Genomic DNA, 144,179 nt, shown 5'->3' with positions numbered 1-144,179 from the left:
GACTATCAAGCTTATCGGTGCCTTGCATAGATTTGTTGGTCCAGGTAATTTATTTTAAAGATAGATTGTCATACTAGTTTGGCTTTCCTCGATGTAATGCTCAGATATTAATGTTATTATATGCTCAGTTTGGCTTTCCAGGTATTAATGTTATTATATACTTTTTTATCAGATATTAAAGCATTTCTAGCTGATGTCAAGCCTGCGCTGCTTAGTGCTCTGGATTCAGAATATGAAAAGAATCCTTTTGAGGTATGCCAAGATGACATTAAGTCATGTTGATATCATGGTTCCCTTCTTCTGGTTTTAATTATGCGATCAAATATTCCTACAGGGTGCTGCAGCTGTTACCAGAAAAACTGTCAAAGAATCAGATTCCACTTCAGCAATGTCTACCGGTGGAGTGGATGGTCTGCCACGTGAAGATATTAGCGGAAAGATCACCCCTACGTTGCTGAAAAATCTTGAAAGTCCAGACTGGAAGGTGGTCATCATGATATCTTTTCTTTTACAAGCCGTCTCGACCGTGGATGAATTGATCTTGCTAGCAAATTAACAGTTTTTCTAGTCCATGGGACTACTTGCAGGCTATAGTAGTACAAAAATGGATACATAATTACAATAATGGGAATCTAAGTTGGAGTCAAGAGGTCCTGGGCAATGGGTTGCTCCAACAAGTTGAAGCCTTTTTTCTGTGAAGTGACCTTTTATGCTTTCATTTTCAGGTCCGTTTGGAATCAATTGAAGCGGTCAATAAGATTATTGAGGAGGCTAACAAGCGTATTCAACCAAATGGAACCGGTAATTATGTCACTCAGCTCTACTTGGCTTGATTCTGATTTCTTGTGGCAATAGCATTTGCTGTTCCTCTTAAAGTTTTAGTACAATTTTTGCGTTTTGGTTTAAAAATGCCCTTCTTTGTTAACTGGTTACTCTTTTGAACTTCTAGCTGAGTTGCTTGGTGCTCTTAGAGGACGGTTGTATGACAGCAACAAGAACTTAATAATGGCCACCTTAACTACTATTGGTGGTGTTGCATCTGCAATGGGACCATCAATTGAGAAGGCGGGCAAGGTCGTCCGTTACTTTCTGTCGGCATTTTCGCACTTTCTTTTTCTCTTGCAGCTGTGTTATTATTAAGAGATGGAAATTAACTTAAAGAAAGTACTTTTACAGGGTATTCTCTCTGATGTTTTGAAATGCCTTGGTGACAATAAAAAGCATATGAGAGAGTGCACTTTGGCTGCACTAGATTCATGGCTTGCAGCTGTTCATCTTGATAAAATGGTCTCTCTCTCTCTCTCTCTCTCCCCCCCCTATCTCCCTCTTCCTCACCTCTCTCCACCTTGTCTCTTCATACCTATGCATTATTGTGCATTGTCACATTGTGGCCTTTGTTATAGGTTCCTTACATTGCTGGTGCTCTAATCGACTCCAAGCTTGGTGCAGAAGGAAGGAAGGATCTTTTTGATTGGTTGGGGAAGCAGCTTTCTGGTTTGAGTGATTTTGCTGATGCTGTGCAGCTTCTCAAACCGGCTGCTACTGCTATGACAGTATGAGATTCTTATCTTAGACTGCTTATCTTTCTATTATCATCTTCTTAAAATTTATGGGATTTACATAATTTCCAACTCAGGATAAATCAGCAGATGTTCGTAAAGCGGCAGAAGCTTGTTTTGCAGAAATTTTGAGAGTTAGTGGACAAGAAACGGTATGTCTGCCACTTGGAGTACGTGTCTCCTTTCATACATATTCTATCCCTGAGAGTTGCACATTTTTCTCTTCAGGTGACCAAAAATCTGAGAGATGTGCAAGGGCCAGCATTGGCCATTGTTCTTGATAGAATGAAGTCCCATGTGCCGGTGCAAGGTATGCTTCTTGTCTACATCTCTCTCTGAATATGTAAAATATGTGTATATACATGCTTCTTTGGATGCTAATATGATGTCCAACTTCTAGAATCTTATGAATCAACAAAAGCTACATCCCTGGGGTCATCTAAAACCAGCACTAAGGCTGGAAGATCAGCTTCGCATGGTTTATCAAAACCTGGAAGTAGAGCTATTTCTTCGGTATGTTTCGAAAGCTTCATTTTATATCCTTTCAGGTAATAAAGCTAATGACTAGAGTAAATTGTACAGCGAGCCATCGCATCAAAGGGCACAAAGTCAGACCTTATGTTGTCTGTCCAAGACATTGCTGTACAGTCTCAGGCTCTGTTAAGTGTTAAAGATTCTGTAAAGGTATAGATTTTCATCTTGCCAAATTAGAGAGCAATTATTCACTAGTTGATTCATCTGTCAAATAAGCAACCTTTAATGTCTTCATGCAGGAGGACCGGGAGAGGATGGTGGTTCGTAGGTTTAAATTTGAAGAGTTGCGGATAGAGCAGATTCAAGATCTTGAGGTTTTTTTTTTTTTTTTTTTTTGGACTCTTGTTTCTGCATTTCTTGAGTTTGACTGACTGACATGTATCTCTACCACAGAATGATATGATGAAGTACTTTAGAGAGGATCTGCACCGCAGACTTTTGAGCCCAGATTTTCGGAAGCAGGTTGATGGTCTTGAGATGTTGCAGAAGGTTGTTTTCTACATTCTGTTACATAAATTAGTTTTTCTTTCAACTTATGTTTTGATATTCACTGTTCATTTGAAATATTCCAGGCTCTCCCATCAATTATGAAGGAAGTAATTGAAGTTTTAGATATACTCTTAAGGTGGTTTGTGCTGCGGTTCTGTGAATCAAATACGACATGCTTGTTGAAGGTGCAATCTTTCATTTCTCAGTTGTCTCTTTTTGATAAAATAGTTATGTAGATGGCATGAGCTTGCATTTTTTGGCCTTTCTCTGAACTTTTGAATTGTATAGGTGCTGGAATTTCTTCCTGAACTCTTCAACAGATTGAGGGATGAGGGATATTCATTGACTGAATCAGAAGCTGCCATATTCCTTCCATGCTTGATAGAGAAGGTCCGTTTTTAATACCATAAAGCATTTTTCCAGTTTAAAGCTGCAACAGTTCTAACTGTATTGTCATTACATTTATATATTGCAGTCCGGTCACAATATTGAGAAAGTTAGGGAAAAGATGCGAGAGTTAATGAAGCAGATCGTTCATACATACTCTGCAGCAAAAACTTTTCCTTATATTTTGGAAGGTTTACGTTCCAAAAACAACCGAACTCGCATAGAATGCGTTGATCTGGTGGGATATTTAATTGATCATCATGGAGCTGAGGTATTAATATATATATATATATGTATATGTATATTTTCTATTTTTATATTTTAACTGCCGTTTCAAAAGGATACTCACAAGTTCTGTTTCACAACAGATTAGCGGACAGTTGAAGTCTCTGCAGACTGTTGCTAGTTTGACAGCAGAGCGTGATGGTGAAATCAGGAAGGCTGCTTTGAATACCCTGGCAACTGGTTATAAGCTACTTGGTATGTAATTACCTACTAACATGACTTTTGACTTGTGGGGATATAAGTTGAGATTTTGTTTTTGGTGGGTTCATTTACTCTTACCACTGGGAATGAGCTCAGGTATGTGCAATGCGAGAATGTCTATATTATTGAAGTAAATGGCGCTTACTGATATTGAAATTGCGCTTACTAATATTGAACTAGTTTCCAAGTAGATCAATGATTTAAATAGTGTTTTTCGGCCCCGTTTGTTTTGTAAGAAATTTGATTTTAACTTTAACTTTAACTCAACACACTACAAAACAAATACACACGTTTCCCAAGTCAAATTTATAATCACATCTCATTTGTCATTTTCCACTATCAAAATCAAAATCAAAGTAACTTTAACTCTGAATCCAAATGGCCCCTTCCCTTCTTGAGTCTCTGTCTGAGATATAATTTAATTGACTCTCATTTTAGGTGAGGACATTTGGAGATATGTTGGGAAGCTAACTGATGCTCAAAGAAGCATGTTGGATGACAGATTTAAGTGGAAGGTTATTTCAAATTCTTGCTTCTTTTTTTTTTTTTTTTAAATGATGGACTTGCATGTTCAATACCCTTTTGTTTTCCTCAGGCCCGAGAAATGGATAAAAGGAAGGAGGGAAAACCGGGTGAAGCTAGAGCGGCACTGAGGCGATCAGTCCGAGAAAATGGGTGAGATTCTTAACTTAAATAATTGTAGGTTTTTGGACAGGATTAGTTATGATTGAGATATACTCTTCTATCTATTTCCAATTTCTCATCATTCAAGTTTTTTTTTTTTTTTAAAATAATTTTATTATTAAGCTACTGTCTCTCTCTGTTTCCAGGTCTGATGTGGCAGAGCAAAGTGGGGAAGTTTCACGATCTATATCTGGTTCTGTCTTTGCAAGGTATGAATTCCTTAACAAATTTTAAGCGTATAAGTTGTCTATTTTATTCTGCGTTGATGCTTACTTTTTTTCCCATGCAGGGACAACTATAGCCACCCTGAAGTTCATATGGATAGGCACATGATGGTCCGCGCAAGTGCCCCCACAGACTGGAATGAAGCTCTGGATATCATTTCTTTTGGTTCCCCAGAGCAGGTTTCAACTAACCTTATGGTTACATTTTCTTTTGTTCCAACTGTGCTTCTTCATCTTATGGTTTTTGTTAATATTTTGGAGATGAAAAAATTTGATGGTTGCCAGTGGAGGCCTCTTAATCTTTCTTTCTTATCCAATTCCCTCTGTTTTTGCATTTATCTCTTAATTTGTACAAGTTATTATTTTATAAAAAATTAATATCTTCTGAAGCATGGTAGTCTTAAGCTTAGCTCTAATTTATATTGCATTTCAGTCTGTCGAGGGAATGAAGGTTGTATGTCACGAATTGAACCAAGCCACCAACGATCTTGATGGTAGCGCGATGGATGATATTGTAAAAGATGCAGACAGGCTTGTTTCTTGTCTTGCAGATAAGGTGAAGCTGCAGTTAGAGTCATATGATCATATATTTGCTTTTCCTTTGGAGTCCTTTTCCTAATTTATAGCTTTTAAGTTTCCTTTTACCCCACACTGTCTAAAATATTTTCTTTTCTGACGGTTCTCTGTGTCTCTAGGTTGCCAAGACTTTCGACTTTAGTTTGACAGGAGCTTCTTCAAGATCATGCAAATATGTCCTAAATACCCTTATGCAGGTTAAGTCCATCTTTTCAGTGTCTGGGATTTAACAATATTGCAGATGTTGTATTAATTTTTGTTAACAATCCTGACTTGAAATTTGCAACAGACTTTCCAAAATAAGCAGCTGGCACATGCTGTCAAGGAGGGGACTCTTGATCGTCTCATCACCGAGCTTTTACTCTGGCTTTTGGATGAACGGGTCCCTCGTATGGATGATGGAAGCCAACTCCTGAAAGCCTTGAACGTGTTGATGCTCAAGATTTTGGTACTCAGGCCTGAAAATCGTGCGAGTATTCTTTTCCTTTAGTTGTCCTCCAAAATAGTGTTTGACTTGTGGTTGTACACACAGGATAATGCAGATAGAACTTCCTCATTTGTCGTCTTAATCAATTTATTACGTCCATTGGACGCAACAAGATGGCCTTCTCCTGCTGCTAATGAGACAGTTGCTATGAGAAATCAGAAATTCTCGGACTTAGTTGTCAAATGTTTGATCAAACTCACCAAGGTAACCCTGGTCTTGGAAATTTCCATTACATATATTGCAATATCTGATTAAAACCTGACCTAGTGGATTGCTTAAATATTTCCTTTTTATGTCATGTTCACTTCTACATTTGTTTCCTCCTCTGCAGGTTCTCCAAAGCACTATATACGATGTGGATCTCGATCACATCCTTCAAAGTATCCACATCTATCTACAAGAATTAGGGATGGAAGAAATCAGGAGAAGGTTTTCATTTATCCAAAATGATTGAACCAGTTTTACAAATACTTTTCTCATCAAGATTCCCTTGATCTTACATGGAACTGACTGTCTCTTCTCCTTTTGGCTTATAATGCTACAACCTCAAAAGAGCTGGAATCGATGATAAACCATTGCGCATGGTCAAAACTGTTCTGCATGAACTCGTCAAGCTTCGTGGGACTGCGATTAAAGGCCACCTTTCTATGGTCCCCATAGACATGGAGCCTCAACCCATCATCCTTGCCTACATTGACCTAAACCTTCAGGTAATTATTAAACTATCTTATAGCATGTTTATGGAGGTTTTATCAGTCATTTAATACGATTCAATTGATCAGACCCTGGCTGCTGCGAAAATGTTAACTCCCTCGGTTCCCATGGGCCAACCTCACTGGGGTGATTCAACTGCAAATAGTCCATCAGCTGCTACTCATTCGGCTGATGCCCAATTGAAGGTATCACAAATGTCTCTTCTCAAACATCAGTATTTGATCTATAAAATATGATCATGACTAACACTTCAGAACACATCAAGCTGAATAAGATAGTAGAACCTCAAGTTTAAGTTGAGATCTGAGCAGCATTCCATGTGTACTGAATTTCACTTTTGGTTTCTACTACGGGCAAAGAAGAGACCAGATAGGGATCTGCAACTCTTCATCTAATTTGAGGCAAAAATAGAATAGAGGGAACCTGTATTCTTATATATGCTCGTGCATTTCTGCATTTTATTACTTAATAATGAATTGATATTCTATGTTCGGTTCCTCACAATGCAGCAAGAACTCGCAGCCATATTCAAGAAAATTGGTGACAAGCAAACCTGCACCATTGGGCTATATGAACTGTATAGAATTACTCAACTTTACCCAAAGGTAAAATGCCAAAGTACCTGCCGATTCACTCAAGGTTCTTGTTTATTCTTTCATCCCAAATTCTAATATCATGCTTTTTCTTGTTCAAGGTTGATATATTTTCCCAGCTCCAAAATGCTAGCGAAGCTTTTAGAAATTACATTAGAGACGGTCTAGCACAGGTTCGTAAAAAGTTCTCACCGTCGTATTCACCTTTTTGTTTTGTTATGGTATTTAAACCGGTCACTTTATAATCATCAGATGGAGAAGAACGCTGCAGCTGGAAGGACGCCGTTGAGCTTATCAATGGCCACTCCACCCCCAGCAGTTCTGAACCTCTCCTCCCCCAAGCTCGCCCCCTTATCCCCTGTGCATACAAATTCCTTAGCCGATGCAAAGTCGATTAATTCCAAACCAGAACCGACTAGTTTCAGCTTGCCTCCTTCATATGCTGACGCTGATCGGGCAGTCAACCCCATGAGAGGCCCTATCTCTGACAACTCATTTGCAGAGCAAATGAACGAGAGATTTCCTGGTGGAGGTAAGCCTCTCGTCTCTTCTTGTTCCCCCCTCTTCTCTTGTGTTTTATTATCACATCCATTGATCTGCTGCTTAAAAATATAAAAATAAAATAAAATAACTTCATTGTGACTAGCGGGTTTGGTTGATGCAGTGACTAGCGGAACCTTGGATGCTATCCGAGAGAGGATGAAGACCATTCAGTTGGCAGCTGCAGCTTCTGGGAATCCCGACTTGGGAAACCGAGCAGCGCTGTACATGAACGGCAGCGGGGCCCATGGACAGATGCAGAACCCATTGGATCAGACCAATGTGGAGAACGCTGGGCAGACTGGAGTCCTCCCTATGGATGAGAAGGCCTTGTCTGGCCTCCAAGCCCGGATGGAGAGACTTAAGTGCGGGACAATGGAACCCTTCTAAGAGAGACAAAAAGCAATTTTCTTCTGCTCCTTGTCAGAATATGTGGTCTGAGTGTTTGTAAATGAAAATCAGGGCATCGAGGGGTTTGCAGATTCACGATAGAGTTCAGGTGCCCCCCAAAATTATGAGATTTATCGGACGGAGAAGGCAGTTTTTTGGGTTTTATCAGGGCATCTCAGGTTTATGTTTATTTTTTGCGGGGTTTCATTGTTGGTGTGTCGAAACGAAACTAACATTAGGTGTTATTGTATATCTTGCACAGATGAGGAGAGCTGTTTGGTTCCCGTAGGCGCGGGTGTAGCTTCTTATTGGTTTTTGCTTATTTAAAGAAAGAAATTGATGTGTAGCAGTGTACACACACCGACATTGCACTTTCTTCAGATAGATTAAAAGTTGTCATCTGTGTCATGCAGCTCAAGTGCTCATTTTCCGAAGACAAATGTTTTTCGTGTTCTTCGTTTTCTTAGATCGAGTTGAGTAAATCGGCAACCCTGAAATGGCCGCTTTCACGAGATGGATGTGCGTTTGACTGTTGTGTTGGAATTGCACATTTTTGTAGTTTAGTTTCTTCTACATGAAGAAATGTGTGAACGTATTAGATGTTTCGTATTCGCGAACCAATTTCTTAGTAAATAATTGAGTTGTCAGAATATGCGAAATTGTCCATATTGAGGGGGCCTGGGAGTGGCATACTCATAATCCCATTGTTTTGTTTAGTGCATCGCACGTGGGGTCTCAACATCCCATTTACCCGCTGGGATGGATTGCATTCGTACTGGCAATTGTTTGTTCATTCCACTTGACACTCCCAACCCCAACACATCATTTGACGTTTGGCCATCTCCACATTCTTCTCTTCTTCAACCAATTTTATGCTTTGATAATCTTCTCACAAATCCAATCCGGATTTTCCGAGAACGACCTATTTCCGCTTCAAATGTTGAACTCATCGGCATCCGAGATTGGTTTGATTCCATCCATCCTTGGTCTGCAGTGGACGAGGTTGCCGGAGAGGTAGACGTCTCCGGCAAGCTCCTGATGAAAGATACGAGTTTATTCCATAAGAATTCCACATGAATTTTTTTCTATGTGAAATTAAATATACATATTCTAATTGGATATTGCAGTTGTATTATTGAGGATTAAATATGAAACCCTTGATTTCCAAGCGCATATTCACCTATTATTTTGACATTTCATGTTTATTTATTTATTTATATATTTATTTATTATTATTCTCAATGAAACCACGAGGTGTGGTTTATAAACTGCGACTAGCCCCTAAAAAATGCATGATCATAATCGCTAAATGCATATGCGTCGTGGTCACGTTAACTAGAAAGCTTGATAGCAAGCCGTACGTCCTCTTTCAATTGGATCATAAACGGGTTTTACAGGATGCGCCGAAAACAGAAGGATAAATACAACTTAATCCAACTTTTGACAAGCAATAATTAATTAACCAGTTAATTAATTAATTAATTAATTAATTAATCTCCCATCTCTTTTAAGACAGCGGCTGTCCGTCTTGTCCCCCCTTCCTTCTTCATGCTCTATCCATTGCAAAACTGAGGCAGAGAGAGAGAGAGATGGCATCGACGCTGGTACTGGTGGCGGTCTTCGTCCTCGATTTGGTAGCTTTCGGGCTCGCTGTTGCCGCCGAGCAGCGCAGGAACACTGTAACCCCCCCCTCTCCTCTCTGCCTCTCTCTCTCTCTCTCTCTCTCTCTCTCTCTCTCTCTCTTTACTTGAACCTCTTTGAGCTGATGATGGTGTTAGTGGAACTCCTCTACAGCTAGTTTTGCAGTGTCATAAGCAAAAGCCCTTTTGATTCTCTCTCCCTCTCCCGGCTCTCTGTGCCGTTTAGCTCCTGCTCTGTTGCAGTCCGATGTTTCTGCAGCCCAAAAATCCTAGCTTTTGTCATATAATAGCTGTGTGGAATACATAATCATTGGTTGTCTGGATAATGTTTGAACTGGCGAAGAGATCTTGATGTAATATCATAAATGAAATAATTACATGTGGGCTGACAAGCGTTTGGACCCTTGTTCATTCCAAACCCTCGAGTCGATAGGTGGCGGTACCCTCTCCTCTTATATTCTCGGGTTTTTCCTACTGTTCTTTCCGATCCTCGTGTGGTAGAGCTCAAGTCTTTCTATGCGTCAATTGGTTTTGGACATGGTATAACATAAATAGCCTCGGTATCAGGATTTTGCCATAATACTATTTTTCCAGGCTCGGCGATGTGTTGACGAAGCGTTACTTGATTAACGATTGCATCTGGGGGAAGATGCAATAGCTTGTCTGATCTTCGATTTTCTCTTTGGCAGGCTACGACAGCCCGCGATAATAGCAACAGGAGATACTGTCTTTATGATTCTGATATTGCAACCGGACTTGGTGTTGGAGCCCTGCTGTTCCTTTTGGTTAGTCATCTTCTTGTAATGGCAGTGAGCCGTTGCTTATGCTGTGGCAAGGCTCTCAGGCCCAGTGCTTCCCGAACTTGGGCAATTGTCTTGTTCATTACTACCTGGTATGTGCTCCCACGATGTCTTTATCTACTTTCTACCACGGTGCTTACTTTAATATCTTTCCTCTGAGGATCATCATTGGCCACGCTTTTACAATCCCGAGCTTGTAGGAAACAAAATTAGAGCTATTAAACCATGATTAAAATACATCGGTGGTGCTTTCCCTTGGAGGCTGAAGCTTATTCTCTTATAGCCATTGAACGTATGAGGTGGTTCTTATTTATTCTTCCCCCACCCCACCTTTTTTTTTTTTTCTGATAAGGTGGGTTTCTTCTGATTGATCCCCATGGCCTGCGTGAGATGATTGAATAACGAATTTGGCCTCTAAAACTCTTGATAACCCTTGTCATCTGTTTCGGTTTTGTGTTATCTCTCGAGTTGTCTGTTTGGGATTACGGGTAGAGGGAAATAAACTTATAGCCTTTAGGCCAATTGATCAGACAATAAACTACTCCAGTAATTAACTGCCATGGCTTTCACTGTGTCAGGTTTTTCTTTCTCATAGCTGAGATCTGCTTGCTTGCTGGTTCCGTGAGGAATGCCTACCACACCAAGTACAGGACGCTGCTGTCCGAAACTCCCCCATCATGTGAAACACTGAGGAAGGGTGTGTTTGGGGCCGGAGCCGCCTTTGTTGTCCTCACGGGCATAGTCTCTGAGCTCTACTATGTTAGTTTTTCGAATGCTAATGAAGCACCCTCGCCTTATAGCAGAGACAGTGGCATTAGGATGGGAAGTTTATAGATAATATAGACTGATTGATTGCTTAGACATTTCTTTTTGGGTCCAGCTTTTGTACGTAACCTCTTCTATAGATCATAAATCGCAGTGACCTCAGGTCCATGCTTTGTCCTTCCGTATGTTTCATGGTTGTTCATTTGGGTTTCAATCTTGATGTTCTTTCTTATTTGGATGATTCGCACCGTACTGATTGTAACATTGCACTCTTAATCAGTTGCGAGCCTTTCCTAAAATTTTGCTCACTGTCCTATCATATATATTACTAGGCTCCCATTATTTTCACGTTTGACTTTACAAATCAATTTTAACCCTACTCCACTTACATTCAATTTAACAACACAATTATTATTTGTTTCTTTTTCTTTAATTTTTTTAACCATTCAATTTAATTTTTAATATTAAATTCTCTCAACTATTTATTATTATGTTTTTTTACAATTCAACAACACAATAATTACTCTCTTAACTATTCATTACATTTTCATACTTTTTCTTATAATTCAACTGCACAATCATTACAAGCTAATTAAAATTAAAATTTAACTTTACTTAATTCTAAAACTAAACACAACGATCTCGTTGTAATCATCCCTGTCCAATATTGGTTGGTGTGATTTAAAGAATGCTTGAGATCGCATGCATGCGTATGCCGATGTGAAGGCAATTTAAGGCACGGTTTGAAGGTTGTGAAGCTTAACTTGGTTTTAATGAATATTAATTAATGCGACGATTTGATAATCCGACAATCCAAACATAGAGGAAATGTAATGGAGATGTTTAAATTCGACTCTGGAATAGCGTCCTAGAGGCGCATTATGAAAATTCCATTATTGAGAGTCAAATCAAAAGGCCCATAATTATCGGGCAAACTAATAAGAAATACTTTTAACTCGCCAGATAGTGACCAATCATTGCATTTGATTGCCCAACAAATTAATAAAAAACTAAGTAATCAAGTCAAGAGAGGGTATAATACAGCGGCGCACATCTCGTCTCGTGACCAAGAGATCTTAGGTGCGATACCCAGTGAGACTACCATTGTCCATTTATTAGATATTTAAAATTTCTATTTCAATGTACTAGGCTCATAGGTATCTCTTCTAACAAAAAAAAAAACTAAGTAATAGCGTATTGCGGGGCTCTTACATTTGTAAATTTTAATTAATATTTTATGTAACATAAATTAAAAATATAATAAATTGATAGCTTGTAGTAAGTTTATTTCATTATTCGCAGAAACTATTGAATATTCAAGAAATGGAGAATTGGGAAAATGTATAACATTTAATAAGTTTATCTATATATTAATAATGGACGTGAATTGAAGATCAACCGCAAGTTGATGGATTATTTTTAGAATCTCCTTATTGCTCAAATTGGAGGCTTTTGAAAGCTCTTCATCACTCGAATGGGAGGTTCCGGCAAATGAGAGGTATCCAATTTGAATAGCTAGTCCATAGACCTGCAAGTTACACATGTATTTGTATTTTTGGGAGAACATAAGCACGTTGCACATTTAGTGGATAAAATTTGAAATTCAAAATTTATTAATAGTATTATTAAAGAGTGCCTTATAGAGAAAGGAAGGGATTGTGATGAAATTATAAAAGTTAATGCATTTATGTATATGCTTTAATACAAAGGAACGTGAAGAGATTCTTCACTAGGGAGGGTTTTTCAAAACAATGATGTGGCACGTCCTTATCGATCCAACGGAAGGCTCTCGTGCGAGTACTTTGAATTAAATAATATATAGATAGATATATTAGAGGACTGTTGATATTGTGATTCTAATTGGAATCATATCAATCGACAATCCATTGATAACCACTTACCCTGTACTAATTGAAAGATGTTGAGAAACCGAAACATAGATAAAAAAGAGAGTTCCGATTAAAATGACTAAACGAGAAAACCATAAGAAATATCAAATATGCAGGTTAAAAGGAAAAAAAAGAGATCCTAGCTCATGTTATCAAGGTCAGAAATGAAAGAATTAGTAAGATAGAGATATAGAGTTGACGATTACATTTTCTTTTTTGATTATAAAAAAGGCTCAATGCCTAATACACTGAAAGATAAATCTTAAATAACCAATAAAAGGGCACGGGTAGCCCCACTCGATATCGAACATGCGACCTCTAGGTCAACAGACGAGGGCGTGCACCACTGCGCTACTCCTTCTTTTGATGTTGACGACTACATTTTCTTTTTATTTACTAGGAAGATGTATGGCCTTATTAGGGAATACCAGAAGCTAAATAAAAGAAATACATAAAATTTCACCGGTGAAAATTGATACCGTAGCCTCTTGTTGCTTGGTTCTTTTGTTTTCTTGGGTAGAAGGTTGCTTGGTTCTTAGTCGGATCTGCATTATTCTCAGAATCAATATCTATGTCTATATATCTATATCTGCATCTATAATAATAAAGCTTTGAGCTGATTGTTGTGCTTGATATACGATAGTAGAAGATAATATGAACGAAAAAGCAAAAGGGACACACAGAATTGATTACTCAGTTCGTCAGAAATTCTGACTACGTCTAGGGGCGCCGCCAAGCCAGGTATATCACTATTTTTGAGTTAGGGTTCACAGTATTTCAGGTTTCATAACTCAACAATCTCCCACTTGGAAACTGAATACAAATGTAATTATCTCTTCATCTTCATAGTCAACAAATAACCCATAAACGACGGCGGCGCCAATCCTCGAACTCCTCAAGTTCCAAGGCCAGTTGAAGCCATGCATAGCTTCAACTTCTCTAAGGTCACAACCTTAGTTAACATGTCAGCAGGATTCTCGTTTCCACGAATCTTCATCAGTTGCAAAGCCTTCTTTTTCAAAAGATGTCGAATGTAATGATACTTCAACTCGATGTGCTTTGTTCTCGAATGAAAAGCTGGATTTTTAGCTAAAAAAATAGCGCTCTGATTGTCGCTGGAAAGAATACTGTTCTTCTGCTCTTTCCTCAGTTCACACAAGAAATTCTGCAGCCATATCATTTCTTTACTAGCCTCTGTCACTGCTATATACTCCGCTTCTGTAGTAGACAAAGCCACTGTTTTTTGCAACCTAGAAGCCCAAGAAATCGATGTACCACCGAAAGTAAACACGTACCCAGTTGTACTCTTCCTTTTATCAAGATCACCTGCTAGGTCAGCATCAACATAACCATTCAAAACCATGTTCTTGCCTTCGAAACATAGAGCCCTCTCTGTAGTACCTCGCAGGTATCTGAAGATCCACTTTACTACTTCCCAATGCTGCTTACCCGGATTACTCATATATCTGCTCACAACTCCCACTGTATCCGCAATATCTGGTCTAGTACACACTATAGCATACATAATACTTCCAACTGCTGAAGCGTAGGGAACTTTCTCCATATGAGCACGCTCTGAATTACTTTTAGGTGAATCCTTTATTGATAGCTTAAAATGGCTACTCATAGGAGTACTCACTGGCTTTGCTGTATCCATACAGAATCTCTTCAAAACTTTTTCAATGTATTTAGTCTGTGAAAAGAACAGCTTTCCTGCCACTTTATCTCGATTAATCCTCATACCTAGGATCTGTTTAGCCTCTCCAAGCTCATTCATTTCAAACTGTTTGGACAATTGCTTCTTCAACTTATACACCTCTTGAGCACCAGAGCTTGCTATTAACATATCATCAACATATAATAGCAAAATAATAAAGCTATTGTTAAACCTCTTGAAGTAGCAACAATGATCAGCATTGCATTTGACAAACTCGATCTCATGCATGAACCCATCAAACTTCATATACCACTGTCTCGGGGCTTGTTTCAAACCATACAAACTTTTCTGTAGCTTTCACCTAAGCTCACTGCTACCTTCGGACAAGTATCCTTCTGGTTGCTTCATATATATGTCTTCATTAAGACCACCATGAAGAAAGGCTGTTTTTACATCCATCTGCTCTAATAATAAATTTTCTGCAGCAACTATGCTCAAAACTAATATGATAGTAGTTAGCTTCACAACATGAGAGAGTATATCTGTATAATCAATACCTTGTTTCCGCTGAAAGCCCTTCACAACCAACCTTGCCTTGTAACGCTTGCTTCCATCTGCCTCTTCTTTAATTCTATAAACCCATTTGTTATGCAATGCTTTCTTACCCTTTGGAAGCTCAACTAGTTCCAAAGTGCTATTGGACATTAAAGAATTCATTTAATCTTCCATTGCAAGCTCCCACTTGCTCGAGTGCTCACTCTGCATAGCCTCAGCATAACATTCTGGCTCACCACTATCAGTCAACAGAAGATAGTGTAAAGAGGGCGAGTACCTTTCCGGTGCGTGATGTTGTCTTTCTGATCTCCTCAACGGAACTACCGATGTACTTGGTTCTGCCTCAACAACCTCCTGGTCATTCTGAATTTTGCTAACACGTGAGTTTGGAATATCCAATTCAACAAACTGAGGGCTTTTAACTTGAGTACCTGCGCTATCAATGTCTGGTGCACCCGACTTGTCTTTGTACAGAACATGCTCATTAAATATGACATCTCACCTTCTAATTATTTTCCGATTTTGATCATCCCAAAATCTATAACCAAATTCATCACCGCCATATCCAATAAAAGTACACTTCACAGATTTTGCATCCAGTTTGCTTCTAGCAGTAGCATCAACATGAACATACGAAACACAACAAAAAACTTTGAGAAATGAGAGGTTTACCTCTTTACCACTCCAAACCTCCTATGGTATGTCGTTATCCAAAGGAACTTGTGGTCCTCTATTACTTAAGAAAGCAGCAGTGTTAACTGCATCTGCCCAAAATGTCTTCGGTAACCCACACTTCAATCGCATGCACCTAGCACGTTCATTCAAGGTTCTGTTCATTCGTTCTGCAACCCCGTTCTACTGAGGGGTTCCTCTTACAGTTTTCTCCATGCGAATGCCATTCACAGCATAATACTCTTTGAACTCATCGAGCTCATATTCTCCACCATTATCAGATCTCAAACATTTCACCTTCATGTCTGTTTCATTTTCTACCAAAACTTTCCACTTTCTGAAAGCATCAAAAGCGTCAGATTTACGTTTAAGAAAATAAACCCATACCTTTCTCGTGGAGTCGTCAATGAAGATCATGTAATATGATGCGCCACCAAGAGATGTGACCGGTGCTGGTCCCCATAAGTCACTATGTACCAGCTACAATTTCTGCTCCTTCAAAGTTCTACCAGCCTTCGAAAAACTGACTCTTTTCTGCTTCCCGAATACACAATCCTCGCATAATCCAAGCGCAACTGTTTTTAGACCTGGTAGTTTGCCCTTTGAACATAACTGTTTCATCCCCTTCTCACTCATGTGGCCAAGCCTGCAATGCCACAAATCTGCATCGCTGTTTGCACTGGCGAGTGCAATGTTATCATGGTTGTTCACGGTCATGTACAGTGTATCCTCCTTCTTACCTCGAACCACCACTATGGCCCCTTTGATTATTTTCCAGGAACTAGAGCCAAAGGACAGGTCATAACCCTCGTCATCCAACTACCCTACAGAAATTAGATTCCTCTTCAAACCAGGAATGTGCCTCACAGCACGCAACTGCCATACGAGTCCATTCGGTGTTTTAATACGAACATCTCCTTTCCCTGCGATCTCCAAAGGCTCATCATCAGCAAGATAAACCTTACCAAAATTACCAGAAGTATAATTCTCCATAATATCGGCATTAGGGCGGGAATGAAACGATGCTCAAGAATCCAAAACCCACGATTCCAACGGACTGCTGACACTCAAGATCAGTGCGTCACTAATCTCCTCTGTTGCCACGTTCGCTGAGTCGTCGTCTTTCCTTTCCTTTCTCAGTGCCTTACACTGATTCTTGTAATGACCACGTTTCTTACAATTCCAACACTCAATTGAACTTTTGTCTTGTCTTGACTTAGATTTATTTCTCGACTTCGATCTGCCTCGATGCGAATTCCCTGATTCTAATCTGCCTCTATTTTCTGTACTCAAAGCTGATCCCGAAGTTTTCCCTGATTCTTTTTTGCGAATTTCTTCACTAATTATTAGATCTCGAACTTCATCAAACTTTAATTTCGCCTTCCCCACAGAAGCACTAACAGCTGTGACTGTTCCGCTCCAACTTTCTAGTAGAGACGACAATAAAATTAGGGCTCTTACTTCGTCATCAAAATCGATAACGACTGAGGTCAATTGAGCCGTTATCAAATTGAACTCATTTAGATGTTCGGCAACAGCAGTACTCTCCGACATCTTTAGGTTAAACAGCTGCCGCATCAGATGAACCTTGTTCGCTGCTGATGGCTTTTCGTACATATCGGCTTAAACCTTCAGTATACCTTTGGTGGTTTTCTCCTTCGCTGTATGAAACGCCATGTTCCGCGACAGCGACAAACGAATCACACTCATCGCCTTCCCATCCAACACCTTCCATTCCGCTTCTGTCATCCCGATCGACTTATCCTCTAGAGGTTGCCACAAATCTTTACCGTAAAGATAATCTTCGATCTACATCCTCCAAAACCCGTAATCCGATCCATCGAACTTTTTGATCATCAATTTCCTTCGTCCATCGTAGATTGCTCCAATTCAAACCCGAGCTCTGATACTAATTGTTGCGCCTGATATACGATAGTAGAAGACAATATGAACGAAAAAGCAAAAGAGACACACGAAATTGATTACCCAGTTCGTCAGAAATTCTGACTACGTCTGGGGGCGCATTGCCAAGTGTCTCACGCGGCCACGTGTTTAAAAATATAAAATGGAGGTTTTTCGCATTGCCAAGTCATCATATAATATTAAGGAAGTTTTTACACATTTATCCTGAACATGTAAAACATTTAATTATTATGTAAACTAGCTAATATACGAAATAATTTAAATAAGTAATATATATTCAAGTAATATAATTTTACCTCAATTAAAAATTATAGGATATTCTGCATAACTCAAAAAGGCATGTCAATGTTTACAACAACTTATAAGCGGTAATTACGTTATATGAAGATATTCTTCATATAACAAGATAATCTAAAGAAGATCGTCAGTATATATCTCTATGCAATATACTATCTAATATATTCTCAACATAGTATCTTAATATATTTTTATATAATATATATCCTAGAGTAACTAATATGTACAATATTTATTTAAACACAATGCATGTATGTATTCTCATTTTAAATTATATATGTTGATGTTCTTATTGCATTTACAATATTATGTTTCCTTTTATTGTATTTTGATGCTCCCGCCGTGGTTGCATATATATGACCTTCATTCTATCTTCACTTATGGAGTATGAAGAGGCGAAGTTTTTATAAAATTTTCTTATTATCCGATAATGCGTCTAAATTTGTATCTATTGAAGTTTTTCTCCATTCCGATTCTCTTTAATTTTACATTTTATTTAAAGATTCATAATTGTGCAATATTTTTTCTTACTTGTGATTAACATGATGATACTTGGCGAGTGCTTTAGATTTTTTCCAATCTTTTTATTTGTCAAATTTTATAGGGTTGCAAAACAAAACTTATTTCATTATGTCTATACGACTCTTTGTCAGCACCCCGTTTTAGTCCATCGGCACTCGAGGACCGTTAAGGAGGACACGACCACATTTTTCATTTATCGAGGAAGTCACCTCTGACTATCACTCGATACATTCACGGCTTTTGAACTCGGGGCATTTCTTTATCTTAACTCCAAATTTTACATTTTTTAGAAAAAAAACTCTACGGGACGTTTTTCAGGTTTTATGTGCATCAATTTCTATCCTTCAAAATTTAGGACAACATATGGGACCAGAATGGATTGCTCTACATAATATTGATCCTCGAATTTTTCTGAAGGCAATGGTGATTCCGGATCGTTTTTCAGGTAACTGATTGAAAAGACGAAAATTTCAGGCTGTACATGCATCAAGTTCGATTTTCAAATTCTGGGACAAAACTTGAGGTCGAAAAATAATTTTTCTTTATAATTTGATTCTTGAATTTTTCTGAATGCAATGGTTGTTCCAAATTATTTTTCGGATATTCGATTGAAAAGACAAGAATTTCAGGGCTTACATGTACTAATTTTGATTTCGAAATTTGGGATTATATTAAGGGATAAAAAAAATACTTTTCACACATAATATTGATCCTTGAATTTTTCTGAACGTAACGGTGGTCCTGAATTGTTTTTCAAATATCCGGTTAAAAAGACTGAATTTCGAAAATAATAAAGCAATTACGATTGGCTTGGGTTCGATGTCGATTTTTATTGAAATTCGATCTCCATCAATGCAAATTGGAATTCTCACAGAGTCGATTATTTTTTGAATTTCTCAATATCGAAGTATTAATTTCAAAAATATCGATATATTTTGAGAAATCGAATTTTGCCCGAGAATGCCCGTACGAATAAATAGATAAAAAAAAAAGAAAGAGAAACAAAATAGATAACAGATGGTAGAGGGGTTGGCCAAGTTGGCCGATATGTTGACCCTTTCTTTCTTTTCTTTTTCTTTTCCTCGGCTGCTTCTTCTTTCCCCAGAGCTTGAGTTTGCAGCCTTCACCTATTCTCAGCAATCTGCAGCCTACCCATCTCCTTGCAAGTTGGCTTGTCGAACCTGCAATCTTCGGCCGCAGATCATCCTTATCTTCTTCTGCTTCTTTTCTTCTTCTTTCTCTTCTGCATGTCACCTGGGTGATTGCTTTACGCCATCCTCTACAGCTCAGCAGTTTGGATGACCTGTTGCTCGGCTGTGCCCATGCCCCTGCAAGCCACTAATGCTACAATAACAGCAACTCCATTTGGTTCTTGGCTAGATCCTTTTTTTTTCCCCCTCTTGGGTCTGAGCAGAGGGGAAGGCCGCAACCAACCCTTATCACTTCTCTATCACATCTTCTTTGCATCAGTCTTTCGCTCTGGAAAATCAGCTCGGCTTCTCCTCTCGGCATTCACCATCTCCTGACACCATTTCCCTCTCCTATTCTTTTTCCTTCTGACCATCAACATTGCGACCTTTGATAATCGACAACACCACAGCCAGCCGACCCTGCCATCATCTTCTTGAGGCAACCAGCAGCCACCAATAGCGACCAATCTTTTTCTCTCTCTTCTCCTTTGAACGAGAACAACACAGCCAGTTTCTTCTTTCTCCTCCCTTCTTTGACACGAGACTACCTTCATCACCATTTTCCATCACCATCACCTTAGTTGACCACTTCTTTCCTTCTTTTTCTTCTTCTTCCTACTTACTCTCTGCCCTAGCAACACACACACACACACACACACACACAAACAAAAGCTCAGCCCCTTCCAACGGCTGCTCTTCATCATGATCGCCATTGCCTTACTCTCCGTCTCTCAAGCTCTCTATCTCTCTCACTCTCCTCTGCATCTGGGGCAACTTAGTTCCTTGGCTGACTCCTTCCTCTGTAGTCCTCATCAGCATCACCCACCAGCCCTTCTGTCCTCTCCTAACATCACAAACTAGCTCTATCTTACTCTCTCTCTCGGCTCTAGAACTTAGAGGACTAGAGAGATCTCAACTTCTTTTCTACTCTCCCAACCAGCAGCAACAGCCGTAACACAGCCCCCCACACATCTTTATTCCATCTTTCTCTCGGCTCTTATCAGTTCTCATCCTCTTGACCAGAGCTTAGCAGCATGATCGCCACCTGAGCTCCCTGCATTCTCCATTTTAGTTTCCCTCGCCATCTCCCTCTCTTCTCTGCACCAAGTCTCCCAAGCCCCAAAGCTGTCTCTTTCCATGTTGCTCTTGTTCCATTTCACTTTCATTCCATTTCTCTTTCTTTTTCAGTCTTTGTCCATTCCTTCTCTTTCCCGTTTGTGTCTTAGCAGCCACGTCGACACCCTTTGAGCTCGCTTGCCATTGCCCTCCGAGTTTCTTGAACTCCTACAGCCATTGTTCCTCCTCCTTTCATCACTGCATTGATGTGCAGTCCCTCCCATAAGCTCCAGACACCACCTTTGTTCCACGTTCTTTCATGACAGGCCCTCATTGAGCTCATTTCTGAGTTGTTGTTGAGTTGACGCTCCTCGACTTCTCGAGGTCAATGTACTGCTACTAAGCTTCTGCCCATGTGACTGCTGTTGCTCCTGCTTCACCGCTCTCCAACCCATTCATCGCTTGTTTGTACTACCTAGCTTTTCCTCAAGTTCCCGAGCTGAAGCCTAAAACCTTCGAGCTCCCCAAGTTTTTTGAGCTGTTTTGCAGGTCGTTGCTGCCGTTAGGTGTTGGTGGAGCTCATCGTTGCTGCTTGCTGCTGAGTTGCTGTTCACTGCTACCTTCTCGAGCTTCCCTTGTGAAGCTACTTTTGCCTTGCTTTCCTCATCTTTTGCAGTCATTGCTACTGAAGCGAGCTCGAACAGCCCGTACGAGGTTTGGTTCGAGGCCTCTTTGAAGCTTGAACAACTCCTCTCGACATTAGCTCAAGAGAGGTATCAAATATCGACTTAGTTGCATGCCTAGGACCCAATTTTCTTCTTTCTTTTACGTGGATGTTATGACCTCATGACATGTTGTTTCGATTGATAATAAGCACGAATCGGATTATTGATCCAAGTCAGCTCTTGAAAAAAATGGGACGTGCACTATAAAAACCGACTCAAACGCGAACATGAATTGGATATTTGAAGGATTAGACTTAAAATCGGCTGTATGAAATGGAAATGAATCCACATGAATCAATCTCATGCTCACTCGACTCTGAGGAATAGAATTAGCTGCACATACCAAAATCGGATTAATGGATCATTTGAACTTAAAACCGGCAAATTAAATCTTGGTGTGGCTGTACATGCCCATGATTCGTGGGTTGGAATGTTTGAATGTATTTTTGATCAAAATCCCATCTTGGTGTGACTGTACATACCCATGATTCGACAAATTTAATTTAATTTTGAGACGGTCGAGAACTAAAGTCCTCCTCGTACGGTCCATCAATGGCCGGCTCGAAATCTGCAAACCAAAGCATTCGACAATTCACTCAATTTAATTAACTCCACACACATAGTAATTAGGACTGTGCGGACTCGAATTTTAATCTCGTCGGGGCCCGCAGGCGCGTACTATGACGCTGCTTGGGAGTGTTCACCTTCCCGTGGAGACGCGTGACAGACACGCGTGAGAAGGAATTGTCACTTGCTAGTTTACAACCCGAAAGTTGAGGGCCGATAAGTTGCCCAAATATAGGGGTATAAGATACACTTAATTTGCTAACGCAATGATCATGCAAAGCCAGAGATCCCGGATTCCAGGGTTCTATTGCGTGCGGGCCTATATTCCGCACATCCTTTCGATACTCTATTTGCACAGGGCTAGCTGTATTATTTATTTACCGCATGAATTAAGTTGCGCTCTCTTTACCCATTTTGACATTGTAAATTCGATGAAACGATCGATTCGGATCAAGAACCCAAGAGAAGAGTAAGCTCGTACGTTGAGGAATCGGTTCGCTACCCTCGCGCTACGGTTCATCGGACCATGGTGGTCGACTCCTTGCACGAACCGAAACCGCGAAGCATTAAATTCACTCGTCTTTGGGTAAGTAAATTGACTTGATCGGTTCGATACTCGGACTGTCCACTCACTGACCGGGAATCCTTACAATGAATGAATAAATGTACAAATAAATATATCCTTACAATGTGCTCACAAATAATTACATAATATAAAGGAAAACAGTAGAAGGATCGAGGTCGGTTCGCATTAGGTCAAATATTTCGCTCCAACTCACTGTGAGATTTTGAACGCCTAACAAATAAATCAAGGCAACGCGGGCTCAAAGAGCTGGGGGTCGGGTCCAACCAGATTGACGGATAGCAAAAGAGTCGATCGACTCTTAAAATGGTCGTGGAACCGATTGAGCTCCCGGATGATTGTTTAATCGCGATTTACACACCCGTTCCAAGTTGTCTTCCACATAGACACTACTTGGAGCAAGGCAGTGACTCGGGGCTAGACTCCGTTCTGCACTCGGGTTGCGCGTGCTTGATGTGTATGGGGGCATTGGACCCTGTGATCGATGGTTTGAGGCGTTGGATCCCGTGCAAAGCGTAACCTATGGGCTCGAGCTTGAATCACGATAAAACAACAAGTAATAGAGGGAAACAGACAAAAATTGATAAAAACAGATAAAAGGCATATGAATACAGAAAAGTGGTGTATTAAGCGCCGAGTTTATGTGATTAGCCAATTATGAATTGGGGTTAACTGGCAAATAATTTTGTAACCCAAACAAGCAAGAGTACGTGAGAATATGGCGCTAAGTCGGCTATGTGTGTGAAGATTGATTTTAAGCTTGCTCTGTATAATGAAGATGTGGGCTTTATAGATTATGTCAAGGATGCGTGTTTTGACCCAAGATCTGGAACCTAGAGTTCCGCATAATCATTTTCTAATGCTTAATTAAGTCGAATGAATGGTTAGTCAGGTTTTGCACGTTTTATGACAGAGATACTGAATGGTTAGTCATTTTCTAATGCTTAATTAAGTCAAATGAATGGTTAGTCAGGTTTTGCACGTTTTATGACAGAGATACTAAACCTAAATACCCAAATCTATGTTAGGATGACAGAAACACTTTGACCGGGTGAGGAGGGCTATGCAGAAGAAACCTGCACCTGAACGGATTGCCCGTCTTCGCCCGTGAATCGGAGTGTTTCAATCACCCTAATGCCTAGGGTATTAGCGAACCATAACTCGACAGTTATGCCTTTGAACCGGTAAAACGTGTAAAGTGCTTGTGAAAGGTGGAGATCACGTGACACGGACTATCGAAAGTCGATAGCCGATATCGACTAATCCCTTGGGCCTATTGAGGTCATGTTGACCCCGAAAGAACCGAGAAAACGATCGCTCCATCCGGAAATGGTCTAAGGAGAACTCGGACATCCTGACTTGAGCTTAAATTGCGCTCGGACTCGAGTCAAGATACATGAGTGCTCCCTAAATGCCCATGCTACCCGTGTTATATGTCGTGGTGCTTTTAAAATTGTAATTTTGAAAAGGGCATTTTCGACAGTTCACGAAACGTCAACACGATTACAAGTTAATGGTCGGTTCATGCGATTTATTTAAAGTCGAGTCGTTTACTTAGCCGATTGACAAGTCCAATTTTCCCATATGTGGAATTGTTAATGGTTATGGCCTTGTACCTTGAATATTACGGGTCAACGTAACGATTTGTAACACGAAGGCCAAGATGGGTCCTCGAAGGCTAAGAATGCCCAGTCAAAGATGGCTGATACACATTTGGATCCTCGCAGGCTTGAGGTAGTTACCGATACCCAAATCCATGCAAATTACTTAAAACTACGTGTTTAACATGCTATTATTGCCTAATTAACGACAAAAAGGAAAATGCGATTATAACCAATCCAAGAACTGGTTTCCCACCGAGGCAAAGAGGCCTTCCTTGACCCATCTTGGGTCAAGGAGCACTCGACTATACCTCTTGAGGATAACCGAGAGCCCTCTTGACCCATTTCGGGTCTTGAATGTTCTCTTTGCCTCGGTTTCACCCGTTTCTTGCATGCATCAAACATCAAACATGACAACAACACGTATTTTGCTAGTCGGTGTTGCCATGACCTTGAGAAACACATACAAGCATACAAACAAGTACAAACATGATATTTAACGAAATCGATAAATTGGTATCGACTCATGCAAACGACAAAAACGTAAAACATGAGAACCTACTTATTTCGAAGTGAAGAGACCTCCATGGACCCAAATGGTCCATGGGGGCTCTCAGTTACCTCCCATGAGAAGTGACTGTGAGCCCCATGGATCAAGTGGGTTAAGACGGTCTCTTCTACATCGATCTTAGTCATTTCCCCTCATGCTAGCATATGTTACAACGTTATACAAGCATAATAACGATGTAGACACGCATTATACAATTACATGCATATAATCAGTCAAGGGTCGCCTTATCACCCCACAAATCTAGGAAATTACGAGCCCTACATTCTCTAAGTGTTTAGAGGGTTATACCTAGTCTCGAGATGTTGAGGAAAGCTCAGAGAAGTGGTTGAAGAGTCAGGTGACTCGACTGGAATGGAGGACAATGAATCGGGTTTGTCGGGTTGGAGAATAGACCCGATTGGCTTCCTGAACCCGGGAAGGAAAACTGATCGGATTGGGCTACTCGGGGTGACTTCCTTGAGTCGGTATGGTGGCTTTGGACTCTCAAGGGACCCTAGGATGTAACTTTTACTAGTTGTGGGCACGCAGTAACTTGGGTTTTCCCGGATTCACAAGAGAAGCCGGGTTAACAGGAAAAAACAGACCCGAAGTTGAAAATGGAGAAAAAGGATGGCTTGGCTCGGTTGAATGGCTCTCGGGTCATGACGACCATGTCATGGTAAGAGTGAGGGTCGCGTGTGACCCTCCAATAGGTGATGGCACGACTCGCTGTCAAGAAATCGAGGAAAGCTCATAAGGACCCGGTTCTGGAGTTCTCTAGAACTGAAAGCTGGAAGCTCTGAATGGTGAAAAGGACCTTGGAAATGGACTCGAGAGGGTGGAAATGAGGGAGGTATGTGTTTTGTTTGAGGCTCGGGTGAGTCGGGTGGGCGGTCGTCGAAAAATGGTTGATTTTCTAGCGAAAATGGCCTTATTTCTGGGCTGCTGAAGGGCTGAGCGAAATGGAGAGTTCAAGAGGGAGTTGAGAGAATTTTAAAGTGAGAAATGCTTGAGAGAGAATGCAAGAAGGGAAGTGATTAGCTTGGCTTATGCTTAAGGCTATATAGTTGCACTAATGAGCTTGTTTAAGGGAAATTAAGCACATTTAAGGGGGAAATGGGGGAGCACTGGAGGGCTGGTTAGGGAGGGGAAGTTGTTGAGTTGAGTATGGGGAAATGAAGAGGAAGTTGATGGAAGTGAAAGGGTTGGTGATGGGGTGTGGAAGAGATGGATGGATGGGAGTTGGTATGATATTTTGCAATTTGAATTTGAGGAAGTTTCGGTCAAGAGGAAGAGGAGGTGTGACGTAGTGTACACGTGAATAACCTGTCACAGACCCGTTGATTCGCGCACGAATATCGGAACTACGACCTTCAATTCTCTATTGATTCTTCGAATACCTAGGTAATTGGCATCCAACTTGAACAAATCCGAGAATTGGGCAAAGACCACGAAAGCTCCAACTTTTATTGATAATCCAAAAATAACTGTTTCAGCCTTAGGGCTTACAAAACTTAAATAGGGATTAAGAAAACCTAAATTGCACAAAGAGAAATAAACTTTTCTAAAATTGCCAAAACACCCAAATAACGATAAAATGCCCGTTTGAGGCCCTAAACGATGGAATTTGCCTTAAATATTGAAAAATCACAGCAAAGCAGTATGTTTTGGTTCGGAGGCCGTTTCAATCGAAATAGGGTCGTCATAACCTATTTTTCTCCAGGTACCTACTTGTCAGGTCTTTTGCCGCATCAACGTGGGTCCCACGTGGTTTGGAGGAAGTTCAGGGAAGCTCGGGTCTTGATCGGTTGCGCATTTGAGTTTCCGGTCGAGTCGGTTTATGGGTCCTTAAGACGAGCGGGATCACATGAGTCACAGGCTCGGTCCACACGGTGAACCAGCTATCATGGTCTGGTTAGTCGAAATGTGTGGACGGTGGACCGATCCCCGGACCTGAGGATCCGCTCCTCTTTCGGTCTCTTAAACCGAATCGATCATTCACACCAATTTACGGTATCAAACTCGGCGAGTCGAGTGAAACCCAATCAACCCGGTAAATAAATTAAAAATGACAAGCTTTAGACAAATTAGAGTACCGATAGGGCATGCGGGATATAGGCCCGCACGTAACAGAACCCCCGAACTTGAAACCTTCGGTTTCCCAGACCATATGCCTTAGTGACTAGGTGTATCTATTACCCTTAGACTCAAGCAACTCACTGACCCTCGACCTCCGGGTCATAAACAGGTAGTGATGATTCCTCATGTGTGTGCGTCACGCATTCCCCGAGAAGGTGGATACTCTCAAGCCGTGTGATCAGCGCGCGTGTATTCGGGCTCCGGCGAGACGAAATTCGGGTCCGTACACTCTTTATTAGTCTATTTTTAATTTTCACTAAGAGATTTACTACAGGGTTTGTAATTCTTCAATTTTCTTTTATAGAATGATACTTTTTTTCTTTAGAACTCAAGAAAATTTTTTCTTGAAGTTAGAATTTTCCGTTGGACAAGTTACATTTTTAATTATATTTATCTTTTTTGCACAATAGCTTTTGCATCGGTGTTCCATTAACATTTATTTTCATCCTTAGAATTCAAAAAGTTATTTAATTTAATTTAAGACTTTATCCTAAAAGTTCCCCTATATTCAAATGGTATAACAGATACTTGATTTTCTTAATATAAATTATTTCATTATATACTATATACGTACTATACACTGTGTGGAATAAACATGTTAATAGATATTGACAATTTTCACAATAAGATTTAATCATGGGGATTGAAGGAAGAATCCGTTGTGTTTTAATATGATTATATTGGATAGTTGTTTTCTCTATTGATTGTTGATTTCCTAATATAGTTAGGCTAGATTACATCTTCAACTCTTACCATATCATCGAATTGAAATTATCAATTTCAGGTCATAATTTTGGTTATAATCAAGGGGCAAATAATTATATTTCCTAGAATACATATAAGTATCTTGATAATTACTTTTTCAATTATTTTACTTTCCTAAAATATTTATCTTGGATTGTTCTTTTTTCTGTACTTGAAAAACAAAACCCAATCTTTCTCTTTTTCGTCTAATTATTTTCTAGTTTGAAATGTGTATTTTTATATACTTTACAATTGCTTTTCTTTCTTAAGTTAATTATCTAGAAGATAAGAATCTTATTTGAGAACAGTTGTTCGGCATAATGTATTTATAAATATTAAAAATCACTTAGTATTAAAAATATTAGAAAAAATCTTTCTAGCGCAGCGTGCGGGTTCTCACCTAGTTTTGTTTATCATTTATGAATTGTCTCTCAACAATGAGACAATTTATGTAGATATGAATTGGCAATTTTTTAACGGTAATTTATTATAGATATTTGAATAGGCTTCCAATTATGCGATTTGAGGCCCCAGTTCACTTTACGAAATTCTGTAGCTTGGGCAATTTGGGAGCCTCTGGTTAGTTGACTTTTCAATAAAAATGCTAAATAAATTCTCTATCAATAATAAATTTTTAATATATCTTACACGATATATATTTTTAAAATATGATCAACTATGATTATAAAGTATTTCTAAAATTTATTTTGGAAAAAAAACTATAAAAGCAAAAACTAAGAGCCCGCGCAATGCACATGCATTATATTTATTTCAGTATTAATTACTTTTACAAGTTATTCGCATCGCCATGTTGGTGTGTTAACCAAAAAATATTGAAATGACATTTTACTGGGACATATGAGTGACAACAATTATTCCTTTTAAAAGCATGATATTAGAAAATATAGATATTAAAATTTTTAAAAATAAAACCTGTTAAAACAGTTGGACCACAGAATGTAGCGGCGGAGGCCTCATAGTTGCCAACCATCAAGATTCAAAGGCCTCAATCAACGCCTTTATGCTTAGACAAAGCATACAAAGGCTTTGATCAAGGCCTTGTCGTTGGGGGGCGATGGAGGCGATGTTGCACGGAGCTGCAGGTCAGCTTTGTCGAATTCATTGTTATGTTGATATAAAAAGACACTTAGAGCAACTCTTGCAGAAGTGCATTCCGCCCACGTGGAACTTGGGAGCACCTACACTGGCACTCCAGCCCATTGGACTTGTGCCATGTGGAGGCACCCTCCTGGACGATTGCCCGGCCAATGAGGGCAGGCTAGACTTTTCCTTATTGGGTTAGCCATGTGGGCATTATAGGCATCTAATTGGGTGCCTTTTCATTGGAGTGATTTTTTTGAGTGAATGTCTTACATTTTGACATGTCACCGATGTGGTATCAGGTGGGGCCCTTTTAGCAACCAATTGAGACACTCCTATTGGACTTATCCTCAGTAGAAAGAGAGGGTTCACTTTGAAGTTTTATTAGTAAAAATGGAATTATGAAATCTCTTAATTTTGAGTCGAGGGATATTTATGTTGCGTTTGGTTTCATAGTAGGATTTTAAAATCAAATTTTGATTTTGATTTTGAGTGGTATAAATGGGGCCCACCCTTTGACTTTGTATGTGTTATGTTGTTTTGTTGTGGAAAAAAGTGGTATAAATGGGGCCCACTCTTTGACTTTGTATGAATTATTTTGTTTTGTAGTGAGTAGAGTTAAGTTAGAATTGTGATTCTAAAATATCATCTTGAAACCAAACAAGCCCTTATCATTGCATTAGATCCTATTTCTCAAGATTTGCTAGTTTAATATATATAGCGAAGCATTTACATTATCCATAGAAGGGAAGCTATTGTATTTTATTTTTCTTTCTCCTTTGATATCATAGGTGTTTTCAATCTATTGATTGAGATTGATTTTAGTTACAACATAAGTTTTTCTTTTTGGTAAACAAAGAGATTTCATTAAATTAAATTAAGGGGGACTGCTAACATAATCAAATAACATAAGTTAATAGGGAAAATGACACTAGTGGTCCTAAAATTTTGCTATTTTTTGACATTGAGTCCTAAAAGTTTAACTTCAGGAAATCAAATCCTAAAACATTTGTAAATGGGGCAGCAATGGTCCTTTCCGTCACTGCCTTTCACAGAGCTGCCTACATGGAGAAAACAACGTTAATTTCATCCAAGTGGCCGTTAAATCGATGACGTGGCACGTGCCTCCTTGACTGGACCCGAGTGGAAGACCAAATCAATTTCAACCCGACTTAAAACTCGACCCGATAGGAAGCTAGATTCCCTAAAATCGAAACCCTAATCCCTTCCCTCCTAAAATCGAGCTCTTCCCTCTCCCCTTTCAAACCACGAACCCCAAATTCTAAAATTCCCAAAAATCGAAACCCTAATCCCCTCCTGAAATCGAGCTTTTTGATTGAAACTCTCCCATTTCAGACCAGGAATCCTAAATCGATTGATACTCTCCCCTTCGATCGAGCTTCGAAATCCCTTGGAAATCCCCTGCCACAAGCTCTTCGATTGAAACTCTAATCCTCTCCTGAAATCCCCAACATAGATCTTCGATTTTCCTTCGAAATCCCCTTCCGCAAGCTCTTCGCCCTCCTAAAATCCCAAAATCGAAACCCTAATCCTTTTGAAATCCCCTACCGCAAGCTATTCGCCCTCCTGAAATCCTCGAAATCGATCTTCAAAATCCCTTCTAAATCCCCTGCCACAAGCTCTTCGATTGAAACCCTAATCCCGTCCTGCTTCGAAATCTCATTCAGGATCTTCGATTACTGGCATGGAAGCTATCATTAGACATGGAAAAGGATAGCAAGCTTCTAGAGGAAAGCACCGAAGAGTGGAGACATCCAGTTCAAGGGAATGTACAACCTTTTTTGGGAGCAATGCGGGCCTTTGTAACTACGGATTGTGAGTTCAACAGAAGATTTCACAGACATCAAACAACTTAGGTAGAAGATTTGTTGGATGCCCAAGGTACCGGGAAAATGGAGGGTGTGGGTATTTTAGGCGAATTGACCATCCATTTGAAGCTTCGATTTGCGAAATTGTTGCCGAAGAAGAAGTTTCCTTGTCTGAATGGGAAATGAAGTATATGAAATTAAAGATTAAGGAATCGGAGGAGGAGTTAAAGTACTGACAAAGTTATTGCTGTGATATTAGAGTAGTTGTTTCTGCAATTTTCCTCTCTATTATGAATGGAATTTTGTTTGGGATGTGGTAGGGATGTAAATTATGTATTGGCAAGTAGGAGGAGGCTCTGCAGATGAGTAAATTCAATAAATTCACCTGTAGGCTTGTACATTGTACTGATATGAAATACTTTGTACTTATTGCTAATGAAATACAAGGTCTGCTTGCCCTGATATGGTCATATCGCAATTGCCAAATGCGTGGCCTTCTGATAAGTGATATGCAATGACTGTTTGTGATATGCTCATGTTGCCATGGCTAAATGCGTGGGCTGTTTGCCCTTATATGCGTGGACTGTTTTCCCTACTGTGGTGAGATTGCAATGGCCAAATGCGTATCCAATGATATGCATGGTCTGTTTGCATATTGTTGCCCAATCTTGCCAATGATAACCAATAACTGTTAACTGTTCTGCAGTTGACTGATAATTGCAGATACCATTATGTAGATAACTGTTCTGCAAACAATCCATTCTGCAGATAACTGTTCTGCATATTGTTGCCCAACCTTGCCATTGATAATTGCTAACTGTTTTGCAGATTGGCCAATGTTGTTAACTGTTCTGTATAGTTCTCTGTAATGCTGGCCAAATAACTTAAGAAAGTAATGTGGGCCAAAGTTAACTGTTCTGCATTGCCAAAGATACTATTATGTATAGTTATGCAGATTGTTCTATGTTCTGTGCACTGTTGGCCAAATAACTTAACAAAATAATGTTGGCCAAATAACTTAATTGTTCTACATTGCCAAGTTAGTGTTTTGTTTAGGAACACACCAAAAAAACACTGTAATGTTACATATTTTAGCAACATCCCAAACATGCAAGCAAATTGTGCATAACATTTGTTTATAACCATAACCTATATTCATACATAACCATACTAATATTGCACTAATTCTTTACATATTTACAACTCAAAATACAAAAAAAAAAAAAAACTATGCAGATCTTCATTGTAGCTCATATTGTTGCAGAAACCAAACACATACAGATTTTTTCCCATCTGACATTAGCACAACCAAAAACACAAACCAAACACAAATTCCATTAGACATTTTTCCATCATACAATTTTTTCAGTTGAACTCCCTTGAGATGATTGCAGTCCTATTTTTGTGCTTGCCTTTGACTTTTTCTGGTTTGATCTCCCTTGTGCTTGGGCTTGAAGTTAGTTGACTGTCACTGTCTGCCTTGAATGATCAGCTTCACTAGCCACGAGCAATTCTCTTACACTTCCAAGCTGCATTTACATAGAGATGTATTACACATATATATGTCCATTACTTCTAGGATGGCTTTTTCTATGAAACCACAAATAATATGGTAAAATTAATTAGAAGATAGCTTGCATTACAGTAATTCACTCACATTCATTACAATGTATTCTATATTAATAGTTAAGGTTGTTGCTGCAATGCTTCTGTTTAGTTCTGATGACTAAGTTAAGGATGCGTGGCCTTCATATGTAGTTGCAGTGATCTCTGTAGTTCTTGATTGAATGTCTGATCTCCTCTTACATGAGTTGGATTTTTTTCTACTTCCTCCATCTCAAAAATCCCTAGGCCTTTTTTGCCCCTAATTATCATGAATGTTTAAAGTGACAAATAAAATGATATTATGAATCTTATAGGGAAAAGTACAAAAATCCCATTGTGGTTTGGGATCAGGACAAATTGCACCATGTTTTTGTTAGGCACAATTAGCCCCCCTGTGTTGTACTCCGTTAGACATAGGGTGTTACGACATTAGGTTTTTTTTTTTATTTTCAGTCCTCAATCTTTAGTCTTTTAATCATTTTGGTTTTAAAATCGAAAAGGAAGGAGGTGTGGAGCCGCCAATTGGTGACCCCAACCCCTCCACCGAGGTCGCCGGTACCCACGGAGAACACCCCCTAACCCCAAATTGACTAGGGACCTCCAACTATTCTCTGTTGATTCGGGGTTGGAGCCACCAATCGGCGACCTCGACCCCTCCTTCCCTTTTGATTTTCTTTGTATGACTAAAATGAAACAAAATGGAAAGTAGAGGGTAGGAATGATATAAGAAAAAATATTTAGAACCAAAATGATTAAAAGACTAAAGATTGAGGACTGAAAATGGAAAAACACGATCTTATATCCCTAACAAAAACACATGGTGCAATTTGTTCTACTCCAAACCACAAAGGGGTTTTGTACTTTTCCCAATCTTATATTGGATATCAAGTCTGCAGTACCATTCATATCATTGTCAAACATACCATTGTACTTTGTTGGGTTGGCATTTGTTGCACTGTAGAAATAGGGCTTGCAGATCCACTGACAATTTGCTAACAAAAATCCAAATTTAGTTCACACAAGCAAATAATGAATTCCATAAATCCATTATAGTTGAAATGAACTTAGACAAATAATGAAATCAGTCAATCCATTAAAGCTCAAATGAACCTATTGATTCAATGCTGTCTTTATCTCTTAGATTACACCTCTTCCTATTATGACCAGGCTGCCTACATAGACTGCACGTATTAATTATACCTTTACGAGACATTTGCTAAGCCATATCTTTTCCAATGGTAGTCTCCAACATTGTCTTTCTTCTCAGTTTCTTTAGTCTGCCTTTCTTCTTTATTAACTTTGGAAGGATAGGTGGTTCATGCATGTTAGTTTTCTCCCAAAACTTGGGGTCCCTCACAGGCTCCATCACTCTTCTATAAGCTTCTAAAAACATCTCATTCTTATAGAAACTATGAACACAATCACTTGGGTCTAAACCCTTATTTAACAAGATAAAGACAACATGACAACAAGGAATTACAGAAAGCTGACATGCCCTACAATCACATTATTTTATTCTTGATGTCAACCACATACTTGGTGCCCCAAACCTCGATCTCTTAATCATTTTCACCGCTCCAAGTGACATGACAATACTTACTAAGGCTACGTTTGGTTCGCAGGATTAAAATAGTCAGGGAATAGAATAGATAGGGAATAAAATGACAGGGAATAGAATAGAAATTCTGATGAAATTTTTTTGTTTGGTTGGAGGGAATAGCAAAACTGAGAATTATAATTATGATGTTTGGTTGAGTTGAATAAGGAATAGAAAGAACAAGAATAGGATAAAAAGACAGAAATGCCTTTCATGCTAAATATAATGGGTTTTATAAGATAAATAGATAACTTTGATGACAATTTTTATAATTAATAAAAAATAAACATTTTAAAAAATGTAAAAGTAAATAATTTTTAAAAATTAAATATTTTTAATTAAATTACTAAAAATTGTGTTTATTAATAAAATTAATTATTTTAATAATTTAATAAGCATAATTATCTATTTTTATAATTAATAAAAAATAAACATTTTAAATAATTGAAAAGTAAATAATGAAACACTGATTGACTATACTGTAAAATTCATACTAGGATCGTGATCGAAAGAATGGATAGCAACTTAGCTATGGCAAAACTGTTCGTGAAATAAATATGATTCTTGCACAAATTGTTTCCAATAATATAATCTATGAGCGTCGAATTCCAAAATTGAAATAATTAGAGTACATCTTTTTCTCTCCTAAATGAGGAATCAACCGAGCAGTAAGTACCAGGCAATGTTTTGCTTAAATCCTCTCTCAATGAAGAATTTACTCCGTTTTACTGATAAAAACCAATTGAAGGTTTGGTTGCCCTCGATGAATCCGCTCATGTGCACGAATACACAACCAGGAATCCCTGTCTCTTTAAAGAGATCATCATCCCTCAACCCCCTCCACTGAGCCGGGAGAGCCTTCCTGCTTTCAAACCTATCCAGAGACACTCCGACTACCTGGATCCGCCAACTTTTGCTCCTGTCGTCCTACAATGTTTGAGATCATACCATATATGAGGATCTTCCCCGAAGGCCAAAAGTGTGTGAGATATTATTTAGACGAATAAAATCACAATCACCATATCATCAAATAACAATATGATCACTCCGTTGAGTCATACCTAAACTATTTCGTTTGATTGAAACTCAAAGTACATATCAAGAACTTGACGAGAATTTTAACATAGAGGGGTGAAGCTCAATTTTCAAGCACATGGCATGCCATGCCTGTAATTTGTATATAACATTGTTCAGAAGCCAATTCAGATTAATGCAACAGCGGCACAATTGACATCAGAAGAATCAAAACCGAAGCTATGCCTTCAAGACAACCTAAAACGGCAAAACCAAATCAAAACCTACCGGAAATTCGAAAACCCTAACCTGAACATTGATTCGAGGACCTTAACCTGAAAATTGCTTCGAAAACCCTAACCTGAAAACTTGATAATCAACTACCCTAGAATCAAAATTGAAAGCTTGGACTTGATAAGCAACGGGAGAAGCCCAATTATAACGGAATCGAGGGGTAGAAATCGAGCACATTACCTTGGCAGAGCGCGAGAGATCAGCTACTTCAAGCGGGGAAGTGGGTGACGAGCGACCGGGCACTCTCGGAGTGGAGTCGCCGAGAGGAATGGCGTCGTCGAGGGGTTGAGGCGCCGAGCTTCGATGGAGGAGTCGCTGTCGAAGTGGAGTTCTTCGACAGAGGAGTCGCTGGAGTTCTTCGCTGAGGAGCCGTATGGGTCGGATTTCAAGGGATAGAACAATGGCACGTTTTGAAATTAATGAACAATGCTAAGGGCATTTTAGTATTTTCAGCATCAATTCCGGATGCCCTTAGCTAATCTGGATCTTCACTTGAGGCTTCCTCAATCCGGGTGAAAGCTAGATTATGGGTCCATCTGCAATAAATATTCCGCATGACCTGCGAACCAAACGTCGGATTGTGTATTCCGTGGGGAATACATAATCCGTTCCTAATCAAATCCTGCGAACCAAATATGCCATAAATTTCAGATTTTCTTGCAATTTTTTTCAATCCCAGGGCCAAAATCATTCGTCAACTTCTCACAGTTTGATCTCTGGGTGGGGATCCTTTCTATCACCAACTTCCTAATGTCCTTAAACATCGAATAAATGGATTTACACCTTACTTCAAGTATTCTCCCATTAAAGGCTTCACACAGATTATTATTAATAATGTCACATTTAACCATAGGATTAAAGAAAGCCTTACACCAATGCTTGGGATTTAGTTTTTCTAGCAAGTTCTCGGTGACATTTTACGGAGTAATTCCGTATTTTCCTTGAAATCGGCTTCAGTGGTTGATTTGGCAATGTTCCAGAATTGCCTCCGTATCTTTAGCCCCATGTGACTTTTACCCCAATTAGCATAGATGTGCCCTGCACACATTCTATGCTCTACATGAGGAAACAACTGAGCTACTGCTTGTACCAACCCCTATGTAAAAAAACACAAAAATTAGAACTTTTTAAAAATAATATGAGGGGAATAATTAATATGTATGTATATTAGTTATATTAACTTTTGTTGATCAGATATTATTGACCAACCCAAGCCATAAGTTTATGTTTAAGTCCTCCTTAAGCAGACTCAAAAATCATAACCATGTATCTCTATTCTCAACTTGAACTGCGGCCCAAGCAATGGGAAACAATTGATTGTTCCCATCCCCACAAATGGCAATTAGTAGTTGACCCTTAACCACTGTCTTCAAGAAACAGCCATCAACACCAATTATTTTCCTGCAGCGCTTTACAAATTCCGTCTTCAAAGCCTCAAAACACACATAAAATCTATCAAAAATAGGTGGCTCAGCTGGTATTGGCCTTTGAACCATCATACAGACAGAAGAATCCCTATTTGCTTTCTTCAATTCATCAGCAAAACCACATCAATGCATACTTTGCTTTACTATCACCAACTAACAAATCATAGACATTTTCCTTTGCCCTCTTACACTGGGATCTAGATACCTCCACACCTAACTGCTCATTTACTATCTTTTTGAATTCATTTAACTTGATGGATGGAAGTGACCTGATTGTGCCCATGTAATGTTTAGTGAACCATTAGCTATTCATTCTACTATTATTGTAAGTGATATTGCAGGTGTGATCGTCAAATATTTTCCTCACTTGGTAAGCACCAAGGTTCTTCATGAATTTAGCAACTATCTTCCAAGGAATATTCCTCTTTTTACACCTCACTCTTCTATATTCTTTGCAATTTTTTTTGAAGTATAGGTTCCTTTGGATCTTCACAGAAACCAAACAAATTGCATCATTAAACTGTTTTCCATCTTCAAATAGTTGACCTACAATAAAAGTAGGCCACTCACTAGTCGATTCATATTGAGGGAATGTACCTGACTTTCTGAAGTAACTTCTAGATTGCTTTTCTCTTAATGTGTCTTCATCATCCCCAAACTGTGAACTTGATTTACCAGAGCTAATATTGCATGCCTCATTAGAATATGGATAATCGATTATGTATCCTTCATCTGTTGCATCACCAGTACCGATAGCACCCTCTTTTTCTTTGCCCTTGTTTCTTGCTTATCTTGTTTTGCATCCCTTATAATATTCTCTAGGTCCTTTTGCAGCCTCAAACTCTTCAACTTTCGAGCTCTCTTCTTCTTCGCAATTTGAACTTGGGATATGATGTCTTAGAGCTCAGGATCATCTTCTTCGCTAAGATTTGCAAGCACATCCCCATAAGCAAAATCACTCTCAATCCCACTACTGTTCTCTTCACTTTCTTCTACAGATGGATCTACAATAACATCAACTCCCTTCCTTCCTAAACTACCAGATGTAGTCTCCTTAGCACCTCCCTCAGTAGCTGCCTTAGGCTGCTGAAACGCTTTAGGCTCGGTTATGTGCTTGACATACAGTTGGCAATATTTATGCTTCAACAGTTGCCCTATGAGTTGAATGAAAGAACTGTCCTTTTATACCTCAAATAATCCCTCTTTTAACCCATTCTCATAGGCCCTACAGAAGACCACTTCTACATTACCTTTATACCTCATATTTTCCAATTCTTTCACCATATGAGTAACAGACACTTTGTCTGTGTCAATATCCCAACACAATATCTCACCCCCACTGTACAACAGTTCCCCTCCTTCTTCCTTAAAGGACCCGCCCTAGTGTATTTCAAGAGTGTATCCATGATAGTTTAAGTTGTGAAAGTCCAAATGATCCATTCTACAAGACCAATGTAACATAAGAAACATCACAATATTGACAATCTTTTATTATAACACGGTTTGCCCAAAAAATTCAACAGTTAATGAACAATACCTACTAAACCCTTCAACATGCACCTCGGTAAATCAGTATTGAGGAAAGCTCAGAGCTTTCCTCCTCTTCTTCTTCGAGTCGGGAATGCTAATCCTGCTGCCTGAGCTTCCCTCTTCTTCTTCTCGGGTCGACTTTGTTGCTCCACACCCGCAACCTCCTCTCCTCTACTAAGTAAATGAACAGTACTTGGGCTTTCCTCTTCCTCTTCTTCATGCACTGTTATCCTCCTACCTCATTTCCTCTCCTCCTCTGCTTGTTTCTCCTGTTTTAGCGCCTTTCTCCTGCACAAGAACAATGCTTTCTCTTTCTTTTTCAGTTTTTTAGCTTCCTGTCGAGTCGAGTTTCAAGCTGAGATGAAATTGGTTGGGTCTTCCACTCGGGTCCAGTCGGGGAGGCAAGTGCCACGTCATCGATTTAACAGCCACCTTGACGAAATTAATGTACTTTTCTCCATGTAAGCAGCTCAGTGAAAGGTAGTGATGAAAAGGACCATTGCTGCCCCATTTACAAACGTTTTAGGAGTTCATTTCCCGAAGTTAAAATTTTAGAACTCAATATCAAAAAATGACAAATTTTTAGAACCACTAGTCCTAAGTTAATCTATACTAACAATGTCCTTTTGAATTTCAAATCCATGCAATGCAAATAATGTAAGCCCCACTATGAGCTTTACTCGTCTTAGATCTATCTTTGTGGATAGGAGCTTTGCATACTATATATAGATAGGCTCGATCGATAGTGATTTTTCAATCTAGTGCGTGCGATGAAGTTCTTTACCACATTACAACTTAGAGAAGAATCTTCCTAATAAATTTATTCTCGTAGTTTAGACTTATGGCCACCATGTCCGATAAGAAAGAATCTTCCCGTATCAGTTGGACCTGCAATTATTATATGTTGTCCCCAAGTCAGCCGCCCAAAGAAACCTTAGCTTAGCTGTATTCTGACCCCCTCTCACATCCCATCGTCCCTGTCATATCATTCAGTTATCAGAATCCTACCAAAGCCATCACATCCTCTCTCCTGGACAAAACCATTTTTCGCCCCATCACATCCAAACAACGAAAGCAAGAAAAATGGCCATAACTGATAGCATTGCACTCAGCTTCTTACGCACGGTCATTTTATATAATCAAAACAGCTAGAGCATTTCTTACGGTCATTTCAAATGATCTATATTCAACTTAATGACTGTTAAATGAAGTTCAAGTTCATTATTTGTCTCTTGCCCGAATGAAAGTTTGTCGTCAACCCAAAAAACTCGAACTAATAGGTGATGGAATCCAAATATGTACTTATACGAGCCTCGTGCCCATGAACACCTGCTCATAACAATTGATCACAAACTAGACTTTCACTTTCGTGCTTGGGGCTAGTGGGGACTAACATGAGGTGCATTTTGACTATTTTCAATCCTGACGTGATGTCAACTCACATCAACGCGTAAAATCTGCTTTAGTACAAAATTTAAAAAGTCTCCTTGAACTTATATAAGTTTGGACTTATCTCAAATCTAAAAGTTCGAGCTGACTGGAGCATAGTAATTCTTCCATACTTGGTGATGGGTGCGGGACATTACACTTTGACACTTTAACAATCTGCATATAGGATTTTCGGAAATTAATTCAAAGACCACCACAGGGCAAGTAACTAATGATATTGCAAGCTAGCTAGCTTCAAGTACATAATTGCCATAGAATTTCTCCAAACTAATACTTACTCCACGACGGTCGCATTTGCAGTATAGAAAAAGCTATAAGAGATCAGGGCTCAGGTGGCAGATCGATCTCCGATATGGTAAATAAGTAAGTCTGGAACCGACTAATTAAAATGTGAGCGTTTTTCTTCATATCATATCATTGTCCGACTTGTTAATCAGAAAATAGTTCTTTGAACCAATGCAATGCATGCAATATTATTGCCGGCACAGGCTCTCTCTGTAAGGCTAATTAAAATCAATTCGCTAAAGGGATGAATCAATTTATATTTGGTAAAGAGCGGGAAGCCAAGGAAAGGATAGCTCCAAGGCAAGCAGTCTACATCTCAATTACATGTTTCCTACATGCCGAGACATCGACCATAGTAATTTCTTACATATATACAACTAGGAAGAAAAAGACACGACTGATGACATTAAGAGCAGAAGATCAATTAACCGGCAAAGATATTAACTACAGAACACAAACCGAAATCCTTGATTTCGACCCGGTGGACCTTCTGGTAAATTTCAACCATTTAACAACCATTGTATACATGGGTTTGATGGTTGATCCGAGTTGGGATATTAGGAAAACGGACTCGACCGTAAGATCTCTAGCTAGCTTGCTCTTTAATTAGATATTGTATTATATCCCGATCACAAAAGGTTAAAAAATATAACAGATTTATGAGCACAAGCGCTATTAATATTAGGTCTGGATATAAAAATATTCGTCATGGTAATTTGATCTTAGAATCATCCCGGGCCAAACCTTGGTTGGTCAAGGCCAATATCCTCCCAACTCCAGAAACTCGCTGCAGCCTCCTGACCAACACTGGCCTGCCACACCATCGGGAGATTCGGAACAGCGTACACTGAGGCAGGCATGATGCTGGTGATTACCGAATCTGACATACCTGAGCTCGAAAACTGTACTGAACTTAGAATATCTTGATCTGGCACTGGCAGAATATCGTCGCTGATCACATTTAGACCGACAAATGTCTGGTCATCAATAGCAGGTTTATTATGCTTGGCCACAGCTGAGGAAGTGATTGCGGCTGCAACAGGCATGGCAGCAGTGGAGGAGGATGAAGTGGTGGTGGCAGCCGTCTTGAGACGCTTGTTCTTGCGGCTGCCTCCAACGGGAACGTTCCGGAGGGTCCCGCCCTTAGTCCAGTGCCTCTTGCAGCTCTTGCAAAAGTGCCTGGGCTGGGACTTGTTGTAGTTGTTGAAGTAACAAAACTTGGTGTTAGTAGATTCGCATCTCGGACACTTCAATTGCTCGGATTGATTTGGGCATCGATCACCGGGAGGCTCACTCTTTCCTGGAGCAGATCTTGGTGTCAGATCATTGATTACCGCCTGACCCCGTAGAAGGGTTTGGCTGCTGCTCCAATCAAACTCGGGCACATCACTTGAAACCAACTTAGAACGCAAACCCATAAATCAACTTCACTTTTGTAATTAAGCTATAGGAAGGTGCTACTTCAATCTCGGGGAATCGAAGCAAGAAGAGGAAATAATAAAGGGAAAGTCGGTAGATCGTCAACGAGCTAGTTAGGTCTTTAGCTCTTGGATCTTGGATCAAGAGGAGAGATGAGTCTCAAGAAGATGAGCAGGAGATGGATTTTGCTCCCTGTAAGAGATTTTAGGGGTGAAGGATTTCAATAAATTATACTTTGGAATGTTAGGGGAGGCTGGCGTGTCTCTTTCTTTATTATACTATTGGCATTCTCAGGTCTTCTTCGGTATCTATTATTGTTCTATCTGTATGCAGAAATTATATATCAAAAAAAAATTGTAATGCAATGGTGCACAGTCATCTGATAATCAAGAAGTTCTAAGTTTGATATTAGTGAGAATATATATGCCCATTTATTTAGCTATTGGAATTTTTATTTCATTGTAATATGCCCACGAGTTTCCCTTGTAACCAAAAAAAAGAAAGAAGAAGAAATTGTACATCAAACAAACCTTAATTATTGGAAAGAGTGGCCGGAGGTTGGGTAAGTTTTGTTTTTGTTTTTTTTTGGTGCAACACATGATATTTTAAAGTTCAGTAGACCCCAGTTAATCCATGCATGTTCAAGCTGAATCAGCCTATTAATGGATAAAGCTTTCCGAATCGTGAACTTTTTCCATTTACATTACTCCAACCAAGAAAACGAAAACAAACACCGAATCAATGGTTAGTGTTAAATAAGCATTTTGGCGTATTGAGAAATATTCAAAACCAATTTCAATTAGTTTTAGCGATCGCCAATGTGATCTTTTCTGACATATTATAATTGATCATGAAACTTTCTTTTACTTATTCTCAATTTTAAGTATCAATTTTGATTCCTGCAGTTTAACATTAGTATCTCTCAAAACTCTTTAACTTATTTTAAAATTATTATTGCTGAATTTATAACAATTTTATTTTAGTGCTTTTGTACCAGTAACTATGTGCCAATGAAAAAATATAATGTCGAAGGATGATTGTCCTTGTATGGTCCTTGAGTTGGTCATGATTGATATATGTAGGACTAATTTCGTGCATGCTATTGAAGTCTTTCTCTATCTTCCTCCCTATCTCCCTACAAGCTAACCTCGAGAGAATTTGGTAATTAACAAACTATTATTGTTCTTTCCTCCCTTCCCACCAATTTCTTACACTAAGATGATTGAAAGAGAGAAGAGGTTTGCTTAAGCCCTAAGGTGAAGGTGGGTTGATGACACGTGGATGATCAAGCACCGTTGATAGTGCCCTCTTCAAAGTCCTATTGATAGGATGTGGGACCTTGTGGAAAGAACATGCATGGGATATTCATGGCTGGCTTGCTGTATTTTCTATTCTATAATTTTAGACTAGGCAATCAGTCCATTTGGGAAGTTGGGACAGAGGGAACGAAGATGAGGGTCACAGATGAAGATTGGGGCCTATCAACACATGATTACACGTTCCAACTTGGAAGTTGGATTGGAAGAGTCTCATCAAAAAATGCAAAGGAAAAAAAAGAAAAAGAAATATAGAAGTTGAATTCTTATCAAGATCAGATCATATCAAGAGAGTGGATATGGAAATTTAGAGAACATACGAGTTAAATAGACAATTTATCAATGACGAGTATTGTGGATTAACAGTGAATTGAATTTCTAGTGGACGGATTAAATTTGGAGCGCGGATTTTGATATTCAACAGAAGCATCTTGTGCCCATATGACCGAACCGATGCACAAACAGATCTAGTTTCAAGTAATAGATTTAAAATATCCATAATTCTATTAAAATATACAGAAGATGTATGTTAAGATAAGATAACTTTAATCGGCATTCCCTGCCGTTTTATTACTCGACATCCATGCCTTAGGATCTAAATTTAATGTGTATGTTGTTTTGAACCTCAATACGAAGAAGATGCTTGGATATGGGACACTCTGATTATTTGTCGAGTTTGTACGTTTTATCATATTGTGAATTTACGTACATAGGTCGGGACGAGGAATTCAGTTCATTATTGAGCTATGTAGTAGGGATGTGATATGTTTCTAGCTAGAAGATGGCGTAGAAAGGGAACAAAATGTAGCTAGGAGCTGAATCAGACTGTACTTTTTCCAAAGGAGAATAATTGCAAATGTTTAACAATCGTGTGTATGTGTGTGATTCGATTCTTTAGGTCAGCCTCTCAATCAAATTCCTTGTCACACCGTCCAATTGCTAATGGATATATTCTATTGGTTGCATGCGCAGGATTGCTACACTTTTCATTCAATGTCTATTAATGACTTTGATAAGATCCGGTGTACATGATAATTGATTAAGGAATTTTCTAATTATTATAATAGCAATTATTATAACAAAAGTAGTTATTGTAATAATAAAAAGAGGGAAGAATAAAATCTGCACGTTGGCCGTCGTACAATATGGACCATAATTGAGAGTGCCACGTGCAGAGTGCGTTACTGAGACATGGAATTAACATGTATCTAATTTTATAATATTTCATAAGGTAAATAATAATGTAGCTTAATTAATATATTTATTCTCAAGGAATGTGAGCGTTGACAGACATCAAATTGTCGGTCGGCTGGTTAGGTAATGAAAGTATATACTTTATCTCGTGTGGACAGAACACAGAGGAGAATGTCTGTCGTACAGTGCACAATGAAATAATCTATTCATTATTGGAATATCAGTTAGAAATTGCTCATCTCCTATTTTAGATATATTGGAGTTTGGCAATTGATTATCTCCAACACATTGTCAATATTAGAGCTTGGCAATCAATTATCTACCATTGCACTTCATTTTTTTTTTTATTGCGGGTTATTGGGGGCATGAGCCTAATTCATTGTACGGATATAATAGGAGCTCTCACTGTTCTATACTGATGATAAGTTACTTATGAAAAATATTGATGATATGTTACACTATACTAAACTTTTTTTTTTTGTTAATTTTCGATCTAGTTAATATTAGCATAGCAAGACAAAATTGTAGTATTAGTTCCCCGCTGACCAATATTGTAGGGCTTCTGAGACCTAGATTTGCCCAGTCTAGGCTCGCGGCCCTAAGGCTGGGTTCACGAGGTTAGGGCGAACTCAGTCCTTTGATCCACGAGCTCTAATGGCTCGAAACCCCAAGCTTGAAGATTCACTATGTTTCGATTGGGCATGATTTTTAAGTTGAGAATAGAATCGGCTATTTTAATATATCTCATATGTGGGTTCGCGGCTTCAAGGTTGGCTGTAAATGGTGTTCGGCATCACTGCATGTGGACATCCAAGTGACGTCGATGAGGTGGTAGAGGTAGCACTATTGCAGTATTAAGTGGTGAGATTTTGAATATATAATAAATTTTTAAGGGTTTATTTGTAATTTGAACTTCTATTATGGGCGGACATTTAGGATTCACTACAACAAAAAGGACCTATGGTACCAACAAAAGTGTTGATTGAGTAGTAAGCAACTCACCATCGTAAGGAGGAGAACACAAGTTCGAATCCTGGAAAACGCACTTGTTGGGAGGGAGAATAACCTTTAATGTTCTATTTCCCGATTGAATTAGTCGGAACCCGTTGGGCTTCTGGATACCGAGGTACACACCGAAAACAATGATCTATGGTGATGCTACGGGGGACTAGGGTGACAAGTTATTGGTGTTGCCGACTTTTAGTGACGCAACTGGTGACACAAAGGCCTACATCGTCATTAATGGCGTCGTCTATCAGTTAGCAATGCCTAAACTCTAGCGTCACCAAAGAACAACCTCATCGCTGAAAGTCATGAAAAGGGTGACTGCAGTTGATCATCACCATATCACTTTTTGGTGACGAGGTCCCTGTCTCCAAATATTAAGCATTGGCGACACCTTACATGTGTCACCATAAATCGACATAGGCAACACTTGCTCTTTGTCTCTGTAGTCGCCGTTACTGGTGACACATTTTAAAGATTTTGATTTTATTTTTAAAAATTTTCAAAAAATTAATAAAATATTTTAAAAAAAAATATTATTTGTGGGCAAACTGCCCTTAGGATTGGCTCATACCTAGACGTGGCCTAATCTTGGCTTGGGAGCACAGTGCATCTGCTGCTCCTACTCCCCCGACGTGGGCATATGTGCTTCCCACCCATGTCATGATACTCCCCAACTCGCCTTGCATGCACGGGGTTTCGAACCTAGTTCTCCAGGAGGAAACTCTCCCTTCCTACCTACAAGCTACATGCTTTCTTCTTGTCATCTCTTAATGATCATCTTTCTCTCAGAAATGTTTACTTATACAAATATAATAATAGGTCCTTTTGATTGATTTTTTTTGCTAAATTTTCCGACTCATTTTAGTTACCTAAAGTATTAGGAGACATAAAAAACATTGCGACACCATAAACTTGCTATTTGGCGATGAGAACATTATGCATTGCCTAAAGTCTAAATTTAAGGAGTCGCAAACTTAGATAGGGTCATTTTTATTATGTTAAAGGCGACAATCCCTTCCTTATTGTCACCATAACCTTGGCTCTATAGTAACTCAATGTCATCCCGTAGTCAAAATATGAATTTTATGGAGTCGTCATTGATTACGCGTCTCCATAGACTTGGTTCTATAGTGACGCCTCTTCGTGGCGTCACTTTATTATGTCATAGGTGACAACTCATTCTTTATTGTCAATGTAATCTTGGTTCTATGGTGACAACACCTCAATGCATCGCCAAAACTAAGGGCCTGTTTGGATTGCAAGTTAAAATTTTTTAATTTTAACTTTAATTTTAACTCAACACACTACACAACAAAAACACACATTTCCCAAGTCAAAAATTTTAACTTTAACTTTAACTCAACACACTACACAACAAAAATACACATTTCCCAAGTCAAATTTATAATCACATCTCATTTGTCTTTTTCCACAATCAAAATCAAAGTTAAAGTTTTGTAACTTTAACCGTGAATTCAAACGGCCTATAAGATTCTATGGAGACGTGATTGAATAGGTGTCTCTATAGACTTGGTTATGTGGTGATGCCTCTTGGTTGCGTCGCCATAATACAATCTTTGGTGATATCATCAAATAAGCATCTCCATGTCATGTCATCATTAAAAAGGTGTCTCCATAGCCTTTTTCGCTGGATCAACGGTGATGCATGGCTGCCACGTCTCCAAGATTGCGTCACCATAGGTCTTTTTTGTTGTAGGGATTACATAGAGGTGTGAAAGATGAGAATTCATCAATTGTCCATAATGGATCTCAAATGGACAAATCCCACGCGTGATCGCGGTATGATTACAGATGAAAACAAATAAAGTAATTCAAATTATGTATGTAATACATCCGTAATTAATTACCTGCAATTATACCAGCCATACGTGACCTAAGTAGCAAGAATTTTTATGCAACTATATGCAAGACAAGCATGCATCAGCAAGATTGAAAATATTATAGAACGTTAATAAAGTTGGACGTCTAAACTAATTACTACCATTTTGACAAAAAAAAAGGTGATAATTAAAATATATGGAAATCCCAAGAGAATACAACTACACCGAATGAGATGTGCTTATCCTTAAAAATACATACCATGAATCGAAAATTTAATAATTATATAAAAACAGTCTGTAATCAGTCCCTACGACAAGGACCAAATCAGAGTGGATCTGATTTGGTCGCAGGACAAGCTAAAAACCATCAATTTCTATGATAATTTAATCCGCCAGACCAAACTAATCGTGTGCGACACATGATTTATTTGACTAGAGGTAGACTTAGCATGCTAATTATTTATGTTCTATAACATCATCATTAGGAATTTAATAATGTGATTAAGTTAATTAATTAGTCGGAAAGCTTAATGATCCAGCTTGCGTGTTAGTGCACGTGTCACCCCATGATCATGAAGGGTTGCAGCCGACGGAATTAGAAAAGGTAGATGATAGATTATTGATGATTCCATGCTGCAGCATAGAGGTTTTTCTTCTTCTTTTTTTTTTTGGTGTGAACCCTGGTATCGGAAAGCTCAATTGAGCCCCAACTAATTTAGTAGAGTTTGGTCGGTCTACTAAAAGGTAAAACTCTCGCAATATGAATTTTATGCATTTACAAATACTTGAACTCGAGACCTTGTTTAAGCGAAACAAACGTCGAACCGCTTGAATCAATTCACGTTGGTAACTGTGGTAGGTTTTCCATCTCTTTTATCTTTTGGTTTATTCTATAGACACCCTCTTGTATCTCTTTCTCAATCTAAAGTACTGATCTGTTTCATGGATAACAACCACAGTCTCTCTCTCTCTCTCTCACACACACAGCGGTTTCATTTTGTGTTATGACCCCTTAAACTTGTTCATGATGTCTATGCTGCAGTCCAATTCCATATTACGTCAACGAGCACACTTCAATGGGCTGGTTTCCTTGTGGATATCAAGGCGATTAAATTTGAAGCCTAATATGCTCAGTTTAACTTTTCGATTCCTAGTTTCATGTATCTAAGATAAAAAGACTAACTTATAAGCAGATTTGATTTTTTGTATAGTCAATGCCTTGGTTTTTCAGTTCAGTCCATCTCTAATGCTTTGTAATGCCTTTTGCACTTCTCTATAAGCCTAATATAACCTTCAAAGGATTTATTTCTATTTTATTTTATTTATAGGTGCCTGTTAGCATGGGGACGATCAGTGTGATGCTACAAGGTTATGCAGGAATGCCAATTTCGAATGGCTCCATTGGCTATAAATGCTTCTAAGGTGTCAATTTGTGGCCTTTAGCTTCAATGAAATTTGCATATTCTTAGTTTCTTTTATCTATGTATTTTTGAAAATTCTCTCTATCGGTTTGTTATGTTGGAAATCCTTTTAACTCCCCGTTTTTCCTTTCAGTTTGCTTGTATCTACTAGAAGGTGCTTATGGTGACTGGTGATCACTCACTTTTCATTCAAAAAAAAAAATTCCCGTTTGTTATAGAGGTTTTATAGAAAGGAAAGGAGACAATTTATCACAATTTAGCTGAAGGGTAGATAACAGTGATCTGTCGGGGCAAATTATTTTTATACTGTGAAGCGACTGGCTGCACTGAAACCGGAAACTGAAGGAGAAAAAAGAGCTTCTTCGGCTTCTGCAACGAAATAGCGTCCCTTTCTGATGCTTTCCTTCTCTTTGCTGTTGATGGGTTGGTAAAGAGTTGTACAATCTTAATGACAGTAAATTTTAGAGATTAAAAATACTTGTATAAGATGGGTCTGCTTTTGCTCAGTGATACGCGGTTGGACTACAATTTTGTTATACGTGGGTTGTAACATGTTCGTACGTATTTCGTGTTGGTTTCAATTTTTCAGCAAATCAATCCCATATTTGTACTCTATATATATATATCTTTTATCATTCATGGAAATTGAGGATTTTGTAAATGCATGGATGGTGGGATGGACTCGAACGAGACATACCTCGATAGGGTCCTAACGGATATGAATCAAGGTCATGCAGCCTCGAAATAGCAGGGAACAATTGTTGTAGAGGTTGCTAGACTTTGCGTGGCCCAATGTCCATCAGGGTCACCTGACCTTGGTGCATGGTGCTCTCAAACCTATCTTACTCGATGTCATTGGACCCCAATGGTGCCTTGTTTCCACTTATTTTCTGCGCATTGTGAAAATTGGGGGATCATGACCTGTGTTCGATTAATTTCGGATATTTGGACCTGGTTTAATGAGTTGTAGGCCCGTGTTTCATTAGTTGGATGTGGGTTATATTTATTTGGAGTCAAGCACATGAAGAGAATACGTGAAGCTAATGGAGCTCATAAGGTGGAAATTCCAATTCAAAGCCTTCGAGGTGTCTTCTTTGACTAGAGGCAGTGGAAGAAAATATTTATGGCAGTCGGTATTCTTGTGGCACAAGCACACGACATTCTCGTGTGATCTTTGATTTTAGGAAGTCAACTAAGCCGGATATTTCTCCGATTTTATTTGATATCTTATTTTTAGGCAATTTAGATAGTCTTAGAACTCAATTTCCTATTTTGATGTTATCACGATATCGTAATTATAAGTGTATCTGATTATGATATAATTTTTAAGATTTCATGTAACGCCTATAAATACATGTGTCGAAATTCTTCATAAGGGTCTCTGACCAATACATTAATCACACTTATCTTTTTTACCCTTATTTTCTATCGCGATTTACTTTTTCCGCACTTTACTTTCATCGCACCTGTACATTCCCGAACCTTTATCTTTCATTTCCTTTTCTTGCATCTATCCCGCTTTCTAGAGAGAAACCCGATTAACCTTACGAGGTTGTTCGGTGCTGATTCTTCGGTTTCTACCTATCTTGACTTTCGAGTCGAGATAATTTTCTCGAGTCTAGGTTCCGGCCTAAATTTATTCTTTTCGGCCATTTAAGGTCCAGACCCATTTTTTGCACGGCTTGCTGGCCCTGTGCCTCATCATTATTCTTGAATTTTCAAGGCAGGACATTTTGCTCCTTCGACACAAGCGGCCGAAGTTATCAAATTCAAGGGCAGAGGTTTGACTTCATTCAACTCAATTGCTTTATGAAATAGATAGCAGGATCATGGGCCGCTTTTTATTTCGATGTCGTACTGGAAGCACGAAGAAATAGTGGAGAATTCATACAATTTTTCCCACAGATAGAGCCGAATCCAAAATAACTATTGTGTAGTAAGCAGCATCATTCCCGTAAAGAGGAGAACGTGATTTTGAATCCCGAAAAATATATCAATTGGGACATGAAGGCTTGTTTGGTTTCATAGTTAGAATTTAAAATCTTATTTTAACTTAATTTTACCCACAACAAAACAAAATAACTTATACAAAGTCAAAGGTTGGCCCCATTTATACCACTATTTTTCAAAATTAAAATCTGATTTTAAAATCCTACTTTGAAACCAAACGCAAGAGAAGTAACCTTGATTGATGCATTCTTGGAACTAGGACAGTAATGTCTTACGCAAATTTAGAGATTACTGAAAGAAAATGTACTTACTGATGAACCTTTTATATTATCATTGGAAGAAAATTTGAAATGATCTTATTTTACAATAATGCGATGTTCTTATATATGTAATGCGGTAAGATAGGATCACAAAAAAATTTATGTCTTCAAAGAGAAGGAGATGATTTCTTGCAAAACTTAGTTTGGTTGTGTTATTGTGAATGAAAATACGTTTCAAGAGACCATGCATGAGAATACTCCTTATTGGGCCACCTACACTACCTGTGTGGTCGAACTAACATATCTCGTGAGCTTGCAAGATGTTCACGTGGATAGTGAGGATTAAGAGGATTAAGAGCGAAGCCCAAAACCCCTCGTTATTAAAAAAAGCGTTTCAAGTAAAAATACGCACGATATTGATTACGTTTTAATCATCATCATATAGCAATTAATGGAAAAGAAAAATCAACCTATGGAAACTACAAATCCTGAGCACGTTAGATCGTAATAGAGTGTTGTCATATTCTTATAATAATCAACCGAAAACTCCTCCTAATTCAAAATTCCGCTCACGATGACCTGAGTTGTAATTTATATGATCTCTAAGGCTATTCAATAAATTGGAGTGTGATATTGAATAAGGATGATTTTTAGGAACACTAATTAAAAGGATTTTAGCATTTTTGTTTGTAACTATATGCCAGTAACGTAGTCAAAATTCATTGTAAAAGTTTTTCATCAACATGAAGTCCGAGTCTATATAATAAATGTATGTTTCTTGCCTATCCTTCCTTTTGTTTGATATTTTTTTGTTCTATCATTTCCTTTTTAATAAAATAGCACGAGAAATTTCACAAGTATTAAATTTGAAACTCATTTATTTTCAGGCGGAATATCGGAGTCATCAGATATAAAACATGTATAGACATTTGGAACATATATGCGTGTATATGCATCATCAACGTCGTGCGTCATGCTTGGCAGGCAAACAGAGGAATAATGACTACGTTGCATGACCCCACGGAAGACATAATCAAAATTCGAGAAAATTCTTCTCTTTGAGTGATGGTTGTGTTGCCTACGTGAGAGGAAACACATGGAAAATTATATCCCATGGGAAAGTTGGACGAATCCATTTGGTGTTGCAAATATATTAAACTAAAATTGAGATGAACTTCGGGAGAAAAATGGTGAATCTGCTGTAGAATTTATCATATTTGCTGTAACTTTTTCCATGGCTCTGATTCAAGGATAAAATATAAAATGAATAAAAAGACCAAGCAATTTCACACACAAAAATCAAACTTAAAATCTTTTAATTTCGAGTCGATATTTTGTGCTAGGTCGCTAAAACTTTTTCTTCAATTAGAAGATAAATTTACATCTTCTTTCTAACATCTGAATTTCCTTCTCCATCTTCTTTCTAACAATTTCACTCATTTTGAATGGAAAGTTTTTACTGATCACGGCTATAAAGTTCTAAATCCAGCAAATAGTTATAATGACTAATTTTTACAACTTTTACAAACAAATGACATAAAATACTATGTAAAGTTCGAGCTTTACATAGAAACAAATGCCCCTCAACATCTCATCTTTGCACTCAACTTTCTCATATTCTTATTTGTTTGCGCTTTTGAAAGTTGGGATGGGCGTTTTAATTGGAAAGATATTCTCTCTTTTAATTTGATGCAATGAATAATCATTCGGAAAAATTGAGGAATTCTTATCAAGATCGAGCCAAGAATTACAAAATTCCTCCCAATATCATTATAAGCTACAGTAAAACTCATTTCACTCTATATGTTCCTTTTTATTTGTCTACGTCGGACCTTACTTAAATGTTATATCATGCGGGTAATATACCTTCTTAAGTAGGGTTAATCAGTTGGATCCTCCAAGATGATGAAATAAAATGAAGGATCCAAGTGCCCATAGAAGAGGGGATTCGGGTACCATAAAAATATGTGTAGGCACAGTTGTTGGACTGACTATCACATCTGTCTGTCGACAGAGTGTATAGAAGAAGCAAGGAATATAATTAAAGGGAGTCAACCAGTAAATCAGTGCATAGTGGGCTTTTGGACGGTTCCCTTTGCTTGTTCCCCTAGTGGGTTTCCCACATAAAATATATGATAGTGGCCCTTCTTTTTTCCTAATTTAATTTCAAAATCAAGACCCTTTGTAGAAACATGTAATGGAATTAGAAGAGATTTTTTTTAAAAAAAATACGAAATTTCTTATGTTTGTTGATTGAAACTAATTCATGTTTAGACATTAACTTGCTAGCTAGCTAGCTATTTAGCTGTCTAGCTGTGGTTCTCTTATTCTCCAATTTCAAGTATTCATAATTGACAGTACATATATATACTTGGCTTGATCTAAATTCAATAAAAGCAGTGTCTTAACTAGCCCATGTACATTATATACAGGGCATGAAAGTTTAAGATTTCACAACCGTTTAATCCAAAAAGTTAACCTTATTAGATATGATATAGTTTAATTATTAATTGCTCAACATCACCTCTCATGCATGGGCTGTATTATTTTTAAAGGACTATCGCGTGGAATTAATTAAATGAGAAGCAAATGTATGCGCGGCATGTCAGATTTAGATTCTAATACCACGTGAAATTTTAAGATGCCACAACCCATCAATCTCAAAGATTAACTTAATTTTTCAATCGTAAGATAGGCCTGTAACCGAGTACAATGATAGAAAATAAAGAGAAATAGAGGGACTCATAAGTCCCACTAGTAAAGATTAAATCTAAGACTCCTGATTCTGATTCGACGTCTAGTGCCACTACATTACGATTCCTTTCTCATTAACCTTATTAGATACTGCGTGGTTTAACTATTTATTACTCAATACGGGTAAATGTCAGTAAGATATCTTAAGTTTGTTGATTGATATTTAATTTATAAGCGTTCCGTTGATTCAGCAAAGGACCAACGCAACCCGGATAGAAGTATGCTTCTCGAATCGAGCATGGTTTAAATATGGATAACCATATAGGCTGATAAGTCATGTTCAGTTAGGGACTTTACACCCATTATCATATTTTGATTCGTAACCTTTTGTTGGTGCTGTCTTTATCTCTCTACGTTCTCGAACTAACTTGATCGTGTTAGGGCCACAAATTAGAGCATATTACTCCATCATTCATCAAGGACGTCAATGTACACATTGGCAACACATTAATCCACCACAACGATGGAATATGCCCCAAGATTTCATGGAAATTAATTAAAAGAAACGTGAGAACGCACACCTAAAGGTAATACAATAATGCACTAAATGTGTGCAGACATAATTAAAAAAGGACGGAGTTGGACAGACCGTAAAGTTGGAATTTTCATTCGCCTTTTTTAGTTTCTTAATGGTGAAGAGAAGCGGCCGGACTACATTGGCATCAATTAGTTAGGTCACAAATAATGACTAAGATTTAACTTTTGAGGGTGCTTCCCTCTCATGTACCCTTCTCTAAAAGTGAATACTAAATCTATGAGATGCATCCGAAGTTTTGTATATCAATTTTAAGCATGGCGACTCGATAATATGAAAAGTATCTACTATCATTGTATAAACTAAATTCTGCATAATGCGTGATTGATATAATTGTAATCGGATAAAGTTAAATGATGAAACTCGAAAATAATCGTTAGTACAATAAATTCTTCGATAGGTTGTGACTCGAAAAATCACTTAATTAAAGTCTAGACTCGTCTTACGTGACACATTCTTATGCAGTGCTCCTACTTCTATATATTGTATGTATCTAGAATAGATATTAATATTTTCTATGAATTAAAACGTTTTTAATTTTTATAGGACACACTATTAACTATAAATTATATATATATATATATATATATATTTTCAGATACGTCATAATGGCGTAACATCTTATATGTATTTAAAAAAATTAATAAAAAAAATATGATGTTATAACTTGGATAGCGCGAGCATATATATATATATGTCTAATCTAATTTAGAGACCATATAAATGATCCTACCGAAAAAAAAAACCATAAAAATGAGTAAATGACTTCAAATAGTGGAACGGACTGAAATGAAGAGAATTAAAATACATTAATAATATTGCGATGCAGTTTTTAGCAGCGTTCTTTTTATCAAATTAAAATAAACGATATCTTCACCTAATTGCGGTGGTTTTTAAGATCGATAACAATATCCACAGGAGTAACCACTGATGCGATTAAACAATTAAAAAATGTTGCGGTTCATCGTGTGAGACTCTGTCGTTTCTTTCTTGGATAGTAACTTTAGATTCAGGCCAAATCAAACATACTGATTCGAAGCATGGAATACTGAAAGTTCGTGTTGTTAATACCTAATCGACACCAAGTACCTCTCAATGTCAGGACCGATTTGACTACCTCAGAAACCCGAGAGGCTTAAAGAGTCACCATTAACCTATTTAAGGAAACCAGTCTCAAGGCTGAATAGGAACCTAAATTATTCAACTAGAAGACATAACGATGACGCATACATTGTAGAATGTATATACATAATACATAGCAAAAATGGGGGAAAGCGAGCAAAACATCAAGCTTAAGTACTGGGGACAAAAATTCAAGATAAGAAAATAATGGAAACAGAAAATTTAAATAAACTTATTCAATTATTTGGGTTGACAATTAATTCCAAAATAAATATTTATGTTTTTTGAACGAAGAAAAATCATCCAAAAATATGTGACAGCTGATATGGACCATGCTAGTTGACAATATGAATTGGGCTTTTATAATAGGCCTGGACCCGATATGTTGAGCCCATAGATTCGGCCCATCCGGACAGTAGCCTTAAACCAATTTGGCGGTCTCGGCCCGCAGCTATATAAGGCTGCTTCCCAAAGAAGAAACCAACTTTCAACGCCCATTCCCGCCGAAGCACTCTCCCTATAGAAATTCATTCTCTCTCTAGAAACTCTCTCCCTCTCTCTCGACAGCGGGACCACGCCAAAATTCTATATCCACCGTGTCTCGGCCCTTACTCTCCTACATTTCAACGACCTTGCAGTGGCTGCGCCATCACTATCCACTTAAGTTATTATCAGCTCAATCAAAGAGAGTGTAGTACAGAGGGGTACGCTTTCGCCTAGTAACTAAGGTTTCAGATTCGATACTCGTTGGGAATCGTCATCGTATTAGAAATAGAAAAAAAAAATTATTATTGGCTCAGTCTACTATATAAGGATCAAGACTTTGAGCCTTTGGGGTACCATTATACCCAGAGAAGTATCGTACTTCCTCAGAACTGTAAATTAGCACTTCATGACCACTTTCACAAATTTTGCCCATTTATGCAAGTGGAAGATGCAACATAAAAATGAACTTGCAACCTACATTTATAATGCCCTAACATACGAGAAAATCTTACATGTAACGGATGTATCACGTCACATATAATCACTAGTCAATAACGGCTCACCAAGTAAATATTAATTTTTAAAAATATCACAAAAGAATTTATTTTTGACAAAAAATAGAATTTTTTAGTGTCTTGTAACACAATACCACATGATATACACATTACACACAATGTGAGTTACCTATAATATGACTCATGACCACAGTGGAGCGAATTACAATCTAATATAGTGTACATGAAATTGGACCGAAAAATGACTAGAACTAAGTTGGGCTGAGATGGAAAACCAGCCCAAAACAGTTGCAACAGATTGAACAGGTGCAGAAACAAAAGGCAGGACCAAACTGGAACGGCTAAGAAAGTTCAAGGGATCAAACTGAAAGTTGCAGAAAACAATGCAGGGGTTCATTCCAACAAAAAGGTGTAAAAAGTTCAGGGACTAAAATAGAATATGCTGGGACTTCCTATGGCTGCACATAGGGGTGATCGGTTCCGGGTACCCTATTTTTTTTACGATACCCGGACCCTACCCTGTTGAATCATGGAACCAGAACTTACTCGGAACATGTATTATACCATAGGTTCCGGGTACCCTATTGGAACCTGAAATTTTATTTTATTTTATTTTTTGCCTAACTCAATCAAACAGCAAAGATCGTTGAACATAATGTCTATTCCAAAATTAAAAGAACTTCAAAAACAACTAGATGAACTTATGACTTCCTCTAGATCAGTGCAAAGCAGACTGCTTGATTCAATTCGTCATGCCAAAACTTGCATAAATGAAACAAATGCACATGCTCATGTCTATGAATTGACCAAGACAAACAGCAGCCATGGGATCAGGACAGGACCTAATATATGGAGCTGATTCATTCAAGTAACGAATTACTGCTCTTCAGCTGCATATTCATTAATGGTGTTGCACATGAGAGGATGATTAAACACCGAAAACCAGATACACTTAACTCATTGTCTTCTTGGTCGCGCCCAGACTTGCAGCAGCGCGATAGAGGAAACAACACAAGAAACGGCTGATACTGGATCTGGTGAATGAAAAAATGCAGCCTGGTTTTGAAATCATTATCTTTAATCGATGGAGGAATTTAGCAACTAAAGCAAAATGGAACATAGAAAAGGAAGATGCAGTACATATGGTTATCAATAACCTGCATGGGCCCATCAAGGAAGCGCTGGTGCTGGGAGATTGTCGAACATTCCCTCAACTGTTTGAACGAGCTGCCTGCATGTAGAGGAGTATAAAAGAGGGGTCTATCACTTTCCTCAGGAAGAGTTCTAATGGGGGAGAAAGCAAGCCGAAGAATACCCTAAGGACCCAACAGTAGCAGGGGAAAAGGATGATCAGGAAGGACCAAATAAACAGCATCATCCTCGTACTGTTCAACTGCGCCCTTCATGTATACTACCTCCCTGGCGAGAGGCGCAAATGGTTCAATGCGTGGCTCTTCACAACAGGCTTCCCGATGCTTCTCATCCCAATCGCCTTCTCCCACATGCTATCGCGTGTCAGGGGTCCTAACCAGTCCCAGGTCCATGCCCCGCGTGTGCTTATCAACCATTGACTAGTCCTGGCTAGCGTGGGCCTCGGGCTCTTCCTCGGCCTCGATGGCTACATATACACATTCGGGCTATCGTACCTCCCCATCTCTATCTCATCCCTCCTCAGTTCCACCCAGCTGGCCTTCACAGCGGTCTTCGCCTTTCTGGTCGTCAGGCACAGAAGATGTAAGGTTGAAGGAGAATTGGAGACAGAAGGGACTGGGTAGAGCAGATTAGGGATTTAGAAGCTCAGCTCAGACACAACTGAGCATATTAGGGATTTCGGAGATGGAGGGGACTGGTCGAACTTTACTCTTTTTTTTCTTTTTTCTTTTTTTAATATCATGCGGTTTTGGATATCGATTCCGGTTCTAGATACCCAGTAGGTAAGAACCGGAACCGAAAATCACCGGTTCTCAATTTTTCTACCCAGACCTTACCCTGTTTCTAATTGGAATTACCCAGAACTTACCCGTTAGAGTAGGGTCCAACCGGTTCCAGTTCTACCTTGTACCCATGCACACCCCAGCTGCACAAAAAAACCAGAAAATATAGGGGACCGCAAGAGAACACAACAGAAAGCTCAGGGGTTGATTCTGAACAAACCAAAGGGGCCTCAAAACAGATCAGGACAGGCTGGTTGTAGGGAGAAGAATGAAATAAAATTAATATTATTAAAAACATCGTAAATTAAAAAAAATAACAATATAAATGTAGGTTCTCCAAACGAACTACATTAATATAATCATATACCATTGAGAATTTAGAATTTCACGTGAAATTTTTTTTAAAAAATCCAATGGATTCATAGGAGATTTGATGTCACTATATATCAGTCTGAATTTTTAGGAGATTTGGTGTCACTATATCAACCTATTGTTGAAAGTAGCCAAAACACGGCTTGTGTTTAATCCGAGTGCGGAAGAGAAAACTAGCCTCATAGTCAATTTTACCCACTCTCTCACCCGAGTTTGGTAAGAAGTCCAACTCGTGATCATTATTTCGACCACGGAAGTGAAAACCCGGCTCATCGTTAGTTATTGAGAGCAGGTTTATTTATTTAAATTTTTACCATAAACTATTTCCAATATTTTAAATAAATTATTAGACTTTTTTAGAAATGTATTATCACAAAAGTTTATAAATATTGCGTGTAATGCGGGTAAAGTCGAGTATATATATGTATATGTAAGGTAATATTTTTAATAATATAATTAATGAAAAATATTGCTTTGTATTACATTAACAATGAGATTTTCATGTTTCTAAGTGTATTAGTATTAATATGGGAATAATTGTAAATATTTTAGAAATTTTTGAATTTCTTATATGTTTTCAAGGTTAAATTAGTTATTTGGAGAATAGAATTGTCAAAGAATGATGAGCTGGGAGGTTCAACTTTTGAGCAAGCGTGGTGCTTTTTCGTCGTACTCTTTATTTTTTAATATCTTTATATTGACTATCCATGCATTGCACGGGAATTGTATCATAAACGTGAAGTTGACTTTATATTCTGGAGAAATTTTAGGAGAAAGAGAAATGGTTGACAAACATAACCTTTTTCTTTCGGTAGAGTGACAAACTTAACTTTATCCGCTTAATTTGTCAGGAATAGTTCTACTTATAGGAATTTTAGTATGAAAACAATTAAAGTATATGAAGAATATTTTATTCTAGAGATACCTTTTCAAATTATCGAATAATATTTTGTTTTATTTTTCAAGAAACTGTCTTAATGAGTACAAATAACTTGGACTAATTAGAGATAATACTTCGATTTTAATCTAATTAAAAAAATTGATAAAATTAATTTAACCGATTAGAAAGAGGGTTAAAAAAAGGGAAATATATGAATCTCATTTAAATAATTAAATTTTCCAAGGAATATAAAAGACAATTGATCTGATGTTCTTAAAATACGGCGTCTCATAAGCGCTTATCGACTTTTATATATTGTAATAGATTTGAAAATTGCAAGAAAAAAAGGGATATACCATATCTTGTTAAACTTGACTTTGGAAAATTATTTATAATGATATTAATTTCTTTTGTATATATATATATATAATAAATTTGCAAAAAAATAATGCTCACATAAATGAGTTAATACATAATTATGAAAATAGATACTAGAATAATTTACTAAAAAATAATTAAGTATATATATGAATTATTACAACTCATTAACTATACTAATTTAAGAGCACGTAAAAAAATTTAGTTGTGAAAATAAGAATTTTAAGTAGAACTATTTCAAAAAATGTGCAAAATAAAATTTGGATATGAACGAGACGTTTTTAATGTATAATTGTATTATATTGATAGTTGAATAAATACAATGTCTATCAATTAATACAATTACTTACATGTACTCAAGATTTTATTTTTTATGAATACTAGAGGGCACCTGCGTTACACGCGAAAGGTGTAAAAGAAAAATTAATATGATATATTATAGGATTGGAAAATAAGAAAAAGAGAGCGCAATATAAGGAGAGATTGAAATGAAAGAAATGGGGAGAATAACAAAAATGGACAATATTATCCTTCAGTTATTTTATTTTATTTTAAATTATATGATATTTAAATTAAGAAAAATTCTAGCATAGGACAATAAATAATGTCTCATGGTGGGACATATACTTTTTATCACCCTTTAAGTATTAAAACTTACATTTTAACCTGTAGTCTTTTCAATCTTGTTACAATATCATCGGATCAAATTAAAAAATGTTACATTAATGATGTGTTGCATGTCGACGTCGACACGTGTCACAATTACTACCCTACCCTTTAACTGTTCATACCCAAACCATGACAAACTCAACTCGACTTTTTTTTAACCGAATGGTTTTTCTAGAAAATCGGTTTATCATAAAACTATTCATAATTGAATCGGCTCGGATTTATCAGTCTAATGCGTAGACTTGGTTTAAATATTCCAAAACAGCGTCGTCTGCCATGGCATCCATCATCGCCGAAGAATAGAAAGACGGACTTAGATTTTCATTTGGAGAATTAAAACTGAATGAAACAATACATAATCAAGTGAATTAAATGAATGAAATTAGTCAACTTATGATTAAGTTTCATGAACAATTTATGTTCGGCCATGCTCCTACATGCTAAAGACGACCATTAGTGGTTGTCTTGTTGTGCAGTTGGATGAACACAACATGGCAGAACGCAAATTTATGAAAAGGCAATGAGATTTTATTGAAAGGAAACGAGATTGTTGCATTAAAGCTCAACATATTTTAAAGATGATGAATGCTATCAAAGATGATGGTTTCCGGTGAACAAACGATTGCCTTTTCTTTTTAGTTGTCCCATAAAAATCTAGAAAAAAATAATTTCCCTAATTTAACTTCCTCAAAATTTGAAATGTTAGTTTTTATGGGGATCATTATCCTTAAGATTATGGAATTAAAAAAGTAAATTAAATTTAAGAAAATAGGTAAAAAAAACTAAAAAATACGATTCCTCTAACCGTACAATAAATCGTTGTATCATTTTAGATTAATTTGCTTAAGCGAATTACAGAATTAACCAATGTCGATATATAAATTATAAGAACTTATTAGTTTTTCATCAAAGTCTTCTTCACTGATACTTTTGGTTTCCCTCCTAAAGAAATTTATATTCCTAAAACTATTTATAGCACAAATGAGCTGTGACAGACATGACAATTAGCTTAAACCAATATAAAGAAACAAAATAAAAGTTAGTTTTATTCCAAATATTTGTTTTTATCGGATGGTCATCATCATTGCAACATTCCTCAACAATTGAGACCATAAAATGAGTAGAATATGAAGGCCGCCTTAGCAAGTCATTCAATCAAACTTTAGTTAGATTTGCTTAAGTGAATTATCAAACTGGTCTAGGCCAATATATAAATATACGAACTTATTAGTTTTTCATGAGAGTCCTCTTCACTTATGTTTTTGTTTTTCCTCCTGAAGAATTTTATATCCCTAAGACTATTTATAACACAAATTAGCTATGGCTAACATTACAATTAGCTTGTGCCAATATAAATAAACAAGATAAAAGTTAGCTATATTCCAAATATTTGTTTCAATCAATCGTCGTCATCATTACTGTATTCATCAACAACCGAGACTATAAATAAGAATAGAATATGATGATCGGCTTTGGCAAGTCATTCAATCGACCAAAATCATTATTGCTCGAAGTCTTTAATAATTACTCGTTGTTATCACTTTAGTTAGATATTCTTAAGCGAATTATAGAGCTTAGGCCAATATATAAATATATGAATTTATTAATTTTTTATCAGGATACTCTTCACTGATGTTTTTGTTTTGTTTTCCCTCCTATAGAAATTTATGGTGCGTTTGGTTTCAGAGTTAAAGTAACTTTGATTTTGATTGTGGAAAAGGACAAATGATTGTGTAGTGTGTTGAGTTGAAGTTAAAGTTAAAATTTTTTACTAGGGAAATGTGTATTTTTGTTGTGTAGTGTGTTGAATTAATGTTAAAGTTAAAATTTTTGTGATTTTAACTGCGAAACCAAACGAAACATTATATTCCTAGGACTATTTAGAACACAAATTATCTCTAAGAGACGGGACAATTAGCTTGAACCAATAATACAAAACAATTTTAGAAAGAAAATTCAATTCAATGTACGAACAAAATATCCTTGAAATTAGAAAAAAAAATTGCAAAATATCCCTCAATATCAGAGAATAACATAGGGAAAATTATCGTCGCCAAAAAGAAAAATTGATCGGAGGTCGGGGAAAAAAATGAGAAATATCAACATGGCCGGCGTCCGACGAACTCTTCGAGAATACTGCGAGAAACCTTGAGCCGTGGTGCGGTTTGACGAAGTGAAGCAAAACATATTGATAGGAATTGGCCATCGTAATTGAAACTAGTTTCCTGTCGTAATTGCGGGACGTTAGACAAGAGACTTTTTTCATATTGAAAGCATAGCGAAATTAATGAGGGAGTTGAAGTTTCAATTTCGGTGAACCAAATATTCAATTAGGAACAAAGAGATGCAAAAACTGGTTGTTTGTGGAAACAATTTGATGATCGAAAAGGTCGAAACCTATGTATATCAATTGCTAGATGATGATCGAACGTGGTGATCGAAGTTGAAAAAAATAGAATGAGCCAATGAAAAACCAAAGAAGCTGGTAAAAGGCGATATAATGAACTACTGAAAAATCGAACAAATCGGTTGAATAAATAAGACCAAATCGTATTTGCAAAAAACTAGACAATCGGTTCGGTATTAGTTCAATTAATTAGGATCGGGTTTCGCCCATTACCTGATTACATTTTGTCTCACATGCAGACATGCTTGACGGTGTGATTAAGCCATGTGTCAAAATGAGTGAGGGACAAGTACAAATTATCATAGGCTATAACCGCTAAATGAATAGTTGAAGGACTACGATTTGAGGGGCAAAATATGTAAATTATGAATGATCAAGATTTCATGTCGGAATATCTAATGGATAGGATTAGTGTCCCACAATAGGACATTATTTAGTGTCCCATGCTAGAACCACTCTTAAATTAAAAAGAAAAAATATTATTTTTTACTTTTTAATCCAAGGTTGTCAGAATCGCGATTCTAATTAGAATTGATCGAGGGTCATGGAATGAGAAATCGTATAATCGAATCGTGAATTGTAATATTCTACATATAATTTTTAAAAAAGCATATATAGAGAAACCAAATCATAGTTCATAACTCAAAGTCTCGAAATAGAAATACAAGAACATAAGATGAACAAACAGATCAAATGTCATCCAAATTTTCATCGTCAATACCAATGTCATCAACGCACAACAGAAAGCAGCACAAAGCAGTGCTTGTCAACACGGTTGCAATCGGCAATTTCAACCGAATGAGGAATGACGATGATCACAATTGGCAATTTGAAAGGGGGAAGTAGGCAATTTCAACAGGAGAAGGTAAGATTTGAACAATAGGAAAAGTTAGGGCTGGAGTCTTTTCTTTCTTCGAGACTTCGACAAAGTTCAAAAGTCAATACTTGATTCTCCATTCATTCATCGATCAGTAGAAGAGAAAAAAAAAATCCAGTTGGGCTGCTTTATAGGCCGAACAACTAGACTAGGCTTGGCCTAATTTTTAGTTTTGAGCCTAATGTAGAATCGGTAGAATCGCATCGATTCTACAATTCTACGACTCTGGACACGATTCTATCACGATTCTAAGATTTTGGTCCGAGGTGAAATCAAAGTCGCTAATCCCCTGTGAATCGTATAATCGTGTGATTTTGCGATTCGACTCACGAGTATAATAACCATGTTTTAACCGTCCTATAAACGAGGGGATTGTTATAAAATCCAGCTCTGTATAAGTAAGTATAAGAAGATAACATGAGATGTAAGATTTCACAAAAGAAAAAAAATTAACACAAGGCACTCATTACGCAAATTCTACAAATTCAGGTCAAATAAAAATTAATAATATAAAATAAAATAGTACCTACCCGTACGACTTCGATGATTTCGATTAATTCGGGTGAAAAGTATACATTTAAACCAGTAGCTTTTGCTCCTTTTCTATTTTCATCCACTTTTTTATTTTTTTTGTTCTCACCCAGTACCTTTGACCTCTTTTCTATTTTCACCTTTAGTTAAATTTTCTATTAAATATGCTGATGTGTAATAATTGATGTGCCATATCATCAAAAATTAACCCGGTTGATTACTGAAAAAATTAAACTGACTGGTTGAATCAAAACAATTAAATGAACCGATAATGGTAGTGATTGAAGCCAAGCCAATATTTCCTTTCAACTGTTCTTCTACACACACAGCTCATCCATCTCCATATGCTTTTCTCTTGGTTCTTCTTTCTTCATTGCTTTTCTAATTCTCTTCTCTACATGTCTTATTTCTCTCCATCTCTTACCTCCCTCCTGTGTTGTCTTTGAGAGAACATAAGGCGAATTAGGGTTTTAGGAGACAAATTTTGCGGCCATTTCAAACCCAAAATCTGCCCCTGTATTTTATAATCGTGTCATTACATTGGCATTATGATTGAGCTGCGTGGTCGGTGCAACATCTTGTAAGACGAGTCTGCTGGTGAACCAACCCACTAACAACTAATAACCCATGGATATCAGTATTCCCAAGATCAAAATAAAGTGTTTTTCCATTACGTTCAATACAAAGCTTTTGCCACTACATGTATTAAGTCAGATTTTGGCTTTTTTTTTCCCGATTACAACCTCAAACACTCCCATCATTGATACTCACAATTTCTATTGCATATCCATCCTAACCACAGCTTCAAGTTGTCCCCCCCAAAAAAACTGTAATTTCCTCAAGGAACCTCCTAATTTTGAATGGAGCAGAGACAAAAATTAAATTGCAAAACCTACCTTCCTGGCCTCCAAATATTCCCCATTCACTAAGACGAAGATTGAAGCTGAAGCATATGGAGCTGCAACTCCCAAAGCAACAAGTTTCGTCTTAGTTGCTCAGTGTGGAAGATAGAAGGAACAATGACGTATTTTTCTCTAGAGCAAAGTCGTTAGAAAACCTAATTAGCGCTATAACCCTATCCGGTTTGGTTAATTTAGTTCAGATTAATTCAAATAGAGAATTAAATTGCCACGTGGCAATTTGTTTAAGCATGGGTCCCACAATTTTTTACAGCTCAGCTCAAGTTAACGAAAAAGGTTACGGAAGGATAAAAACGAAAAAATTATCAAAGGTATTGGGTTAAAATAGAAATAGGGTCAAATGTATTGGGTGATAATAGAACAAAATAAAGAAAGTGGGTAAAAAAAAACAGTGAATGCCAGCGGGATAAAACGATACTTTTCCCATCAATTCGCCTTCTTTATCATAAGCTCTCTCTCAGTCTGGTCTCTCTCTCTCTCTCTCTCTCTCCTCCATGGACGAAATCCAGCACAGGTTCATCGAAGTCCAGGGGCTGAAGCTCCACGTGGCAGAGATCGGCGCAGGTAACGCCGACAATCGATCGCCGGCAGCCCGATATGAAAACTCTACCTTCTGACCGTTGACCTTCCCTGTCAGGCCTCAATGCGGTGGTCTTCCTGCACGGGTTCCCGGAGATATGGTACACGTGGCGGCACCAGATGGTGGCTGCAGCGAAGGCCGGGTTCCGCGCGCTCGCACCTGATTACAGGGGCTATGGGCTCTCCGACCCGCCGCCGGAACCCGAGAAGGCCTCTTTCAAAGACATCGTCGCCGATTTCATCTCCATACTCGATGCCCTCAGCATCAACAAGGTGACAGTAACCCACGATTTTCCAGCTTTTCGCCATCTGGTCCTCGGATTTTACGAGTTTTGTATTCGGTCCCTGTACTTTTTGATTTGTTGGTTATAAGTTTCCAACAACGAGGAAGATCAATGCATAATATTTTGGCCAGTAACATTATTGATTATGGAATGGTCATAAAATTAATAGTTTGCAATAATGATCTGAAAACAGTGCTATATAGTTGGCAAATCAGGCTTCATGCGGGCGGATTTTTACCAGTGGTGCATGGTTGGAGTCTTGTGAAAGCATGATCATTTGAGGGTGGATTAAAAAACCATAATGACTCATTATCTCGATTGACTCAACCTAGAGAGAGATTTCTTTTTAGTAGAAGTGTAGCTGCACTCAGCAAATTATTAACGATGTCTGTGCACGATCACAATGGTCACTGACGTACGTACGTGTACCCGTTTCTCTGCAACGCTTTCTGGTCGATATGATCAATTCATATAGATCGTCCTAAACTATTGCAACGTTTTCTAAGATACCCTTTTTCTTGAAAATTAAATGTTGAATGCACAGGTGTTTGTGGTGGGGAAAGACTTTGGTGCTCGGCCTGCGTACTTGTTGGCAGCTCTCCACAAAGAAAGAGTCCGAGGAGTTGTGACCATCGGAGTGCCCCTTTTGCCTCCGAGCCCCCCTAAGTACCATGAGTACCTCCCTGAAGGCTTCTACATATCTAGGTGGCAGGTGAGCTCTCCCCTTCGAAAACCGTGAAAGAATTTGGATTTCATCGGCTCGTGATTCCCGGTATCAAACAGTAAGAATGACCCGACTAGTGAAAGTCTGTCACATTGGCACGATGACTTGTAAAACCTGTAGCAGGATGTGCACCTAGGCTGTCTATGTAACCTGTTACGGAGAAAACTTTTTGAGTTCTCCTTATGAAGTATGTTCATAAGAGATTGAGGAGTCGACGACAGAAGACCGTCCTTGAAAAATTAGATACCAGAGGAACGGAAAAAAAGGACAGATTTCCCTAATGCTAAGTGATATTCGGTTTCAACTTTCATAACAGCAACCAGGACGTGCAGAGGCTGATTTTGGGCGCCTCAGTGCTAAATCTGTTGTGCGGAACGTGTACACCCTCTTTTCGAGAAGTGATATACCCATTGCCGCAGAAGGCCAGGAGATAATGGACTTGGTAGACGAGTCGACCCCTCTTCCTCCTTGGTTCACTGAAGAGGATCTCTCGACTTATGGAGCTCTGTATGAAAAATCAGGATTTTGCACGGCGCTGCAAGTTCCATACAGGTGATTGATTAAATTTCTTTATCTATGTTTATTATAGTGGAGTTATTCTATGGAACCGAACGATTGTTAATGAATATGGCCAAGTGGTATATTATAGGTCATTTTGGGAAGAGTTTGCAATAACTGATCCAATAGTTAAAGTTCCGGCCATGCTGATAATGGGCGAAAAGGACTATGTACTCAAATTTCCTGGGATTGAGGACTACATACGGAGCGGCAAGGTGAATGAGTTTGTTCCCGATCTGGAGGTTGTGTTCTTGCCAGAAGGAACACATTTTGTGCCGGAGCAATCGCCCGAGGTGGTGAATCAGCTGCTGCTCGCCTTCTTGAATAAGCATCTTGGATAAATGTCTGTATGATTAGAAATGCTCGGACAGCCTATCTCTTTATCTCTATATTCTACTAATCTGTGCGTTCATGTGAAGCTGAGCCTATCTTTCGAAGAGCTTGAGAAAATATTCTGTCAGTCGGATTGATAGTGTGAACATCAAGGAGTAAATATTATGTCAGTCATTTGGTTTCGCAAAATTTTTTAACCCTACTTCACTTGATTCTACTTATCTTCAATTCAACGACATAATTATTTATTTTATTTTATTTTCAAATTTTTAATCATTCAATTCAAATTTTTAATCATTCATTACATTTTTTACAATTTAACAACACGATTATTACTTTCTCTCAACTATGTATTACTTTTTAATATTTTTTCTCATAATTTAACAACACGATCATTACTAACCAATTAAAAACAAAATTTAACTCTACTCAACTCTAAAACCAAACTAATATTCTCAATTTCTTATGTATATATTGTGTTCAGAGTATAGAATCACAATTCACGAGTATGTAATTCAACAAAAAATTAGAACTTTTCAATTGACAGAGTTTCGCCATGCAGAAGTTCGAAACACGCAAGAAGTGGCTTGTGGTTCGGGCTAACAGTAGATATAAATTATAGGGTATTAAGCCAAAACCATTTAAAATTATGATAATTAAGGTTCTCACTTATATAGATTCTTATTTTTAAAATTACTAGTAATGTTACATTATCATGTTTAGCATGGACTTGTAATATTATATTATTGCTAATCTTCTTGCTAGTAATAGCAAATCTACCCTGGACAGAAATCCTTTGCCCCCATTTCCTGTCACCGTCTCATGTGCTTTTTGACCAACCTTTGAGCAAAGAGCTAACCTATTAAAAGATCAATAGCTTGTAACTTCCTTGAATGCGTATGGACACAGGTGGAATTTCTCTCCTTTTTCTCTTTTCTATGAAATAACAAATTAAAGACTTATTTAGGAAATTTTTATAAAACTATGAAAAATTACCACTACTCATGAAATGTTATAAAATTAGAAATAAATTAAAAGCAAAAATTAAAAAAAGCGAAAAGTTATGAAAATTTAGACAAATGAAATAAATTTTAAAAATAAATAAAAGTTTGGATAAATCAAGGTTGATATCTTTCTTGATTATATGTGCAGACAGACGTGATATCCTTCCTCTACCTCATTCTCTCGTCTATTGCAAACCCACGAAATAACAAATCAATTCTTAGAATGAAGTTATTATATTTATCTTCCTTTTTAGACGAGCTTGTGGTCATATTCATTAGGGTTAATGCTTGAAAAAATCACCAATTTTGTACTTTTTCTCAAACTAGCATGAACTTTTTGAAATGACACGTAAAATTATCAATTCATCTTCAATTCTCACATCTAGCATCCAGTCAATCCTCCCATTAATTTTAACGGTTTTTGTTTAACGGCGGCACATGACGCATTCAAATTGAACGAGTGGACCCCAGTGAATTTATTTAATAATTAATTATTCTGAAAATGAAAAAAAAAATAAAATAAAAAAAGAAAAATCAGAGGGAAAGGAAGGAGGGGAACGGCGGCTACGGTGGCCTCGATCGCGGCCGCCACCTCCCCAGTCAGGGTTTGCAGGGACGTCTATCATCGCGGGTGACCAAAATTGGAGATTCTCTCAATTGGGGCTGTTGGGGCCTTGACCAAGGCCGCCACCCCCCAATCGGGTTCACGGTGACGATAAGTTCGCCACCGACCTCGATTGGGGTGTGGTGGCCGCGATCCCCCTCTCCCTTTCCTACTGTTTTTTTTTTAATTTTAAATATTTTTCATTTTCAAAATAATTAATTATTAAATAAATTTAGTGAGGCCCATTCATCCAATTCAAATGCGCCACGTGGCGTAGTTAGGTAAAATCCGTTAAAATTAACAGGAGGATTGATGGAATGCTAGATGTGAGAATGAAAGGTGTGTTGATAATTTTACGTGTCATTTCAAAAGTTCGTGATAGATTTGAAAAAAAGTGTAAAGTTTGTGATTTTTGTCAGCCATTAATCCTATTCTTTATACAAAACAAAACTTTTTTCACTTAAAAAATTTAATCGTTCATCAGTGAGATGAAAACATACAAGTTTTAATTCATTTTCCCAAATAAAATTTCAAAATCTTCTGATTCTTTTATTTTTTATTTTTTAGTATCTGCCATTTACTTGATTTTTCAAATTGCACTTTAATTTTTTTGAATTCTTTATATTTTTAACATTTTATGAACTTTATGTTATCATTTAATTATTTAGACTCTAACTTTTACTACTCTCTGAAATTTTTTATTATTATTATTTTTTTTATTTTAATATGTTACTTTCTATTTTTTTAAAAAAAATTTATGAATAATCTTTAAGCTTTGATTTACTGTCTGAAATTTTTTACAGGTGTTGTTTTATTTTTATAAATTCTTTGGATTTAAGTTGGCACTTTTATGAATTTTTTAAAAGTTTATGAGAGTATTCACTTTCGATGTGGCAATCAGGAATAACTCCTCTTGGCTCTCGGTAGTCTGTTCGGATAACAAGGGCTCCCTCCATTTTGTTTGGATGTCCTCTACGAGCTCCAATGACCCTACAAAAGGGGAAGCAGAGGCTACTCACTTTGCTATTCGATGCGTTGATCGCTCCAGTTTCGCACCTGCTTATTTCAAGAGACTCCAAGGACATAAAAACCTATTTTTAAAGAAAATCAGTCTAATATAAGCTGGACACGTTAGCAATACGTCATCAACATGTAAGTGAGTTTTAATTTATGGACACGTCAACTATACACCATCGACACATAAGCAACCCTCCAATTCTATTGTACTTTACATGTGGCTCGGTAGATTTGTGATGCCATTAAAAGATCTATTAGCCAAAATGTTATTTCTGATATTAAAAGGACTAAAAAACTAGCGTTCTACCACGTAACATAATTTGGCGTTTCATTGTAGAATTTACTTAACAAACCCTCTCTTAGTTTGAAACAATTGGCTAAGGCGGTCTCACGCAAAGAAGGGAAAAAGTCACTTTTGGTCATCAACGTTACATTGGTTTTTCATTTTCATCCTAAAACATTTTTTTTTGGTTCAATTTTGTCCTTAATGTTACACATTTCATTCACTTCAGTACTACTGCCAACTTTTTCGTTAAAAAATCACCTTTTTGTCCCAAAAATATTTTAAAGATTATAATTTTATTTGCTATATTTGCAAAGCTAACAAATAAAATTAAAAAAAAAGTGAGTGGAAGATTGAGGAAGGGAAGGGAGAGGGGGAGGGGGGCAGTTGGAGCTTCATTGGCAGCCACCCTCCCTTGTCGAGGTTGCTCGTGACCTCTGGAGACGCCAGCTACATCGCTGGGGAGGGGTGGTGATTGGCGGGACCCCTCCCTCGAGAATCGAGGGATCCTAGCTGAAACATGGATCCTTCAATTCTTGGGGGAGGGGGTCCTGCCGACACCCTCGATGAGGTTGACGACAATCCTAAAGTTGACTGGCGACCTTGTCAAAGAAGGGGTTGCCGCCAACGAGGACCCTTCCCCCAAGAATCGAGAGTTCTTAGCTTATGTTGGGATCTTTCCATTCTTGGGGGAAGGGGTCTCATTGACAACAACCCCTTCCACTGCGAGGTTGATGATGGAAGGACGACATTCGGACCCTTCTCCGATCTAATTCTTTATCTATTTTTTTCCTTTTGTTTTTTTGAATTTTCTAAATTATTATTAAATTATTTTAAAGAGAAAATGGACCTTAATCTATATATAATTTCGTAATTTCTTATATGTTTTCAAGGATAAATTTGTTATTTGGAGAATAGAATTTTCAAAAAGTGATGAGTTGGGAGGTTTAGCTTTTGAGCATATGTGGCGCTTTTTCCTCGTACTCTTTATTTTTTTATATCTTTATATTGACTACCCGTGCGTTGCACGGAAATTGCAGCATGAATATGAAATTGACTTTATATTCTCAAAAGTTATTAGAATATCAATAATTTAGGAAAAATGCTCAAATCTTACAATATATATCTATATTATAAATTGGAAAAAAGAGTTAGTGTAACATTCATTTTTCCCATATTACCCTTAGTAAAAATAAAGTTGAAAGTTAGAAACCACTAGACTAAAAAAAAGTTGAGGATATATTAGTCCATTCATATATATATATATATATATATATATATACTACCAACTACTACTCTATTCTCATTTTTTAATTTACACAATGTAATACTCATATTTGAAAAAGAACACAAAATAAGTTTCATATTGTAGAGAATCAAAATGCTACGATACGTATCACAATTATATATAGATGAAGGACATAATTGAAAAGGAAAATTTATGAAATATCGCAATTAGTATGGACACGATTCTTTTATATATATATATATGAGCACACAAATATGCATTCATTTGTACTTTGGAGAGGGAGGGGCAGGTGAATCGGGGTCGGAAAGGATGGTGAAATTTTAGGAGAAAGAGAAATGAATGACAAACATAATTTTTTTCTTTTGGTAGAGTGACAAATTTTATACGCTTAATTTGTCAAGAATAGTTCTATTTATAGGAATTTTAGAATGAAAACAATTAAAGTATATGAAGAATATTTTATTTCTAGAGATACCTTTTCAAGTTATCGAACCATATCTTGTTAAACTTGACTTTGGAAAATTATTTATAATGATATTAATTTCTTTTGTGTGTGTGTATATATATATAAATTAACATGGCAAGCAATTAATGCTCACATATATGAGTTAATACATAATTATGAAAATAGATACTAGAATAATTTACTAAAAAATAATTAAGTACAGATATGAATTATTACAACTCATTAACTATACTAATTTAAGAGCACGTAAAAAAATTTAATTGTGAAAATAAGAATTTGAAGTACAACTATTTCAAAAAATGTGCAAAATAAAATTTGGATATGAACGAGATGTGTAATATGATGTAATATAGGATTGAAAAATAAGAGAAGAGAGCGCAATATAAGGGGAGATTGATATGAAAGAAAGAGGGAGAATAACAAAAATGGACAATATTATCTTTCAATTTTTTATTTTATTTTAAATTATATGATATTTAAATTAAGGAAAATTTTGGCGTATGACACTAAATAATGTCCCATATGTAATTTTATCACCCTTTAAGTATTAAAACTTACATTTTAACCCACAGTTTTTTCAATCTTGTTACAATAACATCATATCATATTCCAAAACAATCAAATATGTCAAATTAATGATGTGTCCCATGTAGATGCTGACACATGTCACAATTAATACCCGAACCTTTAATTGTTCCTACCCCGGCCTAACTTTTTTTAACAGAATTGTTTTTCAAGAAAACCGGTTTAACACAAAGCTGTAATAATTGAATCAGCTCAGATTTATCGGTCTGATGCGTAGACTCGGTTTAAACATTTAGTTATTCTTTTGAAACAACATCATCGGCCATGGCATCCATCATCGCCGTAAAATAGAATGATAGACTTAGGTTTTCATTTGCAGAATTATAACTGAATGAAACAATATATAATCAAGTGAATCAAACAAATGAATTTAGTCAACTTATGATTAAGTTTCATGAACGATTTATGTCTGGCCATGCTCCTACGTGCTAAAGACGGTCATTGATGGTGGTCTTGTTGTGAAATTGGACAAAGATTGGAGTTGGAAAAAAATAGCATGGCAAAAGGCAAATTTATGAAACGACAACGAGATTGTCCAAAGGAAACAGGATTGTTGCAATAAAGCTCAACTAACCGGCAGTGGCCATCCCTTGAAATGAGGTAGCCAGAAACATTAACGGAGCGTTTGATTTCAGAGTTAAACTAAGTTTGATTTTGATTTTGATTTTGATTGTGGAAAAAGACAAATGAGATGGTATTATAAATTTGACTTGGGAAACGTATGTTTTTGTTGTGTAGTGGGTAGAGTTAAAATCAAAATCATAATTCTAAAACCACATCATGAAACCAAACAGGCCATAAGAAGCCCCAGTGATGCGGTCAGGATATGGAGGGGATCGTTTTGACCACCAATCGGCAGTAACAATATCTCATCTAAGGGATGTTGACCTCTTGAGGTGTCATGGACCCATCCTAACAGGTGGTGGCCATCGTCAAGGCCCAACCTCCTAGATTGGCCAATTAAACTCCAATTATGAGATCTATCTCGAGCATGGGAACCTTCTCGATGGTCAACATCCGCCAGCATGAGGTCGCTTGCAACCTCAAGAGACGTCAACATCAACATGGCAAAAATTATATTTGAACGAATCGATGAATTAGTATTAATCACACGAGTAATTGTCATAATATTATATATATATATATATATATATATAATAACAAAGTCTCAAACTGGCCTCACGTCGTCACATATTTAGAAACCTATATCGTGCTCTCTCATGTTGCTGCTGTCACATCATCATTTATATTAAGGAGATACTTATATAGTTAATTAAGGAAATATCTCATATAGATTATTCTAAATGAATATTTTCTTATTTTTTCTATTACAAAAATTGTGAGAAATATTGATCTCGAAATTCTTCGAGATAGAATATGAAAAGTTATTTTCCCTCCCAATAAATGCGCTCCGCAAGGGTCAGACTTGCATTCTCCTCCTTGCGGGTTTGAAAGTACTTCCCACTCAACCAATACTTTGTTAGTTAATATTTTCTTATTTAACATTAAGGAAAGTGTCACCCCGCTCATAAAAAAGAACATTAAGGAAAGTACATGTACAGTAGAATATATAATATATAGATGCCGTTTGTTATATATATATATATATATATATATATATAATATAGTGGAATATTTTAATGGATATGAAAGGAAATTTCGTATTCAATTATTAAGGAAATAATTTGCATATATATCTTATTTCGAAAAAACTAAATTATAAGAAATATTTGCTATATGTACGATATAATAATATTTATTAATTTGAGGCTAAGAATGAAATAATTCATATATGATGTTTCAGGTTAGGTTTTCTTAACGTATAGTTTAAAATCCTACTAATTGTGTGATATACAGCTATAAATTATGTATCATTTCCTCCGCCTCCGAGCTCTATATAGATTCTTCTCTCTTTAAACTCTATCGTTGTCTTATATGCAAACTTATGTTTAGATGCAACTTATCGTTTTATTTTGATGAGCGAGGCATGTTTATATTAAAAAAATAGTTGAATATTTTAAAATTTTAAAATCTAAATTCATGTAATTAGGTTTATATTGTTTTAGGAACAATTCAATGTTGGAAGAGTCAATATCGGAGATAAGTTAATCCCCGTTTAGTTTTGCAATTAAGTTTTTAAATTTTAACTGTAACTTTAACTCTACTCATTATATAACAAAAATCAACAACACAATTATTATTTTTCTCATTTTTCTTCAATTTTTTAACCATCCAATTCAATTTTTAATATTAAATTATCTCAACTATCCATTACTTTTTTCATAATTCAACAATGCAATCATTAAAAACTGTTCTAATAGTATAAATTCTTTTTTTCATTATAACTCTTCCGTTGATCGTATTTTTGTTAGGGAATTAATTTATATCATGTTTTTTAATGTCAAATATAAGGAGATAATCTATTCGATTATTATTATTCTTATCTTTGTTTAGGATTTATTTTCTCCACCTAATTCAAAAAGACATTTTCTTTTAGATATATAATAAAATATTATTAAAACTTTTCGGTTTTTTTTTTTTTGATTCTGCTCGTCAAGCAGGTCATCATTTAGTTACCGTTATAATGCTGAAAGTGCCGCAAATACATTCTTAAAAGTTCCCCAAATTGAGGACAACATTACATGAGATGGCAGGTGAAAAGTTTGCTCCCGATCTGGATCATCATTCGGATTTGTCCTTTGATCATCTGTAGACTGCTAGGAAACAAGAACTTATAAAATTGGCCTGTCGATGTTTTCAGGAACCTGTGGAACTTCGATAAAACTCCCAGGATCAGACTCGATATGATACTAGTAGTAAGTTCTCTTATCTGTGATTATTCAGTACCTCTTCAGTGATCTTTATCAACAAATAATTAATGCCTATAACTAATAACACAAACCCCTCAGCATACCGAAAACCAAGAATGATTAAGAGATGAAACCCCCAAGTGTTGACACATTCAACAACCTCACGACACATCCAACAACCTCACGACATATCCAACATCTTCTTCGAAGAGGGATTTCTCTTCATCGAGGGGTCACCTGAGTGATGGTTACAGGGACCGAACTCATCCTGTTACTCGAATCATCTGTGGACAACTTTTTACTGGAAGAGGGAGCCCCACAGGATGGTGTTGAGTCTTGGAAGAAACCCGGGGGGGTGAGTTCCTTCTCATTCAATTTTATGTTCTTCGATAACATTTCGACAACCTGGCTCATTCGGGGCCGCCGATTTGCAGCTGATTGGGTGCAGAAGAGGGCTACTTTCATGTATCGAAGAACTTCTTCCTCGGGGTACTGATCCTCCAGCTCAGGATCCACTAGTCTGAGTAGTTCGCCTTTCTCGTAAAGTTCCCATGCCTGTTGAAAGGAAAGATATACGTTTGCCACTAAGAGACATGGATGAGCAGAAAATCCTTAATTATACTCCTCATTTGGTAGTGTTGGCTTCCAGTGATTGTAGCTAACTAATTCTTTTGTTCAAAACGATACACTGGCAATTTCATGATGAGGAAGGAGTGCCAAGAGAAATTCTCAATATGAAGAAAACATCCTATAGTCAAGAAGAAAGCAAGTATTCAAACCCCTGGTTCACCAAGTTGTCAGAGAGTATGTTTGGTATACTAAAATATATAGAAGGAAAGGCCGACGCACCCATTCTAGGAGATACTTCGGCGTCCCTCCCCAATTTAACTTTGCACTGCTTCCGCCACTTATGGTTTCGAGTATAAGAACACCGAAACTGTACACATCAGCCTTCTTAGTTAGCTGACCCCCCAGTGCGTATTCTGGTGCCAAATAACCGCTGCACAGGAAACAAAGCATTTTATTTATTTTCCATCAGTTCCTTCCATGATAAAAATTTGAGACAATGCGGTAGATTAGGTATTTTGAAAATCACTGTCCGGCACTTTCCGAGTACTTTTTTTCAGAAAGCTAGACCACGGTAAGTTTCCATCCTTCGGAGCCTCTTTTGCAAATTACACAAACTAGATAGAACCTGGAAGAAACAATTTTGAGCACTTACGTTGTTCCTGCTATCCTCGTGCTGATGTGAGTGATATCATCTGGGAAAAGCTTAGCCAATCCAAAGTCCCCAATTTTTGGGTCAAAATTTTTGTCGAGGAGAATGTTACTGGCTTTGATGTCTCTATGGACAATATGTGGCACAGCCTCTTCATGAAGGAATGCGAGTCCTTGGGCAGTTCCCATGCAAATTGCAGATCTTTTTCTCCAATCGAGTTTGATCTTTGTGCTACCTGAACCTAAGAGAACAATAACAGAGTAAAATCTCAGTACTTCGTTGTGGATGATCAACGAGGTCTTATTTACTGTAGCACTGAGTACCTAATAATGCATGATCAAGGCTGTTATTCTCTAAGTATTCGTAAACCAAAATCCTGTTAGTTCCTTCAACGCAGCACCCAATCAACTGAACGAGGTTTGGGTGCTTGACATTTGTTATGGTATTGATCTCTGTCAGAAATTCCCGTAGACCTTGCTTCGACTCTGCAGAGAGCCTCTTCACAGCAACTTGGGTGCCATTTTTTAAGGTGCCCTAACAAACGAACAGTAAAGTTAGTAAAATACGTCATATGAGAAATGAAAATAATTGTTGTATCAAACTTATTACATAATCACGACATCTATTTGTGCTCTTTAGTCTTTTTGTTCAAACCTGACTAGATGGATAACTAAAAAACGATCCCAGAAACAAATGCCCTGCTGTTGCATATTAATGCTCTTACTGGTATACGCTTATCAACAGGCAATATCCATTCAGAATTCTTCATCGAATTATGAAATCTTCTCAGATTGATAAGACTCAATAATGGAGCTATGAGCAGAGCTCTTCCATTTATATATCCCTCCAACTGACCTAATCATTCTAGGTAATAGAGAAGTCAAAAAGACAGGCAATTATCTTAGCAGCTGGACAATCTTCATGCTATATAAACTAAGGTCGTTTTGGTAGCACTTATATTAAGTGCTTGAAAGTTAGTTACTGGTTTGTCACGTGAACATATTAATGAGAGAAAGAGCCTAGAGGGAGGATAAGAAAGTGATCTACTTTCTCCAAGTGAAAAACCACTTCAGAAGTAAATAAACCAAGTATCTTTTACTTAGAAGTTCTACCAAGCTGCCATAAAATATCTTCTCGGCCTCATTCATCCTCTCCTCCTCATATTTATATATTTCTTAACCAACTTGTAACATTCCTGACTAACCTTTAAGCACTTGGTCAATGTTTATCAAGCACAAACAAAGTATAGCATAATATAAATTTCCAAGTACCTGGTAGACCGTTCCGAAACCTCCTCGCCCTATCTTACAGCTTGCATTGAAATTATCTGTAGCCGACTTCAACTCATTGAAGGAAAAATGAGTAATATCCTCGAGCAAATGTCCTGCCAGGGCAAAGAAAAACCAGGGAAAAACAAAAGGAAAGAAAAACTTGAGAAACACATAAACAAGCCCTGATAGTCCCTCAATAAGAACATGATCAGCAGCACATCCAGACAAATCCAGGCACGATGATAACCTCCAATAAATGTTGACAAAATAATACCGTAAAAGAAAATACTTAAAAAATGGGTTTACCTTCAATGCCAGGAAGATAGCTGGAAGCGCTTTTTCCCTTCTCAGATCTAAAGCTAAAGCAGCAATAACTCATGCCTATCTTCACGAAAGAAGCGACAGACTGCAATTCTTCTCAACTTCTATGGTGACCCCTGAGTGAAAAAGTCGTGGAAGCCATTTGTTATGTGACATTTAACAAGGTAGATTAGAGGAGTGATAATTTCCAGAACATAGTGGATTTTCCCTCCGAATCAATTAACCAGACCACCATCGCAGATTTCGAATGATTCTTCAAACTAATAAACATCCCAACTACTGTGAATGGACTATCTATGCACGTTATGCACTAATCAGTCATAGGACACGAAGGAGGCATCTGTTAGCTAAAGCCATTACAAGCAACATTAGATAGGAGATGCAGTCACCTGCTTCAATGTCAAACCTCCCATATGATTATTTTCTGTCCCAGAAACAAACAACAGAAGGCACCCTGCGAGCACGCAATAAGCAGAAAACTCAGATTACCTCTGCATCAATAAGCCCTCTATCTCGCCATATTCACTAATTCTAAAGCAACACATCCATTAATTCGAATCAACCCAAGATCAACACAAGAACCAATGAAAAACCCATTATCCCCCAAATTTCAACGATAAATCCCCATCCATGATTCGCCTCAAGATTTGAACTTCGGCAGCTACCGGCTCCACCTCGACACTACACTTGCTAATATTGGCAACTGCGGCAGCTCGAAACAGATGTACTGAGGATCACTTAACAGCAAAGAGCTCCCAGTGACTACGCAAGCACAGCGGTACCATTTCCCACAACAAAACATCCAGCATGGATGAAAATCCACACACAGGAACGAAATTACCTCGTTCGATGGATGATGCCTGTCCCGTCGCAGCACGAGCAAGAAGACCTTCAAATCGGAAGCACATTCAACCCTCTCTCTCTCTCTCTCTCTCTCTCACTGAGCAGAAAAGAGGTCTCCAATGGAAGGAGGGAGGCAGGAGGAGGAGGTTCGGTCTTTCCTTTGCCGATGGAAAACTTTGTTCAATCGAAAATTTGATCTCCTCTGATTGCGACAAATCATTCGCCATCTTTTAGAACTTTCCATTTTGTTCCCTGAAGTTTTCTTCCACTATCCGTTTTACCCCTATGGTCTTAGTCTCTCAATTTCTTCTCTTGTCAATAGGACTATGCATCTCCAAGTTCGATAGAGCTCGACCAATCTTATTCACTTCAAAGCTTCTCGATTAGGTCAATCTGTCGTAATCAGGAACACTGACTTATTGTCCACTAACGAGATGAATGGGAAATATTTTATTATTCGATACAGCGAAAGTTACTTTTTCACCATGCGATTTCATCAATATTTAGGGGCACAACATAAATATAGACCATCAAAGGTGATGGCCTAGTAATTCTAAATTTACTCCCATATGATTTGGTAATCTCAAAGGCCCTAGTTTGGATCCACTCTATGAATTGGTGTATCAAACCATTTGCTAAAATATTTGTTTCACTTGGGCTTGGAGGGCACCGGCTTCTGCGAACTACACAAGGCATTTGGTGGCGCATGCTAATGGGACTAATATTTGCACTGGTTGTTCGGTTCGTCTGATATATTTACAGTTGAACACGATAGTTTGAACACTATGTAGCGGGAGCAGAAAGGTCGTCATCACTGCTACTCACTATTTTATCCATAAAAAAAATTATTTTGAGAATATCATCTATAATAGAATTGACTCAATTCATTAGTTACGGTTTCATACATAGTAAGGCATAAGTCTGATGGGCATGTCAGTCATAAATTCAATTGTGGCTCGTCCTTGATCCACTCCCTCCTCTATCCAAAAGAAAAGGGTAAAAAGAAGATTCAATTTTGCAATCTTCATGGGGTTGGTTGAATGGAATCACCGTAAACCGCTTAAGGAGGCGCAATTTTCAGGCTCAAGAAAACTATAGGGAGCATCTTGAAATATATCATTCTCTTGAGGATCGAATAATGATACTCTTGGGTGGAGGTTGAAATGTTTTTTGAGGGGCTTCGTGAGAAACGGTCAGTCCAGCTTGTTTTCTCACTAGAGAAAGCGACCGTTATTTCGCCCGCCAATAGACTATGATTTTTCTTCTTTCTTTTTCTTTTTTGCATTTTTCTTCCCTTTTCCCCCCTTTCTTGATTATAAGAATATGAAACTTTTCTTTTTTTTCTTTTTGAAATTTTATTTAAAAACCTGTAACCCAAAAAAAAAATTATTCAAAAAGGTGAGATATATTTTAATTCTATCTTCTACAAGCTATGTAAAGTGAGCTATATTCCTTTAAAAAAGAAAAATTATCATTTCGCACATCCGTTCTGTGCACCAAATTAAACGTGTGAAATCCTAATATTCATGCATCAATTTTTACTCGTGAGACAAGAAGTATCATTAGTTTATTCACTAAATTCTCGCTCAAGCATTGTGAGATACGAAATACCTCCTGAAGATTTCAAACCCTCACACACATATATCTTTTAACTATAGAGATTAACTTCTGTAGACACAATGTGTACCACCAGTCGAGTATTCTTTGTTTAATTTCTTGTTTTTTTTTACAGTAAGAATGTTCAAATTTCGTTCGATTATTCTCACGATCTATGTGAACACCCTGTAAGTTTATAAGATAGGTTGCTCTAGCCACAAGTCATGCATGTGACCCAATAAGAAGTATTTCCTTGTATGATTTTTGGTGATCTAAACTTTGAACTTCCACAAGTAATTCACATTCTTTAATCACAAATATTGGGTTGATTTTCCACAAATAATTCACATTCTTTAATCACAAATTTTGGGTTGATTTCCATGTATTTGATTTGACTGATAGAATAATATTGGAAAAATAGTTTTGTCTTTTTAGTTTAATTTGAGAGAAAACATATGTGCAATATATTTTATAAAAAAAAGAACAAATAATTAGAGAGCAGGAGAGAAGGAAGAGTGCTTAAAGAAGAGAGGAGATAGTGTTGTTTTACGTGTCCCTAAATATTGTGTTTTTCTCTTTTATTGTTATCTAGCTAAGGTTAGTGGGCAGTTTGATCAATTTAAGCGAAAATTAGATTGCAATCAGATAACAAATTATTGCTCTATATAGTTGTATAAACTATAAAAGATAGATGACTCAGTATTTATGATTTGGAATTTTTCTAGAAATAAAATAGCTAATTATTTGAGAAATTACACCATATACATCAATTTTCAAAGATGATTCCACGATATTTTCTATCACGATTCATGGCAAACTTTTCCACGCAAAAAAAAAGTTGACCATTAATTAATCTTCTTTTGTTGTCTAAAATAATTCATGTTCGTTACAAATCAAGAACCATTGAAGATCTAAATGGCATAATTTCAACCTGATGAAAGGGAAAGAAAAACAAAAAGAAAACGACAGCGAAAGAATCTTTGTTATATTTAGTTTTAGAGTTGAATTTTGATTTTTATTGGGTGGTAACGATTGTGTTGTTGAATTATGAGAAAATGTGTAAAAATGTAATAAATAGTTGAGAGATAGTAATGATTGTGTTGTTGAATTTTGAAAAAAGTAATAAATAGTTAAGAAAAAGTAACAATTGTGTTGTTGAATTCAATATAAGTGGAGTTAAGTAGAGTAGAGTTAAAACAAAAGTTAAAATCGGTTTGTGAAACCAAATAAACCGAATTAAAATTCTTATTTTTTTGTTGAATTCTCTTAAAGTTCTAATGGGTTTACAAGGAGTTGGAGTAATGTCCAATCCACAAGTTTAAAATGACTAGATGCATAATCAACCGGTGGATGCGAAGTCAGATTGGGCACGTTAGTATAGGGTCAGAAACGTAGCTCTGATATCACCTTAAAGTTTTCCTGAACTTACAAGCGATTGAGTCAATACCTAACCCAAAAGTTTAAGCTAATAAGTCGTAATACCTAAACATCTTATAAACGCAAAATTTTCTACTTATTATTCCAATATGGAATCCAGGATACGTCGCAAAGACAAGACCACTCTTTTTTTCTTGATTTATCAACCATTTTGATGGATGGAGGAAAAAAAGTCTTATTTTAGGTTTTCTTTGTCTAGAAGGTGCACATTTTTTGGATTATTGTTAGAAGAAGCCCATTAAAAAAATGTTATTATCAATTAAATTAATAATAGAAAAAGGAAAATTATATCAAATATGATCATTTAAATTTTCTCAAAACAGAAGTTCTCATATCAAATACGATCATTAATCTTATTTTAGGTTTTATTTGTAAGAATATAAAATTTTGAGATGTGCAAAAACAAGATTAGGTAGGTAAACACCATTCCAATAATTGTAGCGGGAAACAAATTAGTGGGGTAGGGAATAGCGGTTCGTGCAACTCAGTGTAATTTGGTTTGGAATTTGAATTTCGGATGTAAAATATCAACTACTTTTTTTTCTTTAAAGTCAAAGAAACCAAATATGTTCCTACCGGGGACCCCAGGGGGGAGGGGGGCGAAGAAAAACAAGCATATATAGGTTGAATATGCCGAAATAATCTTACACAAGACCAAATATGTGATTAAGAATAGATACCTTTCTCGGACCTCTCTCCCTCTCTTAATTGCCATTGAATACATATCCCTCTTGTATTTTGATAGGTCAAGTCAAGGATGATCATTGTTTTCCAAATCTCTAAATAGAAAAATAAATAGAGCTCTTTTCTTTTGTATTTTTGTTTTCTGTCTTTTTGCTTCTTTTTTTTTTCCAATAGAAGATTTGTCTTTTTGCACTTAACCATTAATTCAATATGTCTTTCAGTATCCATCCATTAAAATTGTTCCATCATATACACACCCATCTTCTTCTTTTTGCCGGATACAACCCCTCTTCTTGATACAGGGGTTTGATTACCTCAATCAGCTAATCAATGGCTAATTTCCCCTAATTAATTCCATATATATATAAGTAAAATTGACTCATCCTATATAATAAATGCTCTCTCACTAATGAAACAAAATTGTTAAACTAATTTATGAAAAGATCAAAAAAGATGATGTAAAATAATTTACATATTTCATAAACTTATTATAGTACAAAAAATAAAATTATATATTTGAAATAAAGATGTCATATAACTTCATATTTAGAAAATGTATAATTAAATCTGTGTGAATATCTATTAAAAATATTATATACAATGAGTCCATAAACATACAATTCACGGTAATTGAGACCGTTAGTTGCAAATATTTATTGAACCATTCCAAATTGTTCTAATTTTGTTGATTGATTATCTTATGAAACTTCAAACTAATATTGAAAAAAAAAGTTATTGCTTAAAGATGTAAATATATTTTTTAAAAATCAGAATAATTATTATAAAAATTGATTGTGCATTAAAATGAACATATATATACAATGCAAATGATGTAAAAAGTATAAAAAAAAATTAATTGATCATATATAGATTCCAAAAAATTTATGATCCTATAAAAGGAAAATTTATGATATAGCAATATAAAACTTAAGCTCATAAATAAAATAAAGAAATTAAAGCTTAAATATAAGGATTTCCTATGTATAATGATTTAGGAAAAGGATGAAACAAATTTTTATTCTAATTGAAAAACTGAATATATTTGGCAAATCCATATTAATAATTAACATTAAAATATGATGCATATTAATTGAAATAAGTAGTTTAAAATTATTTTCTATAACAATTAACTTACTCTATTTTTTAACAAAAAATTATTGAAAATTATTTTTTGAAATCTAAATTAATAACTGAAAAATATTTATTTTATTTTATTATTATTATAAGAAAATTTGTGTTTCAAAATATATATAATTGTAGAGATGTATGTAATCGAATCCATTAATGCAATGCACATGACAAAAAAAAACTAATGTAAATTATTATTGTCTACATTTGACTTTATAATTAGTACACGAAATAAATAATATAATATAATATAATATAATAGTTCCAAGTAATTAGAAGCAAATTTCAGTCCAGGGAAGTCAAACATCATAGGTCCAGCATAGAGTCTTCCACAACCCTGATCAAATAGGATCAATCGAGTCATTTCCATTGGAAAATAGGCCCAAAGCACAAATATATAAGTTATATGAGATCTCAGTAATAAAATTGGACGTTTCAAAATTAATTCTTTTGTTGCTAATGGCTTGAGTTGTTTTGGCCCAGAAAATCTATGGCTTGATTAGTTGAGACAGATGAGACATTGTGCAAGAGGACAGACACAATAACGTGTTGATTCACTTGATAGAACAGGTCATGTCGTGGGATATATACATATAGATATATATATATTATGAGGAGTACTTGGAGTTATAATAACAACGTCAAAATTGTTCTCCATCTAGAAGACGATCAATTAGACATTTCATCAGACCTCGGACATAAATACGTCAAATAACGTTCTCAATTTGTTGAACCCAGACAATAAGGCCCCCGTTTGTTTTCCCGAAATTTGATTTTAACTTTAACTTTAACTTTAACTCAACACACTACACAACAAAAACACACGTTTCCCAAGTCAAATTTATAACTACATCTCATTTGTCTTTTTCCACAATCAAAATCAAAATCAAAATCAAAATCAAAGTAACTTTAACTCTGAATCCAAACGGCCCGTAAGTTTTGAAAAGCCAGAGAGAAAAGTAACTTTGAATCACAAACAACGTTTTCAGAATCGCGATTCTACCTAAAATCGCGATTCTACCTAAAATCGATCGATGGTCGTAGAATCGTGAATCATAAGATTCTATCTATAATTAAAAAAAGGAAAATTTACCTAAAATGACCCATGATTTACCCGTTTTGTCAAATCTATCATATGCTTTTTTTTGTCAAATCTATCACATGGTTTACTTTTTGCATCAAATCTATCTCGGCGTTATCTTTTTTGTCGACATCTAACGGCCATGCTGACGTGGCGCCCACGTGGCAAGTGTGACCTACTATCACTCCACGTGCCACGTCAGCACGGCCATTAGATGTCAACGGAAAAGATAACGCCGGGATAGATTTGATGCAAAAAATAAACCATGTGATAGATTTGACAAAAAAAACATATAATAGATTTGACAAAACAGATAAATCATAGACCATTTTAGGTAAAAACCCTTTAAAAAATAGCATATATAATATGTAGCATACTTTCCTGAGAAAAAAATCAATCATTGTTCATTCAAATAAAAACCACAAACTAACAAATCAACAATAAGTCATAAAATGATAAAAACACAAAATATAGTTACAAATTATCGAAATTCAAGTCCAAAATTCCAAATCATAACTCAAACTCCCGAAATAAAAAGTTAACAATATAACATAACTCATAACATAAAATGAACAAACATATCAAATCTCATCCAAATCTTCATCATCATCATACAAAATATCAAACTCATCTTCTTCAAGAAGCTTCAAGTCATCAATCATGCCATGCTCTTGTGTGTGCATATTCTCTGCATGTTCATCGCCAATTTGAATACCTCCACTTTCTTCATCACCATCATTCCCACGACCAAGAGAACGCAAGTTAAAATTATGGCTTAAAGTTGCGGTATTCTCTGTCTCATTTTCGACAATCCATTCATCAACAGAAGAAATGTCCTCCACTTGAAGATCAACTTGCTTCCTGATCTTCTTATCTTTCAACTTCAAATCGTACATCACAAATACTAAATCATTCATCTTCTTTTGATGCAACCGATTTTTTCTCTTTGTGTGTACCTAAGCAAAACAAAACAGTTGGTAGATATATTAAAATGAATTATGATAAGGTGACGGAATCCATATTCATAAAATATCATTTCAAAAGCACTCCAATTACGCTCATATCCCGAAGAGCTACAGGTCAAACTCGATATCCTTATACTAAATCTCTGCAACTATGGGTTATCGGCACCATATGATTCCCACCAATCTGCCGGTGTTTTCTTGAATCTCAGATTTTGCATATGAGAATCCAAAAAGCCCTCTTTCATGTTTGAATTCCTCTAGCTGCAAATCAACATTATCCCTCTCTTCATCATCTAGCATTCGATCCATAACCTTATATAATCCACGCATAACTTCTCTATCAACTCTAAATTCAGAAGAGAAATGCACATGGAGATTCAGGTAATAAGCAGCAGCATGTAGAGATCTAAGAAGTTGAACATCCTATCTCTCATCAATAACCTTCCAAATAGGATCATAGCTAAAAGCATGAAACAAGCCATTATTAGATACTTATAAATTTCAAAAATAATGATGAATAAGTAAGTAAAGACTAAGCATAAAGCAGCTTATAAATAATTTTACCTCTTCAGATCATCCTTGAAGTTTGTTTTGATCTTCTGCTTAACTTTCTCCATCTCACTATAAATAAAGCCCATCACCGGCTTTTCATCTGAATCCATCATGCGGAGGACCTTAATGAGAGGATATGCAGCCTTCAAACATGTATTAACATTACTCCAAAATCTATTATCCATAATAACACGTTCCGCATACTTTCCTCCTTCTAACTTCGCAAATCGACTCACTTTCCATTGCTTGGATGCAAACATAGTTCTTAGAGCATTTCTATTGTCGAAAAGGCATCCCAAAGTCATATAAGCAGTGGCAAAGCAAGTCACAGCTGGTCTAATCAAATCTTTGTCCTTGGTGAAATGCTTCATTATCGTGATAATGAGTGTTCTCGAGTAAATGAAGGTTGTAATCTTCCTACCATTCATTATCGTCAGCTCATGTACCTCAATCTTCTTCTCCAAATCTTCTAACATAAGATCTATGCAATGAGCTGCACAATGCGTCCAAAATAACTTCTTCCGCTTCTCCATTAACATCTCACCTGCCGCTTTGTAAGCGGCAGTATTATCCGTAACAATTTGAACTGCGTTCTCTTCCCCAACTTGCTCCACTATATCATCTATCATCTCAAATACTTTCACTACAGTCTTGGAGATGTCTGATGTGTCACTAGAGTCAAAAAAATTGTTCCCTTAGGGCTACTCACTAGTGTACGGACCCGAATGTGGACTCTCGTCGGGGCCCGCATCGGGCGTGACCTGAAATCGTGCGGCTTAGAAGTGTCCACCTTCCTGTGGGGACGCGTGACGGACACGCGTGAGAGAATGAGTCGCCACTTATCATTTTACGACCCGAAGGTCGAGGGCCGATAAGTTACCCGAGTTTAGGGGTATGGAACACATAGTTATTGTTAAGGCATTAATCTGTGCGAAACCGAAAAGTCCGAGTTCAGGGGTTCATGTTACGTGCGGGCTTATATCCCGCACGCCCTTTCGGTACTCTGATTTGCTAGGCTTGCATGTTTTATTATTTACCGTATGAATTAAGTTGTGCTCAGCTCGCACGTTTTGACACCGAAAATTCGGTGAATTAAACGATGTCGGTGGAGAAGCTAAGAAAGAAGTAAAAACCCGCGTGTCAGGGAATTTGTTTACAATCTTGCGTTACAGTTCATCGAACCATGGAGGTTAAATCCCTATGTGAACCGAAACCGCGAGATCTTGGATTTACTTGTGTTTGGGCAAGCATTAGACCCGAATCCAAATGAGTCATCGATACCCGAATCCATGCATGTTTTGTTTGGAAAAGACCTTTTCATGCGATACTGCAACAATAATGTAGATTGCAAATTACACAAAATCCGAGAACGAACTTAAAACAGGGAGAGGAAGCCTCGTGCAACCCGTACGAGTCTAAGAGACTCTTGACCATTTTTCCTTGGAGGAAACCGAGATGTCTCATGGCCCACATCAAGTTCCACGAGTTTTTCCCGTCTCGTTTCAAATCATTTCTCGCATGCTCAAACAACAAACACGATAAATGACACGATTAACAAAGCCGATATTGCCAAGAGTTTGGAAAACGCATTCAAGCATACAAACATGTACAAACACGTTATTTACGAAATCGATAAAACAATACCGGCTCCATGGATGCGGGAAAACATAAAAATTCGGGAAACAACTTAAATCGGGGCAAGGAAACCGGTCTTGACCCAAAAAGGTCAAGAATACCCTCGATTACCTATCCAAGAGGTTAATTTGAGAGGTATCTCGACTTCGATTTAAACATTTCCCGACATGCTAGCACGTATTACGATAATAAACATGCATGATATAATATTGAAATTGCATAAAAATTAAAAATTGCAAGTAAAACATGCATAAAATCAACTTATAACTCCGTAAACACCGAAAACGTAAAAGTCCTAGCTCCTGTAAGTCGGGAATGCTCATACCTAGTCCCGGGATGCGGGATGGGACTGTTAGAAGTCGGGTTGGACCGTTGGTAGCTCGGGTTTGGGCTGTTTTTCGTTGAATAGACCCGGACGGCAGCAACAGGCCCATCTGGAGCAATTTGACCCGACTGGGCACCCGGGACAAAACAGGCCGGTTTGGGCGGCTCGGGTGGCTTTTCGGAGAGTTCTCAACTGTTCCGGAAAGCTAAGAGGATGCTTAACGTCCCTGCGGTAGATTCGGGAGGAGGGCACGCGTGGATTCTCCGGAAATCGAAAGCAAAGTCAGGTCAGTAAAAAGAAAACAGACCCAACTGGGCCAGAACAGACCCGACTAGCACAAGTCGGGTCGGACGTCGCCACGAAGGCTCCCGATGGAATTTTGAGGCAAGGTCAGCGTTCCTGGGTAGCCAAGGGACCCCTCTAGGTGATCGTGGTGGTCGTTTTCTCCCAGAGTTATCGAGTCGACCCGTATAGTCCTGCAAAGATCACGGAAAACAGAGTGCGTCCTGGAAACTGGCCCGATTGGGCAGTTTTCGGGTCGGAATTCACCACGGTGGATCCCGATGGAATATTGATGCAAGGTCAGCGGCTCCCGACTCCTAACTCACCTCCGGAGGTGATGGTGGTGGTAGTTTGGTGAAAAGGGTCTCGGATGGACCCGATCTGCAAGAAAACTGCACAAACAGTCAGAAATTTCGACCCGACTGGGCAATCGGGCTGTTTCTTCGTGCTGGGCTAAAACCAACGGGTTTTTCTTGGATATCTTGACTCCTTGACACCCTAGGGTTGTGTAGGGAGGTGTTTGATGAGTTTTGACAACTCAAACCGACCCGGAAGGGCTTGGAACCTGGGTTGGAAGTTTTGACCCGAGAAGGACCAAAACGGGATCCGATTCTGTGGTTGCTTGTTCCGATGGGTTGGAGGCTCCAAAACTAAAATCTAAGTCCGGAAATGGATATAGTAGGTCGAAAACATGTGGGATATGAAGTTTGGTGAAGTTTGGATTTAAGCTGGGATGATTCCGACTTAAGTCTTGAGGGTTTTTGCTTGGTTTTTGCTGAGTTATGCTAGCTGCGGTTTTTGCTGAGCTTCATGGGAGTTTGAGAGCTTCTTGATGAGTGAGAAAGCTAGTGAGATGATGTGTGATGACTTGTGATTAAGTTAATGACATAAAAAGTATATATAGGCTATGCTTAATGACAATTAAGTGTGAAAAAGTACAATTAAAGAATGCTTAAGGGGAGGGGTGGTTGGCTTAAGGAAAAATCAACCCAATCCTCTTCCATTGCATTGATGAGGAAGGGATAAGAGCATTGATGGACATTTATGAAGATGAAGTATAAGAATGGAATGGTAGGCTTGATATTTCCATGGAAGGATAAGGCAAGTGGCAATGGAGAAGAAGACAATGGACATGGACGGCAATGGGCATAGGTGAGGCGGCAATGAGTTGGCCGTGGGTCCCACGGGTCGTGAGGTAGGTTCGGGCCAAAGTTCGGGTCTCGATTGATCGTGTGTTCGAGGTTCGTGGATCAAACGAACGTCGAATTATCATTGTGCGCGTGAAAGCGATTTAATCGAGCCCGAAATCCTCCATTTTTCCCAAAAGAAGATTTCTGTGATTTTTGGCTCGAAAGCCAGTTTTGCTCATTTAAGGCATTTAGAGCAAAGTTAGCCATTTTGAATGCGCATCTCGTGCCTGCATTCTGAATCAGTTGTTTTGACATGCATTGTCAATCAGACTGAATTATTGACCAATAAGTCGGTATTGTCAATGTGAAGCCGGAGACGTCCTAAGAGTCCGAAGCCGAATTTCTCAGAATGCTTTCTGAGTTGCTTGGTCGAGCCGGAGATCACTGTAATCTATGTTTGTTGAGAACTGGGCTCGAAGGACTGAAAAATTGCATCTGAAACCCTAAAACGGTGTTATGAGGGTCTAGATGGGTTGTCAAATTCGGTCTGAGGATTTCACGTTGAGCGATGAGATGAGTAGCACTGGGTTTGCCAACCATCCGGCGTCAAGTTTCCACGAAAAGGACCTTCGTTGATGAATTTCCGTTGAAAACGGACTTTTCTGCTCTTCGGAGGTCACTCGAGAAACTGAAAGAGATATTGCTATCTGATTTGCACAATTGCATATGTCCGTTGCAATTTTCTGGACAATGCATGGCTAGCTTGGTTTGCCGATGTTCTGTCATTTGGGAGTCATTAGAGAAGTCTATATGACTTCTGAAAGATAGTTTGAAGCAATGATCATGCTCTGCATAATTGTTACACATGACTGTATCTAACATCGAGTATTAACTTTTCTCAGGTGAACCGACATTTTTGGACTCCCACTAAAAAGTTGTCTGTATTCTGAAAGTTGCTCTGTATAGAACAGATGAACTCCGAAATACGTTCGAAGACACTTTTCATATGTTTGGGATCACAAGGGATTTTTGGAGTCCAATATTGGCTATTTTCTGATGGTCGAGCGAACCAGTAGAAAATAGCACTGTACGTGTTGTATTTTGAAAATGCCGGTTTAGATGTTGTTAAGGCTCTCTATTTGCTCCGTATGCCATTGGATGATTCTGTATGTTATTCTGTGATGTGCTTGAATCATCTGCCTATCTCTATTGAATTGAGAATTAATAGCAATTTGCTGCTCTGTTGAGCATTCTTCTGTATCGATGCTCAAGTCATAGCCTAGATCGCTGTTGAGTGGCATTGCCTGGACTGATGAACCAAAATGGGGTGTTGACAACTAGGAAATTGCATATGTATCTCTTCTTCTTATCAGTCCAACCATTTGACATTATAGAACACCACGACTTTCTCCACATAGCTTTATGCTCCTCAAGCAATGACATAGTATTATCAACCTCTTTTCTCAAATATTTATCACTAATCTCATGATAAGATGGCGGTTTCAATCCAATACCATGCTTCCCAATCAAATGACACATCTTCTCAAACTCAAGTTTCTTGACACAATTAAATGAAATTGCACTTGTATAGAAAAAACAAGCAATCTGCATGCAAACATCCTCTCTCAAATCTTTCATCATCATCTGATTAATTGTTGGTTGTTTTTGCTTGCTTTGAATGTTCAAATTTCTCTTCTTAAAGAAACTAGAAATTTCAGCTGTTTCATTTCCCTTTCTCTTTGTACCAACCCCTGCATCTTCATCATCATTATCAACATCTACAACATCATCACCTTCTAAGCCACAACTACTAGCTTGTTTTTGTTTCACTTAAAGATCCTCTAAACGCATATAAATAGTGCGCATATTATTCTTAACATCATCAGGAACAGCTGGACAAGGTATCACATTAATCTTGGTACATCCCAAGTGATGCTTCAACCTATAGGGACCTCCAGAAACTACCTTATCATAATATTTACATTTAATCTTCAGCCTTTCTCCTAGAACTTCATAACCGTGTGCCCATGCCAGATTATCTCTAACTCCAGTTGTATTTTTCCTAGATTTGACTATTGCCCCGGTATTACTAGCCGACGCACTCCTAGATCCACTTGCAGAAACCATCTATGTTCAACCCAAACTCAATAATCACTCACTCAACAAATTTAACAAAAACTCAATAAGAAATTACAGCACAATGCGGGAAAAAAAATTACCACAATTTCAGTACAATTACATCAACATTATTAGATACGACGCAATTTCATCAGCACAATTACATAGAACACAACAGTAATTTTCATCAACAGTTTAGCACAATTTTGGTCTTCCGAATTTGATACAAGTTCACTTGTTAAGTGTTACCAAATTGATTCATAAATCAATTTGGTCTTCCGACCAAGAAAGTGCAAGAATTCACACACTGTTTATTTAATTTTGCAAGAATAATGAGAGTTGGGCCACCTTGTCGAGGAGAATCTCATTGGTGTGAGGAGGCCGTAGATTGTCGGGTAGGTCGAGCCGTCGAGGAAGGTGATGTTGTTGGGCGGTGAATCGGTGACGGGGGTCGAAGCTCGGGCACTGGGCAGAGGCAGAGGCGCAGCCGCGCAGAGCAAGCAACTGCTGAAGCGGAAATCGAACTCGGAAGAGCCGGAACCACGGACTCACGGTCACGGAGCTTCAAGCTCGTCGGAGACTCGAAACTATGGACTCACTTGCAAAACAAGAAGAAAACAAAAAGAAATGGTGAATCGCGATAGGACAGATCATCGGAGACAGGAGAAATCGGAGACGGGGTTAGGTTTGCTTAGGGCACAGACATGTCGGGGAGAAAGGTAGTGTTGGAGAGTGGAGAAGAAAGGGAAAAGGAAGGGAAAAAAAAGTTGTCGGGTTCAGGCTTAGGCTTCGCCCGAATAAGGCTTTGGTTTCACCCGAATCAGGCCTGGGCATCGCCCGAGTTTGACCTGAATCCGGAATCGCAGAATCGGCCCGATTCCGCGATTCCACAATTCAACTCCCAATTCACATGCGATTCCAGAATTTCCGACTCAACCACTCGACTCGGAATCGTATGCCCCTCTTGGAATCGTAGAATCGTACGATTCTACAATTCGAATCACTATTTTGAAAACCATGGTCACATGTGAGGCGTCTTATGTCCGCGTCGAACTTATTTAAGATGAAACAAGCAAATTCGAGGTGTCTATGTCAATATCACACAAAAAGGATTACTTAATAATCATTTATCCAAAAGAAACTGGCCGCTTCTAACCTTGACAATATATATATTCTTACTGTATTTATACTCAAGAATATTGTTTAAGTTTGAAAAGGAAATTGTTAAATACTCATAACTATTAATAACCACATATCTTGATGATAATTCATAAATTATTTGCTTTTTTTTTAACATTACAGGTGATACAGGACAAGAGAGACTCTCCATTACAGGTGATACAAGAAATCTTTTCATTTGTCGAATTTGTGAGATGTGGTTCATTAGAATTGCACGAGCTATAGATGGACCCAGAGTATGCTACAAGGCTTGAAATTCCGCCTATTGGGACCAAATCAGTCAAACAAAAAGAGCGTAAGTTTACTTTTTTGCTTTTTTTTATATATGGAATGAAAGAGCGTAAGATTCAAGCTATATTTAGATAAGAGACTTGTGTCTATCAAAACCACACTATTAGTTATTGCGTAAATCCTAGTATCCAGAAGCTCAACTAGACCCCAACTAATTAAGTTAAGCCATATAAGCCCATTAAGGGGGAAAAACTTTCCCAACGTGAATTTTCTGCATTCACAAAGACTCAAACCTAAGATCTTGTTTAAGCAAAATAAGTGTCAAACCGCTTGAATCAATCGATATAATTGTGTTGATAATTTGACATATCGAGAAGATACATCCATCTTATGATATTCTTAGACATCGTCTTATTGGCGATGGTCTCGAGAGAATTGGCAATCATAGCGGATGGCCATCATTTCTTTTAGATAGCGGTTTACGAAACCGTAGCCTAAATACACTTGCCCTACAGTTTTTGAAAGCTGCAGCAACTTTCCGTCTAGCTAAAACCACTCTGTTGTAGTTTTAGTATCTCTCCGCATGTGTAATTTGTGATTTGTGAGGGTGCTCTGCTCAGATTTTGGGGTTTTACTTATCTTTGCTTTTTTTGTGATGTGTATGGCAATTTGGACAATTTTTTTTTTTTACATTGGATGTGATTATGCATCATGGTGGGAGGTTGTTAGGGACCCCATATTGAGATATGATGGTGGTGTTATTGAAGTGAAGAAAAATTGGAACGTTGATAAATTCACTGCATAAGGAGTTGAAAGGATGCTTGGGCAGAAATATCAAAGCAAACACACCGGTTGCTTTTTTAAAAATCCTATCTTTACTGATTTTAAGGTCGCTATTGAACCTCTAGATAATGATGATGATGCAACAATGTTGGTTTATATATTTACTGATATGGAAGAGCCCGTAAGAAAAAGGGCACTTTTACTTTGAGCTCCTGAAAGTAAATGTGCCAGAACAAGCTACTTCGGAGGAGGTTAAACAGCTTCAGAAAATGCAAGAAGCAGCTCATCATGAAGAGCAAGTTGCTACAGGGTTACAATTGAACCCTAGAGGTGGAATTCCATTCTGACTCCCTCTTGTGAGACCTACAATGAGGCCCTATCCATGTGGAATTGCATTTACACTCCCTCATATCATACCCGCAATGAGGACTTCTCGCACAGCCCCTGTCACAAGGGAAACCATTCAAGGTGTTGTGTTGGAACTACTCAATGGTTTGCAGCCTACATGAATCCCAGAGCACCAAGACCTCCTGCTGTGTAAGGAACTGAATGGAAGTTGCATGGTGGAACTTTTTATCAACGTGGGTTAGGTTTACGGGAGTCGGTGCTTGTTATCTTTAGAGAATGCATTGAGCGCAAGTCTTGTGAATGGAAAAAATTCACGATCGAGAGATGTTTTATCCCTTAATGTATCGACCTCACTCGATTCTAGATTAATAATATTTAATGGACTTCTGATATCAAGTGATACATGCTGAAAACAATATTTACATACTTAAATTCAATAAGTATCCAAAATATATTAAATAAAAAAAGTGGGATGGGTGGAGAGGGTGGGAAAACCCACCCTACTCGCCACCCATATACAACAATTTTAATTGTATTAAATGATATTATATATAAAAAATTTAGTGTATTTATATATACTCAAGAATATCGATTAGATTTGAATAGAAAATCGTTAAATACTCGTAACTATTAATAACCACATATCATAATGATAATAATTCATAAATTACTTGCTATTTTATTAACATATATTTGGGTGTTGTGGCAGCTCTATACAAGACAAGAGAGACTCTCCATTTCAGGTGATACAAGAAAACTTTTCATTTGTCGAATTTGTGATGACATGGTTCATTAGAACTGCACGAATTACGGATGGTCCAATGGAGCGTGCTAGAACGCTTGAAATTCCACCTATCGGACCAAATCATTCAAACGAAGAAAGTGTAAGTTTGTTTCTTTTTTTTTTAATGGAACGGAAAAGCGTTGGATCCAAGTTATATCTAGATAAGAGACTTGTGCCTATCAATATGTGTCGGTCGATTATTGTTTTTTGAAACATAAAATATCATGCATTTAGCATGACATTTACGGAAGATTAAAGAAAAAAATTACCTCTACATGAAATGAAAGGTTAATTGACATATTCTCCATTTTATGAAATGCAGTGTGAATAAATCAAGGTACGAGGAAATCAAAACATCATGATACCCACACTGTACCGTGTGATGTTTCTAATTGAAAACCATACCCGTTGCCATTCCTAATTGGACTATCTACTAGGCAATTGTAAAAAAAGAAAAAAAAATCCAAATTCAAAAATAATGGTGCAAACAACAACATAGGTCCAAAGACGGGGAAATAGGGCTGGTCTGAGCCATCATTAGGTCGAACAAGCTGATCCATACTTGATGAAAACAATGATCTGTGCCATGTAGCCCAAATGAAGAAGCGCAGCCTGTTGAGAATTCTGATGGTAATTAAGCAAAAATCAAGAATTGCAATAAATAAGAGGTCGTTGCATAAGAAATATACAGTTCTAATTATCTTTGAAAGTTGTTAGATTTTAATTAATTAAGATTGAAATATTAGTTTCAATGTGATCTAGGGACTTAGGCCATTAAATTCAGTCCACAATTATTGGTAGTGACCTTCCAAGTAATGAAAAGAGTTAAATACACTTTGTCGCCTAAGGTGAACTTGGATTTGCCTCTCAGCTTAAAATTTTCACAAAGTATCCTCCGACCTTACCTTGAAATAAACAAGGTGTCCTCTTAAAAGTGGCATACGCCACTCGCATGCCAATCAATGAAGGGTAAAAATATCACACTTTTATTATCCTAATAATATCTGGAAGGGCACCCAAAGTTCCTTGGGTACAACCAATCGGCTCCTTGACAGGTCTTTTAAGTTCAACATTGTAACTATTGCTTGGGAGATCGTCATCTGTAGCACTGTCTGGAGCTCAAATATAGTGAGGGGGAAGCCTTCCATTTACTGAGTCCACAGTGCCCTCAAGGTTTATTAACCATGCTCTACTGAGTCTACAGTGTTGTCCGGGGGGGAAGAAAAAATTGGAGAGTAGTTTCATGCCCTAATTATTATTTTTTCTTATTTCAGATATTTTGATAATTAAAGTGTGACTTTTTTACCGTTTATCAATTGATATGTGAGTGGCATGTGCCCCTTTTGACAGGAATTTGGTTGAGGGTTATATTAAGGTAAGGTCAGGGGTCTTTCGCAAAAATTCGAAGGTGAGATGGTAAACCCAAACTCACTTCATAGGTGAGAGGGTAAACTGCACTTAACTCTAATGAAAAATATATTATCTGATTTTGGATGAATTTTCCTCTTTTTTCTTTACCTTTTGGTGCTCCAAAAGTGATTAAACCCTTGATCTTTATTTCTTGAGTCATATTCCCAGTGGTGATTAGTTTTATCTTTGATCGAATTCTAGTATAGTGATAAGTTCCAATCGGAGATTCGATTGCACCTCTGAGAATCCATCTTAGCAGTGCTTCAAGATCTTCTTCCAACATCAAATTTACCCTAAAAAATTTCGAGTTTTCTTGTAATGTAACTTGCATTCAAAATTATTTGTGCTTTTGTTAGTTGTGCACCCTTGATACGCACGAGACATTAAATAATTTTATGAATTATAATAGGGAAAATAACACCACACAATATGGAATTCTACCGATTTTCATACTGTAGCTCAAATTCAAACAATTTCACGATATAGCACGAAAAAAAAATTCACTGCACAGCACGCCCTTGGCATTCCATCAAAAGATGTACGAAATGCTGGCATGACGACTTTTCAGGGGTAATTTTGTAAAGATGAAAACTTGAGGAACTTAAAATCAATTAATAAAATTAAAAGAAAATAAAAAAAGGAGGAAGAGGGGAGGTAGGGGTGCTGTCGGGACAACCCCGCTGGTACCTGGATCAAAGTCACAGCTCTGTGCATTCACCCCTTCCTCTGATCTCGACCTGAACGCTTCCCCACTTTTTTTTCCTTTTAATTTTTTGTAATTTTACTTAATTGGTTCTAAGTCCCTCAAGCTTTCATATCTACAAAATTATCTTAAAAATTTGCAACGTCAGCATTCTGTCCATTTTTTAACAAAATACTGACGGCGTGTTGCGCGGTGAAAAAACATTTCTTGTAGTATGGTGAAATTATTTGAATTTGTGCTGAAGTGAGAAAATAGGTAAAATTTTGTATTGTGTAGTGTTATATTTCCATTATAATATACATAGTAAATTAAAATTGCTAATTGTTTTAACTTTAGTGACTTTAATTAATTAGACGTAACTAGATGTAGGGCCCCGTGAGCAAGCTAGTATTAAAAATATGGTTGACCGCTTGTGGCATACGCTTATAGATGATATTAAAACATTTACGACTAATAAAGATTCGTCCATGATTGCATTAACAGAGTTCATCTCTTAGCTATGATTTATTTCTTATTAATCCTATTTCAATTAAAGTTCTTAATTTTGGTTCTCAAATGGGTTGATGATGTGTTATAAAATAGTTAACTGAATATTTTTATGCTTTCAAAAAAATTAGATTTTCATAGTTCATAGGATATGAAAGTCTATACTTTGTTCATGTGAATTTGCTAAGAACATGTATAAACATATTATTAGTTTTAAAATTTTTTATTGTTAAGACTATATCTGATGACTTTTCATCTTTCTTAATGAAGAATTTTTAGAGTTTCATGATGATGATGATGTGACTTAATAATACTATGCCATTTTTCACATTTTGATTGGAGAGAAATTGAGAGCCACTCAACCATGAGTTAGTTATGTCCTACATGGCATTGTCCAGCACTTTGTTCCGGCTTTTATAATTATATATAGATGAGTCATGGATAATATTGAAAAGTAAAAGTGAAACGAAATTTTGATTTTATATATTGGTACATAGAAGTATATTATATACATATATATCTTACCAAGCTCCAACGACAAACCTTGGATATATTTATTACTGCATTTGGTTTTAAAGTATAATTTTAAAATTAGATTTTGATTTTGAAAAAAAAGTGGTATAAATGGAGCTCACCCTTTGACTTTATATGAGTTATTTTATTTTGTTGTGAAAAAAAATGGTATAAATGGAGCACACTCTTTTACTTTGTATGTGTTATTTTATTTTGTTGTTGGTAGAATTAGGTTAAAATTGTGATTTTAAAATCACATTTGCAAACCAAACAAGCCAGTATCCATCTTATCTAAATCTCATCTTAGATCATGTCCCGACAATAACCAAACACTGCATTAACCTCACTCTCGTAGCAATCCCTTTGAAAAAAAATCAGAACATGTGAGGGAATCTTCTTTTCATTAAAATGTCCAGTTTATATCACATCATCATGTATATAAGAAGAATTAGATTGGGAAACCCAGTGGCAAAAAGAATGAGATTCATTAGCTCGTTATTTAGTCCGAATCGGTGAAAAGACAGAATCTATAAATTTTATTCAACAGGCTCTTCCCTAGGAAGACCTTATGAGAATTTAGAAATCTGATCCTTTGATAGAGAAAAAGATCCATAATGGAATGATTTTAAATATCGATTCATTAGTAAAAAAACTTTCTCTCACTTTTGAATTGTTGAAGCAAGAAGTAATTCCTAATGATAGATAAAGGGGATGTAGTGTGATGGCATATACATTCATTGATAATCAAAAAGTTTCAAGTTTTATTCCTTATGGAATTACGCGTTTTCCTTTATTAGTTAGGTTTTCTTTTAATTTGTTGTACTAAATCTGAATATCTCTTTTGTAATTGAAAAGTAGTTCATGAGGATAAATCGAATATAGAATAACAAATATCGAAAGCGTTTACGACTTGGGGTATCCTGGATTAGATGTAAATCAATTTATCAAATGTGTCCAAGAATCACGATGGGGCCACTTACAATTGTTTGATTCCAACTTTCTAATCATGGGCAGTACAAAAAAATCTCAATTGCTGGGGTCATTATTCCACCAAGTTAGTAAAGCCCTTTCAACTACTTTTTTCAAGCAACAATTAAAGATAAATTCGAGGATTCCTTATGCTAGAAGGAAATAAACATAAAGAAATGTTTACGGCCTCCAAGTCCTGCTTATGCCAATAAAAGAGTTCCATCAATCTTTTTTATTTCAATTATAAAAAAGTTTTATGAACCTAATTAATATATTAAAATAAAATTTTTAATAACTAATAAATGAGGCTTTACATCCCCTTTCTCAATCCCATGAACGTCTTATATTTAACCCAAAAATTTACTTGAACGCAAAGGATGGCGATTGCTGAGTCCTCTGTAGGGCATGGTGAAGGTATAACAATGAAAGGACAGGAGTAGGACTGGAATTATGAGTGTGTTAAACTGACTACACACTTTGTTATATAGAATGAAGAGTGATTATTTAGTCTGAATAGGGAACTGGAAAGCATTAAAGCCAGTCATGTGCATATATATGTTCTATGCCTGACTCGAATATTTAATTTACCTGACTTAGTAGTCCAAAACAGAAATTTGTGAATTACTATTCCTGAGTCCCGAGCGTTTGCGCGGGTACTGTAGCTCAAATTTTTAATTGAAAGAGAGACATAATTGAGACTCATGGGTTTGGATATCAAGAAATTTAACATCTCTGCCTCTTTATTTTCATCGAAAAGTCAATTTTCTTAAATCGTTTGTGAAGAAAGGGAGACAACTTTTAAGATAACTAGATGAAAGGACCCGCGTATGTGCGGGCTATACATAATTAAAAATATTTTTAAATTGGTAATTAGTTAGACATATTATAAAATATGAATTTACATACGAATATATTTTTCTTTAAATTATTGTATTGTCATCGTGGATAAGCCATCTCTTTCCAAGACAATTGAAATGTATCTATTTTATATATTATAAGATGTTAAGACGTTAAAAAAATATCTAGGTCACCCAAATATATTCTCTTACATACCCAAAGCCACCCAAGTTATCGTTTCCTTCTTCTTTTTTCTCAGTAATCTGTTTCCTCCTCTTAAGATAGTTTTTATTTTTATTTCGTTTTGGTATCGTTCTTGTATGAATCTTAGGATAATTTGTATGTTCCATACAAATGTACACACATATATATATATATATGTTCATGAGAGAGTTATGACCTTTCATTAGTTTAGATCCTTTCGACTTTCATAAGTAATGTGGCAAGATAACATTACCACATTTGGCACATTTTTATTCGTGATGACTCTCACAAAATCACTCAATTATATACTCATTATTTCCTATGTGGCACATTCATATGCTTTGCTCCTCCTTTTATAATTTTATATAGATGTATGCACATACTAATTAAGAACAAAATTAGAAAATTATTTGTGCAGAAATATCTTAGAAAATATTTGATGCATCAGATGAAAAACGCTTCCTCATTGATCGAACATGAGGTTTTTGTGGGAGTACACTGAATTGCGTAATATTTAGATAGATAGATAGATAGATAGACAGACATAGATTAGATGCAAGTCTTATTAATTCTCTGTATATGCTGCCTTACTTGGGAAATTTACCTGAAATTCTTGCTCCGAGTCAGATGAATTTTTATTTCATTGTATTAGGTCCACGTGCCTCTCTATACAACCAAAAGCTTCGAAGTCAGATGAATAATATTTGTTAATCAAGTACGTCAGTAGCTTAACCAATGTTTTTGTTTTCTTATATAAGTAAACTATATTCTTTAAAAAAAATCGTACGGTGCCTTTGTTGGTTGTCATCGTGTTCGATGTACCTGAGGTGTTCAGTATAGGTTTTCTTTTTCAAAAAAAAAAACCAAAATTTGCTTGAATTCTTAAGCTTTGCCTAAATTTCCTTTTGAAAAAAAACATAGTTTTGTTTTGTGTCAAAAATGCCCGCCGTCCAACGTGAATAATATTGTCCGTCCACTTATTGACGCGAACTTAACGGATGTAAATTTGGACTCACACCGGCACAGGCGGCACCACTCTTCACGCCCCACTTCATAAATATTTCAAAAAAATTACAAAAATTTAAAAATACTAAAAGTTACAGAAAAATTAAAAAAATATAGAAAATTCAAGAAAAAGTTCAAAAATTTTGGAAACAAATTGAAAATTTTTAAAATTAATGAAAATGCAGAAAAACATAAAGAAAATTCAGAAAATATTATGTGAAATTCAAAATACAAAAAAATTTAGAAAAATTTAGACAAAACGGAAAACATATAGAAAATATTTTAAAAATTAATTAGAATTCATAAAAATTTTAAAACAAAATTATAACTAAAGTTCAGAAAAGTACAAAATTTTCAAAAAAAACAGAAAATTAACAACTTAAAGAGAGTTCAGAGAAATTTGGAAACAAATAGTAAAAATTAAAATAAAGTTCAGTAAAATTTAAAAAATAATTAACTAAAATTCAGAAAGAAAATCGAAAAAAATTAAATTAAATAAATTTACAAGAAATTATCAGTATTTTTTTTAATGTTTTAAAATTTTCTAAATTCTGTTTTTGTTTCAATTTTTCTCAAATTTTTAATGAGATGAAGTGTGACAAGTGGTGGCACGTGTGCAGCTCTGAGTCCGCATTGTTGTCCATTAACTCCAGTTAAGCAAATGGATGAAAAATGTCAATGGAGTTGGATAGCAAATCATTTCTTAGACGAAATGAAAACTAGTGATAGTTTACGAAAAAATTTAAGTTAAAATTGAGAATTTGAACAAAATTTAGATTTTTTTAATGTAATTTGACCTTTAATAAAGGTTAAGATTAATTATTTTAAGTTTGGATATAATGGAATAAAGTCATCCAATATCATTATCGATCATAAAAGAAGATTTTATAGGAAAGTCTCACGTGATGCGCTAATTGAAAATTTAATATGCATAAACCAAGAATGGTTGAAATATTGATATCTCTTTATATGTTTGAACTATGTATTAAATCTTAAATACTTCTTGTCCAGTTAAAAGCATTAAATATTGTTGATCTGATATGTAGAACGAATTAAGTTTTTCAAAACACATCTTTCCACAAAGCCTTAATCTATATGACAACTGTAAATAGGTGAAAACAAGTATTAGATTACAACACTAAAGATTATTATGATGCTTAATTGGGCAATCACAAATAAATTCGAATTAAAAATTCAACCATGAGCATCATATATAGCAGTTAGATAAAAGAGGGGGTATTTACCTAAAATGACCCATGGTTTGCCCGTTTTGTCAAATCTATCATATGCCCTTTTTTTGTCAAATCTATCACATGGTTTACTTTTTGTATCAAATCTATCTCGGCGTTATCTTTTCTGTCGACATCTAACGGCCGTGCTGACGTGGCGCCTACGTGGCAAGTGTGGCCCACTATCTCTCCACGTGCGACGTCAGCACGGCCGTTAGATGTCGACGGAAAAGATAACGCCGGGATAGATTTGATACAAAAAGTAAACCATGAGATAGATTTGACAAAAAAAAGCATAGGATAGATTTGACAAAACGGACAAACCATGGGTCATTTTAAGTAAAAACCCCATAAAAGAGAGATAACATATTAAATATATTTTTCGAGGGAAAAAAGGGAACATATTAAACATATTTAGCCCCTTATCCTGAAAATTTTTTGGGCAATCCTACGTCTGCATGTGATGTGCAAAGCACCAATTAGAATGCAGAAAACTCATAAATGAGATTTTTTTTTGGTAAACAAATGGGATTTGTTTTTTAGAATCATAAATGGAATGTTAATCACATGAACAATTACCATAATTAATACCAATGGTAAGAATCATATTGATTATTTTTTGTCACATCATTTTAAGATAGTATTTCCTTTTTAATATATTTATCTTCACAACACATAAAAAACAACAATTTTTATTTGGATGCGCTAAGAGTATCTAACAAATTACCATTACCAATGTTAAGTAAAACAACTCCTCTCTCCATTCAAACAAACGAAACCAGAACAACAAAGATAACAACAAGAAGTTGCTAACAACACCATTAAAATATGTAAAACAACAAGAATCAAGTTTAGATCCAACTAGAGGCGACCTCGCGGTGTGCCACAGGCTGTGAATTTTTTTTTTTCAATTTTTGATTCATCATAATGATTTACGTAATAATTAATATAGTATATAACTGAAACTAAAAATAAATCTACTTATTTGTAAAAATTATGAATTCTTTATTAATAGTAAATAATATATTTTTTTTAGAAAGATGGCATCATATTATCAGAAATGATATCATTTTTTCATTTTATATCATGGAGTGTGTTTTGAATGTGTTAAACGGGTCGACTCTTGAATGTAAAGTTTATAGTTTTACTCTTAAAAAGATATGTACAAATAAGATTTGAAAATAATATTAAGTAAATGAAGACATGATGGACTTTAAGAAAATGAAAATGTTTGCATTTTGTGAAAATAAATTAACAACGAAATTAATTTTCATCGTTGGATCTTCTCATATGGATAAAGGGAGAAAAAGTATCACTTGTAATTGAAAAGGAAGAAAAAATATCACCTGTAATTCAAAAAGTATGTGTCTAATTAATATAATTTTTCAAGAAAGATGCAATATAGATTAATAAAGTCTTTGTTTGTGAATGAATATTCATAGAAAAAAAGTATAGGATACATGTCTAAGTCTTCATAAAAAGTTAAAATAGATAGAGAAAATAAAATAAAATGCATGGTGTCAAATCTTATAGTAATCGAAACAAACGAGAAAAACTTGTACACCATATGAGCATAAAATATGACATTATACTTTTTAAGTAATAACTTGTCAACTATAATGATGGGTCATTTGATCCAGTGAATCATTTAGGTTACACCACTAAAAATATTAGACAAAAAAGGGAGAGGGAAAGATTTTGCACTTACAAATTAAAATTTGAAAAAGAATATTATGTACATCTTAATTTTAATATCTCGTACCTCTAATACAAAATTTCTTCTAATTTTTCTAAATAAAAGTTAGAGTAAAAGTATTTTTTGGAAATAGTTCGATTTGGCATAACCCGTCGACCTCATTACGTGGTATCTTATTCAGGTTTGATTTGAAAATACTAAAAAAGGCTTAATTTTTTGACCTAACGATCAAATCATTTGGCGCAATGCGTACACCGAATTCCGTAGAATTTTATTAGTGTCGGATATGAAATCATTAAAAATGTGTAATGCGTCGACCTTACAATTAGATCTTTCGGCGTAATACATCAATCACATTACGAGGCATATTTTTCATATCAAATTTGAAAACACAAAAGAAAAGGGGCAAATTTTTTAAAAAAAACTACAAAAATTAAATAAAAAACGGAAACGATGGGCGAGAGCATAAGCCACTTCCCCCAACCAACCTACGGACTTGCTATAATTGTTTACCATAATATAATAAAAATAATGTTTACTATAATAATATATATAATATAATGTTTACTATAATATAATGTTCGGAATATAGGAATATAAAAAGTTGCTCCATCCCTAGATTCTTTTCTCCCTTTATAGCCAACATCGCCATTAAATTTTCCTTGCCTTGCAAATCGACTTTATAGTGTTGTGGCGTACGCTCTCGCTTATTGACCTAGAGATCGCAGGTTCGATATCTAATAAAACTACTCGTATCTCTTTATTTATTATTTAGAATTTTTCATTCATTATTGTAATAGAGTTTAGGCCCTATTTGTAATAAAAAAATTTGACTTTCCAGACTAACTTTCTCTTTTTGTCAGTATATTCCATGAAGTAATAATAAAAATATTAGGAAAGCAAAAGCATATTCAACCTTAAGAAGACTAACAAATGTTTGTCTTTGACATTATGATTTATATAAAAATTTCATATTCGAGACTACAAGGAGGATAGCTAACCACTAGCGTCTTTAGCTAGATTTGTCCTTTACTTACATGCTCCGGATCAGCTCACACATTGAACTTGAAACTATTATCTTAGCGATGGTTTCAATGCCATTAGTAGGATGTCTTCCAAGGAATAATAAGTGCATCATGAAGTGCTTCATTTTTATGGATTCTGTGTCATTTGTCAACCTTTACTCCTTTCCAACTAAGCTCTGAATCGAAAATGAGAGATTCAATCGAGTGATAATATGAACCATAAAATAAAAGTTCATTTTCTAATGCTGAGAATAAAAATGAATATATCTTAAGAGTGCTGACATCAACTTTCATAATATAAATGGATAACCATTTATAATCCTATCTTTTAATTGCTAAACATGAGTTGTTCTAATTCCTCCATATAGCTTTCATCTATAATCCTCCATAACCCACTGTCTAAACAAGACGTTAAGGAGTATCATGATCTCACCTTGTTTTTCAAAAAGAAGTCTACTTTAGAATTTGATGACTGCTGTCCTAGATCCTCCTAGGATACAAGAGGCGGTGTTTGGAGCAACGTTGGGATCATAATAACTGGTGCTCAGCGACTATTAACTATTGGGTTCGAAGACTTGCTAGCCTAACGTTCAATGACCTCAAGGAAATCGCCCTCGAGGCAAGTTTCCTCAGAGGTCGAGGGGCATTAGGCCTTGTGTTATGCTAAGGGTATTCCAAGACCGCCTTCTATTTGGGCTGCATCCATGATTGACTTCTCGAGGAGCAAGGGAAACCCCATTCGCCACACTTGACCCTAAAGGCTCCTATTATCAAGGAGAGGTCGCACGCGTCTACGACTAACTTCTCGGTTGGCACTATGAATGAGCCAATTGACAAGCATGACTGCCAGGGCAAAGTTTCGGACGAAAGGTTGCAGAGATCAAAATCATGTTCAATCAATACATAATTAATTACCATGATAAATTAAGAAGAAAATACCGAGACTCACACTCAATTCAACGCATACAATCACAAATTCGAAAGCAAGCACCTTGATTTTCTAGTTACCATTGGAAGTTGTATTCATTTTCTCGAAACCCCTCTCCTACAACAAGGTCGACGGCCATCACCCCCATCGTATCATCACCATCATTAACAAGGAGACACACAGAAACTGCGACCAACACCCCCAACACCACAACACACCATTGACGATCATCCCATCTTTGTGGGCAATACAAACCCTAATCTTCCCCAAATTTTTTAAAACGGAAACCCCCAAAAGAAAGATTTCATCCGCCAGACCAAACCAGACCAGACCAGACGCAGACAGCCTCACACTAACCCCACTAATCCTCTCTCCTCTCCCCACCCACAGTGAGACCTGTCGCCTTCACTCTCTCCCAACCCCCCCGACTTTCCGCCTCTCTCTCTCTCTGTTGCATTCAGCTTCTCCCTCATCATCATCATCATCCATCATCGCCATCGTCATCGTTCATCTACTTGCCCCCCACCCCATCTATTATATATATTAATCCAGCCCTAGGATTCTCCTCCGGAAATGAGTCAGGTCCCCACCAAGGACAAGGATTCGGACTCCCCCTCGGACGACGCCCTCGCCGGCCCCGACGACCCTCGGTCGCTTCCTAACGTTAACCCCACCAAGCCCACCACCGAGAAGCAGCAGCCGCCCGACAACCCCTCCCCGCCGGCTGACGACGAGGAAGAGGGGTGCCCGGATCACGCCGGCGCTAGGGCAGGGGAACCCATGGAGGAGGATCTCGTCGGCCCCGCCACTGTCTTCTCCATCCGCCTCAAGCAGCCCCGCTCCAATCTCCAGCACAAGATGAGCGTCCCCGAGCTCTGCCGCAATTTCAGGTGAGGATTTTTCCTGGTGCTCACTGACAGCTCCCGGAGCTAACTGAACTGTTGGACACATCCGGGCTGGGTTCGATTTCACTTAATTGATTCGATAACGAGCTGCTTAATTAGCAATTTTGTATTTCTTTTCCTGCGAATTCGGGGCCTTCCCGAGTCGGCGAATTGAGAGTCATGGTAGAGTTCGAGCTGAATTGGGATCAGTTGCTTACCAAGTAGTTTTGATGATCAATTCAGTTGCTTGCCTCAGGGATTGTGCTTTCCTCAAGTCGTGAACTTTTTCGAGCCGGCGAATTGTCAAATGGAGTTGAGCTCGAGCTGAATTCGACTCTTTATTTATGAATTTCCTACTAATTTTGATGACCAATGGGTTGGCCCGTTATCGTAATCTGAGCGGATTGTGAGGGTCCTCGAGTTATTGAACTTGGGTGGTCAATTGTTTGCTTAATTATTCTTCTTCCCATTGTTGCATAGGCAGCTCTCCTATTCGCCTCGCTGAATTGGTGCTGCTCGAGTTGCATTGCAGTTCTTTAATAATGGTAGATAGATGAAATCGAGCCTGAGTGCCTGAATTTCAGTTGAGTTCAAGTCAGCTGTTATGGTGGCTACTGCACCTGAAGTCTTTTGTGTCAGATGTTGCGAATTGTGTCATTTGCCATTTGCATTTCTAGCAAAATCACGAGTATTCTCGAAGTATCAGTGCGATTCTTTTCGTTTTTGTCTAATTATGATGTTGCTTTTGTTTTCCTAGTGCTGTTGCATGGTGCGGTAAGCTGAATGCTATAGCTTGTGCATCCGAAACTTGTGCCAGAATTCCAAGGTCAGTTCCTCGCCTATTAATGTTTCTCAGTGAACTACCTGCAATGACTTTTGCCTGGATTTTTCTGGAGCAAAAGGAAAATGCATGTGATTGGCATGCTAGATGAATATGTTGTTCGAGCTCATTACTTGCATAGGTCTTCATATTCCATTTTTGTTTGTGTTGTTTTTATCTATTTGCAAATGGCTTTTGAAGATATAACTGAACCCTCTGGATCTCATTGTCTTCCATTCATGTTAAAGTGCTCAATTTTGTTTATCTTGTCTTTGCAGTTCTAATGCAAATCCACCATTCTGGATTCCCATTCATATTGTGATTCCTGAGAGGCCTACTGAGTGTGCAGTATTTAATGTTAGAGCAGGTATTTCACAAACCCTAGCCCTCTTGCCTTTTTGCTCACCAGTCTGCTGCTGGACTAAAAAAATAAATATATTTTAGAGAAGATATTGCAATTGTTTAGAAGATAACCATTCCTGCATTCCCCCCCCCCCCCCCCCCACCCTTCCCTGGGGCCCCTTATAACTTTTATGAAAAATGGTGCTAGGTAAATATATTTTCCTGGAGTTGTTTATTTGGCCCTTCTGAGTCTCTTCCATTCTATGTTCAGTTGTATTTATTAAAAGGCAAGGGCTCATTAATTAACAGCTTCTGGCTCAGTTGTTCTAGGATTTGCCATACATATAGTGGTACGTGCTCACAAGAAGCATGATTGACAGCTTTTTGGCTATTATTACGAGCAAATATGCATTGTAAAATCTTTTGTTTACTTTTGTGATGCTGCTTATATTTGTGTTAGGGTGTACTTATATAAGGAAAATGGTCCTGGATGGTTCATTCATATCATTTTCATTTGGTTACTTTATGGCTGCTAACTTTCATGAGTTTCCTGATTATTTGCAGATTCTCCGAGGGACTCGGTTCAGTTTATTGAATGGTCCCCTGCTTCTTGTCCTCGTGCTCTGCTGATTGCTAATTTCCATGGGAGCGTAACTATCTGGACTCAGCCATCTCAAGTAATATATCCTTCTCTATTTCTCTCTTAAAAGACTTAAGTAGATGCCATTCAGACTGCTCAAGATATGATACTACCTTTTCAGCATGTTTTAATGTATCTTTGACCTTTGGTGGTTCACCCTTAATATTTTCCTTTTACATTGCTACTCTATGTTGTATAAAGATTTAACAGCAAGGCGATCTCTTTTTCCTCTTCCTTAAGGGACCTGCCAATGTGGTACGGGATGCTAGTTGCTGGCAATGCGAACATCAGTGGCGACAAGACATTGCAGTTGTGACTAAGTGGCTATCTGGAGTGTCTCCGGTGTGTGATTTCATTTTTGTTTTGTTTCTACATTTGCAGCATTTGTTTAAATGAAACTATGCACTACCCATTTCATTTGGCTTAAGAACAACAGAAGTGTGTGAGTTAGAGTCATAAAGTTCTTAAATGATGCGTGGGGCTTTATTGATGCTTATCTAAGTTTAGAAGTTAAATTTTCTGCTGGCTGTATCTATTCAAATTTAGATATATATATATATATATATATATATATATATATATATTCAGATATTATTTTTCCTATTGATTTTTGGAATGAGTTACGTTTTCTAATGTTAAAAAGATAGTAACAACTTTTTCTAAGCTGAAATCATGCTCAATTTCTTCTGCCTTTCCATCAATTCTTCTAATTCTTACTTCCAGTATTTTGTTTGTTAGTCATCCTTTATATTATTAATTTTTACCGTCAGCTTTGCATTCATCTGCTTGTAACTTGTGATATCAACAATTATTCTGAGTGATTTCTTATTTAAAAATCAGTATAGGTGGCTTTCATCAAAATCTAGTTCTACGGGCGCAAAGTCAACATTTGAGGAAAAGTTTCTTGCACAACAGTCCCAAACTTCAGGTTTGTTTATCTCTAATTAGCCTTCCATATATATGTTGGTTAAGGAGTGGCGCTTGTCTCGTTGATATCAGTAACTTGAAGTTAGTATTACTAAGTGTGTTTTAGGGCTGAATTTAACCTTTTTCACGTGATGTCAGTTAGCTGGTCCTTTTTTTTTTTAACATTAATTCTTTGGGACGAAGTTGTTATTCGATCAAGCTGGTCCTGAATGGTAATTATAGAACAAACTAAGATCCTTTGTTTTCGTAATAGCTCCTCGGCTATATTTATTTCTGAATTCAGCTCATGAAGTTCAATGGAACTGTTGTTACTAATTAGGAACAGTTGAACCTTTTGCAGATAGATGGCCCAATTTTCTATGTGTATGCTCAGTCTTCTCTTCAGGATCCGTTCAGCTAAATTGGTCTCAGTGGCCCCCTAGTCAAAATGGTGCTGCACCAAGGTGGTTTCACACAAGCAAGGGACTCTTGGGAGCTGGACCTAGTGGTATCATGGCTGCTGATGCTATAATTACAGACAGCGGGGCCATGCATGTTGCAGGCGTTCCAATTGTGAACCCTTCTACTGTTGTCGTGTGGGAGGTCACTCCTGGTCCTGGAAGTGGATTACAAGCAATCCCAATGGCGTCTGCTAACCAAGGGGTGGTCCCACCTTCAGTCAATCCGCCCAATTGGGCAGGTTTTGCCCCTCTTGCTGCATATTTGTTCAGTTGGCAAGAGTACTTGATATCTGAGGCAAAGCAAGGCAAAAAGCAAACTGATCAAGAACTAACTGACTCAGTATCTCTTCACTGTTCACCTGTTTCAAACTTTTCTGCCTATGTGAGTCCTGAAGCTGCAGCACAATCTGCAGCAACCACAACATGGGGTTCTGGAGTTACCGCTGTTGCTTTTGATCCTACTTGTGGTGGTTCAGTGATAGCGATTGTTATAGTTGAGGGTAATATTTAGCTTCCTCAAACTCGTCTTACCTGTTGTACTTCCATAATATATCCCATATCTTAGCCGTTTTATGTCATTTCATCTGAAAGTACAGGTCTAATTATTTCATAATTGCTACCTTGGCAGGGCAGTATATGTCCCCTTATGATCCCGACGAAGGTCCTTCAATTACTGGATGGAGAGTACAACGTTGGGAATCATCTCTTCAACCTGTTGTTCTCCATCATATATTTGGAAATCCAAGTTCCAGTTTTGGTGGACAGGCACCAATGCAAACAGTATGGCAATCAAAGGTGGATACAAGTATACCACCAACAAGTGATTTTAAAGGTCACCAAGCGTCCGCTCCTGGACCAACAACTGATGTTCAAAAGACGTCTGATTCCAGCGTGGAAAATGGAAAAAGATTGTCTTTTGATCCCTTTGACTTGCCAAGTGATGTTCGAACTCTAGCACGAATTGTGTATTCTGCACATGGTGGTGAGATAGCTATTGCTTTTCTTCGGGGTGGGGTCCACATCTTTTCTGGTCCAAATTTTTTTCGTGTGGATAACTATCAGATCAATGTTGGGTCTGCAATTGCTGCTCCTGCCTTCTCTTCAACAAGTTGCTGTTCAGCTTCTGTTTGGCATGACACTAAGCGGGACCAAACTATATTGAAAATTATCCGTGTTCTTCCTCCTGCCGTCCCTAGCAGTCAAGTGAAGGCCAATTCGACAACCTGGGAACGTGCAATTGCTGAGAGGTATTGTATTGGGCCTCAGATTTCACTCGTAATTATGATAATTCTTTTCTAGTACATAATGACATGCTGATACAAATTATAGATCGCATTCAGTGATTTTCTGATTAGTACGATGATGTTTTGCTGGGAGCAGGTTTTGGTGGAGCCTTCTGGTTGGTGTTGATTGGTGGGATGCTGTTGGTTGTACACAGAGTGCTGCTGAGTGTGGGGTTGGTAAGAATACTGAAATTTTTTTGATTCGTCATGGAAGAGTTGAATGATGACACCAAAAATAAAATTATTTTAACTCTCGAGTATTTGTTTTAAATGGTACTACAAATAAAGCATAAGTCAATAATCATTATGGCCCAACCTGAAGACTTCTTTGGATCTCTTCAGATTTGCCAACAAAAAGCTCCATGTTCTATCCCGTCAATGTGCAGAAACTGCATGTTCCTTTTGTGGCTCTTCAATTTAAAGAACAAAGACTTGTATTAGGTTCTCTGGTTGACTGTCATATATAGGGGCTTTGTTGTTTATGTTATTCTGTGACAGAAATGCCTTGCCCAACTAAGTATTTCTGAAGGTTCCAATGTGCCTGTCAGGGGGAAAATGGTGAAAATATATACAATAATTGAGCCTTAGGTAATCTTGACTTTCCATCTGAACCAATGAGGGGCGAGTGTGTATAGTGGATCTCTCTTATCTAACCCTTTCAGGAAGATTCTTGTAGCATTCTCTGATACTAATCCTTTTTTCTCCCCCAGCTTCGCTTAATAGTGTTATTGCCGTCTTGGATGCGGATTTCCACTCTCTTCCTTCTACTCAGCACAGGCAACAGTATGGACCTGTAAGTTTTTCCTTAGACATCTTGCCTTCTGCGAGTGGTTTCATTTTGTCATCATTTTAATTAGCTGAACGCTTTTAAATAAATCATTTGCCTTTTCTTTTGAGATTGCTGGATATTTTGCATATTGCTGATTTGTTATATGTTGATCTTTTGGGCGGTAGTGTTGTTGAGTTTTTGAAGGAGGAAGTAGAAGATTGCTATGATATTAAGATTGCACTTAAAGGACTGGTTTTCCTTTTCCTTGGTGGTGCAGAGCCTTGACAGGATAAAATGTAGGCTCCTGGAAGGCACCAATGCCCAGGAGGTCAGGGCAATGGTTTTAGATATGCAAGCCAGGTTGCTGCTGGATATGTTGGGAAAAGGAATTGAATCAGCATTAATAAATCCTTCAGCCTTGGTATCAGAGCCATGGCAAGCATCTTCCGATATGTTGACTAGAATTGATCCCGAAGCAATGGCTGTTGAAGCTGCACTTGTTCCCACTGTTCAGGTCTGTTGCCTTGTTATGAGTTTGTCTTTGCCACAAAATTGAGTTAAGAGCTATTCTTCGTGCATTCTGCTTGATAATAATGTTGACTTTGGTGAAATGATGAAAATACTTGATACGAAGGAGGGAAAGAGCACATAACTATTAGTAGTAGAATCGTAAATGCTAGTGAAACCCTGTTGATTATAAAGAAATAAAGTAATCCAAGGCATGAACAATACTAATTTTATTCTTGTTGAATTCATCTTGGCGAGATCAGGAATTGGTATTGATTTTTTTGAACTGTCTTGGATTATACTTATGTTACTCAACCTCTGGTGGAAGATCTAATGGTTGAAGATATTTACAGGCATACGTCGATGCAGTTCTTGATCTGGCTTCGCATTTCATCACGCGTTTGCGTCGTTATGCAAGTTTTTGTCGAACATTGGCTAGTCATGCTGTTAATGCCGGAACAGGAAGCAATCGGAATATGGTGGCTAGTCCAAACCAAAGTTCAGCTTCTCCAGCGACGAGTCAGGGTTAGTATGCACCATACATTAGGGGGTGTAAGTTATGTATTATTTAGCCAAACTACATGGTATCTCTGAAATCTACTCAATGGTTTCTCTGAGAAATCACCTCATGAAGCTTCTGCTTTTGGCATTTGCTTGATCATTTTATTGATAATTTTATGTCTTCTTTTCTCATGATGTTGTGTAGGAGGTCAAAGTGGTAGTGCAAGTTCTACTGGAAGCACCCAGATGCAAGCTTGGGTACAGGGTGCTATTGCTAAGATTAGTAGCACCAATGATGGAACTCCCAATTCAGCTATAAACCCAATCAGTGGTCCTCCATCCTTTATGCCGATTAGTATCAACACAGGAACTTTCCCGGGGACACCAGCTGTTAGGCTGATTGGGGACTGCCATTTCCTCCACAGATTATGCCAACTTCTTCTCTTTTGTTTCTTCTTTCGGAGAACTCAGCTTCATCGATTTACCACTGGTGGCCAAAGGAGTAGTGAGTCTACTGCACAAAAGCCCCAAGCAGGTGCTCCTGGGAAGACCGAAGAGATCAATTCAGTGTCCTCAAAGCCAAATCCAGTTATAGCTAGGGCAGATGAGAGTCAGGCAGCTCGAGGTGGTCAGTTAGTAAGTGGGGCAAAAGGTGGAGAAGATGGTGGTGGTTCTGGTCGGTCAAGATTGGGATCCGGGAATGCTGGTCAAGGATACACATTCGAAGAGGTATGAAACTGAGGTTTAATGTCGGTGATTTTCATGCTACTTAAAGGAACTACTTTCTCACTTCATTAGCTGGAGGGATTTGGTGGGTAAAATTTAATTTTCTCGAGGAATTCTTCTTGAAGAAGTGGAAGTGATTTCTCTCCTACATAGGCATGTGAGCAGCCATCCAATATTCCAAATTGGGAGGACTTGGTTGCAAAAAGCACTTGATTAATGTAAACAAATAATTTGTGTACGTTTTTTCTTTTTTCACCCTCCTGCTTTCCTTTAGTAATATCATTGTAACTGGGGAAACCATTTTCATTTTATTCCCCTTCATTCCATTTCTGTTCCCTGTCCTCTCTGTCCTATGAAGATAATGTCATGTAAGATTTATTTGATCTTTTCAGATACCATTTACTTTCCATAAACTTTCTATGTTTGATTTGCGCATGGCTTTCTTGTAGGTGAGAGTCCTCTTCCTGATACTTATGGATCTCTGCCGGCGGACAGCTAGTCATCCACATCCCTTGCCAGGGTCTCAGGTTGGAAGTAGCAACATACAGGTTCGGTTGCATTATATTGATGGCAATTACACTGTGTTGCCAGAGGTCGTAGAAGCGTCCCTTGGTCCACATATGCAGGTACCACATGGCTCTCTCTCTCGTTCTCGTGTGTGCATGCATGCTTTTTTGATGGACTCCTTATAGAGCCATATTTAGAGTTTTAGCAGTGACATCATGCCTCAGATTGGCCATTTATCCATGGGTTTATCTCTGTGCTGCTTCTCTCTTGGGCCATGTAAGATAATCATGCATTTTTTGTTAATCCGTCAATCTTAAGACAGTTTACTGCCTATGAATTTGTGTAAGATATTCTACTTAGTTTCTCCAGTTTTTTTGGTGGTTAATTTGAAATTGGAACTCTAATGCAATTGATTTTCCCTTATTATTCCTAGTATCAAATAGCTATAAATTTATTATTAGCATATCTTTTACCATTCAAATATGATCAAGTTTGATCTGTTTTATGATTCAACATCCAGATACTGGGTAGGTGCCCAGATTGCATAAAGAACAGTTATTTTTTTATTGATCACTTGAAGAGGAAAAATAAAAATAAAAACTGTAGCGAGATAGGGCATCTGAACAATTAGTGGCAATTATATTAGAGACTTGTATGCTTCTTTTGGAATGTGACCTGTCTTTCCTTTTTTTTAGTAGTTAAATTTCTGCCGGTAAGCACATAAGCAGAACGCAAAAAAGATAGGACGTGCATGGCCTTCCTAGGCTTCATGATGGTGTATTTATTCGTGTGTTCTATCAGATTTTCTTAAATTCTGCATGCTCTCTGTGGCAGAATATGCCTCGACCTAGAGGTGCAGATGCTGCGGGTTTGTTACTCCGTGAATTGGAACTTCACCCGCCGGCAGAAGAGTGGCACAGGCGGAATATGTATGGTGGGCCGTGGTCTGATCCTGATGATGTCGGTTCCATGGACGATAATGTGAAGCTTGGAAGTTCCGCAGTTGGTTTGATCAATGCCAATCCAATGGAAAATTGCAATACTTATCCTGGGGTCTACAGTCTCTGGCCAAAGAAGCGGAGGATGTCTGAGAGAGATGCAGCTTTTGGGCTGAACACTTCTGTGGGCTTGGGCGCATATCTTGGTATAATGGGCTCTCGGAGAGATGTAATCACTGCTGTATGGAAGACAGGTCTTGAAGGGACTTGGTACAAGGTTTGATACTTGCTCCTTTTCCACGAATCATGTACTTCTTGTAGTGGACAATGTGAATGGTTCCTCCGGGAAATTGTGCAGTGAGCATTGATATTAGCCTCTCTATCTCGGTTTCTGTCTGTCCGTGGTTTGGAATTTTATGGCTGGTGACCATCATGGCATTACTATTTTGTGGTTGCAGTGCATGAGGTGTTTGAGGCAGACTTCGGCTTTTACTCCACCAGGTGCTACAAACTCACCTAATCTAAACGAGCGGGAAATTTGGTGGATAAGCCGATGGGTTCACGGGTGCCCCATGTGCGGTGGAACTTGGGTTCGAGTTGTATAGAAGATGACTTAATCTGACTCCTGCTTTTAGTAGGTGAGTTCTCCTTCATTTCTAATCATCCAATAGTTGCAATCGGAAACTAACCATGAGATTTATACATGTCACATAGCGTGAAAATGTTAATAATCGTATATGATGTGCATTTGATGCTGGAAATTCTGCCCTTGAACGGATAATGGATAAAAAATGCTTTTTATGAGTTCAATCAAAAAGTGTAGTGTCCGATTGCTTTCACCGGAGCTCTTAATTTTCTCTAGTTTGCAGGTTGTGAAGCAACTTAAACGAACTTCCTCCATGTCGAAGTGGAAACTCCCTGCCGAGTAGCCTGTGGCGAATAATTCGAGATTTTGAATGGACTTTTAAGGGATGGCTGGACTTTTTCGTTTTCTTGATTTGTTAGATGATTTGGGAGGGTGATGTAAGGAAACACTAGCACAAAATACCTTGGACTTGTCTGTATATCGTCTGATTTGAGTCTAAGCGAGGCCACTGTATTATTTCTTTGGCCTCTTTTAGGAAGTGTACAGAAAAGTTTAGCAGAAAAAAACAGATCGGTAGAAATCGATGAGAATCAATAGATATTCCAGGCATTTGTCGTGTGAGTTAGGCGATGTACATGTTATTGGTTAACTTTGCACTGCTGCAACTGAGTTAGCATAATGAAGTATTTTTTCTAAATTCAAGTGCAGCCCATGTATCAACAGTGTCTGAAGATTCGGGATACCGAGATTGTTCTTTGAAAGAGGTTTAAGTTTTATGCTAGGTCTATAGGTTATCTTAACAATGGCATCAGTTGACTGTTGTGAGCCAATTGGACAAACAACAATCATCTGCAGATATCCCTTGTTTATCTCTCTAAACAAAAAGAGGCGGAGCGGTAGCGAGGTTTTGAATGCTATTCTCGTGTAATAACCCCTTTCCTTCCGATAAAACTTCGAAAATACAAATATCTTTCCTTCCGATAAGACCTTTAGAAAATAACAATCTAATTGGTGCTTTCTTGACGATACTTTGCGAGGAAGGGGAGCCTGTCATCGAGCTGCTGGACCGCAGTTAACAATGGTGGCGTAATGGATGCAATGCTACATTATTTAGTTAGGGGTCATAATTTAAGAAATGAAAAATTTAGGGGCAAAACTGGAAATTTATGAAGTTAAGGGTTAAACCTGTCAAAAGATTCCCTCACTCGGAAGCCATTTCAGTCGATTCCGGTTCCCCTCTTCTTCCTCTTGCTGTGTCTCACCGGAGACTCGTCGGAGACGGGAAGATGAGCACGACGCAGGCCTCCCACTCGCTGGCCTTCAGGGTCATGCGGCTCTGCCGTCCCACTCTCCACGTCGACACTCCACTTCTCGTCGATCCCTCTGATCTCCTCGTCGGCGAGGACATCTTTGACGATCCCCTTGCCGCCTCCCAGCTCCCCCGCCTCCTCAGCGGCCCGGGAATCAAGCCTCCTGAGGACGCCGCCGATCTCGGCTACCGCACCAGATTCCTCCTCCACGACGCCACCGACTCTATGGGCCTTTCCGGCCTCCTCCTCCTCCCTCAAGCCTTCGGGTCCGGCATCTCTTTCCCCGGGAAATCATTTCATTAGCCCTGCATTGCCATATTCCATCACTCATACTAAATTTGGACTGCTCGATGACGATCCGTTATCAATGCTTGCGCAGGGCGATTTATCTGGGAGAGACTTTCTGCAGCTACATCAGTATAAACAACAGCTCGAACTTTGAGGTCCGGGACATCATAATTAAGGTCAGTGAGTCGATTGTTCTCTGCTTTCTCCCTTGTTGTAGATCAGTAGCAGCATTTCCAATTCCTCGGTGCCATTGCAATGCGAGTTCTAGAAGAAATCATGGCAGATGCTGAGGAATTTTCTGCGGAGGAGCACAAATGAGTGTTTTGGGCAGAAAAATCACCTGACATTGTTGCCTGGAGATTGTTGGGGTTCTGCGCAGAGTCAGTATTTGAAATATGATTCTTTTTGCCGATTATCGGATGATAATTGTCAGTGTGATGTTTCGGTTTTTCCAGGCAGAAATTCAAACTGAGAGACAGAGGATCCTGCTTCTGGACACATCGAAATCTTCAGTCGAATCAATACGCGCTGGAGGTCGTTACGACTTTATCGTTGAACATGATGTGAAGGAACTTGGAGCTCACACGTAAGCGCGTGCCTGATTATTGTATATATGAGTTGACTTGAACTGTTTCTGTATCCACAGACTAACTTGTTTGCTACTGTTTGCTGATAATTTGTAGCTTGGTCTGCACTGCGCTGTATAATGATGGTGATGGTGAGCGTAAATATCTTCCTCAGTTTTTTAAGTTCATTGTTGCCAATCCGCTCTCTGTGAAGACAAAGGTATTATTTTTATGCCTCTGTATTTGAGATAGATTTTGGTCTGGCTTTTCAAGAATGTTTGTATGTATATAGTAAAATTGACCAATCATATTCATAAGTAAATCTCGATTTTGACTTTTGATTTCTCCTTTTGCAGGTCCGCGTTGTGAAGGTAGGTTGATGTTTCGCTAAATATCTGAATGTAAGTTATAGTTTCTGTCTAGCTGCATGTTGCTTTTAGTTACTAGTTTTCTGGATACTTTTGAACGTAAGAGGGTGGATTTCTAAACTAAGGTGATAATTGATCATTTCTTTCTTATGAGGCCTCAGTGCTGATATATGGAATTCGAGCTGACAATTTCCGTTAAGCTTTTTCTTCTATCAACTTTTTTATCTGGGAAATGCTAACTATAATATCAACAATAGCACTTCAAGTCGTCTTGGAATATGTAACTATGACCTATCCTTGCTGGCCCTTGTTCAAATTCCTAAGAGAAATAGCGATAATATTCTATTTCATTCCTGTAATAGTGGACTAGGGATCATCTGACTGAACTTGTCACCCTTCATGAGGCTATACAAATGAAATTCTATCTCAGGATACCACATTTTTGGAAGCATGCATTGAGAATCATACCAAAACGAATCTATATATGGACCAAGTTGAGTTCGAGCCAGCTCAGAATTGGAGTGCGACAAAACTAAAAGCCGATGAGCACCATTCTGAGATGAATTCTGCAGCTAGGTGTGTGTTTCCAAAGACAAATATATGCCCTTTTTAATCTTTGAATTAATGACCTTAGTTCTTGGTGAAGGATATGATTATCTCTATCTTAACTGTAACTTTTAATTGTAATGTTTTCTGACTGACAGAGAGACCTTCAAGCCACCGGTCCTGATCAGATCTGGTGGAGGAATCCAGAACTATCTTTATCAGTTAAAATCATCCTCCCAAGGTCCAGAGCATGTCAAAGTTGAGGGAAGCAATGTGCTAGGTAAACTTCAGATAACATGGCGAACGAATTTGGGAGAACCTGGTCGTCTACAGACGCAGCAGATTCTTGGTGCTGTGAGTATGCTGTGTCCTCTCAGTTCTCCCTGCATTTATTTATTTTATTGAACTCGCTCTATGTACCTTTAGGAGCGTGCTCTTGGAGCTTTCTGAGCATCGTATTCGTGAAAGAAATGCTTGACAAGTATAACCTCTACTTTATAGAGATTTAGATGGTAGTCTAGCTGCCAGCGCATGACTTCTTTACACTGAATGCTGTTAATGTATCATAAGCTAATTTTTGTGAACAGGCATAAAACCGGTCTACTGTATGCTCGAATTTCTTCTTGTTCCATGCTGTGGTATATTTCAAAGAATAGCCTTAACTTGAAAATGTATTTGCAATTTGCTTGCTAAAAACTCATCCGACAGTTCGTTCAGTCATTTATACTCTCATATTGATGGATAATTCTGTCTTCTGTTCTATGAACTCCTTCTGCAGGCCATCACCCGCAAGGAAATTGACTTGCAAGTGGCGGAGATTCCAGCCACCATCATTTTTGGAAGATCTTTCTCGGTAATCTAAGTTCTCTTATCGATATTCAGTGCTTACTTATATTATAAATCAAAGTAAAAGCACAATTGTTCTAGACATACTATAAAGGTACATCAACAATTTGCCGATAATTGAAGCCATTATCTCTGAAATGCTTGATTTGGGAAACGTCCCTATTTCTCTCATTCTCACTTTAGCAAACGTTTCCAATAGATACACATAAATCTGACCAACCTGACGGAGAGAGAGCTGGGCCCGTTTGAAGTCTCATTATCACCAGATGATTCGCCTGAAGAGAGGGCTGTTGTGATTAATGGTCTCCAAAAGATGGTAATCTGGTTTGGATTTCGTCATCATTCTCGATTTCTATTTCATGGTTAAATCATCTTTTGAATGGTCCTGAAATGTGCTCTTCTGATTAATATCGCAAGGAAACATGCTATGCATTTGATATATCATCGGCTATCTCAAACTTACAAGCATCTTGTTGACAGAGATATAAAGATAGATATGTATATATAATGCTCCACTGTACTACTTATTTAGCAGACTGCTTTATCATACTAACTCTCTGTTCTTCTACTGTAAAGGCCTTACCAAAGGTGGAGGCATTTGGTTCCTCAGATTTCCACTTGGTATGACCATTTTTATCATAACTTGTTTCCTATCGAAGTTGCTCTCATGTCCTTAATAAAAATTTTGGCAAAGCCGATACCTCTGCATAAACTGATCCCATGTTTTTGCCTGTCGATGTTTTATATGCAGAAACTAGTTGCTACCAAACTTGGAGTTCAGAGAATTACCGGAATTAGTGTGTTTGACTACAGAGAACGGAAGACATACGACCCTCTCCCAGATATGGAGGTGAGCATAGCTACTAGATTGACACTTATCCCCGTTCCTAGCTCTGAATGTTAATAATTCGTAGTTTTTGGGCTGCTTCCTTGAAATGTTTCTTGACTGTCATGCAGATTTTTGTGGATCTGGAGTGATTGCTCATCCTTCTTTTAGCTGTTCTACCTGAAGCCGATATAGGATGAAAATCCTGATTCAGACAAGACTGTGAAACAATACCATAGATTTCGAGCAAAAGCTGAGGTTTGATAACCATCAATTTATTCCTTCTTCAGATTGTATAGGCCGTCTTGCTGCCGTCCAGTAACTTGTAGCCCGACAATGCCGATCTCTGCTGGACTTAGAAGATTAGAATGTAAGAGATCAAAGCACAGAGTCTCAGGTTATGTTAAGCTCTTAATGTATCAGCGAAAAGGAAGATTAATGATTTGAACCCATCGACTGGCATCCTTGTCATGGACTCGGATGACATTGATTAAGTCCGTTATCTTTTTTCTTCATGAATAGAAACTCTGTGCTATCGGAAACATTCGATTTTATCTCACACGAAAGTAGTACTGTGATTTGCTGTTGTGATAATCAATCAATCAATTCAATTAATCTTTAATTGATTACAACTGTTGATCACTGGGAGTGTGCCATGGAACTTGATCATGTATGGCCACGCTTTAAACTATTCCAAGCACAAGTTACAAAAGAAACTGATTCACTGATGAGAGCAGGGATTATTCTGCAGTTTGCAGCCTGGAGAGTTCCTTGTTTAGTCACGTGATCGTGGACCCGAACAACACCAGATTGGATGGGAATACTGAACTGGAATTCGAATAGGATCAAGATCAACAAATGTAGAAATGTCAATTTTTATTTTATTGATAAGACTATATACAAAGGTGCACAGCCGCATTGACAAAGGACCAAGTCCAAGTGTCAGTGGGGGAAAAAGAACAGAATTAATGACAAAAAAAAAAAACAAGGGGAAATTACAGAAACACCCAAGTTTAATTGAAATTAAAAACTTTTCAAAGATCAAGTTCTTCTTCTTCAAGCATTCTGGGTCCACATGGCCCAGTTGGCCTCACTCCCGACACGTGGCATGCTGTTGACCTTGGATTGGACATCAACCTTGAAGTTGGCCCCACACATCACCCCCTCACTGTCGATCCTCGGCATTGCCTTCATCATGCTCGTCGGATGCTCAAAGCTCATCAGTCCATGCTCACTATGGAACATACAACCTGCGCCATTCGAAAAAATAAAAAATGTCTTTCATCATATTCGATTACTGAACTCCAACGAGTTCGTGAGACACGGGAAGGGGTATATGGCCACGTACTAGCAGGAAACGGGGCGTACGACTTGGCACAGCCACCCTTTATGACCTCCAAGCTGTCTGAAATCGCCAATGAGCCATCACCAGCAACCCCCCAGAAGAGCTTCACCCTTTCACTTGGCCCCTGCCAATTATATATAATACAACTTCCCAAATTTAGTTTCCCAAATCGCACGGATCAACTAGGACTGGGGCAAAACAAAGGCTTATCGGGTTTTCGGGACAGAGATCGGAACTTACCGCTGCTACAAAGACAGTGCCAGCCTTGTTGTCAAAGATTACGAAACCATAATCCCCATCGAGGTCCTTGAGGACCTGATCAGCGGGGTATGGGCCTCGGTCACGGAGGGTGCGATACGCTTCAATCACGAGCATGGCCTCATTCGTCCCCTTCGATAGGCCGTACTGTCTGATGAGGCTGCACAGGTTGTTTAGGCTCCCAGTGAAGACGCAGTACACGTCCTCCAATCCACAGAACAACCTGCAAAACTTAAAATCAATAATAATTATTAATTAATAATTCAAAAATAAATAAAAATCGATGTTCATTTTCCTTGTTTTTTTTTTTTTGGGGGGGGGGGGTTGGTTCTTGGAAAATGGTTTCATCCAGTTTCTGTTTTTGTCTTCATGGTAAGATTATTTCCTTAATCATTGTCTGTTCTGTTTGCTTTCCAGCAGAAAAGAGTACAGAAATCTAATAAATTTTCAAAAGGATGGACAAAATTCTTCTTTAGGCCCATCCCATCCACCAAAATATCACGTCTTTGTCCCACCGATCGATAGATACTCTGTATTAGTTCGGTCCATGTGACACGAATCTAATCACGAAAACTGCACCATAAAGATGTCCGGACAACAAAAACATATAGGCTTATACGAATTCTAAGATCATCTTCCATAGAAAATGAGAAACTAAAAACCATTTTACTACTCCAATCCGTTCTCAGATGCCCGATAACAACAAGAAAAGGAAAAGCAAGAACCAAACATTGTATTACCTTTGGGGAGTGGAGAAGGATCTCCTTTCTTGGGGAGCGAATGCGAGAAAGGCCCCATTCCCAAAGCAGATGTCGAACGAGTTCGACGCGTGGAGGGACTGGAAATCCCGGACAATCTCCCTCGATGGCTTAGCCTTCGAGGCCGGGTTCTTGTTCGGGCCCGGGGGGCTGTTCAGCTCCTGAGGCGGGTGTGCCAATTCCTTGTTGAATATCCCCAACATCTTGACTTGATCAAGGAAAACCAAAACCTCTTTTTCCTTTGTCTCTCTTCTTATAATTTGTTATTTCGTAAAAAGGAATTGATGATGGGATTTGGAGGGCAAGAAGTGATAATGACTTTGTTATTTTACTAATAATAAATGAAGGGATAGAAATGGAGGATTAATGTGGGATGACAATGGAATGGAGGAAGATGTGGCATTGGGGAGTATATATAGGGAGAGGGGGCAAGAGATTTGATTACGTGGCAGTTCTATCTAGAGTTGTTAGAAATTGGGGAGAGAGCTTGGGATCAGATTCTTGACTCATTAATCAATCCATGTATTACAAATCATTATGGGATTTTGTTATTTTTGGATTGGATAATGTTGTTTAGTCTCTCTTTTTTTTTTGTGTCAATATGGAAGGAGCCTAAATAAGAATATCCAAAACAAGAAAAATAAAAAAGACAAAGAAATTATCATTAAAGTGGATATCATTAATTATTAGGAGAAATAGGATAAGGAAAAGAAGTACTACATATGTACCAATCTTTGAGCTCCATTTGACTAATCGATGTGTTCCTGGAGCTTCTGTGTATGGTGCGGTCACGGCATCGTATCGTGCCCATTTCACTCATTGGATCATTCTATTCTCTCTCGCTCTCTTTTTTTTTGGAATGATCCGACGACTATTAAGTAGGCGCCGTTTGGATTGAGAGTTATTTGATTTTAACTTTAATTTTAATTCAATACACTATATAACAAAAATATACATTTTTCAATTTAAAAATTTTAAGTTTAATTTTAACTCAACACACTACACAATAAAAACACACGTTTCCCAAGTCAAATTTATAATCACATCTCATTTGTTCTTTTCCACAATCAAAATCAAAATCAAAATAACTTTAATTCTGAATTCAAACGGGCCCCTATGTATTATAAAATTTCCAAATTCATAGAGGATCGAGACTGTTATGTTCAACTAGGCACTTTCTACCATCCCAGGGGAGGGGGATGATGGGCCCAAATCGAACTGTTGGATGATCATCACACTTTTTCTTTTTCTGTCTATGGCACCCCATATTGGGACAATAGAACTCGACGTATCACTTACATGATATAGCCGTATGACACTTAAACTGATTATGTTTAAGTGAGACTAATATGAGCAGTGCAATGGCGCTCTGATTACTAACAATTTATAATTATTTTTGTGAGATCTTAAAATATCACAATCGTTTAATTTAATAAGTTAAAATTTATTAGGTGCAACATGTATTAGTTATTCATTTTTCAATAATCTTAATTCTCTGCAATTACTGAAAGTTAAGCAAAGAAGATGTTTTTTTGTTCATTTCGTAAGTTAGACTCAAGAATGATAAGAGTACTTACCTTATCCTAAGGCTATGTTTGGTTCATGGGTTTAGGTAAAGAACAGAATATTCATTCCATACGTAATATCTATTCCGACGTTTGGTTCAAGGGTACGAGGAATAAGTATTCCGGATCGGAATAGTTATCCGGTTTAGATGGGGAATATGGGTGCCTCCCCCGAACGTGAGGATTAGCTATGCTGCATCCGGAATAGTCGTGAAAACCCGAAAATGCCCTCTACTTTCTTGACTTATCATAATAAAGATGCCATGGCCTTTGAGAATGCTCTCGGTGTGGAGCTGGAGATCGAATTCCATGGATTTCTTGAGGCCCTTGCAGCTGGCGCGGTGGCATCTTCGGGAGCAGGCGCCGCAAGAGGCACTCGAAGGAGAGTACGGCTGCGGCAAAGAAGGCAGGAAAGCCGAGGGCGTAGGGGATGAGGGGGAGATCGACGTGGAGGTGGATGGTGGGGTGGGAGAGGAGGAGGGAGATGGAACTGAAGATGTAGGAGAAGTAGGAGGAGACGAGGAAGGTGCCGAAGAAGACGACGACGATGAGGATCAGCACACCGGGAGTTCTTGCAGAGGGAAGAGGAGTGAAACGATGAGGAAGAGGAGGAGGAAGAGGGGTGATTAGGGTTTGGTGATTTGGGGGAATTGGAGGTGGAGTAGGGGTCGGGATCGCTAGCTGCGAACTCTGGTTCGAGTTCAAGCTGATCCGAGAAGAAGTTACTGTCCATCGTCTCTGAGAAGAAGATGAACAGTAACTTTCTTTTATTTATTTATTTTTTAAAATTAATATACTATTTTAATCATTTTATTTTATGATATTTAATATAATGAGAATGTTTTCATTATAGATAATTATGCATATTAATTTATTAAAATAGTTATTTCTAATAATTACAATTAAAAATAATATTATTAATTCATTATTAATAAACATTTAAATATTAATAAATTTATTATTTCTAATTAAAATAATTACTTTTATTAATAATCATAATTTTCAGTAATTTAATTAAAATAATTAATTTTTGAAAATTAATTATAAAAAATACTATTAAAATTATCTATTTATCTTATCAAATTCATTAGATTTAATAAAAAGGACATTTCCATCTTTTTATCCTATTTCTGTTCTTTCCATTCCTTATTCAAGCCAACCAAATATCAGAATTATAATTCTCGATTTTGCTATTCTCTCCAACCAAATAAAAAAATTTCATCAGAATTTATATTTTATTCTCTGCCTATTTTATTATCTGTTTATTCTATTCCCTGTCTATTTCATTCTAGCGAACCAAACATAACCTTAATTTTATTGAAAAGTCTCATTTATGTTCAATTAAAGCTAGTCTTACCAATGGTGAGCGACGTATGTTATTAGATAAATGTCAAGATACTTGTACCCAATTTAGAACCTATTTCTTTTAGGAGGGGATAAAGAATTTGGATAATAAACCATAAATATAATAAAATATAATGATTTTTTATTATTTTTTTGGTGTGTATTCTGATATTCGAAAGTCCAATAAACTCTGACTAATCCAGTTCGAGCTAGATCAGTCCGCGAAGGGAGGAAACTCTCGCAGCATTGATTTTTTTCATTCACTATACTTGCACCCGATACCTTGTTTAAGAGAAATAAGCATCAAACCACTTGAAACAATACATGTTAGTATAAATGTTCATAATTTACCGGGGATCAGCTTTAATTTTTCATAAAAGAGAGGATAGTACATTTAAAATTTGAGAAATAACTAAGGTGCATCACCCTTGGTAATTGGGTTAATTATTACCCCTTAAAAAAGATTTCGAATTCGAGTTTTTTAAACGAAAATAAAATTCATGATTGACAGAATTTTACCCCTTAAATGGGCACAAAATGAAATGAAAAACATTTTTCCTTCCAACAAAAATAGTTTGTGAAATTCCAAGGGATTGGACTAGTAGTTAAGAAGATGGCATGTATCCACTTGATTTCAGGTTTGAATCTCATCGGGGCCACCCTGTACAACCGAAAATATGTTGATTTACCCTGTCATGTGCATTCTTAGGTATACAAATGGACTGTAGGGATTAGTCGGATAAAACTTGAATACCACGGGATAGCAAAAAAAAAAAAAAGATAGTTTGTGAAAAGGGGAATATAGTATTAATCTAACACTAAAACATCAAAGGAGAGTTTCTTTATTTCCTTCTCCCTTTTCTCTGCAAAGCTCCTCCTCAACCCCCAAAATCTGCCCCTTTCACTGGCACGTCCGACTCCGGTTGGGCCCGCCAGGCATCACCGCCACCACCACTTGGTATCTAAAGCCTCCTTCTCTCTTTCCGGTGGTAATGATTTCTTTTAGCACTTTCCTTTCTCCCCTACTCTCTTTCCTCTCCCTTTCTGATCGGTTAAGATGCAGCATGAAGAAAAGGCGGCACCAACATTGCGTCCAGGCATGCTCGAAACTAAGATCAATTTCATGGTCGAAGCTCCCCCCATCATTGGCTCGATACCTTTGTGACGTCCTTAACGTTTTTGCCCTCGGTTATGCAGTGGAAATGATGTTCAATGGTGTCTTGAGGTCGCAGCAGCCCCCTTTTCCTTCCCGTCTTCGGTAAGGTGCAAGTGGTGGCGATATCCCTCCATCGATGATTTTGCAGCGACCTTTTCCCTCAGCGGTGGCCCACATGGTGGTGTGAGATGGTGTATGTAGTAGAGCCCTCACTGATTGACTGCGGCTGGCCTCGACCAGCAGCCTTGATTTGCTCTGTCCCTCCTCATTCTAGTGGTGGCAGCATCGGTGCAAGGGCCGTGCACTCTTCCGACACCAATCAGCTTCTCCACCTTTCCCGCCGGTGATGGATTCTTTTCTCAGCCTCCCCATCTCCTCCCCGCGATAGTATCCTCACCTACCTCGACACACGATCTCGCTATTAGGCTGTTAGTCCTACCTCTCGCCTGCAATGACCGGCCTATTGTGGCTCGCGCTTTTTTTTTGTTGGTTTTTTTGCAAGTCTTGCCTCCTATTGTCATCGCTGGTATGAACCGATCAAGGAGGCTTTGGCTCCATTGGTTTGATTACTTAGGGCACTGTTATGATCGTTGGTATGAACTGATCAAGGAGGCATTGAGCTCCTTGGTTTGATTACTTAGGGCTTGAGTTGTTAATGATTATGTTGATTGATTATGTCTGTTGGTAGTGATTGTTGATATGATCTTGTGCTCGGATACCGACTAGAGATACCCTAATTATCCCACTTCATTATGGAGTAGAATTTCATAATGGATTTAGGATGTTCTCCTTCCTTATTACTGTTAGGTTTCACGATGAAATATTATTAGCAGGTAGTGATCGGAGTTAACGGTTTCAAGATAGCAAACTACAAATTATCTATTCTTCTTTGATGTTTTCTTCTTTATCCTTTATATTTTGCCAGATAGATAAACCGTTTATTTCCTTTCTTGTAATTTTTGATCGGACATTTTAGCTGTATCCGTTTTTGCTGTGGATTAATGAATGGATCCACTTGACTGCTTGAGCAAAAACACACATCAGAGGAGAAGCCTGTTCACGTTCAGCTTTGGCTCCTCAATTGAAGGAATCCGAATCTTAGCCATATCTTCTTGGTTCCTCGTTATCCAACCATCTCCGAGTTGTACATCTAACTTTCCTAGCTGTTGCCCGTCTATCCTTTATCAGCCTATTATCCTGCTTCAAATTAGTTTGAGAAGGAAAGTGATATCTTTTTTTTCCTTTAATATAAGTCATGGAAAATGGCTTTTTTTTTTCCTTGGGGCATGGAGGATGTCCAAATTTGGATATACGAGGAAATGGTCGGATTTTCTTTTCAATAAATAAAAGAAAAAGTAGAAGAATGATGAACTTTTGCCCTTGGTAGACTTTTTTTAAATTAATTGCCAAAACAACCCTCTCGATAAATTATTTCCTAGTCTAGATATTTGAGTGGCAAAAAACATATGTAGACTTCTGGGCAAATTATTTGTTTCGGATTGACCCTAAACTTTTAAGAATATTCAGATATATCTAAAATAATAATAATAAAGCAAGGAGTGCGACCTTGATTAGATCAATAGTGGCTGGCGTTGAACGTGTGTAGCAACGATGACGGCTTATTGGCAGTCGCCATTGCTTGAGATGATGTTGTTGGATACTGAAGCCTTGATCGACCTCAATTGGAGGGCTCATGGTCGGCATTGGATGGGGAAGACCCATGCAATGAAGGCCTAACAGCAGTAATCGTTGCTCCAGTCAAGGTCGTCGGCACCACTAAGGCCGTCATCGTTGCTAATGGTTGGGGTTGAAGTTTCACCAGAATTTTTTTTTTTTTCCCAAATGATGAGTGGTATTCTATTTGGTATTCGTATGTTTTGGACTTTTTGGTGTTATCCAGTTATCCACAATCCATCAGAGGCATGAGGGTGAGGATGTGACAATGACACTGATCTGAGTCACCTCCATCCATGTTTGTCGGCTAGGGTTTTTTTTTGATAAGTTATGTTTGTCGGCTAGGGTTAGGTCTTTCTTGCGGATCAGAATAATGTTGACTCATCATGTGGGCCCCAGTCAACGACCCTCAAACGTCCTGCTTTGATTCCAAAAGTCGCCATAACTTGCGGTGGAAAATTCATGTGTCGGTTTGCACAAGCCCCTTAAAAATCCCAAAATTCCCTTTTCTATTTTTCCTTTTCTAAAGGATAGTTCCCAAAATTTCCATCTACCCGATACAACCACCTACAGATTTTTTTTTATTTTATAAGTAACAGAATTTGTTTGTTAGAACCCACATTTTATTTCCAAGTATATTTGTTATCTTGTCCGAAAACTTTCAAGCTTCAACAAAGAGAATATAGTCCATTAATTATACGCTTTTATATAAAATTAAGAGATTTTAAATTTGATTAATTTTTCATGTGTATTTATTTTTGTACTCTTGTCCATTCATTACTACACCAAGCAACATATAATTTTGATTTTGTTTCTCAGAAGGAGCTTCTATGTTTTGCCCTTCTTTAGGCAAACCATAATTAATATTCTTCTTTTATCCGCAAGAGGCTTTTTGGTAGAAATAGGAAACTTAGCATGACAAGAAAAAAAAGTAGACAAAGACTATTTTACCTTTTAAAAATCATCCAATATTATTTGTTACAACACGTTAAAATCATCATTATAAAGCATTAAAATCGTTAAAATATAAAAAAAAATTATTTTTTTTGTTATTAACCCATATTTTACTTGATCAACATACCTTTTCAGTGGTAAGATTGCTTGGCCCTTAGGCATTGGGCCTCCTTCATAATTTGTTAGTCGTGTTTATGGCAAGGACCACAAGCATATCAAGCCATCAGTTGGGCCATCTAATGGTCCTAAATAAAGGGGAGATAGCACCTCGAAATTCCCACATAACATAAGTTTCATTAGATTTTTCTTCACTCCAACTAAAGTTACTTTTAGCGACTTTTTTGGAACTTCCTTCGACGTTTTTAGCTATCTCTTAAAGTCTGTCTAAGCTTTCGACGACGCTTTAGAAAGGATCGCGAAACATACAACCGCTAGAGGGTCGACAACACTTTTGGGTAAACATCGCCACAGACAAGCTTACGGTGACCACAATCCATGCGTCGCCAAAAGTATCGTCTATGGGGATGTTTAATTTTGGTCGCCAGAGCCAGTCTTTGTTGACGTTTAAAGAGGTTGCCCAAGCATGTCTGGGCTGACTTCTTTAAACATCTTTGTTCGTACTTGTTCTGGGGTGACGTTACAAAATGTCACCTAAGCCCAGCCTTTGCTGACCTCCACAAAACATTGCCCTAGCTTGCCCTTTGCCGATCTCAATTATGTCTCCAAGCCTACCCCGAATCAACCTTTTTGCACATCGCTTTTGGGTGGAATAAAGTGTCGTTTTTAATATGCTGCTCTATGGCTGGCCTAGGCTGACATGATGTGACGTCGCCGTTGCTCTCTCAAGGCCTACGCTTGTTTTGGGTTGCCCAAGCCCATTTTAGTTCTAGGGGATGATACTGATGACATGTTGCCACGTGATATGCAACATGTTTTCTGCTTATTTCCAACTTATCGAAATCCATAATTACTACTAATTAGTGTACCATCACCGTAATTCAAACACAATAAGAAACAAGCATACTTAAAAGAAGTTAATTATCAAACCATGAATAGAACTTTTTGTCGAACAAGGAAATCCAACGTAATCAAAATAAGAAAAGAGCATTAAAAAAGAAAGAGTAATATTAATTATTAATAAAGTAATATAAGTAATATAATAAGAAATGAAACTTTGATTCTATATCATAGATATGGAAATAGTCCATCTTCTGATTGTTGTTTCAATAGCAAGCCAAGTAATTTATATTTCAAATAAAGAAAAATAATTTTATTTACGATTTGATTTGGAAAAAAAACAAAAAAAGGCCCGACTAGGTACTGATCAGGCCAGGCCGCGAAAAGAAAATAAAAGAACTCTTTCGGTATTCATTTTTTTTATTCGAAATATCTCTTTTGAGTCTTTTCTTTATCTAACTAGGATTGCTTATCCAAATTGTATATATTAAAGTTGCATATATCAATATAGTAAAATATAATCTAAATAGTAAAATAATACATCTAAAATAGATAAATAACGGATTTTTGAGCCTTCCATTTTGTGTGATGGAATTATGTAACATAGTCATTATCCTTTTTCAAATTGGAGAGATGGCTGAGTGGACTAATGGGTCGGATGGCTAATCCGTCGTACGAGCTTTTCGTACCGAGAGTTTGAATCCCTCTCTTTCCATCTCCGTTGATGATTCAGTATTTTATTTATCATCACATGCAACGTAACATAATTTATCACGACATAGTTTATCATAGTACACAAACTATCCTTATATATTGTTCCAACAATAAAATTAACACAGTAGCGAGTAAGTCCAACACAACCAGGAAGTCCTTATTGCTTTGCACCGTTAGCCTGCGTTTCGCCGTTAGCCTCCGTTCCTTGCTCGTTTGAATTGAGAGTGAACTGAGAAAATGCGTGAACATGTTTACTTGATGACATTAAAATGATGTCCAATTAACAAAATATTGAACAACTACACAAAGACATGAGCTTTTGACTTACACGATGGCGCCCCAGCCTTCAAAAATGAAGTCACTTAAGATAGAGTGTTAAGCTTCAACAAGAGCTAGGAAGATTACGACCGAGCTAGATTACCACAAATCAATGGAGGTATCATGACGTATTGCAGCCTTTTGTATTCATTTATATGTTCTTATGCTTTGTATTATCGAGGTGATGCACAAGAAGCTAATTCTCATTCATCATATGCAGAAGACCGCCCGGTTAGTATTTGCGACCTTTTCTTTAGATAGTACTATTGATAAGCCGAAAACTGAATAAAGATTTTCTCCAGAGATGACTTCTACATTAGCCACCACAAGCTCAGGTTCCCCAAACTATTGGCCCTTTAATTAAAGCAAAGATAATCGTGAATATTTGGGTTGATTAAAGATTTCTCAGACCCAATCCCAAGAGTATGGAATCTATTGCTCAGGCTGATCCAAATTATCCAATCAAGCCCATCTCCTGTAATTAGGCCCATCCCACTGGCAATATATCTATACTTCAAAGCATTGCAAATTCTCATCGGTTCTTCCATTTTATAGATGAATTTTCTATATGGACAGTATATCCATCTACATATTCATCAAATCTTAAATTCTACCGGGCTTACATGGGCTTAAACTCAACTTTCAACTTAAAAGCACGAGCTGATAAGTTGTGAGGTCCAAATCCCATATAAATCATTCTATTTTTCTTTTATGCTTCCGATATGGGATTAACTTGTATATTCCCAACACCCGTCCTCACATGGTACCGTGTAGTCTTTCTCACGATTTGCCTACACGTGTCACGTGAACCTTAACCACCCATCCTCGACAACTTACCTCAAGCCAGTCTCTCCTTTCTTCCGGACTCAGGCCTTAACTACCTCGAGGTGGGCTTCTTCTTCCACAATCGGGCGAGGGAAGTCAACGACTACGAGCCGGACTTTTACTTCCAAGCTTGAACTTCGCTGGCATGGCTTGGGCTCCTGTCATATGCGCCCTCATGATCATTACCATGAGCTCTGATACCATCTTAAATTATACCGGGCTTACATGGGCTTGGACTCAACTTTCAATTTAAAAACTCGAGCTGATAAGTTGTGAGGTCCAATCCCATATAAACCATTCTATTTTTCTTTTATGCTTCCGATGTGGGATTAACTTTTATATTCCCAACATCAAACATCTAAATAATAATAAATACGAACGAGGACAATATGGCTTCAGATTTGATTTTAAAAATAGAAAACTTTTTAATATGGCTTTTTAGAGGTACTTCATATAAGTTGAATATTTGCAAAGAATTCAATCATTATTTTCTATTTTTAATGACAGGTAAATAAAAACTCTTTTTTTTTCTAGTCACAAGGGAGGCTTGTTGAGTTAGTACTATGAAATAAAAATACAAACTCTCCTTTCCATTGTTATAAATATGTTCTGTGGAAGTTAGGACGGCAACCCTACGGAAGATATAATTGGTTACGTTGATGAACTAATGGTCATGTCATTTTGTCTTGATGTCTTTATATTTTCTTCTCTTTTCTCCATCTCTCCTTTTATCGACCCCCTCATCACTTTTGCTCTGGTAATTCCTTTTCTTCATAGGTTTCAACAATCATAAATCCTCATTAAATTGATCATTTTTATGAGTGTTCATTTTCTAACAGGGTGATTGGTACTCTCGCCTTATGGAAACTAGTCATTTCACTCGCACATTGCGAAAGATTATTATTCTTAGAAACTTGTACATTTTATTATTTAGCTAGATTTTTCAGAAAAATAATTAGTATAAATTGTATGGTTAATTCTATAATAATCATCAAGATAACATTAAACAAAAAACTATTAAATTTATAATAGTATTAAGTCATATATTTTATTAATAAGATTAATAAAATCATATATGTAGAATTATTTTAATTAAAATTAAGGTTTTTAAAGCCTTTTAATTTCTTACAGAAACTTTTAACTTTTGACCACAAAATTATAGAAGATGATGATAAGTAATAATAATAATAATAATAATAATAATAATAATATGATGTATATTCCCATTTTTTTTGCAATAATATATAATTTATAGATATAGATCTCAAAGATAACAATTTATTTTCGAAAATAAAATCAAAGTAGTTTTTAATATAACAGTTTATCATATATAGGCAAATGAAAGTTCTTTTAATGAGGAATCTCAAATTTAAGATTTCAAACAAACGGCGCAATATGACAGATGATCCATAAATTATATAGGGAAAATAGCCCCATATAGCACATTTTTTACCATATTTTCACTTCCTACCACGTTTTTAAAAGTTGTCACGATCTAACACGAATCACCATTTTATTCCCGGATCTAACACACCATTAAACTCCGTTTAAAAACCGTTAAACTCCTCCTCCTTCACGACTCTGCTTCCCAGCTCCTCTAGCTCCACTGACTCTGCTTCATAGCATATCGGTTTCAGAATGTCAAGAGGGCCCGGGTCACAGTTATGGCGTCAAGGAGCTCAGGGAGGTCCGAGATAAGTAGCTGCTGCTGAGGATGCTTGTGAGAGGGGCAGCTGATCGTCCTTGGTAATGATGGCTGCTGTCAAGAAGAACCCAAGGGTGAGTTGAAGAATGAGAGGGAACACGGGTGAAGTAATGAATTACAGTGCTATACATTTCAGGCTCCAAATTAATTTACAGAGGAACTCATCCGAGCATGAAGGGAAAAGAACTTGCAGGATTCTAGCTCTCAAGAGGTTTTTCGCACAGCAGCCGTCTTTCTCCTTACAGCCTTCACACTCTAGTTCTCTGCATAGCAACAAAATCAAGTTAACCCTTGAACCCCGAACACAGATAGCAGCATAACCGCGTAATAAACCCAAAATCCAACAGAAACTCTGCAATAATTTACAGAAATTCAACACTAAAAAACATAGACCCCTCTGGAACACAATCTTATGACTCAAATTGATAATCACTCAGATAACAGAACAAAGGCCGATGCACATCAATCATCAACGCAAGGGCTATCAGCAACTTGTACAGAAAGCTAACACCCACAGAAAAAAAAAAATTGAATTTTGTATGGAATTCCGACTTGCAATAAGAAAACATCCATTAAATTGGTTACCCTTGAGGAAATAAACAACAGACATAGAGAGCTTACCGATCCGAGGAGGGTGTGTTGTCGTGTCTTGAAGATTGAACTTGAAGAAATTGTTGGGTCAAAAGAATCTAATCTACTGGGTATGTGTAGAGGGGATAAGGAAGGATGATGGGCTGGACAACCCTCTTCATCTTCATGAATTATTGATGAAGAAGACGACAGGGAAAGCCTGAAATGTCGTGGAGTCGCGGACTCGAGGTTGCAGTCGAGGGCTCGAAGGTTGTGGGCTCGAGGGACGCAATCAAGGGCTCGAGGGTCGTGGGTTCATCTTCGTCTATGTCGTGAAGGAGGATGAGGAGGAGGAGGAAGGAGTTTAACGGTTTTTAGACGGAGTTTAACGGTATGCTAGATCTAGGAATAAAATGGTGATCCATGCTAGATCTTGACAACTTTTAAAAACGTGATACGAAGTGAAAATATGATAAAACTGTACTATATGAGATTATTTTCCCAATTATATATTATATATAGATATATAGATTTGGTGAAAATTGTGAAAATATTTTATTTATAATAATAATAATGATAATAATAATAATAATAATAATAATAATTATAATAATTATTATTATTATTATTATTCGCTTCTATTATTATATATAAATGATTACTTTTGCTCCCAACAATTATTTTAATTTTAGTGAAAGTTATTATTATTATTATTATTATTATCATCATCATCCATAGCAAATATCCCATTCGATATAAGTTGTGAAAACATTTGATTTATAATTATAATAATAATAATAATTATTATTATTATCTTTTTCTCAAGCTATTAAAACATTGAAAACAGTTTAATTATAATAATAAACAAACATTCTATCATTTTCTCTACGTTCAGTTTGACTTGATGTCTAAAAATGGCAGAATCAGCAACTGCACCCTCAATCATTTCAATTTTCCAGCATTAGAAAATTGGTATATGATCTCTTGTTTTATTATAAGGTTCAAATTCATAACTCTTGCATCGCTTAAATTTTTTACCAATTCAACACGTATAAATTCATCGACGACTTGAACTTCTCTTCCCGTGATGACATAACAAGCTCAGATTTTCCCGACATGCATATCTTCATCATAGATTTGCTAAAAGCGACGCTATGTACGTAACAGCGCAGTACAAAGCCCCAGCACACAAAACGTACGGATCATCCACGTGGGCTGCGGCTTTGTTTGTCTTGACCTCCTCAGCCAATTGCATCACGGGACACGTGGCATGCACGTTGCGGTGGAAATCCGTACGCGCCAGGGACGGGGGAAAAGGAAATTTGTACTGACGCTGTGGTCAACTCACACATGTGAGACCGTACTGGCAGCCTGGTAGGTCCCTCCCTACGTGCACCAAAATCCCAATCTGACTAACGTATGCTGATTTAGGTGGGTGGCTGATTATTTCACTTAAATAAGTTTTAGAGTTCGAATCTTATAAAGGGATTCACGATTAAAGATCTCATCTTTTAGAAAGGTGATCTAACTAGGTCGAATCTAGATTATTTGGACTTTGTTGCTGTTGCGACTGTTAGGTTGTGCGCTCCAAGAAAAGAACAAATTCTCTCCAGACCTAGAAAGAACGACGAGGATTGTGCAGACCGCTGGCAAAGAGGATAATAATGAGCCAACTAGATGATGCGGCAGAGCCCATATGGGCACATGAAGAGGTTTTTCTTTTCTTTTTTTTTTTAAATTTATTTATGGGAAAAATCAATTGAGTTTATATACAAATTTATAGACCGCCTATCAACTCTAATTTTTAATTCAATGAGAGCCAAGCACGTAAATAATTCCCGTGAAAATTTAAGAGAAAAAGAGTGACGGGGATCGTACGGACCGCCTGCCGAAGAGGATAATGATAAGCCAATGGGACAAGACGGCAGAGCCCTCGTGGGGACATGAAATGATGAAAGGGGCTGTTTTGGATGTTGGCTTCTGCTTATTGTTGGCCTTTCGTTTATTGTTTTTTATTTTATTTTTATGAATGTTTCGTTTATTGCCGTGGGCGATATGAAATGAAGAGCCTGTCATCAATTTGGTTCCTCTAACTACATATTGATGAAGAGAGAATCGCTTTCATCCTATTCGGCAAAATGTCCATTGTTTTTCGGATAGGGACACGCATATAATGTGCATAAGGACATTCGATATATGTTGTCAATCGAATAGGGCGAAATAGCAATCATCATATTCAAAAAACTTGTGACTCGCGCAAATGTGGGCAATAATCAAGTTTTTTCGAGTTTCTCGGTCGCCTTTACTTTTTTTTATATTAATTGAATACTTCGATTATCGGTACAAAATCATAAAATGCACATTAGAATTAACACTAATTAATAAATTTCTAAATTATCTTTTTCGATCAATCATAAAATAGTAAAATTCAAGGGGTATTGTGGTTGCTAGAGCAGTGGGAGCGGTAGGGCATCACCGCCGGCCACCCGTAGCTGAGGTTGTCTGCTCCCGAACATCTACAATGACTTAGGGGACAAGTGATGGCAAGTATCGAGGCCGCAATTATATTATAGAAGTATGGGGATAGAAATGAAAAAGGAAGACGTTAATAATTTATTTGGATCGCGAATCAGAAAGAGTTACGGCGGAGTGAGTTATGGAGGTTTATAATACAATTTTTTTTATATAATCTCTCTATAACCCTTCCTCCATAACTCTTATTAACCTAGGATCCAAACAAGCAATAAATGATCAAAATTTCTTATATTTTACTAAAATTAAGGGCTGAGATTTAACTCCAAAATTTAATGGATTACATTGCATATACTATATAATATGATTTTTCATATATATATATATATATTCCCCAAATAAAAGAATCCCCTAAGTCAATATCTATTACTGATTAAAAAGAATGTAACGTAATGATGTATATTTTTATATTATAATAAAAAAATTTAAATTTGATATTCATTTCGAAAATACTTATACTCGTTTATTGATTATCAAAATTTTTAATTTTATTGTATTAAATTCATACGCATTTTTTATTGAAAAAAAAAAGAAAAGAAAAAGTATGCGGTGCTGATTAACTGAAGTCAGTTGAACACAGCGCAATTTTATGTCTCCTCCTCGCTGTCATTTTGTCAGAGAGTGAATCAAACCTTTTGTCATCGCTACCATAAATATCCTAAAGCTGAAAACACATGGGCGAAATCATATTGGAGAGACGTATGCTGATTTTCTATTTCCAATATGTGCAAAAGTCTTTATATGACAACAAGAGGATATCCGACTTTTGTCATTTTGGATATTCTGCTTCGAGAAAGAAACATGTGCTCCAAGAAGTCGATGTTGCATGCCAAGATTTTCCTAAACCATTGGCTTATAACTTATAAGATTATCAGATCCAAATTATATACGTCTTTTAATTACAAGTGGGACTATGGGCTTAACCGATATCAATCAGGTTCGAATTTGGTTGTTTAAATACAACAAGTGGGACTGTCGAAATCGAAATCATCCACTTTATATATATAGCAAGGGATCTTCGCCATGTTCACTTGCAGCCACCGGTTCAGCCTAGGAGTAGGAACCACTACATCAACTAAACCAACGGGGTCTCTATCACTTGTAGTTGATCCAAATTATAAACAAAAAGTAGTAGTCACTTAATCAACTATACCAACGGAATGAGTAGAAAGGAATTAATATTTCTCCTTCCACTCCATTTCATTATATGGTTGCACTCGCAAAAATTGAAATGCCCCAGTCCATTGGAATGACCATATGTTTTTAATTTGATGGAATGAGCATTCATTCAAAAAGTGAAGAAATGTTCATTCCATCTATTCAATAAACTCAAGTAACAAAATTAAAAGGATGAAGATGCATCTTTTATTATTTAGAATATTATCTTGTTAAATAGGTGTAATGTTATAATTATATTCATCATATGTCCGATATCAACTCAAAAATTATTTTATTTCATTCTATTAAACTCATTATATTCCATTTAATTATTTCATTCCACCGTACCAAAAGAGTCAATAGGATTTTTAAGTTTATATGGAAAAAAATATATAGATATATATATATATACACATAATGATATATAGTTATTTTCCCCAATGTTTGTGATATTATTGTATACGAAGTATGAACCATAAAAAAACCTGTTAAAAAGAACAGAATTATTTAGTTTTGAGAAAAAGATGAAGCTGACCCTAATATAATATGCATAGGTGGTCCAGTCGTTCGAACTATTTTTTTAGCCATTCATTTTGATTACTGGCTAATTTGGTATGCAAAGGTAGACATGGTCGCACATAAACCTATCATAGTCTTAGGCAGCCTTTATGTAAAAGAGAGAATATATATTCACCGGGAAAAAAGAAAGGGGGAAACAGAGAATATACAAGGGAAGAGATGGATAATTCTCATTGGAGTGTCAAATAATATCCCACTAGGATATTGCCCCAACGCGATGTTGCGGGTCGAAATAATTTTTCATAAAATTCTTGAATTGTCATAGTAATTTGTGTTATAACATATATATATATATACACACACTATTATAAAGGGAGAAATCTCATGTAGTCTAACGTATATTTTCCCAAGTTTCCCATATTGCATATAATTCAATTAATGATAACCACAGAATTGAGCTTAAAATGGTAAATTTCATGAACATAACTATCCACTCTCTCTTTCCCTTTCTTTTTTTTTCTCTACACATTCTCTCTTCTTTTCCCTTTACACCGTCTCCTTGCATCTAAAATAAGGGAAGTTCTTTTTTTCAACTATTGTTCTTGACTATTATAAAACATATAATGAGAAACAATACCGAAAAACATAATTATTCGATACGTATTCAATTTTAATTTTTTATATACGATTTCCACGTGTAGCGCGGGTTGCCTCTAGTAACATAACTAATAATCAAGTTATTTATGTGTAAAAATTATTAATACCTGATTGATAGTAAATTATTTAAATTTTTTGAAAGATTGTAGTAATTAATATTTCATATGGTATTTTTAGCTGGCATTTTTCTCTGGCAATTTTAATTTGAATTTTTAATATTTCTATTTATAGTATCACAATTGCAAAATAATAGGCTTTAAGTGGTCCATTAATTTTAGGCGGATGAATTTTGTTCCAGTAGGTTCGATATTTATTAAAATCATTTCGTGTCAGGCCAAGCTAATAACTCAACAATAATTACTCTCAGTCAATATGTGAGTTTAATATTGCGTTTCATCGTAAAAATAATGACATTTCTAACTTTACAAATTAAAAGAGACAACTTAAATTGGAAATAAAATAGGTCCTTTTATGATTTGGCTTGGTTTTAGATGAGTTGATGTTTGTTATAATTAGGCAAGGCCTCGAGTGTCAGTATTGTGATTGGAGAAATTCACGATCGGACGAGTTTTATCCCCTAGTGAGTCAACCTCGCTCGAACCTAGATGAATTGAAATTAGTAGACTTCCAAATATCAAGTGATACACACCGGGAAAATCAGAATTGAAAAGAGACTACTTAAACTGGGACGAATTAAAATAGAACGTAGGTTAGTGTTAGGTGAGTCGGTACTTGTTATTCTTAAGTAAACAGTAGATAGTCTTGTGATTGGAGAGCATTTTCGATCAAGAGAGGTTTATCCCTTAGTAGGTTGAACAAGCTTGAACCTAGATGGTTAAGATATAGTGGACTTCTGAGTATCAAGTAGTACATATGAAAAAAAAGATATTTTATATACTTAAAATTCAATAGAATTTTTTTTTAAAATAATGGAGGGATGGGTGGCCAAGGGCGAGAACACCCACCACACTTGATACCACCATGAAACCTCCAACAACAGTTTTACTTTATTTTATTTTTTTATGATCTTTGTCATATCTACTGGCTAGTATGCATATCTTTGCTCTTCGTGCGAGACCAGTAGAATGACTCGAGTTCAAATAGCAATAAGGGAAGTTAATTAGGCTCAAATAGCAAGTTAGCGCGCTCTTCTCATTGAAATCTCGAGTTCAAATTCTATTGGAAGGCCGTGGAAATAATTTCTATATATTCCTTTTAAATTACTTTTCGGTTAAGAAAAGGATGAAGTTCAACTATAATTCAAGAGGCTTTGACCATTAAAAAAGAATGCTTAAAAAGCAATAGGAAAAATATGAGGACCAGCAGCCGCCTGAATAGAATTGAGAAAATCAAACTATTTATTGTATGGGTTTTTGGTCGGGGCAGAAAATAAAAACTTTTAATTATATATATTGGTTCAGAACCCTCCCAACAAAAACTTAAACGTAAAATTTTTGAGCTATCTCTTAGCCTCTTAGGTTCTTATTGATTAACTTTTTAAGTGTCTTTCATTATTGTATCCGTCCCTAAAATCTAGTTCCTTAACGTATTCTTCTTATTCAATGGATATTAGGCAAAAAATTTTTAATTAAATCTATCTTAATCTAAAAGATAAAGATAAAAATTACAAGGACCGCACAGAAGCAAATCCATATAGGAACCATATTTCGTACTAAGCCCATTTTAAAAAAATATTTTTTTAAAAAGAGATAATTTACTATTTTATAATCTCCATCTAAATCATGATTAAACTATAGTTCTATTTTTTTTAACCCACTCTCATGTAATTTCATCAAACTCCCGGATCTTGCACAATGCCTTTTCTTCCAAGTCTCCTTGATATTTTTTCTCATTTTTAATCTCATTAATTTCCATAAATTTAATTAACAATAGATTGATCAAAAACAGAATACACAAATGCCCGCACGTTTTAGTTACTATATAAATATAAGTATTGATATATCAGATAATTAATATTTGTGATCCTATAGGTAATTGTTTTTTCCGTTATATTGTTATTAATAATTAAATTAATGTTGTTATTCTCAAGAAAATCCATCTCAGTTGATTGATTCTTGTCCCTAACTTATCGGGTAATTATAAAATCATGAATTTTTACATTTATCTCAGATATATCGTAGTTATTACATTACAGATCTATTATACAATCAATGTTTTCGGATTTTAGATGATGTAACATTTGTATTTTCTATCTTCTAGCGGATGAAATATTGCCATGTCATCAAAATATTAAGAAGTAGGAAAAATATTAAGAAACATAAAAATAAAAAAAATGTAAGGGGAAAAAAAAAACCGAAGCTGGGGACTCATCAGGTTGAGGGCTTTGCCCAGGGCCTCCACTCCCTTGAGATTGGATTTCAAGCCACATTTGCAAAGTTGATGAAAGGAGAAAATTTTAAATGGTCTTTTCATAAACTAATATAACGAGGATGATTCAATAGAATTCTATCACCTATATATATATATATATATATATAAATGTGACTACACAATAATAAATAGGGGTAAAATAGTAAATGTCTTACTAATTCTAGATTAATATAATAAATTAAAAAATAATTAAGAATACATATTAATATAATTAATAGTAGCAAATATCTTTAATAATATATTAATTCAAATCACTTATTGTTTTTTCAATAGAAAATAAATATTCATAATTTTAAGAAAATTAACAATATTTATAATTATATAAATAAAAACTAAATAATTATAAATATTATTGTAATTAATAATAACAAATATGAAAATAAAGAAATATTCAAACAATATTAAAGAAGAATTTAAATCACTTATTATTATTTCAATTATAAATAAAAGTTCATAATTTATAAAATAAAGCAGATTTATAATAACACAAATTTAAACTTTATCAAAACATGTTTTAAAAAGTATAGATAATCTTACATAAGCTCAATTAAGTAATCTCTCATGGAAATAATTGAGTCATTTTAGCTAAAACATTCAAACTTAAAGTTAACGCATAATTTAATTTTTAAATAATTTCTGTTAAATTTCATGTAGCTATATCACTCCCACCTAATCAATTGATGGATTAGAGCTTATATAACGTACCATCTATATATCCTAGTGGAAAAATATATACATAGACGTGGAGAGAAATAACTTACAAGCAATAAACCAAATTGTTAATTATAATATTAAATATATTAATTTCCACCTCTCAAAACTAATGAATCGGTTATGAATGACAAAGCCTGCAAATTGTTTTAATTGAATGGTCTCATAACATTATTTTACCATCAATATCAATTCAATGTAAATTTTACTATCAATGCACACCAATGAATCAATTAAAAAAATCATAAATTTATTGAGAATTTAAAGCAATGGTATTATTATGGCTATTATTTTTAAATTATTTTAATTGTAAAGCATATATATCTCTATATAAGTTAGTTTTTGGGCTCATATGCACGTTGTTGCTATGCCAATATCAACGCAAACGTTTTGCTTGGGTCCTTCGATCAATTAAGCAAAATATTTTCAAGCTAAGGTGATTTCTAATTCTAATTTGGCTTCTCCTTCTTAAGTACGTTTCAACATATTTTTATGAGAGCCTGAGAAAAATAGAGCATAGTATCAAGTACATTATGAATCGGATTCCAAGCAACCAAGTGAATCATGTAATTTCTCCCAGAACTAGGTAATTATTTATATTCTCTTATTTTTGTTTATGTTATTTAAGTCTGAAAGAGCATATAACATAGTTTGAATATGTATACCATATTTGTAAATGTTTTAAAAGTTTTTATTCTTCCTCATTTATTCATTAATAACATTGATATTATAGACTAATTCGTAGAAGAGGTTAACGAATATGTTATCTTATCATTATTACGGAATTTGATTTCTTATTTTATATTAATCATTGTACATTTTTGTTTATACATTGTAAATTTCTGTTTACAAACTCGTGCATTGTACAAACCTAAAAACCTAGTCATTATATAAATTTATATAGGGATTATTAAGTCAGATATCTCATGGTATCACCAGTTTTTCAAATCTATCACATGATTTAAAAATTATCCAGAAAAATTCATGATTTATATTTAGTTCCAAATCTATCATGACGTTAATTTTTCCGTCAACATTTAATGGTGTTTCTGATGTGGAATACGAGTGGGTCCATTCTTGCCACTATGATCCTTTGTTCAAGAATAGATTTAAGAAAAAAATTAAAATCTGGGATAAATTTAAGAAAAATTTAAAATATTGACGGACAAATTGACTGCGTGATAGATTTGGAAAAAGATGTAAATCGTAGGCCTTTTTAGATAATTTTTAAAGTATGAAATAAATTTGAGAAATCGATAATACCATAAAATATATGACGTAATAACTCTATTTATATAACCACAGTTGATGTACTTATAAACCCATATATTTGTTTGTTTCAGTTCTATATATATATTTTCTCATATCACGTGATAACCATATTTATCGAGTGAGAGTGTAAGGGGACTTTAAGGTAGAGTGATGATGTAACCATGTGGCAACTTTATATTGAATGGTTGAGGATTCTCAGTTTACTACGAAAAATCGTCGACAATGAAACTGAAAGTACTTTCCAGAAGTAGATCAGATTGAATTGCCAATAAAGATGAAATAGATATAATGGTCCTTGAACTTTG

The 144,179-nt window shown here is 37.0% G+C and overlaps 9 protein-coding genes and 2 long non-coding RNA genes across 14 annotated transcripts in view; 6 read left to right on the top strand and 5 right to left on the bottom strand.

Moving 5' to 3' along the window:
• Positions 1–8,075, top strand: part of LOC116207603 (protein MOR1) — an 18,394-nt gene extending 10,319 nt beyond the window's left edge. Inside the window, exons 23-54 of the mRNA XM_031540622.1 lie at positions 1–44; positions 173–252; positions 335–484; positions 726–801; positions 950–1,074; positions 1,177–1,287; positions 1,404–1,553; positions 1,637–1,711; positions 1,788–1,869; positions 1,960–2,072; positions 2,142–2,243; positions 2,333–2,407; positions 2,487–2,582; positions 2,666–2,767; positions 2,871–2,972; positions 3,058–3,240; positions 3,338–3,449; positions 3,894–3,970; positions 4,051–4,130; positions 4,286–4,348; positions 4,429–4,543; positions 4,797–4,919; positions 5,059–5,136; positions 5,229–5,387; positions 5,472–5,630; positions 5,758–5,855; positions 5,980–6,136; positions 6,209–6,325; positions 6,650–6,745; positions 6,835–6,906; positions 6,986–7,265; positions 7,398–8,075. The exon at positions 1–44 is cut by the window's left edge and continues 62 nt beyond it. Of these exons, the coding sequence (XP_031396482.1) occupies positions 1–44; positions 173–252; positions 335–484; positions 726–801; positions 950–1,074; positions 1,177–1,287; positions 1,404–1,553; positions 1,637–1,711; positions 1,788–1,869; positions 1,960–2,072; positions 2,142–2,243; positions 2,333–2,407; positions 2,487–2,582; positions 2,666–2,767; positions 2,871–2,972; positions 3,058–3,240; positions 3,338–3,449; positions 3,894–3,970; positions 4,051–4,130; positions 4,286–4,348; positions 4,429–4,543; positions 4,797–4,919; positions 5,059–5,136; positions 5,229–5,387; positions 5,472–5,630; positions 5,758–5,855; positions 5,980–6,136; positions 6,209–6,325; positions 6,650–6,745; positions 6,835–6,906; positions 6,986–7,265; positions 7,398–7,663 (3,718 nt within the window). The 3' untranslated portion in view covers positions 7,664–8,075. The remainder of the gene's footprint in view (positions 45–172; positions 253–334; positions 485–725; positions 802–949; positions 1,075–1,176; positions 1,288–1,403; positions 1,554–1,636; positions 1,712–1,787; positions 1,870–1,959; positions 2,073–2,141; positions 2,244–2,332; positions 2,408–2,486; positions 2,583–2,665; positions 2,768–2,870; positions 2,973–3,057; positions 3,241–3,337; positions 3,450–3,893; positions 3,971–4,050; positions 4,131–4,285; positions 4,349–4,428; positions 4,544–4,796; positions 4,920–5,058; positions 5,137–5,228; positions 5,388–5,471; positions 5,631–5,757; positions 5,856–5,979; positions 6,137–6,208; positions 6,326–6,649; positions 6,746–6,834; positions 6,907–6,985; positions 7,266–7,397) is intronic.
• A 1,110-nt stretch (positions 8,076–9,185) lies between these two features.
• LOC116206652 lies at positions 9,186–11,167 on the top strand. The gene is made up of 3 exons (XM_031539441.1): positions 9,186–9,342; positions 9,993–10,195; positions 10,682–11,167. The coding sequence occupies exons 1-3, from the start codon at positions 9,253–9,255 to the stop codon at positions 10,935–10,937; spliced, it is 549 nt and encodes a 182-aa protein (XP_031395301.1). The 5' UTR covers positions 9,186–9,252; the 3' UTR covers positions 10,938–11,167.
• A 28,850-nt stretch (positions 11,168–40,017) lies between these two features.
• LOC116206797 (dof zinc finger protein DOF1.4-like) lies at positions 40,018–41,361 on the bottom strand. The gene has a single exon (XM_031539603.1). The coding sequence runs from the start codon at positions 41,085–41,087 to the stop codon at positions 40,398–40,400; it is 690 nt and encodes a 229-aa protein (XP_031395463.1). The 5' UTR covers positions 41,088–41,361; the 3' UTR covers positions 40,018–40,397.
• A 14,879-nt stretch (positions 41,362–56,240) lies between these two features.
• LOC116208120 lies at positions 56,241–57,365 on the bottom strand. Its single transcript, XR_004157009.1, has 2 exons — positions 56,806–57,365; positions 56,241–56,721 (listed from the first exon to the last, which is right to left on the bottom strand). It is a non-coding gene; the product is annotated as an uncharacterized LOC116208120 (long non-coding RNA).
• Positions 57,366–64,869: 7,504 nt separating this feature from the next.
• On the top strand, positions 64,870–67,125 carry LOC116208119 (epoxide hydrolase A-like). Its single transcript, XM_031541370.1, has 5 exons — positions 64,870–65,022; positions 65,096–65,310; positions 65,866–66,033; positions 66,362–66,597; positions 66,695–67,125. The coding sequence occupies exons 1-5, from the start codon at positions 64,953–64,955 to the stop codon at positions 66,942–66,944; spliced, it is 939 nt and encodes a 312-aa protein (XP_031397230.1). The 5' UTR covers positions 64,870–64,952; the 3' UTR covers positions 66,945–67,125.
• A 7,734-nt stretch (positions 67,126–74,859) lies between these two features.
• Positions 74,860–78,776, bottom strand: LOC116209476 (putative serine/threonine-protein kinase). Of its 2 annotated transcripts, XM_031543119.1 has the most exons (8): positions 78,607–78,775; positions 78,155–78,219; positions 77,751–77,881; positions 77,445–77,557; positions 76,497–76,707; positions 76,177–76,414; positions 75,804–75,954; positions 74,860–75,509 (listed from the first exon to the last, which is right to left on the bottom strand). In XM_031543119.1, exons 3-8 carry the CDS (start codon positions 77,821–77,823, stop codon positions 75,177–75,179), a joined length of 1,119 nt encoding a protein of 372 aa, XP_031398979.1. In that variant the 5' UTR covers positions 77,824–77,881; positions 78,155–78,219; positions 78,607–78,775; the 3' UTR covers positions 74,860–75,176. The 2 variants fall into 2 exon arrangements, with proteins under 2 accessions (XP_031398979.1, XP_031398980.1); XM_031543120.1 differs by lacking the exon at positions 78,155–78,219 and having other exon boundaries at positions 78,607–78,776.
• A 6,339-nt stretch (positions 78,777–85,115) lies between these two features.
• LOC116209111 lies at positions 85,116–86,680 on the bottom strand. Its single transcript, XM_031542669.1, has 4 exons — positions 86,288–86,680; positions 86,064–86,194; positions 85,680–85,905; positions 85,116–85,415 (listed from the first exon to the last, which is right to left on the bottom strand). Exons 1-4 carry the CDS (start codon positions 86,678–86,680, stop codon positions 85,116–85,118), a joined length of 1,050 nt encoding a protein of 349 aa, XP_031398529.1.
• Positions 86,681–106,303: 19,623 nt separating this feature from the next.
• LOC116209436 (mediator of RNA polymerase II transcription subunit 16) lies at positions 106,304–116,448 on the top strand. Of its 3 annotated transcripts, none has more exons than XM_031543072.1 (17): positions 106,304–106,761; positions 107,513–107,581; positions 107,854–107,942; positions 108,482–108,594; positions 108,798–108,899; positions 109,398–109,485; positions 109,810–110,424; positions 110,553–111,171; positions 111,305–111,384; positions 111,918–112,000; positions 112,254–112,490; positions 112,837–113,008; positions 113,190–113,713; positions 114,160–114,336; positions 115,052–115,432; positions 115,614–115,793; positions 116,018–116,448. In XM_031543072.1, the coding sequence occupies exons 1-16, from the start codon at positions 106,445–106,447 to the stop codon at positions 115,758–115,760; spliced, it is 3,813 nt and encodes a 1,270-aa protein (XP_031398932.1). In that variant the 5' UTR covers positions 106,304–106,444; the 3' UTR covers positions 115,761–115,793; positions 116,018–116,448. The 3 variants fall into 3 exon arrangements, with proteins under 3 accessions (XP_031398932.1, XP_031398931.1, XP_031398933.1); XM_031543071.1 differs by having other exon boundaries at positions 106,305–106,761; positions 116,025–116,448; XM_031543073.1 differs by having other exon boundaries at positions 106,308–106,761; positions 109,825–110,424; positions 116,025–116,448.
• A 444-nt stretch (positions 116,449–116,892) lies between these two features.
• On the top strand, positions 116,893–121,050 carry LOC116209437 (trafficking protein particle complex subunit 13). The gene is made up of 12 exons (XM_031543074.1): positions 116,893–117,317; positions 117,431–117,515; positions 117,795–117,925; positions 118,023–118,125; positions 118,262–118,276; positions 118,704–118,849; positions 118,978–119,173; positions 119,598–119,672; positions 119,865–119,981; positions 120,242–120,286; positions 120,417–120,515; positions 120,623–121,050. The coding sequence occupies exons 1-12, from the start codon at positions 116,908–116,910 to the stop codon at positions 120,641–120,643; spliced, it is 1,443 nt and encodes a 480-aa protein (XP_031398934.1). The 5' UTR covers positions 116,893–116,907; the 3' UTR covers positions 120,644–121,050.
• A 300-nt stretch (positions 121,051–121,350) lies between these two features.
• Positions 121,351–123,238, bottom strand: LOC116209438 (stem-specific protein TSJT1-like). The gene is made up of 4 exons (XM_031543075.1): positions 122,835–123,238; positions 122,077–122,317; positions 121,840–121,960; positions 121,351–121,741 (listed from the first exon to the last, which is right to left on the bottom strand). Exons 1-4 carry the CDS (start codon positions 123,053–123,055, stop codon positions 121,548–121,550), a joined length of 777 nt encoding a protein of 258 aa, XP_031398935.1. The 5' UTR covers positions 123,056–123,238; the 3' UTR covers positions 121,351–121,547.
• A 3,346-nt stretch (positions 123,239–126,584) lies between these two features.
• LOC116207203 lies at positions 126,585–127,620 on the top strand. The gene is made up of 2 exons (XR_004156882.1): positions 126,585–126,750; positions 126,825–127,620. It is a non-coding gene; the product is annotated as an uncharacterized LOC116207203 (long non-coding RNA).
• Positions 127,621–144,179: the final 16,559 nt, after the last annotated feature.

This window comes from Punica granatum, chromosome 5, assembly GCF_007655135.1.
Source record: "Punica granatum isolate Tunisia-2019 chromosome 5, ASM765513v2, whole genome shotgun sequence".
NCBI lineage: Eukaryota > Viridiplantae > Streptophyta > Magnoliopsida > Myrtales > Lythraceae > Punica > Punica granatum.
This window is presented reverse-complemented; position numbering and strand designations above follow the sequence as displayed.

Excerpts from the sequence above, each read along its gene's own strand:
- LOC116209111 (XM_031542669.1), bottom strand. The coding sequence starts at position 86,680 with ATGATAGATGATATAGTGGAGCAAGTTGGGGAAGAGAACGCAGTTCAA. Across the intron at positions 86,195-86,287 it reads TTGCATCCAAGCAATGGAAA|GCTGCATATCCTCTCATTAA; the intron begins GTGAGTCGATTT and ends ACATGTTTGAAG. Across the intron at positions 85,906-86,063 it reads TTCAAGGATGATCTGAAGAG|ATCTCTACATGCTGCTGCTT; the intron begins GTAAAATTATTT and ends TCAACTTCTTAG.
- LOC116206797 (XM_031539603.1), bottom strand. The coding sequence starts at position 41,087 with ATGGGTTTGCGTTCTAAGTTGGTTTCAAGTGATGTGCCCGAGTTTGAT.
- LOC116209438 (XM_031543075.1), bottom strand. The coding sequence starts at position 123,055 with ATGTTGGGGATATTCAACAAGGAATTGGCACACCCGCCTCAGGAGCTG. Across the intron at positions 122,318-122,834 it reads TCCTTCTCCACTCCCCAAAG|GTTGTTCTGTGGATTGGAGG; the intron begins GTAATACAATGT and ends TAAGTTTTGCAG. Across the intron at positions 121,961-122,076 it reads GCACTGTCTTTGTAGCAGCG|GGGCCAAGTGAAAGGGTGAA; the intron begins GTAAGTTCCGAT and ends TATAATTGGCAG.
- LOC116209437 (XM_031543074.1), top strand. The coding sequence starts at position 116,908 with ATGAAGTTAAGGGTTAAACCTGTCAAAAGATTCCCTCACTCGGAAGCC. Across the intron at positions 117,926-118,022 it reads AAGGAACTTGGAGCTCACAC|CTTGGTCTGCACTGCGCTGT; the intron begins GTAAGCGCGTGC and ends GATAATTTGTAG. Across the intron at positions 120,516-120,622 it reads ACCCTCTCCCAGATATGGAG|ATTTTTGTGGATCTGGAGTG; the intron begins GTGAGCATAGCT and ends ACTGTCATGCAG.
- LOC116206652 (XM_031539441.1), top strand. The coding sequence starts at position 9,253 with ATGGCATCGACGCTGGTACTGGTGGCGGTCTTCGTCCTCGATTTGGTA. Across the intron at positions 9,343-9,992 it reads CCGAGCAGCGCAGGAACACT|GCTACGACAGCCCGCGATAA; the intron begins GTAACCCCCCCC and ends TCTCTTTGGCAG. Across the intron at positions 10,196-10,681 it reads GTCTTGTTCATTACTACCTG|GTTTTTCTTTCTCATAGCTG; the intron begins GTATGTGCTCCC and ends TCACTGTGTCAG.
- LOC116209436 (XM_031543072.1), top strand. The coding sequence starts at position 106,445 with ATGAGTCAGGTCCCCACCAAGGACAAGGATTCGGACTCCCCCTCGGAC. Across the intron at positions 107,943-108,481 it reads AGTATTTAATGTTAGAGCAG|ATTCTCCGAGGGACTCGGTT; the intron begins GTATTTCACAAA and ends GATTATTTGCAG. Across the intron at positions 113,714-114,159 it reads AAGGATACACATTCGAAGAG|GTGAGAGTCCTCTTCCTGAT; the intron begins GTATGAAACTGA and ends GCTTTCTTGTAG.
- LOC116208119 (XM_031541370.1), top strand. The coding sequence starts at position 64,953 with ATGGACGAAATCCAGCACAGGTTCATCGAAGTCCAGGGGCTGAAGCTC. Across the intron at positions 65,023-65,095 it reads CGTGGCAGAGATCGGCGCAG|GCCTCAATGCGGTGGTCTTC; the intron begins GTAACGCCGACA and ends CTTCCCTGTCAG. Across the intron at positions 66,034-66,361 it reads TCTACATATCTAGGTGGCAG|CAACCAGGACGTGCAGAGGC; the intron begins GTGAGCTCTCCC and ends CTTTCATAACAG.
- LOC116209476 (XM_031543120.1), bottom strand. The coding sequence starts at position 77,823 with ATGAGTTATTGCTGCTTTAGCTTTAGATCTGAGAAGGGAAAAAGCGCT. Across the intron at positions 77,558-77,750 it reads CTATCTTCCTGGCATTGAAG|GACATTTGCTCGAGGATATT; the intron begins GTAAACCCATTT and ends TTGCCCTGGCAG. Across the intron at positions 76,708-77,444 it reads GTTTCGGAACGGTCTACCAG|GGCACCTTAAAAAATGGCAC; the intron begins GTACTTGGAAAT and ends TTCGTTTGTTAG.